Below are 121896 nucleotides of genomic sequence, written 5' to 3'. Positions count from 1 at the left end.
CCCAGTCCCGGCGCCCAGTCCGCAGCGTGAAGGACCCCCCGCGAGAGGTTTGCAGGTCCCTCTGGAACAGAAATCTCCCTCGCTTCAACGCCCCGTGGCCTCTGGGTGCAGAACTCGCCGTGAGTTACTTCCCTGTAGCCGTTCTATGGGTTGTGGGTTCGGAGCTATGTGTATGTGCGTCTTCCTACTCCGCCATCTTGGCTCCGCCCCCGAGAGAATTTCCAAAATTACTTAGTTCAAATTACAAATTCACTTACCCAGACAGTGTTATCAAAAGCAAAACAGGTACCCCTTCAGGAAATTTCATATTAGCATCATATATCATTGCAAAAATGCCCTCAATCAACATAAAAGTCTAGGTAGGATCATTGATTCAAAGCTGGATAACCCTATAGAGTCCATCAAACACCTTCATTTTACCAATGAAGAAATTAAAGTCTAGAAATTGTAAGGACTGAAGAAGGATTTGAATCCAAGATCCTCTATGCTCTCTCTGCTGTGCAATATGAACAGTTTAAAAAAAAATCTGGTACATTATTGCAATAGAATTGTCTAATATCATTAAGAATAAAAAGAATAAAGCATATAAAATGAGCTGGAAAGACCCTTGGGAGATAATGCAAAGTGGAAGAAAAAAAAGCAGAACCAGGAGAATGGCATACAGCTTATACCTAACTATATAAAAGTGAATGAGAGTAAATGGACAAAGAATCCTGAAGGGGAACTAGCAAGAGTGACTGAAAAATGTTAGTATGATGCTCTGTACATTGAAATGAATTTCAATGTCAATAGTCACTCAACAAGTTTAGTAGGTTGTATTGATGTTTTACATTAAGTTTAAAACAAAATGTTTAATTACAAAAAGATAAGAACCACTATATATGGTTTAGTAAATGTGGAAAACTAAAAATCTCATTTTGGAAAAAAAGGGTAGATTTTATTTGGATTTAGGAAGGAGAAAAGGTTACAGAATAGAGATTGAGTTTTCCCTTTGGCTCATTGAATCTCCATGTTCATAAAATAATGAACAGCTTATGTGTTTCTCTGAATATGCACAGTGGAAAGAGCTTTTGTAGTAAATTCTTCATGCATTTATTTATACAGTACTACTTTGACTATCTGTTATGTAATTATCATAAGAACTGAATTATTTACTTGGGGACTTGGGAATTTGATATATTGAAATTAAGTTGAGTAAATGTGTCAGAACAAAATTGGATGGGAACCATCCCTGAAATCATGCTTAATTAGTATACCTGGCTTACATAATGTCTTTTTAAAAAATAGATATTCCTTTTACATGCTCATCCAACAAAATATCAGATTTCATTTGGGGGGGACCTTTTGAAGCCTGTCAACAATTGTTCTGCAATTTATAGTTTTAGAGAGTTCCTGGGGTGACTGAGATCGTAAGTGACTTTCCTTAAATCACGGCTCATGTGCTAATGAGGTTTTTAAGTTCACACCGACTTGAGGGACTTTCAAGTGCTTCATTTTCTTTTTTCACTTGAAGTAACTTAGAGATTATCCATTTTAAAGTTTAATTCCAAAATCTTAAAATGAAGAGTCACTGAAGGTGGGGGACTGTGGGTGTGGAATACTTTATATGTCACATTTTTTTCAGTGTGTTGGCTAATTTTGCTCAACTTTTTAAAGTCTTTATTCTTTCGTTAAAGAGATCACTCTCTAGGAGGGGAATAGGGGTATGTTGGAATATGTAAGTGATGTAAAAACAAAATATATTAATAAAAAATTTAATTAAGAGGCAAGCATGAAAAAGTCAAAAACTAGGGTAAACTGAATAAATAGAATTTAAGGACTGGGAGCTTTACTGCATCTTCATCATTCTAATTTCACAAGATCTCTTTTATACTTTCTAAAAATGCTTTTTAAAAAAATCTTTGTGATTTAGAATAGCTACAGTCATGAGATTTTCATTCAGTATTTTTAGATAATAGAATCTGGAACTAGGCCTAAATTTGACTTTATTCAGGAAAGAAAATATTTTATGTGTCTCTGCTGAAATTTTAAAAAGAAATACCCACTCACATTTAGTTCATGTGGTCACACTCTGTTGCTTAGATTTGAGGTATCCAATATGACCATAATATTTCAGCTTTTTTTCCAGTCATTTTAAATTTTTTATTCTGAAATTAATGAATAACAAATAAAATGTGATCCCCTATACATCAGTAGAAGGGGAAGAGATTGTAAAAGAAATTATGTACTTCTAGGTAGAGTTTGCTTTTCCTTTAAGTATATAATCAGTTCCATAGGTAACTTTCAAAACTGCCCTGCTTGTCACTGATTTCCCATGAGTCCCCTTCACCTTCCCTCCTTTCCTACTCCTCGAATTGAAAAGAACAGAAGGGAAAAATAAAACCCCTTGTAATAAATATGCATAGGCAAGCAAAATAAATTTCCACGTTGGTCATGTTCAAAAATACATTTCTCATTCTGCACCTTGCATCCTTTACTTCTCTGTCACGAGGTTGGTGGCATACTTTATCATTGGTTTTCTGGAATCATGGACAGTCATTTCCATTGATTAGAGGTCTTAAGTTTTTCAAAGGTGTTTTTCTTTCCATTGTTGTTATCGTATAAATTGTTTTCTTTCTATTCACTTCACTCAATCACTTCACATACATCTTCCAGACTTCTCCGAAACCACTCCTTTCATTATGTCTTATGGCTTAATGTAATTTCATTACATTAATGTACTGCAATCTGTTCAGCCATTCATTTGATGGGCCTCCCTTTTGTTTCTTGTTCTTTGCCACTGCAAAAAGATTTTCTAGAAATATTTTTTGTGCACATGCGTCCTTTTCCTCTTTCTTTGATTTCTTTTGGTGGATAGGCCTTGTATTGTCAAAAGGTATACACAGTTTTGTATTATTGAAGAACATAATTTCAAATTGTATTCCAGAATGGCTAGACCAATACACTGACAGTGTATCTCTCTGCCTATTTTCCCTTAACCCCTCCAACATTTGTTATTTTCTTTTTATGTTATCGTTGTCAAATTGATGGGTATAAGAAGGAAACTGATTTGCTTTAATTTATATTTCTCTATTTGCTGATATTTTAGATTTCTTCCTTAGGAAACTTCCTGATAAAGGAAACTATCCTTTATCAAAGGATAAAAGGTCATATCCTTTGACCATTTATTCATTGGGAAATCAACTTCTTAAGAAAACAAAAAATGTTTACCATCCTTAGTATCTGACCAGAACATCCCAATGAAATATCACAATTTGCTGTGGGTGTGAAAAGAAGAGAAGTTCCTTTCTGTTGTATTTTGAAAGCTGTTACCCAATTGAGGTTATTTTATATTCTGTTTGTGTCATCCTGCTTTGATACATAGTAATTAGTCTGGTTATGAAATTGCTTTGCATTGAACAGAACCTGCAAAGAAAAATTAGCTAGAGAATCAAAGGGTAATTTACATAAAAATAACCAAAAAAAAAGGTTAGGCATGCCTAATGTGGAAATATGTCTCCATGACTGCACATGTATAAACCTGTATCAGATTGCTTGCCATCTTGGGGAAGGGAGAAGGATGGGAAGGAGGGAGAAAAATTTGGAACTTAAAATTTTACAAAAATGAATGTTGAAAACTATAAAAAAATAAAATAAAATGAGAAGTTAAAAAAAAGGTTAGGTAAGGTAAAATTATATAGGGGAAGTCAGCCTAGAAGATATGGGAAGTTCTCTAAAATAAAACCAAGAAAAAGAAACAATTCTGAAAATGCAGAAAAGAAAAAATTCTAATGGGGAAGACGGAGAATCCCTCTAAAAAGACTAATTTGGATGCTTGTGGGACTCATCAACCAACTTGGATTTTTAAAAAAATTTACACATGAAACTAGAAGTCAGTGAACTTTGATTTGAGCCAAATTCTAGGATGTTTTAATGAAGAAGCAACGAGCAAACATCTAGAAAAGAGGAAGCATGATATCGTGAAAAAAGTACAATGGGTTTGGAATCAGAGGTCCTAAATTCTAACCCCTCTTCTGACAGACACACTGGCTTTGTGAGTTAGAGTATCCTGTCCTCTTAACCTCCCTCTGGCTCCCTTTCCTCATTGGTAAAAATGAGGGGATTAGATTAATTGTCCTCTCTAAGTTCTCTTTAAGTGCAAAAGACATGATCCTATGAGAAAGAACAGGTCATGGCAAACTATCCTTACTTCTTTTCTTGAGAAGGTTACTAAACTGGCAGACCAAGCTAGATTCTGTAGCTGTGGCTTACCTACATTTTAGCAAGTCGGTTAACAAAGTCTCTCGAGATATTCTGTTGAGAAAGATGGGTAGATGTGGGCCAGATTCTTATACGATTAGGTGGATTTGGAGCTAGTTGAATATCCAGAGCCTTAAAAGCAGTGGTCCTATCAGATTTTAAGTTTCAAAAAACTGACACTGAGCCTTGACTCTGGTCACACCAGTTAGCCAAAAGGTGGATGGGTTCCAGAAATGAAGTCTCCTGACTCGGTCCAACTTATCTTTCCATGTATCACCCTGCAGCAGTAAGTCAATCAATTCAGTAAATCAACAAGAATTTATTAAGCACTTACTATGTTGGCAGGCATCGTGTTAAACACTGTGGAGATGAAGGCAACCCTCCACTCCCCCCCAAAAACCCAAACAAAAAACCAGTTCCAACAAAAACTCCCAATCTGTTCCTCAATGAGTTTAGATTTTAACGGGGTTATGTACCTACAAAATACATGCAGCGTACATTTGAGGGAAGGCGTGAGCCTGAAAAGGTTGGGAGTGAGAAGAGAGATGGCAAGAAAGGCCTTCTGCAGCCTCTAAATTGCCTCCCGGTTGGCAAATTAAAAAAAAAATAGCTGGCATTCTCCACGTCTCCGTTTTCCTTTTTCTCTAACTCCCTCTGTCTAGGTCCTTGCTGTTACTACTGCCTCTGCCTTTCTGCACCAGACTTGACTTTGCAGTCAAACCGTTCAGAGAGCCCCCTGAGCAGGCACCCCCAAACGAGCCCAGGGCAGAGGCTTTTCCAGGTTTACTCTGATTTCCCTCGCGCGCCTTGCGCAGCACCCCCTTGGGCTCTAGGAGCATCCCGGGCCTTAGCCCAGGTGGGTGGGTGGGTACCTGCGAAGCGTGTGCAGAAGTGGTAAAGGGGGCTCATGAATGGAAACGGTGCGCCCAGCTCCTCGGGGGTTTCCGCCCCTTCCCCCCTCCACCTCTTCCCCAGATCTGCCTTTAGTCTCGGGAGAGGAAGGGTTACCATTTCCGAAAGTGGCAACCGCCCCGATTCTCAGGGTTTCCTGGTTCCCAGCAGTTCCTGCCTCTCCCGCCAATGACGCGAGCCGGCGATGACCAAATATGTCCATTTCCCTTCCTCCCGCAGCTACCTCCGCAGGCGTGCGGCTCCCGCACTGGCCCCCGCACTGGCCCTGGAGTCCGAGCTCGGCTCCCGGACACCGAGGCTCCCGGACGCGCACAAGCATTCCTCTCAGCACTGCGGGCGCCTTCGTCAGCCCTGGGAAGCCTGGGCCGTTTCTGCATCCTCCCGGGACTTAGCGCCCTCCCTCCGGCGAGATGCCCTTCAGCAAAGGTAGGCAGAGCGTCTCTTTCCAACTTGTTGCGGGCCTTGGTTTGCTTCTCGGCTCACAACATCCCTAGGCAATGGGGAGAAGGCGGGACTAGCTCGGGGGTGGAGTTAGGCAGACCCGGCGATTCTCCCCCACCTCCCCTCCCCACCTCTAGGTTGGTGAGGAAGGAAGCCACCATGCTGCAGTGGCTTTGCATGGTCTGCCCAGGCGGCTGCCTGCCTCATTCCCTTCAGCCTGAAGTTCGGAGGCTAAGATCAGACTTGGACCTGCAGCTCAGTCCCATTCTAGGGCTTTCACCTGCTCTTTCTGGCTCCCTCTTTGCCTGGTTTGTCCGCCTCCTTACCTATTCCAGTTTCTGGGGGAGGAAAATGCTTCCGGGGGTCCAGATTCTGCCTGGCCACTGCCCAGCCCTGCCTCCACAACCAGGAACAATTGATGTCCTTTCAGCTGTCTTGGGCATCTGAGCTCCGAGTGTAGGGACCTTCAGAGATGCAGATAAAAGAGGAGATAATGGAATCTTTCAGGGCATTTTTCACTGAGCTGGACTTTTCGAAGTAACCTTGTAGAGTGGGATGGTATTGGGAACTTTGCATTGACTGAGATTTAAGTGCTTCGTTTAAGGTGCGCTTCCTCAGAAAGAGCTGTGCATAGAGCGGATCACGGGTCTAACCAGGTCTGGATGACCCTGGTAGCAAGCCCTGTTCTCAGCCTGAGCCGGCTCTCTGCAGTAAGAGACCTTTCTGACCCAATTTCGTCCAGTCCCCTTTTTCCTTCCCTATGTTGTGCCCTCGAGGGTCTCCTCCCCCCACTGCCATCCCTACTTCCCTAGGATGAAGGTAGGCCACTTCCACGTGGGGCCCCATTTTGCACGCGGGGAAGGCAAGAAGCCAGCCTAGCAGGGGAAGAGACTGAACAAAATCATTAACAGAAACAGAACTGGGACTGGCACACATAAAGGCTCTCTGCCTCAGCCAGGCTGCTTAGCATGGACCTGAAATGCAGGCTGCTGCAGAAACTGGCCGTCAACAAACCCCACCAGCTGTGGGAGAGACCTGCTTTGGTTTTGGTTTGGGGAGAGTTTGTTTGCACCTGAAATAGGAAGCTTGTGCTCCCCCTATCCAGTTCTTCTTGTGGTTGGGAATCACTTGGGCTCTTGTGAATGATGATTACTCAGGAATTAATCTCGCTTCTCTGGCTAATATTCTTCCATGCAATATAAACACTGTGTATGTCCTGGCTCTTTGTGTCCTAATTCTTTAATTGCTGAGCATCAGTCATGAAATTAGAAGGAATGAACAGGCTCACAGTCTAAACCTATCTGTATTCCATGGATCATGTTCTCTCTCTCAATTCACGGTCATTGCCAAGCCTTCCAAGTTGCATTGTAGAGTCTGTTGGCTCTTACCCATTATATTTATTTCCACGGGGCCTTTATGAGCTCAACAACCAGTCAGACGACAATGGTTTCTCCTGCTTTTCTCTGAAATCAAGCCACTTCTGGAAAAGGATGAGAGTTATTTACCGCTTTGTGTTTCAGAGCAGAAGGAAAAATGAGAGTGTTTGTTGGTGAATAGGAGTGGGAACCAAAAGGCAGGGACAGAGTTTTGTCCTACCTTCTGGGTCCAGGTCATCTATCATTGCCCTTTGGGGTACCTGACTTATCCCACATGTAACACTGATGACAAGCTGGGATCAGTTATCCCTTCTAGCAGTCATTCATTGATTGTCTCATTTGGAGTTGCTTTGCGTGTCTGAATGGATGAAGGCTTTTGACATTGACAGGATTCATCATTGCTGTCTGCCTCAAGTTGTAGACTCCAAAAGGACAATGAGCCATCTCTGTTCAGCTTTCTTTGTGACAGTTTTCACCTTACTAAAACATCCAGGGAAATACCTATTATCATTTGAATTCCTTTGGTCATAGTGTGGTCCTTTATCATCATCACTAATAATAGTAATTATTTTTGTTATTATTTTGGAAAGTACCATGCAGAATTGAAACATATTACCAACAAAGAATCACCAGAAAGAGAAGTTTCGTGAAGGAAATCAGGGATATAATATTTTTGGACTGGAAAAAGAGCTAGGCCATCATGTTGTATGAAAGAAGCTTACCAGGTCATCCATTGGCGACCATGCAATGTCAAGGTCTAGAGCAGAGTTTCTATCTAAACCTTTTTGTTTGGTTTGTTTCATGGACCCCTTTGGAAGTCCAATGAAGCCTATAGACTCTTTCTTGAGAAATATTTTTAAATGCATAAAATAAAAGGTGTGGTATTACAAAGGAGATTGATTTTATTGAACTACAGTTATTAAAGAACAGCTAGGTGACGCAATGGATAGAGCACAGGGCCGTAGTCAGGAAGGGATGAATTCAAATGTGGCCTCAGACACTAACTGCATGACCCTGGGCAAGTCACTTAACTCTGTTTGCCTCAGTTTCCTCATCTGTAAAATGAGCTGGAGAAGGAAACAGCAAACCACTCCAGTATCTTTGCCAAGAAAACCCCAAATGAGGTCACATAGAGTCAGTCACAAATCAACAACAACAGTTATTGAAATATTAAGAAAAATTAGTATGAATTCAAAGTTAATAACCCTCTGGCAAAGCAAATCTCCCAGCATATTGGGTAGACACTCCCTGTGGAGGACATATGGGAGGACATCAATTAATGAACAATGAATAATTAATTGGCCAATGAATCGATGAAATAAAGACCTACTGTGTGTTGGGTAGTGGGCTAAGGGCTGGGAATACAAAAGACAACAAAGTCCTTGACTTCAAGACACATGAGCAAGAGATGCTCAGGATGAGGAGTCATGAATTTTACTCTGAATCTCTACAGAGAGTACTCACCTTGGTGTGATCGCCAGTACTCCAAAGTATTCCTTGATATGTCAAAGTAATGATAAATTAATATTATTTGTAAGCCATGTAAATATATTTATATACATATATTCAGTAATTCAGGATCACTTGCATGCTACTGTGATGACGAGATGCATGCCTCTCTGGTCCTGAAGATCAGCTGAGCCGTGTTCAGAGAGGTTCATCAACAGATTGGCCTCTTGGGGCAGCAACTCCTTCTCCAGCAGTGATTACTGTCTTCTGTCTCCTAAAGTGTCATGGGGGTTGTCTTCTGTTTTACAAGAACTGATAAAACCACAGATCCTTTCAGTAATGAAGTATAGTTATTGTTCATCCTTCATTTTTTTCAAAGATGACCAGTGACATCATGGGGTGATGACTCAAAAGTGAATTGGATTGAAGTGAGGTAGAGTTGCACAAAGTCATCAGTCTTACTCTCTCTTCCAGAGTCATTGAAGTCCAGTGGCAGGACAAAAGTCAAATGGACAGTCAATGGCTCGGGAGGCAAGTATTTAAGTATAATTTATAACCAATGCCCAATTTTTAAAGAGCTTTATAGTTTATATAGTGTTTCTGTATAACCTGATTTCATTGGAGCCTTACAACTCCCCTGTGAAGTAGGTACAGTAGGTATTATTTATCCCCATTGGGAAAGTCATGCATCTAAAAAATTATGAATCTGGGACTGAAATGCAGGTCTTCTGATTTCAAGTCCGATATTCAACGCTCTTTCCACCACCCCATGCTACTGACAACAGGGACCCTTTTTTGCCCCTTTTTGCCCATTCTTAGCACACCACTTGGCACTTAGGAGGCAATTAATAAATATTTTTTGACTGACTCCTGTTTCTGATCACAGCCTCTTTGTGAATACCAGAAAAGCAGGATACACAGAAAGTTTTTTGAACTGGAAACTGACTATCAACATAGCAGGACTATTGATTTGGAGCAGCCTCTCTGAGAGCACTGTGATAGGATATGGAGGGCATAGGAGTGAGGCCTATGTTCTTATCATTGCTGCTTCAAAACTCAGGACAAGTGATTTTTGCCTCCACTGTTGTCAGCCTTCATATATAGAACAGAGGTCATCTCTGCCATAATGCCAAGCACCAGTATCTTTTGGCACATATAACCTAGTACCTTTGTACTGATACCTGACTCAGAGAAATGTGTGTTATAGATTTAATGTTTGATTCTTGTGTGCCAACCAAAGGTGGTTGTTATTGTTGTTGAGTTGTTTCAGTCATATATTCAACTCTTTGTGACCCCATTTGAGGTTTTCTTGGCAGAGATACTAGAATGGTTTGCAGTTTTCTTCTTCACTTCATTTTGTAGATGAGGAAACTGAGGCAAAGAGATTAAGTGACTTGGCCAGGGTCACACAACTAGGAAGGGTTTGAGGTCTGGCTTGAATTCATGAACATGAGTCTTCTGATTCCAGGTCTGGCACTATTCACTATGCCACCTAACTGCTTCCAGTCAAAGGTACTTATGTTTTATTTTTCAGATACCTCCAAGCCTATGATGAAGTACTGATTTCTTTCAATGTTTTATTTTACTTTATGTAATCTAAAATTTTAACATTCAATTTAATTTTATTTTTAGTTCTAAATATCTTCCCCTCCTCCTCTGTCCACTAAGAAGGCAAGAAAAACAAAGCCCCTTACAAATATGCATAATTAAGCAAAACAGATTTCTACAGTAGCTGAATGTAAGGAAGACTGTGCTCCCAGATGCAGGTGGTGTGGCACAGTGAATGAAGCACCTAGCTTGCAGTCTAGAGGACCCAAGTTGGAATCTAGCCTCAGATGCTTATTAGCTGTGTGACCTTGGGCAAGTATGTCACTTAACCCTGTTTACCTCAGCTTCCTCATCTGCTAAATGAGCTGGAGAAGGAAATGGCAAAGCACTCTAGTATCTTTGCCAAGAAAACCCCAAATGGGATCACAGGAGAGTTGGACCTGACTGAAATGACTAAACAGCAGTCTTAAAAGATGATGAACTAGGGAATTAGATAAACAAAGGATACTGTAGAACTTCCATTGTATACAAAATTGTAGAACTTTTTTTTCCTTAGATAGCTTTGCAAATAGGATCGATAACACTTCTTGAGGTTCCCTCCTAGGTTTAAGATTCTGTAAAGACTAATTCAGCCCACTCTGTCACCCATGGTTCTTCCATGTATTTAAGTGCAGCCACAGGATTTTGGGATTCTTTGGCTGTGCCCTTTCACTTTTGTAGTGCAGTGTCCATTATGAGCAGGTGTGATGTAGGACATTCAGTCATTTTTCAGTATCTTTGTAAGAGTTGCATTAAAAACTAGAAGAGAAGAGAATACTTCTATGATATGTGTATGACATGTCTGTGACATGGAGGGGTACGTCTATGCCGTAGTCAACAGTATGATTTCTGAGGATGAGAATTCGATTCTTTGATTAGCACTCTACCTGTCCACCAAGGCTGAATTTGCATAATAGAGGTTTTAGATTAAGAACAGCATGGGACTTTGGTCTCATCCCTTTTCTTTATAGAGCTAACAGATTCAACTTTCTATAAAACGTCATTTCACCCAGCTGTTCTCCTTGGCACCAACTTTTCCCTCCCCCCAGTGACTTGCCAGTTGCATTAACCATAGTTTCCCTCATGCAAAGGAGACAGGATTTGAACTGAGGTCCTCCTGACTCTAAGGGTACCAGGTTAGGCGCTGCACCACCAAGCTGCCCGCGAATGGTACCATGTTCAAACACTCTTCTTGGAAGTCTTCTCCCATATTGGTAATGACCTTTCCCCACTCAGACCTCACATAAGACTTGGCTTGCACCTTCTTGTGCCATCTACTATTTTGCATCATAGTTATTCCTCTCTATATCCTATCCCTCAGTAGACTGTAAGCTCCTTCAGGGCAGGGAACTTGACTTAGCTAAACTTTGTATTTTCCAGACTACCAGCCACAGTCTTCTGCACACAGTGACTGCTCCACAGACATCTGTTGATTTGAAACCAGTCCTGAATTCTCATCCTGGCTTTCAGGGTCCTCTCTAGTCAGGTTCCACTTTAGGTAATACTTTGTTACTGTTCCCCAAGGGGAAGCTTTTGCTGTAGTCAGGCCAGTATCCTCATAGCCAGCTACAAATACAATGCGAATTCCTTTCCCTGTTTTTCTTTACTCATCATGCTGTTTCCCCACAAGGGAAGCCCTCTTTTCCCCTATATTCAATACCTTCTTTCCTTCTATGAAAAATGCCCTCATTTCCCCCCTCTGTTTATTCTTTGCATTCTTTAAAGCTCAACTCAAGTCTTAACTTCCTCACAAAATTTACTTGTTACTCCAGCCCACACGAAGTCCCCGTTCTCAGAACAGTGGCATCTATCCTGACCCAATTTACAAGCTTGGATCTCAAGAAAGGACTGTCATTTTATGCTCTGCTTATATTCCCTATAGTGCCTTACGGAAAGATAGCAAGGGGTTCAACAAATATTTGTCAGTTGATGGATCTGTGGAAAAAAATCACATTCCTGAAAAACAATTAAGTGGTCTCTTTCAATCCAGATTATTTTTTTTTAAATTTTTTTATTTTTTTAATGTTTAACAATCACTGCCATACAATTGCGATTTTATCCCTCCCCACCCACCCCCCACTACCTCCCTCCCTCCCCACGACTGCATACAATTCTGTATAGATTCTACATATACTTTCCTATTGAGTATATTTTCACTGTAGTCATGCTATGTAGTCAGACTAAGATAAATGAAAGAATCCGTATAACAAATCAGAACATGATACACAAACAGATACACATACACAAACATGATCTGCTACATTATGTGAGTGACTTCCATATTTCTCTCTCTGAGTGTGGAAGGCATTTTGCCTTGAGGTCCACCATTGGGATTTTTTTTTTTTCAGAAGTTCTTGTGTTATTACAAAAATCTAAGTCTACCAGAAAAAACTCTCACACACTGTGGTTGTTGCTCAATCCAGATTATTAAGCATTTGTTAGATGCTTATTTTATTTTATTTTGTCCCACTTAATAATAGTTTATTTTTTCCAATTACATGTAAAGATAGTTTTCGACATTCACTTTTATAAGATTTTGAGTTCCATATTTTTTTTCCTTCCCTCTCTTCCTTCTCCCCTCCCCAAGATAGCAAGCAATCTGATATAGGTTATACAGGTACAGTCATGTTAAACATTAAATGCTTATTTTAAATGAAAAGGTGATTGAATAGCTAATGGTGATATGAATGAACAGAGGAACCCTGGAAGGAGGAGAGGTTTCAGAGTTTGTCTGGCATTCCAAGACAAAAAAAAAAAGCATTCTCCCTACTCCCAAAGAGTTGGCAGTTTAATGAATGGATTGTATATGTAGAGAAATAAGTATGATTCAAGGCAGAACATGATGAGGCAGAGGAGAAATCCAGTCAAAGTTCATCAAGTTACTGTCTATTCTGTGACTCGCTGCCCTTGACAGATCTTTTAGCCCTTGAACTCTTGGCCAAGTTTTAGCTGCAGGTGGCAAAAAGAATTCTCAACACATCTAACCTTTGCTCCTTAAAGACTTTGTCCCTGTATAAAATTTGCCAGGATCACTAAGGGATTCAAGCTCTCCAAGGAAGTAGGTATGCAAAGTGTAGTTTCTCAAAGGGTTTCCCCATACAATTCCTCTTTTCTCTAAAACTCTACCAAAAAATGAATTCTAAATCAAAAGAAAATTATCACATACATAGGTTTTCTATATAGGCTTTTAACCCCACCTTATAGATTTCTGTATATGTCATTTGTAAAGAAGTCAGAACTGGGTACTTTCCCACCCTTATGAACTTCTAGGGACAGGAATTAATTCTAGGGGTTGATTAATCCATTAGTAACTGTTTGGTTACTAATGAATTTACATTGATCACAATGTCCAATATAAATACATTTAGTAATCTTTTCTTTATGATAACTTAATGAAGTAGTTTGCTTAGGCACTTATGAAGAAACTAGTTGCAATCATTGGCTTTATATTAATAAATTTATTTCTAAATTATTTTAATTAAAAATATGTATTTTTGTTTCTAAATAGAAATAATGTTTAATCTAGTTAATATATTTATTATATACTGTAATGTATTTTATTAAAGTTATTAATTTAACAACACATTTAATTAATAAATAATAATTAATTTAATTAAAAATCCTTGGCTTTTTTTTTTAAGAGGGCATCATGCCTTGCTAGATAGAATTAGATTCAGCATTTGAAGGACTTGCTTGCAAGTCCTGCTTTTGACACATACTACTTAAGAGACTCCATGTAAATCACTTAATCTCTTAGTGCTCTAGGCCTGGGCTTCTTAAACTTTTTCCACTAGGGACCCCTTTTTGGTGTCTGCAGCATTCACTGGTGTTGCATGGCTGGAGGGCATTCTGCAATGAAGCTGCAAGATGTAGCACAGGCAAGTGCTGCCAGAAGCGCCTCTAATTCATTATGGTTTGATTTTGATTTAATTTTTGGTTGTTGCATGTTCAGAAACCTTTTACTGTTGCCATATTTTTCCTGACTCATGTGGCTGTGACCCATAGTTTAAGAAGCACTGCCTAGGTGAGTCTCTAAAATTGAATTGGAGAGTAACCTACATTGGTTCAGAGTTTCCTCACAATAATTTCCTTACACCCTTGAAATCACAGATTCAGTACAAGTTAATAGTCTTATTTTGTGTTAGGATTGCATCTGGAATATTATGTCAAGTTCCGTTGGAGGATGACAAGTATGGTAAGGGGGACTCAAGATGAATAAATTGGTATTGTCTTCAAATAATTGAATGCTGTTACATTACAGAAGAATTATAGTGAAGAAGACATGTCCAAATTGGACATGACACTTAACTTCCCCTTGCCTTAGTTTCCTCATCTATAAAATTAAGGCATATACTCAGTGGCCTCCAAGGCCGCTTCCAGTTCTAAATCTATAATTCTGTGGTTCTTCTTGGCCCCAAAGGGCAGAACTAAGACCAAAAGGTGAAAATTGCATGGAGGCAAATTTTGGTTCAACACAGGGAAGACTTTCTTTATAATCAGTTGACTCAAAGTGGAATGATTGCTTTGAAAAGTAGTGAATTTCTCCATCCCTGGTGATTTTCAGACAGAGGTTGAATGATCCCTTATCAGGAATGCTGGCAAGAAAATTCATGCTTCAAGAATCCAGCAGTTGGATGAGATGACTTCTAAGCGTCTTGTTTACCTCTGAAAATCTGTAGTTACTGGTAATCTGATCTGAAAAACTTAACAGGGTCAGGGAGTAGCTGTTCATTAGAAGAAAGACCTTTGAAGAAAAAAAACACAACAGATGATGACTAGGATTTGGCCAGAGGCATATACAACATGACCCAGGAAGCAGCAGGTCTGTATAACAGGACTGAAACAATTGCTGTTGCTGAAGTTGGTTTAATTGGATCACTGATGACTGAATTAAGGAGTGACTGAGTAGGAAGAAGGGCTTCAGAAAACCAGGCACTGTATCACATTGCTGGTGAAGCTATGAATTGGTCTGACTGTTCTTGAAGATAACATAGTATATATGAAAAGTCAGGAAACTGTTCATACCCTTTTAGCCCAGTAACCCCACTCTCAAGCATGCACCCCAAGGAGGGCACAGACAGACAAAGGATTCCATATCTAACCAGATATTTACAGCAGCACTTTTTGTGTTACCAAAAAACCTGGCAAGCTGATGTTTACAGATTGGGGAATGACTGAACAAATTATAATCTGTAAGTGTAATTGAATATTATTGCACTGTAAGAAATAATGAATTTTAGGAATTCAGAGAAACATGGGAAGACTTCTTTGAACTGATACACAGTAAAGAATGCAGAATCACCATGACCATATATAAAGTCACTCTGGCAGCTAAGTGGTTCAGTAGATAGAGCACTGGGCATAGCATCAGGAAGATGAGTTCAAATCCAGCTTCAGACATTTTTTTGTTGTGTGATCTTGGGCAAGTCACCAGATCTATGTTTGTCTTAGTTTTCTCAACTGTAAAATAGGGTTAATAATAGCACCTCCCTCCTAGTGTTGAGAGGATCAAATGAGATAGTAATTGGAAAGTACTTAGCACAGTAAGTACTGGCACATAGTAGGCACTGTAGAAAGGCTTATTTCCTTCCCCTTCCCTATATATGTTGTTGTTGAGTCATTTTTCAGTCATTTCTGACTCTGTGAACCCATTTGGGAATTTCTTGGCAAAGATACTGAAGTGGTTTGCTGTTTCGTTCTTCAACTGATTTTACAGATGAGGAAATTGAGGCCAACAAGGTTAAGTGATGTGCCCAGGTTTACATAGCTAGTAAGTGACCAAGGCCAGAGTTGAACTCAGGAAGATGACTCTAGGTCTGGAAACTATCCACTCTACCCACAGTGCCAACCCAGTTAATCTTGTTTTTCTATCCTGGTCTCACAGCCATTCACATGAGACCTATAGATCAGCCTCCAGGCCACATATGACCTTCTAGGTCCTTGAGTATAGCCTTTTGACTGAGTCCAAGTTTTACAAGATCCTTTTATTAAGGAGATTTGTTCTATGAAGTTTGGATTTAGTCAGAGTGCTATACTTGAGGACCTAGAGGCCACATGCAGCCTTGAGGCCATTGGTTCCCCACCCCAAAGCCTAGCTCAGATTAAATGCTGTGAATACTGTTGATTCCAGAGGACGTCCTGGGAGGGTGGAAGGATCCATGGAGGCTTAATGTTGTACATGTTGTCACCTAGTTTTGCTTGAATTTTTTTTTTTAATTCTTGTAAGGGGGATAAATTGGGTCTTTGGCATAAAAAACCCAACACCGAGGTACCAGAATTTTTCTTAAAGAATGAAAGGGTGTTTGAACAGTAATTGTATCATTTACAATTTAGTTCAACATAAAAAACCCAACACCGAGGTACCAGAATTTTTCTTAAAGAATGAAAGGGTGTTTGAACAGTAATTGTATCATTTACAATTTAGTTCAACATTTGTTCCTTAAGTGCCTACTGCTCTTAGATCTCTTCCTCTCTTACTTTTTCCATCTTCTTGTGCTTACAGAAACTTGACTCTTTCCAGAGCACAATCCATCCTCTGGGCATACTTCCTTTTCTTGTGCCCACAATACCCTGGGCCAAGAAGAGGGATCTGTCTCCTCCTTGCTTTTTTTTTTTTTTTTTACCATTTCTAGATATTCTTGATTGCCCTCATTATGAAATCTCTCATCCTCTGAAGTTCGCTCTATCCATATATACCTCCTTAAGCTTTTTGTCACTATAATACTGTATTATTAATACTATAATAGCAATATAAATTTTTCTTGTTGCTGACCTCTTTTCTATCCTTACCCTTGTACTCATGTTGCAGTCTAGGGCTCCTGGGAACCCCAGAATGCAAAGGTACAGGGCAGGAGTCTGCTTAGAATGTTCTCCCTCTTTTCCTCTACCTTAAGGTTTCATATCTCACTTTCTGTAGGACATCTTTTTAGGTCCTTCCCCTTCTACTCTTCCCTATTCACTCTGAGATAAGTTTCTATCAACCCTTTGATATTTTCTATCCACACAGTTGGTTGTGTGTTCTTTCCATTAGCATGTGAGCTCCTTGAGGGCAGGGACCATATTTTTGCCTTTCTTTGTACTCCAGCTTTTGGCACAGTACCTGGCACATCATGAGGGTTCTTAACTGGGGAATCTATTAACTTGTGTTTAAAAAACAACTTTGACAGTGACATTTCAATATGATTGATCTCCTTTGTAATCCTGTGTATTTTAAACATTTAAAAACATTATTCAAAAAAGGGGTTCATGAGTCTCAACAGACTGCCAAAAGTGCTTATTGAATGCTTATTGACTAAGTTTATATCCATGAATAATTAGGTCCCACAGGACACAACTTATCTAACTAAAAAAGGCTGATGGATGGCATACTCAGTAGTCAAGCAGGAAGCATCACAGGCTTCTCCTCACGACATTATGAGAAAGGCAGCTAGGTCTCACAGTGGGTAGAACAACAGCCCTGAAATCAGGAGGGTCTGACTTCAAATCTGGCTTCTGACATTATCTGTGTGACCCTTGGTAAACCACTTCATCCCAGCTGCCTCAAAAAAAAAAAAAAGACTAATTGTAAGGCATTTTTCTGGCTCATTATCACATTTTAAACTCTCCTTAGGGAGACAGCGAAGGTGAATTAGCATCATGATGTTTGGTGTCCTGGCCCAACACTATCTTTTGTGTTGTTACCCCTCAGGTTCCAGAGTGCATTTAGACCTCACAAGTTTGGGGGAAATGACCAGCCTCTCAGCTTGTAAGCAGAAAAATCAACCAAACATCCTTCTTCCAGGGCCTATGAATATCAGAAAGAACCACTTGTTCTTGGTTCACTTCAGAATGAATATTTCCTGGTGACAATGAATCATAAATTGCTAGAGCTAGAAACAGAGACCTAGAGGCTCTTCCCAGGTCGTGTAGACTGTACCTTTGCTTCCCCTTCCATTTGGCGCCTCTCTTCATCAAGCTTGGTTATATTTATATTGAGGACTCCTTAACCCTTAGGGGAAATGATGCCTCTTATTGTTATCCTATAATTAAGGCATTTTGTTATTGTAAAGGTAGGATTCTGCTTGGGTGGAGCCCTAGGGCTCCTGAGTACTGAGTCATTAAAAGGAATTTGGGTAATCTGAAGAGGGAATCCCAGAGGTGTGGATTACTTGTTGGGGCCATTGTTTATTGGTCTTCCTCTGCTCTTGAAAGTGAGCTGAGAAAAGGGATCCATCTCTTAAGCAGGAAGCAGACAGTAAAGGGAAGGAGGTGACAGGATATCTATTTTTGGCCTTTGGAAAAAGATGGTGGGATGCCCGCAGGTTCCAGGGAAAAAAAAATGACTATTATATAGTTGCTAATAGGAATAGGCCCAGATGCTAGGGTTCATTTGACCATACCAAATAATAAAATCAGTCTTAACCCACTACTGACTATGTATGTGTCAGCCAATTATGATATAGGAGACAGATCCCAGGATTTTGAATGTATGTGAATATGAGTAAATCAGCTACCTTCTCTAAGGGACACCCTGTATCTGAGCCTCAGTTTTCTTATCTTTAAAATGGGGATAATCATATTCTTATTACATACCTAACAGGAAGTTGTCAGGAATTAAGTAAGCTTCAAAGTTCTTTATAAATGTGAACTGTTGTAAGTAGGTCAAAGGGATGTGGATCAGGGGTCAGGGTGGAACTTCTTTGAAAGATTTCCAGTAGAGGATTGAAGATATCACAAGATCTACTGGGAATAATCTGAAGCTCAGGAGAAATCTTGGAGGGATTAGATAGGGAATGTTTTTCCTGTTTAGAGGGTAGTGGAAATGCAAACTAGTGCATCACAGGATTAGAAAGTGAATGCTTTTTTCAGCTTCCTCCTTCCTCTTCCCTCCTATACATGAACTGACACAGAGATAAGTCTGGGAAGTAGCTTCTAAGAGAGAAGTTCTTAACTTTTATGTGTATCATGAACGCCCTTGATAAACACATGAAAGTCCATTAAGGGAGTCATATGAATAAGACTGGAAGGTTGATAGGTGCCATTAAAGAGAGGGTTTTAACCCCAGGCTGAAGGCAACTGATTTTTGATATAGGATGTGGAGTGGTTGGATAAGCTGTTTTTGTGACATTCTTTTGGCAACCATTGGAAGGATGAGTTGTGAATTTAGCCTTAGAGGGCAAAACTAAAAGTACTCTGTGGAAGTTGCCAAAGTCAAATTTAGGCTTAATGTAAAGCAGAGCTAACTAGCAGTTGGTGTGATCTGAAAGCGGAAAGGGTCTAAATGACCACTTGCCATGTTGGGGAGGGCATCTTTTTTTTTTCCAGCCATTGTTTAATATAGATGAACCTTGAAGTCCTATCTCTGAAATTATATAAATTATATAATTCTATAATGGACTCATCAGTCATTCAAGCTGTTTATGTTTACATCTCCTCCCAACATTCCCTCTTCCCCACCTCTATTCCCAGGGACCCAGTAGATAGAGCACTGGGCTTGGAAATGTTATTTTGAAAAAGAGTCTCTAGGTTTCACTGGAATGTCTAGGTAGTGTTGTGGAGAGTGCACAGAGTGCCAGGAAGACTCATCTCAATCTGACTCTCAGATGCTTACTAACTGTGTGACTCTGGGCAAGTCACTTAACCCTGTTTTACCTTAGTTTCTTCATCTGTCAAATGAGCTGGAGAGGGAAATGGTAGACCATTTCAGTATGTTTGCCAAGAAAACCCCAAATGGGATTAGAAAGATTTGGGTGTGACTGAAAATGACAAGCTGACTGTATTGTCTTAAGGCACTAAATGATCATCTATCATAGAGAATTTTTTAAAATTGGTGGTTAAATGATATGACATGTAAAGAGCTTTGCAAGCCTTGAAATGTTACGTAAATTAAGTTATTATTGCTATTTAAAGAATTATTGACCTCCCACTCTTGTGAAACCTAAATTGCATTAAGTATAAGATAGGCCAAAGGTAATCCTTTGGGAAAAATAATTCACAGAAATGGAAGAGAGAGTGAAATCCTTATCAGTAAAACTACCTTTGCCCTAGAACAATTTGATATAGTTAAAATTTATATAACAGTTTCTAGGGACAAAGGATGAAGCTGTTCTCATAGGTCAGTGTTGGAATTCTTTTCCATTTAAAGGTCACAGGACCAGAAGGGGAAACATTGTTAAGAGCTATGTGAAAGGGGGGAGCAGCTAGGTAGCACACTAGCCTGGAGTCAGGAAGACCAGAGTTCAAATCCAGACTAGACACTTACTAGCTGTGTGACCCTGGACAAGTCACTTAATCCTGTTTGCCTCAATTTCCTCATCTGTCAAATGAGCTGAAGAAGGAAATGGCAAATCACTACAGTACCTTTGCCAAGAAAGCCCCAACTGGAGTCACAAAGAGTCAGACACAATTGAAACAACTGAATAACAAAAACAAACATCAAAGGAATAGTTTCTTGGGCAAAGAGGGCTTCTTATAGAGGGAATTGGAAAATATTGAGCACACCCGCTTTTAAAATTAAGAACTTCAGTGTAGCAATGGCTCTAATGAAGTCACTGATAGAGGAACTTCTTCCTGTACTACAAATTGCAATCTTTCCATGATTTCTCATCCCATTCAAGTCTTAGCCCTGTCCTCCAATGCTTGCTCCTATTATAAGTATACCTGATACTAGAAAGCTTCCTTTAAATATTCTGTGGACCCTAGGGCAGCATTAATAGTTAAGTATGGAACAAACTTTTAGGTACTGCATATGTTATAAAGGACACTCAGATTCCATATTGTATACTGCTGAGGTTTGTGAAGAGAGGGGGAGTCAGAGAAAGACCAAGCATGAAGGAGAGAGAGAGAAGGAGAGAGGGAGAGACACACACACACACACACACACACACACACACACACACACACACAGATACACACACAGAGACAGAGAGAGAGACAGAGACAGAGACAGAGGCAGAGACAGAGGCAGAAAGAGACAGAGACAGAGAGAGAGACACATACACACACACACAGACACACACAGAGACAGAGACAGAGAGACAGAAAGAGACAGAGACAGACACACACAGAGACAGAGATAGAGAGAGAGAGACACAGACAGAGAGACAGAGAAAGACAGAGAGAGAGACATAGAGAGAGACATACACACAGAGACAGAGAGAGAGACAGAAAGAGACAGAGAGACACAGAGAGAGACACACACACACACACACAGAGACAGAGAGACACAGAGACAGAGAGAGAGAAGAGAGAGAGAAATAAAGGTAATAGGTCATTGTAAATCTGAAGTCACACCCAGCAATTCACTGGGGCCTTCGTTCATTATCTAAGATAACTTTATGTTTTGATGCATTAGACTGCTCAGTGGAAGATACAGCCAGCCCTGGACTCAGTCAGGCAGACTAGAGTTCAGATGTGGCCACAGATAGTACTAGATATATGACCCTTGACAAGTCACTTGACCTCTGCCTCAGTTTCCTCATCTCTCAAAGGGGGATAATAATAGCACCTGCTCTCCAGCGTTGTTGTGAGAATAAAATAATATTTGTAAAGTGTTTTGCAAATCTTAAATAGCTATATGAATGCTCATTATTATTGGTAGTAATTTCATTTATGTATACTCTCTGCCAGTGGAGATCACAAACCATCTACATCTTCTTGTCTTGGTTTTTTTTTTTGTCCATATCTTCCCATAGATCATGCATGGAAGGTCTATTCAGTGTACCAAGGCCTTCATCTAAGTCTTTTAACGTTTCTGATGTAGTGGTGCTAAGTTAACAATCACTTTTGAGGATGTGACTGGCCCACTTTCTCTTCTGTTTATATGATGTCTTGATTATATTTTTTATTCTACTTATGTCTTTTACTTCCACACAAGTCACATTAGTAATAGAGGGTGTTTTAAGGTCCTTATAATGACAGGAAGACTTCTGGGACACCCTGTATATTGTTATCTGTTTATGTCCAACCCCTCTGTTACCCCTTGGGCTGCCTATAATTCTGATTCTTTATAGATCATGGTATTTTATGATTCTTAGTCCTGTAGCAATACCAAGAGAATATTGGTATTAAGAAAATAAGTTTTTATGTCACGGAGCATTTTGGGATTTTTTGGAAGCTCTGCACAATTTCACAAATACAATCTACTCTACTTTTCTCCTTTAATTAATCAACAACGTCTGCCCATGATGATAGCCATGGCCATCCAACTGAATTGACACCACTTGGGCAATATGTCTTCATCCATTTCGTAGAAACTTAGAATTTTAGAATTATAAGGGATCTCAATGATTGTCTGTTCTGACTTAGAAATAATTCCCACTATAATATACCCAACTAATGGTAAATCTAGCCTTTGAGTGAAAAAATGTCCTGAGGCTACCCATTATCCTATCAGGACAGCTCTAATTCTTAGATTAGATCTAATAGATCAAGCTTAAACTGGTTTCTTTGCAATTTATACATGTTATTCCTGGTGTTGCTTCCTGGGGTCAAAAGGAACAAATTTAATTTCTCTGTAGAAAGATTTTACATATACATACATATTTGTGTCTAATGGTAGCCAGGAGATTGGGGCAAGGGGGGAGGAGAAAAAGGGGAAGAAAAAAATTTACTTGATAAATTTATTATATATTGAAAAGGAATAGCAAATTATACATAATAGAGTTGCCGTGTCATGTGCATCATCTTTTTTTATTCTGTTATGTTATAAAAATGTTTATTTTATTTCATAAGTTAAAAATGAAAATTATTTTTTAAAAACAATGAGATGACATTGAAAAAAAAAAGCTTTTCAAATACTTGAAAATAGCCTTTGTGAAGACTCACCTTAGTCTTCTCTAAGCTAAACATTCCCAGGACCTTCAATGGAGCCTTGTAAGAAGTGATCCTAAGCCTTTGACTATTCTGGTTGCCTGTCTTCCAGATGCTTTCCAGCTTAACAAGGTCTTTCCTAGGCTGTGTTGCCCTGAACTGAACCTAATACTCCTGATGTGACCTGACCAGGACAGAGTACACATAGGGCTTACCACCTCCTTATTTCTGGATACTGTGCCCCCTCATAAAGACCTAAGATCTAATTCATTTTTCTGGCAGTCACATCATATGACTTACTCCTCCTGAGCTTGTGGTCTGTTGATTTGAACAGACTCTTGTCTAAACATTTCTCTCCATCTTATACTTGTAAACTTGATTTTTTTTTCAAATCAATAACCATTTATTAAATACTTCCTATTTGCCAGGCACTGTGCTAATAAAAATAAATTACTTAAAACTTCCTTCTACCTTCCTTTTGAAAACTTCTGAGGAATATTCTCCCTATTATTCAGATCCAGAAGTTTTCTAAGAGAAGTTAATTGACACAGCTAAAGTTTGAATTTGATTTTTTGAACCCCAAAATAGATAGAATGGACTTCCCTCAAAGGTGTAGTGGGTCCTTCCCACAGTAGAGGTTTTCAATCAAAGATCACATGACAGAGACCACAATGTAGTGGGGGATTCTCATTTAGGTCTAGGTAGAACAAAATGACCTATTAGGCACATTCCAAATCTCAGATTCTTTGATTCTCTGGCCACTGTCTTTGCAAGGCATCTTTTACACATAGAGCTTAGTACCTTTTAGATCTGTTTGGAGTCATGAGGGAGTAGTATGGCTGAGATTTTTAAATAATATGGCAGTTCCAGGCAAGGCAATAATCACTGAGTTGGCCTCAGTGCCTGCTACATATAATGTTTGTAAAGTGCTTTGCAAATCTTAAATAGCTGTATAAACTCTAACTGTTATTACTAAGAATTTCGTCAGTGGATTCTCTCTGTCCACAACTTCTTGTCCAGTGTTTTTCTTGTCTATATCTTCCCTTAAGTCATCCATGGAGGGTCTACTCAGTGTACCAAAGGCCTTCCTCTAGATCTTTTAACATTTATGAGTACACCCATACTCAAGGAAAGGAGGGAGCTAGTGGTATAAGCTGAGCCTCAAGTCACTGGCAGCTGGGTGGCACGGTGGATAGAACCCTGGGCTTGGAGTTAGAAGACATGAATGATTTGAACTATCCTTTGACACTCACTAGCTTTGAGACTTTGGGCAAATCACTTAACCTCCAACTGCCTCAGTTTCCTCAACTGTAAAATGGGCATCATCATAACACCTACTTCTCAGAATTGTTGTCAGGATCAAATAAGAAAATATTTGTAAGATGCCTGGCACGTTGTAGGCACTATGTCCAGTCGTGTCCAGCTCTTCACGATTCCATTTGAGGTTTTCTTGGCAAAGATACTGGAATGGTTTGCTCTTTTCCTTCTTCTACTCATTTTTCAGATGAGGAATCTGAGGAAAATAGAGTTAAATGACTTGGGATCACCTAGAGGAGGCTGGATTTGAACTCAGGAAGATGAGTCTTTGTGATTCCAAGTGCAGTGCTTTACCATAGTGCTACTTAGCTCCCCTATTACATATGTGCTAATTATTAATATTATTAATAAATTCTTCATCTTTACAATAAAGGATTTGTATGAGATTAATTAGAAGTTCCCTTCCAAACCTAAATATGTGAACCAGTGGTTTAGTAAAGGTCATGGATAGCTACACCATTCTAGGCTAGAACTGTTGTCTGCTCCCTTTCTCCAGACATCTGCCTGAGTAAGTATATTCTTTTACCTCTTCCATGCCTGTCTGCTTTTTAATTCAGGGTATTCCAAAAGTCTTAGTGTTGTTTTAGAGTATTAAATAAGCTATTAAACTTTAGTGTTGTTGTTAAACCAGAGGATTAGTACTATAAGTAGGTCATAATGCTGGGGCCCTTTTACTCCTCTCTTTTATTCCCTACCCAGTTACGGTCAGTCATCAAGCCTTGATGGTTCTTCTATTATTTCTCAAACCCCTCCCCTCCCTTCCCCATCCCACTACTCTAATTTGTTCCATCATTTTCTCCTATTCCCTAAATGGCCTCCTTCTTTCCAACATCTCCCCCTTGCCAATCCATCTACCTGCCGTTGCCATGGAGAACAGTGAGGTCTTTGGGGTTGTGAGCTCCCCAGCTGAACAGACATCATGGAAAGTTAGAGCGTAGGGCCAGCTGGCTGGGCAGACGAGCACAGAGATGCCCACGGGCACAATGAGTGTGCCAAGGTGACTTTTCATCTAGCTCAGTCACCTGAACACACGAAGTGAATGTGGTCCCTAAGAGGTTGGGTGCTTTATTCATGAACAAACCTTTACAGCCTAAATCCCTAAACCTTGCCTGTCATTAACTCCTCTCTCTACTTTTGTGATTACTAGTACATATTACAGAATCTAAGAAAAATAGAATTTGTGAGTTGGCTGCCAGATGGTCCAGCCGATTTTATTGTAGTTGTTCAGTTGTTTCAGTTGTACCTGAATCTTCATGACCCCATTTGGGGTTTTCTTGGCAAAGATACTAGAGTGGTTTGCCATTTCCTCTTCCAATTCATTTTACAGATGAGGAAACTGAGGCAAGCAGGGTTAAGTGACTTGCTTAGGACCCCACTGCTAGTAAGTATCTCAGGCCAGATTTGAACTGAAGAAGAATCTTACTGATTCTAGGCCTTGCCCCCTATCCACTGCCCCACCTAGATGAAATCTATTTTGTAGCAACAAGTGAATGTACATCCTCTGCTTGAAGAGCTCTCACCTCTGGAGGCCTGTTATTCCACTCTTGGACACCTGTCATTCCCCTCTTGGACAGCTTTAATTCTTAGGAATTTTTTTACTGACATCAAGTCTAAATTGGCCTATTTGCAACTTCTACGTTTTGCTTCATGTTTACAGAACAAGGAATTCCTCCTTCACAAGAGAAGCCTTTAGGGGCAGGTAGGTGGTGAAGTGGAGGGAGCACTGGCCCTAGAGCCAGGAAGACCAGAATTCAAGTCTGACCTTACTAACTTTGTGACCTTAGGCAAGTCACTTAACCTCGATTGTCTCAAAAAAACAAAAACACAAAAAAACCAATCTTCTTGAAACAGAAAAACAAGACAAGCCTTCACATTCTTAAAAATAGCTGGAATGTCCCATCTGCTTTAGATGCCACCTCCTATCTCTGACCCTTTTGATTTCACAAATATTTTGAGAAGTGTACATTTGCAGGTATTATCCCCATCTTGCAGAAAAGGCAACTGAGGCTTAGATGAATTAAGAGACTTGATTATCAGACTAGTAGTAATTGTTGGCAGAAAGATTCAAGTGCCTAAAGGGGCCAAGGTCTCCCAGTGCATCCTGGCTCATCTCCAGTCATCCTGCAGAATATCAGGTCACTGGATTCAGTTGACTCTGGAGGAGAAGTGAGGTTGATCTTGCACAGTCCTCTCTCACTCAAAACAAAGTCAAGTGCAAGTCATGTCATCATTTCTCTGATGGCATGGTTTTTTTCGGCAATGAAGGACAAACAAACAGAGGAGGGCTTAATTACTATCAAGAATCCCATTCTATCATAACCTTTGATGGACTCTGCTTTGCCTTGGTCAAGCTGAAGGATGGTAACAGTAAACCATTCTGCATCTGGTCCTAAAACAAATCTTCTGAAAGTATTACATATGGGACTTAATTGCTAGTTCAGCTAGATTAACGGTTCTTAACCTGGGATCCGTGAACTTATTGTTAAAAAATATTTTGATAATTGTATTTCAAAATAATTTATTTCTTTTACAATCTTATATATTCTATTTTATTTTATGTACTTCAGTACATTATTTTGAGGAGTCTGTAGATTTTATCAGACTGCCAAAGGGGTCTATGACCCCTCCTCAAGATTAAGAACCCCTAGACTAGATTATATTTAAATTCTATTCTAGCTCTAAATCCTATGATTCTATGATGTTTGAGTGGTTTTCATAGCCTTTGAAGTCCAAACTTGACCTGACATTCAAGCCCTTAGAAATATGACTTCAGTCTACCCTTCCAGCCTTATCTCATACAGTCTCTTATGTATACACTTCATTGGAATCAAATCAGTCTACCCATTGCCCCTTTCACACCTTCCCGTCATTTGCACTGATTTTACCTAATATTAGTTATCCTAGTTTAATAGGCCTTGGTTCCATCTCAGTCCAGTTTGATTTGGGGAAAGAGTTAGGCACTGCCTTTCTCCACATAATATTACTTTCTTAAACAATAAAATGAAAGATATAAGTGATTCAGAAGGGTACAGTGAATGAGGAAGATCAATTATTTTTCATTAGGAATTCATACTTATAAATTTATTCTGAAGATACCCAGATTCATTAATTTGCCCATCAAAGGCATCCATAATGAAGGTATAAGAAGTGAACAGGAAATCTTGTATAAACAATATTCTACAGCAGAGCATGTTTTAATAGTAAGATTTAGTTATAGAACACCCTGGTTGTGTGTTCTAGGATCATAGATTAGATTTAGAGCTCTGAGGATGCTTAGAAGCCAGCATGTCTAATTCCCTCATTTTATAGATGAGGAAAAGACCAGAAAGGTTAAGTGATTTTCCCCAGTCACATAGCTGTGGAATTTTTGTGGGATTTGAATTCAGGTCTCCACCACACCTTTCTGTTTCTACTAGGTATACCACACTAGTTGTAAACCAGACCAAAACCTTCACCCTTCAGCTGGCTACTTCATTCATTACCTTATTAATTCTCATCCTGGATTCTATGGCAATCAAGAGATATGTTCTGATATTTCTTCACATATTAATAGAAATGCATAATTTCTCTTATGAATTAGCAGTTAGTCCATTAGATCTGGGGTTTGACTCTAGTTCACAAAACAAACTGGAGAAATCTTTTTTTTCTCTTAAATTTTTTTCACCTCTTTCAGTCGTTATCAGCCCCTCTATAGTCTTATGCTAAAATAAGTATTACTGACTATATAGTTTATAACCAATTTAACAAACAATACCATGGTACTTGTCAAAGCTAGAATCACATCTAATCATCAAATGCAACTGCTGGTTTCTCCTCAGTCCTGAAAATTCAGTTCTGCTGTTCAGATCTCTCAGGGTAGCAAAGCCTCTCAGGAATTCTCTTTATAATAATAATAATGATATATATATATATGTATATATATATATATATACATATATATATATATACATTTTGCAAAGTAAGAGTTAAACTCAGTTCTATCATTAAATCTTTCTTTCACATATTGTTGTTGCACAGTTGTTTCAGTCAGGTCTGACTCTGTGGCCCCATTTGGTGTTATCTTGGCAAAGGTACTGTAGTGATTTGCCATTTCCTTCTCCAGCTCATTTTACAAATGAGGAAACTGAAGCAAACAGGATTAAGTGACTTGCCCAGGGTCACACAGCTAGTAAGTGTCTGATACTACATTTGAACTCAGGAGTGGTCCTATGCCAGTATCTCCCATGTCACACAATCAGTTCCAAAGTTCTTTTTTTTTTTTAATTTAACTTTTAACATTTATTTTCACATAATTTTGGGTTACAAATTTTCTCCCCTTTTTTCCCCTCCCCCCCCCAGACCCAAGCTTTCTAATTGCCCCTGTGACCTATCTGCTCTCTCCTCTATCCTCCCTCCCTGCCCTTGTCTCCGTCTTCTCTTTTGTCCTGTAGGGCCAGATAGCTTTCTTGACCCCTTAACCTGTATTTCTTGTTACCCAGTGGTAAGAACATTACATTTGGTCCTAACACTTTGGGTTCCAACTTCTTTAGCTCCCTCCCTCTCCACCCCTTCCCCTTGGAAGACAGGCAGTTCAATATAGGCCATATCTGTTTAGTTTTGCAAATGTTTTCCATACTAGTTGTGTTGTATAGGACTAACTATATTTCCCTCCATCCTGTCCTGTCCCCCATTACTTCTATTTTCTTATGGTCCTTTCCCTCCCCATGAGTGTCGACCTCGTGTTGCATTCTCCTCCCCATGCCCTCCCCTCTATCCTCCACCCCACCCTGCTTGTGCCCCTGTCCCCCACTCTCCTGTATTATGAGATAGGTTTTCCTATCAAAATGAGTGTGCATTATATTCTTTCCTTTAGTGGAATGTGATGAGAGTAGACCTCATGTTTTTCTCTTGCCTCCCCTCTTTATCCCACCCCTAATAAGTCTTTTGCTTGCCTCTTTTATGAGAGATAATTTGCCCCATATAACTTCTCCCTTTCTCCTCCCAATATTTCTCTCTCACTGCTTGATTTCATTTTTTTTTTAAGATATGATCCCATCCTCTTCAATTCACTCTGTGCACTCTGTCTCTATGTATGTGTGCGTGTGTGCATGTGTGTGTGTGTGTACTCCCACCCAGTGCCCAGATACTGAAATGTTTCAAGAGTTATAAATATTGTCTTTCCATGTAGGAATGTAAACAGTTCAACTTTAGTAAGTCCCTTATGATTTCTCTTTGCTGTTCGCCTTTTCATGGTTCTCTTCATTCTCGTGTTAGAAAGTCAAATTTTCTTTCCAGCTCTGGTCTTTTCATCAGGAAAATTTGAAAGTCTTCTATTTCATTGAAAGACCATTTTTTTTCTCCTGAAGTATTATACTCAGTTTTGCTGGGTAGGCGATTCTTGGCTTCAGTCCTAGTTCCTTTGGCTTCTGGAATATCCTATTCCATTCCCTTCTATCCCTCAATGTAGAGGGTGCCAGATCTTGTGCTATCCTGATTGTATTTCCACAATACTTGAATTGTTTCTTTCTAGCTGCTTGCAATATTTTCTCTTTCACCTGGGCATTCTGGAATTTGGCCACAATGCTCCTAGGAGTTTCTCTTTTTGGATCTCTTTCATGCAGTGTTCTGTGGATTCCTTGAATATTTATTTTGCCCTCTGGTTCTAGAATCTCAGGGCAGTTTTCCTTGATAATTTCATGCAAGATGATGTCTAGGCTCTTCTTTTGATCATGGTTTTCAGGTAGTCCCAGAATTTTTACATTGTCTCTCCTGATTCTATTTTCCAGGTCAGTTGTTTTTCCAATAAGATATTTCACATTATCTTCCATTTTTCGAATCTGCGCGGTATGTTCTGTGATATCTGTCTTTCTCGAAAAGTCCTTAGCGTCCATCCGTATCATTCCAGTTTTGAAAGATCTATTTTCTTCAGTGAGCTTTTGAATCTCCTTTTCCATTTGGTTAATTCTGCTTTTGAAAGCATTCTTCTCCTCATTGGCCCCTTGCACCTCCCTTGCCAGTTGAGTTAGGCTAGTTCTCAAGGTGCCAATTTCTTCAAGATTTTTTTGGTTTTCCTTTAGCAGGGAGCTGATCTGCTTTTCATGCTTCTCCCTCATCCCTCTCATTTCCCTTCCCAGTCTTTCCTCCACCTCTCTAACTTGATTTTCAAAATTCCTCTTGAGCTCTTCCATGGCCCGAGCCCATTGGGTGGGCTGGGACACAGAAGCCTTGATTTCTGTGTCTTTGCCTGATGGCAAGCATTGTTCCTCCCCATCAGAAAGGAAGGGAGGAGGTGTCTTTTCTCCGATAAAGTACCTTTCAATAGTTTTATTTCTTTTCCCTTTTCTTGGCATTTTCTCCAACCAGTGGCCTGACCTCTGAATGTTCTCCTCACACCCACCTCGCCTCCTGGTCCTCCCAGCCAGCGTTTGGGGACTGAGATTTAAATGCTGCTTCCCGCCTTAGGATTTTTGGCGGGGGCAGGGCTGCTATTCAGTGTGAGAATTAAGTTTAGGTGGTCAGGGGGAAGGCTGCCTCTCTGGCTCAATTCCCTCAGGGGGTTTATGCACAGACCTTCCACAATGGATCCAGGCTCCCGCCCTCTTGGGGAGCCCCGTCCGCAGCCGCCTCTCAGCCCCCACCTCCCGGGGGGGCCTGAGCCATGGGGGCACCCCACTCCCTCTCAACCCGCCAAAGAGACTCTCTCACCCACCCCTGTCAGTCACCTGTTGGTGGGGGGGCCCGTGCTGCCGCTGAAGCTCCCGCCTCTGGAGCCCTCTCAGATCTGTGCCTCTCGGGGCCGCGACCACCGCCGCCGCCACAGCAGGTCCGGGCTGGGCGCCACGTCTGCAGCGCGATGGGCCTTTTGCGAGAGGTTTGCAGGTCCCTCTGTGGGTGGGGGGACCCGCGTGGCCGCTGGAGATCCCGTCCCCGTAGCCCTCTCGGATCTTTTTCTCACGGTGTCGCTGCCGCGGTAGGGCTGCTCTCTGCTTCCCGCCCTGGCGTCCAGTCCACGGCGCGGAAGGACCCCCCACGAGAGGTTTGCAGGTCTCTCTGGAACAGAAATCTCCCTCGCTCCAATATTCCGTGGTCTCTGGGTGCAGAATTCGCCCTGGGTTAGTCCCCTCTGCCATTCTGTGGTTTGTGGGTTCGGAGCTATGTGTATGTGTGTCTTTCTACTTCGCCATCTTGGCTCCGCCTCCCAAAGTTCTTGAGAGAGACCTTGAAAGTGTCCTTGTATCACTTCTTCTGACCACCATGTGAGCATTTGCCCTGTGTGAATTCTCCATAAAACAGTCTTTTTGGCAAGTGTATGTTTTACATTTGAACAGTATGGCCAGCTCATAGGGGTTGCGCTCTCTGGAGCAGAGTTTGAATGCTTGGCAGTTTAGTTCAAGAACTGATTGTGTGATGTGGGAGACTCTGGCACAAGATTACAACCACCCTAGCATACAAGGTGGGCTGCTGGCATAAGTTCTTTGATCTGTTTTTCTAAAGGAAAGACAGCAATCTTACTTTAATCAAATAATGCAGACAGATAAGTAGAAAGAAGTGAGTATCCAAGAAAGAATTCAGCAGACAGGGCTACAACTGTCCAAACAGAGTAATAATACATAATTGCCAGATTAGGGAGCACCAACATCTGGATTCACAAAGCAGGGGTGCTCCTTAACAAGGCTACACAGAGTCTCATCTGGCCAAATCACAAAGAAATATTCTTCCCAGGAATGAGCCCCAAAGTAAAATACCAACCTCCCAGTATGTATAGTTTTCAACTAATAGGCTTAGAGCCAGAAGGCATCACAATCCATGTGACTCGGTGCCTAATTGGCTCAGTGCCAAAAGGTATGAAAACCTTCCCTCAAGCAAGCCTTCCTGGAAGCAAGCTTCCTCCTAACCTGGCTTCCCTTTAGGCAAGTTTCTCCCTCAAGGCAATATCAATTACCTGTTGGGCTCTCTGTGACTCAGGATGTGTCATGGCTGAGAACTGGGCCAGAGTTCAAAGCATCAAGGCATCTGTGATTGAAATTTCTGTGTACCTTTGGACCTGGGAACATGGCCCATGTTCCAAGGGAAAAAGGAACACATGTAGTCACATAGGCCTATTAATGGACAAGGAAGATTTTATATTCCATTAACCCTACAACCGCCCAGCATGGTGTGCCCACATGAGAGAAGGTGCTGTCCTCTATGAGCAAAGCAGAATTGCGATAGCTTCACATGGACTATTTGTGCCTGACCTGTGGTAGGACATTCTGAAGTCATGTTGGTCTGATCATCCACAATCGGACACACAGAAACGTGATTCTAGTATAGTGATGTCATTTTGATCCTCTGAGAACAAGAGACGACAACCAGAAACAAAACCTGAACTCAGGAAGATGAGTCTGCCAAACTTTAGTCAGCATACTCTATCCACTGCACTACCTACCTGCCCAAGGAGGGACAAGAGCCTCCACCCCACAGAGGCTTCCAACCTCACATTCTAGTGCCTGTCACTGCCTCCCTCTCTTGCTCTCTCTCCTAAGCAGGGACCCCTATGCTGAGGGGGCATCAAGGCCATGCACCTACTTGCTGCCAGGGTTCAAGGACCAGTGTCCTGAGCCTCAAAGGGTGTCTGGCCCCAGGCTCCTGGTGTCTGGCCTCCCCAAACTGTTTTCCTCCTTTCCATTCTTGGAAAGCACAAAGTGGTCTCGGGAGTTTCTGCCTCTGGGTGATTTGGAACACATACAAAAATAACAGAGACTGGGAGTGTCCCTGTGTCCTGGGCAGCAGGATGGGTGGCCAGTAAGTCGGGGGCCGCTTGGGCTGTGCCAGGGACCTTCAGCAGCACCTCCCCAGTAGTTGGGGTAAATCCCTTTGTGCCAGATTTCCAAGAAAACACAAATAGGAATTTCAAATGATAGACCAGCATGTTTGGATCACAATTTGCATCATTGAAGGGAACACTCACGTCTATGAGAATATAGATACATTATAGTATCGGAGTAACTTGAAGATATTTGATTCTTGATCATCCTTTGACTTTTATACAAAGTCCTGGTGCAGTTTTCAGATCAAAACTGCACAAAGACTTTTGGGACAACCTGGATGGGCTTTATGAAAAAATAATTCTTGTGCTAATTCTTCACAACAGACCTTTCCCTCCACATTCCTTGTCCTTACCATGTTTGTTTTCAAATTATGGTTATTTGTGTAGGTATCGTTCCCCCTCCTATGAAATGGTAAGCTTCACAAAGACAGGCACTAAGTTTTTGTAGAGCCATTAAATTTTGTTCAGCTAAATGAATTAGTTCATTTTGGTGACCCCCTAGGTTTCTGAGGAGAAATAGTAATACCGAGAAGGTAAAGGACTCCTCCAAGGTCACACGGACAACTTGCAGCTGAGTGATTGGCTGTTAGGATTCCTTATCTCTGAGTTTCTGATCTTTTTCTGAATCTCTAAAATCTGTTATTTTCCTCCCTCTGTCCCTCACTTTTCTCAAAGACTTTCCCTTCTATTTTACAGACTACTTTATATCCTTCTTCCTCTTATAATTGCATAATTTGTCCTTCCCATTCTTGATTGCAAATGTCAGTACTCACCCCTTGTAGCTATTCTTTTTTAAAAATTACTTTTTAATGAACAAAAATTTATTTTCTTTTCCATTTTCCTCCCCCCATTTAAAAAGAAAAAGGAAAAAAAACCTCTGTAATATTAATGCATAGGAAAGCAAAACAAATTCTTGAATTGGCCATTTTGAAAAAAATGCCTCATTCTGCACCCACAGTCCCTAACCTTTCTGTCAAGGGGTAGATAGCACCCTTTAACCTCAGTCCTTTGGACTAGCTGGTTAGTCTTGCAGCTCTTTGCATCTATACATTTTTCTTTCTCTTTTATCTTCCTCTCTCTGTTTTTTTCCTTTTTTTCTCCTTCTTTTCTTCCTTTCTTTTTTTTTAAACTTTTCTTGCCCCCTCCTCCTCATCCACTTTTGTGGTTGATCCCAGTTAAGACACAGAAAAATAAAAGAATAAAAATAAAAATAAAAGAATTTTTTTCCCCAGTAACAAGTGTGACCAGATATGGCATTCTTTGGTTCCTCCTACTGTTACTGAAAACTCCGGAGACTTATGTTGCTTTCAAAGACTGGTGAAGCTCTGAAAGGGATTCATTACTATGACTCTCTTTGACAGCTCCTGTAGGGTTGTTATAGATCCTGAAGGGAAGATTAAAGGCTCAGACACAGTAAGAATGGCCTAGGAGGTCACCTAGTCCTCCCATCTCCCTCTTGTGAGTTGGTCAGGACACAATTGGACCTCTTTCATTCCTTATGAACAAGTTGGGCTTGGGTCAAGGAAAAAAAAAAACCTGTTTCTCAACCACAGAGCAGACAGAAATAATAGCCAGCCCTCTCACAAATGCCAGCCGTTGGTCAACCCGGGAAATAATGTAGAGACTCTGGGCAAAACTAGTGTCCTGAATGGCAAAGACCACTTCTAAACACATACTTTCTGATAGATATGTCAGTAAGCATCGTCAGACTCTACAGTACAGCTGAGTACATGCTTATTTTAAAAATATTTTAGTCTTTACATATAATTGAAAAAAAATAAAATACTATTTAAAAATAAAAAAAAATAAAAACCACACTCAAACATTTTAAAAAAAATTTGAATATAACCATCAACAGACTTGAACATTTTACTATTCAGGGAAGAACAAAAAGGAAGCCACATACGAAAACATTAATTTCTTTTTCATATGGTATTTTAAAAAGTGTATATTGAATTTATTATAATAGGAAAAAGTTGCCCTGTTTGCTTATACTTAAATTCTCCTGGGCACAGAAAAGTATTCCTTTCTGATTTTGTTTTTGTTTTAACCTTAGGGATGGCCTTGAGGCCCCTTCTTAGAAAATGACCCTTAATAAGATTGCCCAAGGCTAGTTATCTCTTTAGCCTTGCTCTATCTGATTAAATGTTCTCTATCAACGTCTTCAAGGTCCCTTGAGGGGACAACACAAAGGGACTGTTTCCTATGCCCATTAGGATGATTGTTAAGAAGTTACTTCTGGTATGTGAGAATAAGTTTTTGATGTCATTCAGAGCCATATCTAATGGTTATTTCATTTACTGTCGAGACTCCTTATCTAGCAAGGGGATATAAAACGTTGGTCCCAATTAGGGGAATCACAAAACACAAGAGGTAGAAGGAACCTCAGAGGTCTTCTACCCCTTCCACATTACCTCTTCAATAGTAACCAAGAGGTGGTCCTCCTACCTTAGCTTAAGGCTCTCTAGAGAAGGAGAATCCATTTGATTTCCCTTTGGGAGAGCTCTAATTGTGAAAAAAAAAGACATTTTTGGGTGATTACTGATAGTTTGACTCATACTGATATTGTAGACCATTAAGAATGTTCCTCACCAAAAAATGTAGTCTTACTGGTCCTTCTGTATGTTGTACTTGTGAAGCTGATTTTTTGAACCCAAGTATAGGATTTTATATTTACCCTTATTATATTTCTTTTTATTAAATTTGGCCCATTGTCATAGCTATCAAAATATTTTAGAATCCTATTATTCAGTTTGTTAACTATCTCTAACTCCTCCCCCCATCAACTTTATGCCATTTGCTAATTTAATAAGCATTCTCCAGCTGTCATCATGTTCCCAGATGACAAAAAAAGAGCTGAAAACAATAATAAAAAGAAGTTATCCATTCCTAGCTCCCATGGCAAATATGACCAAAAGTCAGATACCAATATATACCAAAGGTATATAGAATTCACAGGAGTCAGCTTCTTAGTTTGCTACTCTGTCTAGCTCCTTGCACAGTGCCTAGAAAACAGTAGGTGCTTAATAAATGTTGGTTGATTGACTCTTCTTTCTATCAAAATCATATTCAGATTGCAGCCCATAACTGATGTGATTTCCCAATGGATCTTGAAAAGCCAAGAACCGTTGGCTTTCTTTTTGGGACCAATCACTTTGGCAAAAGCAGAACAATACCACTTAATCCAGTAGCCAGAATCCCTCACCCTGCCTGAATATACCAAGGTAGCCAGAAGACACTGCTAACCATTCCGGGTGAGAGGGCATTTAAGAAGTTAGTACATAATTCTGTGTGTAATGGAAAGAGTGTTTGACTGGCTTGTCTAAGGATTTGTATTCAAGTCAGGGCTTCTACTTGTGCTTCACAGTGTGACCTTAGCTAAGTCACTTAAACCTCTGGGCCTCAGTTTCTTCAGGAAGATGATAGGATTATAGCTGTGGAGATATAAGGGACTTAAAGGTTATTGAGTCCAACCTCCCTTCAGGAGACTGACGCTTGGAACAGTCAAGTGATGTGTTTATAAAGTCATACAGGTGTTAAGGGAGGATGGGCTATATTAATTAATTATTAATTTATTTATTAACTATTAAGGGCAACTTACTGTGTGCCAGGAACTATGCTAAGTGTTTTAGAAAGATGATCTCATTTGATAGGTGGCAGAGGTAGGTATTAGAACCCAGCACCTAGGACTTCAAGTCTAGTGCTCTTTCCACTCTACTATTCAAGAGTCAAGGACTAGATGACTTTTAATATTCCTTGAAGCTGTAAATCTATTATCTTATGATCTCAAATACTCTATTTCCTCTCCTCTGCCAACCGACCTCCCTGGCTTCCTTTGTATCTCAACTAAAATCCCACCTGCTGTTCGAAACCTTTCCCTAACTTCTCTTAATTTTAGTGCCTTCCCTCTGTACATTATTTCCAATTTATCCTGCATTTACCTTGCTTTGTATATATTGATTTGGATGTTATCTCCCCCATTAGATTGAGCTCTGTCTTCCTCCTTCCCTCTCCACTTGGGGCACTATATCCTTACATATGGGGGCTCTGTCCATAGGAATATGATTCTTGCTTAGTTATATTTTGTGAGATAGTTTAGGGATTGGGGGCTAGATTTTTAATTTTCATCTATTTTGTTTACTTATTTTTATTTTTCAAAAAGCTGGGACAATTTACTTTTTGTCCTGTACAGTTTCATTTATGATTTCTTGAAATATAACTCTGAAGAAACAAATTTTTAAAAAGCCTATTGTTTATCAAATGGAGCTACTTGACTGTACCTTTAAACCCAGATCACTCTGGCTCTCAGTGGAATGTCCTAGCCCAAGCCTCTGGCTCTTTGTTTGATGGTTTGTTGCTGTTGTGTTTGTCTTTCATTCTCGAAGAGGACACAACATCAGGGAATGATGACATGGCTTATAGTTGATTTGAGTGAGGGAAGGCTGTGCAAGGTCACCAGCCTCACTTTCTCCTCCAGAGCTATATGGATCCAGTGGCCTGATATTCATCAGGGCAACTGGAGATGGCCCAGGATGCAGTGGGAGACCTTGGCCCTTTTAGGCTTTTAGGTTAGTGAGGGAACACCCATTCGCTCTCTTTAAGAGGCCTCTCCCTCTCCATTTGATGTCTTAGAATGAGTGTAAATAGCAATTGTGTTCAGTTCTGGCCAAAAACTCTGAGCTTCCTTTCCCAGATTGATATTATTGTGATGGTAAATTCGGCTATCTTTTATCTCAATTCTTACCGAACTCTTAGTCATTGAATAGGTGTGGCCTCAGACAAATTGAGAACTGGGAAAGACCTTAATTTAGAAAGGCCAAGGTCACCCATTGCTTCCTGGGCCATGGCCAGTCATCCAGACTTTTGTCTTGCCTCTGGACTTGGCAGCTCTGCCTCATTTCAATCCAATTCACATACAAGTCAAGACATTATCACCTTCATCACTGGTCTTCTTGGGGAATGAAGGGTGAACAACGAACTCCTTGAGAGCAGGGACTGCCTTTGCCTTTCTTTGTATCCCCAGTACAAACTTAGCACAATGACTGGCACGTAGTAGGCACTTAATTAATATTTATTAATAGTGGTTTTTGATGACTGACTTCATGTCTTTATTTCTCCAAAGGGAGGTTAAAGCCTCTTTTCAAAGGAACCTGTGTTCTCCCAGACTCCAGAAGTTGGGAAAGGAAACCTGTTGCCTTTTCCTTTCCCCTGCTCCAGTATCACAGTCACAGAAAGGGGAAACATGGTCACTCCAGGGCTTGACCAGCAACACAGCACCTCTTGGTGGATGTAGCTACAGATCTAGAGTCAAATATGGAGTTCTGTGCGTGTGGGTCTAATTTAGCAAATTCCTGCTGCAGACACATTTCTCCGGGTTTGGCATGATTCAACTGTTGCAATTTGGGGTGCTTGGGACCCCAAAATACCAACACCCTGGGTTCTGCCTGAATGAATTCAACCCAAGCCTTCTTTTGGCCAAAGAAAAACAAAGTTTATTAAAGATTCGCCATATTGGGTTGATTCTTGAGAAACCTAACCATTTGTGACACTTGTATTGACAAAAGGGCCAGATTGAATCTCAGCTGGAGCATCTTCAAGGAGACAAGAAGGATGTTATATACGGAAAGATTGTGGGAGGTATCTAGGGATGGTCTAGTAGTCTGGGAGGAGGGGTTTGAAGAGGAGTCTAAGGAGGACGAGGGTGACTAGAGGTCAGAACCAGAGAGTGGGATTTTGATATGATCAAGGGTGGGAAACAGTGAGAGGTAATGGAAGGTAACAGAAGATGGAGGGCTAGGCTAGGTTAAGGGTATTTTGATAGAATCAAGGATGGGAAGCAAGCAGAGGCAATTGGACAAAGCTATGATGAAAGGCTTATGACCTCAGGAGAATGCCAGATCCAGTGGGAAGATTTCATGGAGAGTTCAAGGGGGTTTCCAGAACCAATACCCCATCACAACCATTTTCCCAGAATTCTAGGACCCATTCTCTTGCATACTCAAAAGTTTGATATGGTGTCAGATCCTATTCAAGGTGAGCCCTTCCCCCTTCCATAATGTACCAGTGGGCTTGGCTGTCTCATGATGGCTCTCTCCATGCCTGTGTCTCTTTCAGTGAGAGCCACCTGTAGCCACATGGTCCAGTCTTTTCTTTTTTTTAATGCTTTCTGCTAGAACATAACATTTTATGATACTCTTTTAGCTCTAGGTGAGTTTCTCTTATCTTTTTTTTGCCCTGGGTGAGATGCCTGGATCCTGGAAAGAAATGTAAAGGGCTATTCTGCTCTCATAGCTATGACAGAAAGAAAAAAAATTTTGATCTAAGCCCCATTCATGCCTTGGATGCAGCTGATTGCCTATTTTAAATCATGAATTCACTTAAAAAACGTTAGAAACCAAAAAGTAGGTTTGGAGAAGGAAGGCCTAAATTCATGACCCAAATTTGTTGGGTAGAATCACATCCACATGCTTTTAGTTTTTCCTTAGGAAAGTGCTTATCTCTTACATCAATCTTTGATCCTTAAAGATTATCTGAGGTGAGGAGGAACAGTAGCATCTTTAATGTTTCTGGAAATTGCTTTGTCCCTGACCTCAATCTGTTGAAATCCTCTTGCCTTTTTGCAAGGCACTATTAATAGCATTACAGTCAGGCAAGGAGGAACTTGAATAACAAAAGTCAGTATGGTATAGTGCATAGAGTGATGAATGTGGAGTCCAGAAGACCTGAATTCAAATCTTACCTCAGACACTTTTTAACCAGTGTCACTTTGAGCTGATTGGCCTCAGCTCTTAACCTGTAAAATGAGGAGGGTTGGATTAGGTTTTCACCACTAAATCTTTGCTTTAGATCCTTGAAGTCAGGTTCAAATCCTGCCTTTTCCAATTAGTAGCTATATGTTCATACTCATCACAATTTCTCTGGGCCTCTGTTTCCTCATTTATAATACAAGAACCATAATAATAACTGTAGTCCCTCACAGGGTTATTGTAAGGTGGGAGTCAGATATGTGTAAAAGGATTTGCATACTTTCTAAGTCCTATATTCCTATATAGCCTATATCAGATTGTATGGAGTGTGGGGGAGGAGGGAGAAAAAAATTGGGGATTCAGAATCTTATAAAAGTGAATGTTGAAAGCTATTGTTACATGTAATTGAAAAAATAAAATACTATTAAGTGGGTGTGGGTATGGGTGGAAGTCCTATATGAACGACTCTGCAGATAGAATTTATAATCCAAGGATGCCCCAACTTGACTATTGTGAATTATAGTAACAGGAATGATCATGTTCCCAAGATTATGTATTATCAGTTAAACTTAGATGTAGATTACAGAATCAGGGAACCCCAGCACATTAAGAGCTAGAACAGATCTTTACACATTAGCCAATCCAACTTCCTCATTTTGTAGACAAAGAAAGTCTTTGGTTAGGCTTCTGTTTCTCAAATCCTCTGCAGATTCCTTCCCGTGCACGGAAGCACGTTACCTGTTCAGAATCAGCAGCCACAGCAATTACTGGGTAGCTGTAATTCATAAAGATACCTGTAATTCATCCTATATCCAGGCCACTGATTAGCACCTAAAACAACGAGTAATCTCAGACACCAGGATATGCAAGGTCTCCTAGAAAGGAAGAGGTGGCCAGGCCGCTCAGCTGAGAAATTTAAAAAAAAAAAAAAAAGGGCCGAGGGCAACTGGTGAGTAGGAAATTGGTTGCCCTTTGGGGAAAGGAAAATTTGGAAATGTTGACTTAGCACAGGAGAAACCAAGTAGTTGCTATTTAAGGACTCACTTGATAAAGCAAAAAGTGAATGTCTGCTTAGGCAAAAAGTGGAAATAGTCTCATTTTTGCTATTCTAATATTCTCAGGAGACAGGGTTATTTCCCCATGCTACCAGCGTCCACCATACTCTCAAATATGTGCTTCATGGAGACCTTCAGAAGCTTTCACAGTCTGATGAGTTAAAGGTTATTTACATATAATATACATCTGCATATATGTGGAGTTATAAGAATTTTCTGTTTGGTTGTGTCTGACTCTTTGTGACACACATTTGGGGTTTTCTTGGCAGAGATACTGGAGTGTTTTGCCCTTTCCTTCTCTAACTCATTTAACAGATGAGGAAACTGAGGCAAATGGGGTTAAGTGACTTGTTCAGGACCATTAAGTGAGATCAGATGTGAACTGAGGTCTTCCTGACTCTAGGCACTCTATCCACTGTGCCACCTAGCTGTCTGTCATATGATAATATTAAGCCCATGAGAGCTGTTGAGCCACCAAATGAGAAAGGAGACAAGAGAGTCCAGGACAGGGCTTTGGGGAAGACCCATAATTACTAGGCATTATATGGATGATGAATCAGCAAAGGAGACTGAAATAGATAAGAGGCAAACCTTGAAAGATGAATGTCTTAAAAACCCATAGAGGAGACTAGTGATTCAAAATTGGACAAAACTAACATTGCATTGGAAATGACCAATTTGTTTGGCTTCAGAAATTGCACAAAAATCATAGAAAAAAATAAAACAGCGATTTAGCTCTGATAGGAAAACATACAAACAGGGAGAGGTAAATCAAACCTCGAGCTAGGTGGTACCATGGATAGAACCTTTGATAGGAGTCAGGAAGACCTGAGTTCAAATATGGCCTTAGATACTTACTAGCTGTGTGACTCTGGGTATGTAACTTAACCTCTGTCTGCCTTAACTTCCTCAAATGTAAAATGGGCATGATTGTAATAGCATCTATTTCACAAGATTGTTGTGAGGAACAAATGAGAAAGTATTTGTAAAGTACTTAGCACATAGGAGAACTTAAGTGTTTTTTTTTCCTAGTGAGATCTCCAACCCAATTGAGGATCTCTCATAACTGGGCAACAGTACAGAAGGCATTAGCTGCTGACAGTCATTCTGTCAGCAGATTTTTATTGTGAGGAATTTGGGTAGGGTAAGGGCACAGAGTTTGAATGCAAAGAGGAGGGCGAGCTTCAAAACTCCAAGGTTTAAAGAAGATGGACAGTAAATCAGTGAACTTGGGAATAATTCAAATAACTGCCTCCTTTCCCTTGACACAACTCAAATACTGGTTAATAAGGGTGTCCTGGGAGGGAGACTAACTGCTTGAGATTATTGCATTGCCCCTGGCAGATTGGGGCCATAGCCCTCCCCACAAAACAGTCAACTCCATCTGCACCCTCTCATGGGGGCTAAGAGCAGGAGATAGGGGAGGTTGGCTGTCTCTGGTTTGTTGTTGTTCAGTCGTTTCAGTCATGTCTGTTTGGGGTTTTCTTGGCAAAGATACTGGAGTTGTTCACCATTTCTTTCTCCAGCTCATTTTACAGATGAGGAAACTGAGGCAAGCAGGGTTAAGTGACTTGCCCAGGGTCACACAGCTAATATGTGTCAGAGGGCAGATTGGAACTCACTAAGATGAGTCTTTCTGTGTCCCTAAATATTGTTAACAAGGTCCTCTTGGTCAAATGATATTCAGTGTGTGATAAGATTATTGTCTTTTTATTTACTCACCGCAGAAAACACATATGATACAAAGGACCCAAAAACAGGCATGAACAAATCCAGGAAACAAAACACTCAGCCTTATATTCTGAGAAGGAAAACGCATTATAATAAATAAATGTTTCCAACTCATCTGAGACCAGCATATAGGCACAGGCCAATGTAAAGAATGTGTTCCCCTGGATACAGCAGGTGCGGCAGTCAGATCTGCTCTCCCGTGGTTACTAGCTGGGTGATCCTCGTTCTTTGTTAAGGCCACGAACTTTTCTCAACCTCAGCTTCCTTGTCTGTGAAATGGAAATAATATCTATTACGTAGAGTTGAGGTCTTCTATTAAGTGCCTACTGTGTGCAAGAACACTTCTCATCGAACAGAAGGGCAGGATTGTCTGCCCCCAAGAAGCTGGCCCTCCAACGCAGACCCCAAGGCACTCTCTTGATGCTAGCCGCGGTGATGTTTGGGGGCTGGGCTAGATGAAGACGAGTTGTTTTCTCAAAGCTCTATTTAGCCGAGGAGGGGGGTCCGTTCTCGTGACCGTGTTTATCTCGAAGGAAGGACCACAGAGTGTTTTCTGGAGGGGATCACGGAGAGGAAAGGGAGGAGGCGAGAGGGACGCGGGGACGGGAAGCCGGGCTCCCTGCTTTGGGATTGGCCTCCGGGAGCGCAGCACGAGCTAGCTGCAGCCACGCTCGGCCGCTGCCCACAGCCTGGCCACGCTCCGCTCACATGCGGCCGCTGGGCCGGCAGCCGCTGCCGCCAGACTTCCCCTCCCGCCGTGGCCCAGGACGATCCGTCTCCTTCCTGGTGCACGTGAAAGGGCCGTGGGTTGGCCCCGAGACGCCTGCTCGGCTTACCGAAAGGAGTGGGGGTGAGGAGAGGGAGCGGGGTGTTCTTGTTTGTCTCCAAATTCTTTTCTAGAAGCCCTAGGAGGGGCCGACCTTCTAAACAGCTGGGAAAACAGTGGAGACAGGTTGTTGGGTGGAGATGTTTAGGTATGTGGTGTAGGGTGAAGGGAGGGGAGGCACCGGGAGAAAAGTCAGAAAATCGGCCCCAAGAGGGTCATGTAGAAGTTTGGGGTTCGGAGGAGTCCAGCGGCAGCGTTGTATCTGAGGAAGGTCTGGTATCTCAAATGGGCATTGCAGCTAAGAAAGAAAGTCATTCCCAATAGTTAAGGGATCCGAAGGAACCGCAGCTTTTCCAAAGAAGACTCCAATTCTTAACCACTGTGTGAAAGAATGCACAAAATGACTAAGAGAAATGCACATTGAAACCATCTCACATTCAGATCGGCGAAGATAAGAAAGGCTGAGGTAGGGAGGGCCGTAGGCAGATAGGCTAATAATATTCTGTTGAGGAACCGAGTGAATCGGTTACATCATACAAGAAACAATGTGGCATTATCCGACGTTTCTGTAGTTGTCTCCATATGTTGCCTCCCTGGAGCCTCCCAACAGCCCCGTGAGGGAGGTGCTGTTAATATTATCCATATTTCACAGGTGAGATGGAGACAGACTTTAAAGCCACTAGCCCAAGCCACATCTCAACTCCAAGTCCACTGTAGGTACCGTCTAGCTGACTGTAGTTATACTAAGAGTCATTGAAGTATATATGCCCTTACCTCAAGGAGATCAAAGACAGGAGGGAAAACCTCATATGTTACAAAGAACTGCAAGAAAAATGGGTGCCCATCCAGTGGGCTGAACACATTGTGGCAAATGAATGTAATGGAATATTTTTGTCCTATAAGAATGGCTACAAATTATTTAGAGAACTTTGAGAAGACTTGTTTGAACTGATACAGCCTGAAGTAAGCAGAACCAGGAAAGTAATTAACTTGATGAACACAGTAATTCACAAGAAAACAACAGTGAAAGATTTCAGAAAGTTGATTGAAGTGATGGAAGTGAGTCTCAGTGACTTCACCTGACTGATGCTGAACTTCCCATATAGATTCAAAATGAGAGAACTTTCTGAAATGTGGCCTGTACTCATTTTTCACAAGGTTTTTCAAAATGAGAGATATATTGAGGGAAGTGATTGATGATAGTTCTTTAAGTCATCAATAAAACATTTTAAAACAAAAAAAAATGCAGTAATAATATAATTATATAATATGATAATATATAATATTATATAATAATATAGTAGAATTTAGAGTTTGCAAAGCACTTTAAAAATATCTCATTTTATCTTCACAACAGTGCCTTCATTCTACAGATGTAGAAACTGAGACCAATGATAGATAACCCAGATCTTTAAATATCTAAGGCTTGGTTTGATCTCCAGCACTCTGTATCCACCAGACACCTTTACTTGAAGGCAGCCTCTGGCTACTTTTGCTGCAAGAGAATATCATATCTATTAGAAAGTAAATAGCATGACTGATTTCTTCAGCTTCTCCTGTCCCTCCCCTCCACCCTTTACCCTTTTCATTCATGGAACTTGATGGCAAGCCATTATGTATTTATTGCAGACATAATGTACCATACATGATGGGTATATATGTATGTGTAAACACTCTTAAAAATAACCTAATGAGGGGCCCTTAAAGCTGACAGCACTTGAGGCTATTGTGGGACAGTAGAAAGAATGCTGAATTTGAAATCCAAAGACTCTAGTTTGAATTCCAACTCTATATGAATTGTGTGACCTTGGGCAAAACATGTAACTTCTCTGGGTTTGAGTTTCCTTATCTGGGAAAACCAGGTAGACTAGAAGATCTCTAAAGTTCTTTCTGTCACTAAGTCTATGGTGCTATGGTTCTGTGATTCCCCCCCAAAACTTCAGCCCAAGCAGTAAGTGAATTGGTAAGGTTTGCCATGGCCTGAATCCAGTCTCTTGCAGCCCTTGTTTGGATGTACACAACAAACTAGAGTCCAGAAGATGGTGACAAAGACCATGACTTTATAAACCATATCATTTGAGGAACTGTGTGTTTGTGTGGGGTGTTACCCTGGAAAATTTAGGGGAGACATACAGCCCTGTCAATATCTAAAGGTCTGTATTTATGTACAGTTAAACACATATGCTTATGTTCTCTCACCTAGGCAGCTGGGTAGCACAATGGATAGAGTGGTGGGTCTAGAGTCAGGAAGACCTCAGATATTTACTAGCTGTGTGATGGACAAATCACTTAGCCTTTATCAGCTTCAGTTTTCTTCATAGTAAAATGGGGATAATGATAGAATCTACTTGTCAAGGTTGTTGTGATTATTAAATGAGGCAATAATTGTAAAGCACTTATCACAGTGCTTGGTACTTAGTAAATGCTTTTCTCCCCCAAAAAACTTAGCATAGGTTATAAGAGCTAGGAAGGACTATCAAAATATCTAGTCCACTTGCCCCTTCACTTGTAACAGAGACAATTTTTCACTACATTGGAGGAAACTTTGAAATGAGTAATCTCAAACATCCCTTTCATTTCCAAGATTCTGTAGCCTCGGAAATACCCTAATTTCAGGATAATAGAAGTGCTACGCTTGGCCCATCCAGGCTTGACCAGTTATGGCTTCTTGAAGACATCACTAATCTACCTACTTAACCCGTTAGTGCCAACTTGAGTTTCCAGAGCAATGGGGTTGCAGAGAAGGACTCTGACTTGCATTTGTAGAAAGAGTTTCCTCATAAAGACTTCGCTATATCAATTAAATCATAACCCGAATCCCTAGCCTTACTCTAAGAGCCTTTGGTACCTTAAGCTTTGTGACCTTGGCCAAGGTAGCAAAGCAACAAGAATTTATTAAGTGCTTACTGTATGTCACAGACCATGCCAAGTGCTGGGAGGACAAATGGAAGCCCCTCCAAAATACAGTTCCTGTCTTCAAGGAACCTATGATGGGAAAAGGGAGTTAAAAAGGAGTTGGGAGAGACAGAATTTAAGACTTGTTGTGTTTGTCCTTCATTGCCAAGGAAGACCATGCCATCAGAGAAATGATGACATGACTTGCACTTGAATTTGTTTTGAGTAAGAGAGGGGTATGCAGGTCACCAGCCTCACTTCTTGTCCAGAGCCGTCTGAATCCAGTGACCAGATATTCATCAGGATGACTGGAGATGACCCAGGATCACTGGGAGACAGACCTTGGGCCCTTTAGGCCACAATCTTTGCAGGTACTCACTTAGGGTGAGGCAATGCCCATTCATTGAATAGGCCTCTTTTAAGAAGTAGTCAGGGCATTCACCCTTTAGGTGAATGAAGAAGGTTGATTGGCCTGGACCCTTCCCCAGAATGGAGGCACCAGCAGGGAACTCACCTAGGGGAGAAGGGACTGGCACAGGAGAGGAATGTTCTAAGGTAAGGAGAACTAAGGCACTGAAGGAAGTTCCAAGGTGAAACTGCAGCTGTGACCTCCTCCTAGTTTTAAAATTCTCAATCAGAGCAAGGAGGCAACGGAAGGGCCTGGGCCCTTCACCCAATTGATGTTACATAACCTATAAACCGGTGATAAATTTCTTTCAAACAATGCCAACCACCCTGGAGGCCCCATACCTACTTATAAATAATTTCATTTACAGTGGGGAATAAATAACTGATAAGAGATAAGATGCCCAGGGACATTTTACTTTTACCTAGGACTAAAGCCTTAGGTGAAAGAGATGAAATTCTGTTGTTAGAATTTATCACAGAACCAATCTGTCTCCTGTATTATCTCACGTACTCAGTATTATTGTAGGCCCTGTATCCAATTTTACTATGTCTGTCTGTCTATCATCTGTGTGAGTATATCAGTGTAAAAATTTATATTATGCATATGTAAGATGTATATATGCATATGATTATGCTTGTATATAGTTTTATACACACACACACACACAAACACACAGACATCTTCTGTCCTCAAAATTTTTACACTGATAATATTAAATTAAAAGACTATTAAGTAGTACCATATTGTCAAAGTCAAGGGAGATATTCCTTTTCAAGCAGTAATCAATTAATAAACATTTATTAAACACCTACTATGTGTCAAGCACTGTGCTAAGGATTAGAAATAAAAAAAAGAGGTAAAAGACTTCTTGCCCTCAAGAATCATACAGTCTTAAAGGGGAAATAGCATGCAAACAAATATATACAAGTAATCTATCTGTCTACCTGTTTGTCTATCTGTCTGTCTATCTATCTATCTATCTATCTATCTATCTATCTATCTATCTATCTATCTATCTACTCATCTGTCTATCTGTCTGTCTGTCTATCTATCTATCTATCTATCTATCTACTCATCTGTCTATCTGTCTGTCTGTCTATCTATCTATCTATCTATCTATCTATCTATCTATCTACTCATCTGTCTATCTGTCTGTCTGTCTATCTATCTATCTATCTACTCATCTGTCTATCTGTCTGTCTGTCTGTCTATCTATACGAAAGGAATTAACTGATGAAAGGCACTAGAATTAAGGGGGAATGGGGAAGGCTCCCAGTAAAAGATGGGGTTTTGATTGGTGTTTAAAGGAATCCAGGGAGGTCAGTAACCAGAGTAGAGGAAGGAAAGTGTTCTAGACATTGGGGACACCTAGAAAAAATGTCCAGAGTCAAGAGATGAAGTGTCTGGTTTGTGGTTTTGTACCTTTTTCACTAAGCTGTTAATCCTCTTTTCATAGTTTTCTTGCAAAACTCTCATTTCTTTTACCATGTTTTTCCTTTACCACTCTTACTTGAGGAGAAGGTGCACTGAACACTGGGAATCTTTGTGTGAAGACTAGATGAACACTTTTTAGGGATGGCAGTATTCAGTAGGGGGAAGCTAGATGGCTCAGCGGATAGAACACTGGGCCTGTAATCAGGAAGACCTGAGTTGAAATCCAGCCTCAGAAATTTACTACCTATATGACCCTGGGCAAGTTACTAAACCTTCATTTGCCTTATTCACTGGAGAAGAAAATGGCAAACCACTACAGTATCTTTGCCAAGAAAACCCCAATGGACAGCATGGTCCGCTGGCTCAGAAAGAGTCAGACACAACTGAACAACAAGTATTCAGCAGTGAAAGAGGACTGGCTCTGGAGTTCTTGTCAAATTCTGGGTCTGCCTTTGTGCCTTACCATCTTTGTGACCTTGGGTAAGTCTCTAAATCTCCTTGGGCCTCAGTTTCTTCACCTGTAAAATGAGTGGGTTGGACTATATGGCCTTTAGGGTCCCTTCCAACTCAAAATCTATGATACTGTGATGTTGTATACAATATTCACAATAGAAAAGGCCCTGGATTTAGAGCGATAGGACCTGAGGTAAAATTATAACAGTGTCACCTGTGTGGCCTTGGGCAAGTTGCTTAACCTGTCTAGATGGAAAGTTTTCTCTTTTGGGCTATCTCTGTTATAACACATGACTTCCTAGGTCCCTTTCAGCTTCACATCTTATAATTATATGATCTGAGTTGGGTTTGGACTAGAGGTCCCTTTCTGCATGGAGATTCTCTAATTTTTTCCCAGGCTTTCAACAGGTAACTACTGAGTGATGTCATTCTGCTTCAGCCAGAAAAGTTAGGGATATGGAGAAGACTGGCAGTGGATAGAAGGAGGAAATCCTTTAAAAAAAAAAGCCTATTTGGGCTTCTCATGGAATTCTGCAAGTAATCTATTACAGTAGACTAATGAAAAACATTAGGTGTCTAAATCCTCCCTATTAGGAAGATGATAGCTATCATCCTGTCTACAGCTACAGGATAATAAGTGCACACAATTATCAGTACTGAAAAAAGTATCTAATAGATATCCATGAGAGTTTCTTGTCTTTTTCTTTTCATTTTAACAGTACTTTTAAAAAATAATCTAAAAGGTTTAGGTCAATTAGAAAATCTTAAGCAACATTTTGCAATTAATATTGCAGATGGAGAAATGGAGACAGAGCATGAATGGTTTGGTGGGAGGTGACCAATAAGATAGTAATAGAACCTAGAACAAGGGCTGGGCACCAGGGTCTCCAGAATAATGGAATCTCTATTTTAGGGAAAGAAGTAGGTAGCTGTAATTGACCTAAGAGTCAACAGAGTGTGCAAATGTGAGGGAGCCCAGAAAAACTGAATAGTATATCCTTCCACAAATTGCTCTCTGGTACAAGTCTTCGTGTTAGGAATATAGGAAGTCCTTTATGTAGGAAATGAGAGCAGTGTTGGGGGAATGTGACCTTACTCATACAATGTGTCTCTCTGTTCTTAGGACTGCTTAGCAAAAAAGTAGACTGATCTTGGCTAAAGTTTGGTATGTAATATGCAAGAATGACTTCAATGCTGTCTGAGCTCATTGAAAAATGTTTCCCCATTTTCTATACGGAAAAAGTGAAGCCAGCAGAGAAATTCAGGGACATGCAGCAGCAACTGTTCAGCCTACATTCATCCAAACTAGATCAAATTATAAATATATAATTGATTGATCTTGATTAAACATTTCCCCCAAAAAATATTTACTAGAAAATATACTTCTTTAAACTAGCAAAACTAAATTCTTATAATTTAAATTTTTCTTTGAATGCCTAACCTTTCTTCATTGTTCTGAATTAATGAAGCATCTTATTATACTGATAATTAATTGGCAGAATTCATTACCTATTATCAAAATTTTGAGGGATGTTAGGCTTTTTCATTTTTGAGAGTTCTCAAGTAGCAAATTAGAAAGGAAATTTTCTTTGTGATAAGACTCTTGATTTCCACAGAAGTGTTAACTATGTTATTAGGTCCGCAGCAGCCTATAGAAAGAGCACAAGATTTAAAGAATCAGTACTTGGGTTTTGAATTCTGGTTCTGTTACTTACCAGCAGTGTGATTAAACCCTTTGAAATATTGATAATAACAACAATATTTATGTAGCACTTACTAGGTTCCAGGTAATGTGCTAAGTGCTTTACAAATATTATCTCATTTGATCCTAACACCAATCCTGGGAGGTAGGCGCTATTTTTATAGTTAAGGAAACTGAGGCAAACAGAGGTTAAATGACTTGCCTGGAGCCAGAGAACTGGCAAGTATCTGAGGTAGGATTTGAATTTGCAACTTCCAGACTCCAGATCCAGCACTCAGTCTACCAGCCTCCTGAATGGGATTCATGCTTTGGGTAGTAGTCGAATTTAATAACTTCTTTTTACATTAATTTTTTTATTCCAAGCTTTTGTTATCATATCACTTTCATTTCTGAATATATTCCCTATATGACCCCAGTGAATCATTCCTTATAACAAAAAAAATTTTTTAAGGAGAAGAAAAAGTTTTAGCACAACCAACTAATGCATAAATTAAGTCTGAGAATATGTGCAGGATTCTGTTACCCTTGACTGGATGGCTTCTAAGATCCCTTTCAATTCTTAATTCTACTATTCTAAGACTTTTTCCTCTGAATTTTCTGATCTGCTTGGGAAATATAACAACAGGCTCTGACCCATTCTAAGTTTTCAGAGAGGCCAAGGCCCTAGCCTCAGCCGGAGAAGATACCTTTTATTAAAAATCATCTTAAAGATCATCTAATGCTCATTTTACAGATGAGGTCACATATAGTAAATAGCAGACATAGGATACTTAAAATTCAGTCACTAGAAGTGGGTGCCCATGAATTAGGTAATGGTAGCTGGGTGGTTCGGTGGATAGAATGTTGGGCTTAGAATCAGGAAATCTCATCTCCCTAAGTTTAAATCAGGCCTCGGGCACTTACTAGCTGTGTGACCCTGGGCAAATAACTTAACCTGTTTGCCTCAGTTTCCTCATGTGTAAAATGAGCTGGAGAAGGAAATAACAAACCACTCTACTGTCTTTGCCAAGAAAACCCCAAATGGGGTCACAAAGAGTTGTACATGACTGAAAAACAACAAACAAGTTGTGGTACATGAATATAATGAAATATTATTTTGCATTGTAAGAAATCCTGAATAAGAGAAGAATGGAAAGACTTATATGAACTGATACAAAGTAAAGTAAACAGAACTGGGTTAACAATATACAAAATGACTACAAAAACTCAAATGGATGTAACAACAGGAAAGCAATAAAAATTTAATGTTCTAAAATTATAATGACCATGCCTAGCCTGAAAGAAGAGATATGAGAAGACATCTCCCTTACATCTTTGTAGAGGCAGAGGACTGTGGGTGAGGACACTACACATAATACTAAGTTTTTAAAAAATATATATTTAAAACTTTGCTAGCCTTTTCCCCCTCTCTTTAATTTTTTTGTTTTTTTGGTTTATAGGAATGGGAAGAGTGAGGGAATAACATTGGGAAACAGATGATATAAAAATAAAACAGACCTCTAAAATGTAAGGATAATGGACAGATATAGTTAGGAATTCCCTACCTCCAGATTAGTCATTCTTTCCTTCTGCACAATGACTGATCATAAGATAAAGCAAGTCATACAATTTTCCTCCCTTTTTTGTCTCTGGATTCCATTCAGAGTCTTAGTCATAAAAGAAAAAAATAGAATGCCAAGAGGGTGATAAGAAAAGATATGGGATTTTCCCTGGGAATACCCTAGCATTACCCTGGATAGAAGTTCTGGATATCAGCTCATCAGAGAATGATGCCAAAGTTTCTTCCTACTCAGTAATGTTATGTGATTCTTACACATTCTTCTTGGTCTACATGGCTCTGAGGTCTCTAAGGTTGTACATTATAGACAAGTTGCCAACTGTGATCTGTAATCTGCAGTAGAGGAATTAGGAATTCTCACAAGGATGAAAACATAATTTCTTTTCATATTTACATGTTGCATTAAGTCCTTGCATTATTCTTAACTTGGGGTCCATGAAATTTAAAAAAGATATATTTTAATAGCTGTTTTAATATAATTGGTTTCCTTTGTAGTTCTATATATTTTATTGTATGCATTATTCTAAGAAGGGTTTCATTGGCTTCACCAGATTGCCAAAGGAGCTATGACAAAAAAGGCCAAGAACACCTATGAATTATTATTACCTACCTTCCTGTGTTTTGAAGAAAATAGTTTGTAAAGTGCTATAAAAATATATATTCTTTAAAAAATTATTTTAAATGACAGTTTCTTGTGGGCTGTTTGATTGTTAATAATCCTCAGAAACACAAGGATCTTTCACCTCAGGTTCACTACCTTCTTCACTGAAAAAAAAAAAGGTTATACTTCCAGACTGCTCCATGTAGGTGGATGGGATAGTGCAGAGTGACCATACAGGGTTGAACTTCACCCAGTAGACCATGGAAACTCCTATGACAGAAAGAACTTCGTGGCATTGATGTTTTCAGGGCTTGTGAGTTACTTAGCCCATCTGTTGGACACAGAACATATATAGCACCTGGGAGCACCATCCTCCCAGAGCAACCTCACCAAGGTTCAAGGTACTCTCTGGAATGGCATGGAAGCCAATTGTTCTGTTTACTAAATTTATGGTGTGCTATGCTAGAGGAGAGAGGGGTGTGAATAAGTGTGAGGAAAGACTAGCGCTATGCTCTTGGTTCCCACTCACATTCCAGATAGAGAAGGCTTCTCTATAGGTTGCTGGATATGTTTTGAGGATTGGTCCCAATAAATAGTTGGCAGATCTTTAGTTTCATCAAGTAGACTACTGGAACTTTAATGACAATCAAGTGAGTCGTTGTAACAGTAAGCACCCTGACATATGGGGGGGGGGAGTGTCTGTTCTCATATCTGCATTTATAAAAGGAAAGGCAACTTTTGAGGAGTCAGCAATCACTTTAATCAAGTATATTATCATTCACTTAGTTCAGGGGAAAAAGTCAGCACTCTGAACTTCAGAGAAAATACAGAAAAATCTAAATCAACAGCGCTTCCCAGCTGTCTGACAGTAAGCAATGCATACATCACAGATCAATACACAGATGCAACTGCCTGACCATATATACATAATTACCAGAGAGGAAAACACCAACATCCGGGTTTTCAAAGCTGGGGGAGGGGGAGACCTGCCTCCTTAGCCTGGCCAAACAAACACTTCCGGTCAGTAAACCCCAAAGTAAAACCTCACCCTCAGAGTATTTATACATTTTTTAGAGTCAGAAGGTATCCTACAGGGCAAGTACTACTCTATATTTTTCTTTGTATCCCCATTGCCTTGAGAACCAGTGCCTCATTAACAAAAGGTGTGGGCCTTCCTACAAATCTTCCCATGCCCATTAATAGGTGGGGAAGATCTTTAATCACATTAAAATAATTAACAATACAGGTACATATACTGTTTCTAGTTAAAGAAACTCTTGTTTCTATACTTTACTCCTAGTTAAGACTCTTGGTTGATAAAGGCAAGATTCAATCAGAGAAATCTAGATTTCTTGTGCTTAATTATACTAAAACAGAAACAGCAAAAGATCCTACTTTGCTTGCCATTATAGTCATACAGAAGAAAACTTAGCCCTTACAGAAAGGGTAGCAAAAAGATACCATTTGTAACCTATCTAAATAGAGATTTGCCCCCAAAGTGAAGATTCCCTGGAGTCTGTGTCATAATGATATCCTTTTGTAGTGCTGGCAACACTTGGGTTTATAGACAGCAGAGAATGTAGATAACATTAAAGCACTTTTAAAGCTAAAGCTTTTTGAAAAGCTAGGTGAGTGCAGGACCTGGAGTCAGGAAGAACAGACACTTACTAGTTGTGTGACCCTGAGCAAGTCGTTAACCTCTGTTTGCTTCTGTTTCCTCAACTCTAAGATGGGGCTAATCATAGCACCTACCTTGCAGGGTTGTTGTGAGGATTAAGTGAGATAATTGTAAAGCATTTAGCACAGTGCCTGGTATGTGGTAAGTGCTGTATGAATACTTTTTTTCTCTTCCTTTCCCTTCCCCCTGATGACCCAGACATGTTTACTAGAAAAGCTTGAATCAATTCCCCGTCTCTTCCCAAAATAGCCAAACAAGCCAGCTGGCTTTCTTACGTTGTTCATTGGTTCTTAAAAAAAGTTATCAATAATAAACCCTATTTTAGACGCTATGGTCTATGACATTCCCCACAACAGATCATAAAAGCAGAGAACATTCAGCCCTAGATCAACTTATTGGGGTTAGGATTACCATTCCTGAGTGATTTACTGGGAGCTACTGGCTTAGGGCCACTTAAAGTCACTTAGCCAAGAAAACATGAGTGTTTGGAAATAGGAAACTGTGTCCTGGATGTCCCTCTTAGTTTGTTTTCTGTTGGACAAGTGCCTAGCGATACGGGACCATGGATCTGATATTATTGCAGGAAACTGGTTGTTTACTATAGGTAACATGGGGCTGAGAAGAACCTCAAATTAAGGGGATTTTTTATTTTTTACTCATTTTACTGCTTTCTCTGAAATCTGCACTTTAACTTGGTGGAAAGAAAAGGAATTCTGGACACTGGACTTTATGTTTATATTCTGGAATCCTTCAAAACAGAATTTTAGAAAGAGGCCTTATCTTTTGATATTTATCAAATAATTTATAATAAATCATATATAATTGACATGATGTGATACATATAATAATCTATAAAACTGATGGGAAAGAGACCTCTTTCATCGAAAAGCAAGGATTACTTTGGTGGTATTTATATCTATCTGTAATTGGACATCATCAGTAGGTATTTTTGGTTGTTGTTGTTTTGGCTTGTTTGTTTTTAACTGGGTTAGACTGAAGGGGTTAGAAGGGTTTTTACTAGTCCTTCCCAAATGTACTAGTATTATGACATCTTCACCATTTTCTGCAGCCTAAATTCCAGGAGGTAGAGTGGATGATCACTTACTCCCCAGTACCTTCTCTATCTCCATATCTCTCCCAAGGAAAATATTTCACTGCATTATATGGCATCAGAAATTAACCTGCAGCTGTTTTCCATGGACAAGTCACTGCCTACTCTGAGCCTCAAGCTTCTCCATCTATTAAATTACTTAGCCCACAGGCTTGTTGTGAAGCTCCAATGACACAATTTATTTTAAAAAAATTTTTAAGAAGTCCTTGAAGTATCAGTTATTATGACTTTATTTCAGTAGAATATAGCTGTAGGAAGGTGGGAACTGTTTTCTATTTTGTCTGTCTCCAGTGCCTAACTCAGTACTTTGTATCTAGCAGACCTTTAATAAAATGCTTCTTGAATTGAACTTGGTTCACAAATAATAAACACCTAGACCATTGTGTTTGCTTCTGAGTATAACACTTTAAAAGGGCATTGACAAACATCTCTATGTGGAGGAAAACCAGTATAATGAAGGCACCAAAAACCATGCTCTTCGAAGATCAGCTGAGGAAACTGAGAATGTTCAGACTTGGTAGCTATGGGAGGTGACATGATTACATTCAGTTCAACAAGAATTTTACTAAAGCCTATGTATTTGGCCCTGTGCTAGGCAATGGGAATACAAAGAAAAATATAGAGTAGTACTTGCCCTATAGGAGCTTATATTCTATTGGGGGAGGGAATATATTCATAAAAAATTGGTGTTTATTAAGCACCTACTAAATACCAGGTACTTCTGAGGATACAAAAAGAGGCAAAAGACAGTCCCTGCCCTGAAGGAGCAATACCAAGCAAATAAATATGCCCAAGCAAGGATGATACAGGAAATAATACAGGGTAATTAGGAAATAATTAAAAGAGGAAAGGTGCTAGGATGAAGTTATTATTATTCCTGACTCCTATCCCAGTTTTGAAGCTGTCTTGGGAAGTGATTTACTGACATCCTAGATTCCTCCTGCTCCACACTGAATAATTTCTTATCACTTTAACTCAGGAGATTTTGGGGAAGAACAGCTGATGAGTCTAAAGTAAATGGAAGCTTTGGCAAAGATCTGAGGAAGTGTAGAGAATTTTGACTAGTAAAGAGCAATGTGTGTGCTGCATTTCTTAAGCTGTTTACAAAAGGCCAGGCTTGTTCTTTGCTCAGTGTCTCCTGGGTCATTTTTTTATTTAGCAGTTCCCTCTGCTTTGTGCCATATCTAATTAAAGGATTAAAGAAATATATCACTCGGAGCAGATCTCCAGCACTAGCAAGCCTTTGGATATGTTTTCCTCCTCTTTTCTTCATGCTGTGATGTTGCCATCAATTCTGTTATGTGGGGGATTTTGAGGGGACATTTGGAGGAAGAAAGTCAGAAAGTTTCCAAAAATAGGATGAGTGAAGAGACAGCAGATAGGGAAGGGGGAAAAACCATTCCTACTTTTGTCTGTAAAGGATTAGATTCCTAATGGTAGAACTAACTAAAGTCATAGTAGTGAAAGATAAAAGTAGGGAAATTACCAGCCGGAAGGTAGGATCTAATCAGCCCCTTTCTGATGTTATGGACAATATAGCAATGAATTCTTTGGAAATCCACGGATACTAGAGAACCAAGTTGAAAGCAATAAAATGATACGTAAGTGGATTCTGTTTTTCAAAGCTATGGACCAAGGACTGTTATTCCTGATCAACAAAACACCCACTCCGAACAGAGGTGAAGAGTAATCAGAAAAAACTTACAGCAACAATAGCTAACATTTCTGTAGCACTTACTAAGTGCCTGCAATTGTTATCTCATTTGATCCTCACAACAACCCTGAATAAACTAAAGCAAGCAAAGGTTAAGTGAATTGCCCAGAATCACACAGCTAGCTAGTAAGTGTCTGAGACCAAATTTGAGCTTAGACTTTCTTGACTCTAGATCCAAAACTCTATCCACTGTGCCACTAGCTGTCTTATTTACACCTACCTGGCAAAGAGTTCATGGTTTGATTGATATTTCCCAGAAGGGGTTAGGACTGCTTAGTTTGCTGGTAACTCATGTTACAGTTAGTCTCTGCTTTACTTCCTGTCTTCTGACACTGAGATTCAGTGAAATTATTACCTGTCAAGGTCACATGGGTAGTTAGCATTAAAGGTGGGATTTTTTTGACTCCAAAGTCAATGCTCTTTCCATGGTATTAGTTCCTAGCTCCTTCAAGAGATCTTTGCATAGCTTGATCTCATGGACTAATCCCCTTGGTTGCGTTCCTCTGGCCATCCTCCAGCTTATCACTGTTCTTCATAAAATATGGTACCCAGAACTGAAGATAATACTTCATATGACATCTGACCAGGGAAAAGACTATACCTCTATAGTCTTGGCACTCAAACTACCCTTTGATACCCTCCCTCTCTTTATGTCTTATCTACCCTTTGTATCCCCAGAGCTTAGCATAATGTCTGGCACATAGCATACTAATAATAATATTAATAATACTTCAAAACTTTGATCAATGCAGTGACCAGTTATGAATTCAATCAATAGCATTTGCTGTATGAATGCTAGTGTAATATTATATAATTAATTTTAGAAGCATTATAATTATGTAATTAATAACACATATAATATTATTAAAATATTATTACTAGCATTTATATAGTAGATGCTTGTTGATTGAATTAATAATTAGTCTCTGCATTGATCAGAGTTCTGAAATCTTTCAGTTATTTATTCCTTTATCATATTATGATCATTCTGTAAATTGTTCTTATGAGTTCTGTCCAGTCTTCCCATACTTCTCGGAATTCTTTGTAATTTCTCACAGTGCAGTAATGGCTCAGTACATTTATGTCCTACAGTTTATTTAACTATTCCCCAATCAATAGTCATTTATTTCATTTCCAATTCTTTGCAACCACAAAAAGTATTGCTAGGAATATTTTGGGGGTATAATCGGACCTTTCTGTCTTTGATCTTTGACAGAGTAGACATCTAGTAGCAGGATATTTGGTTAAAGTGTATGAGCATTTTAGTTACTTTTAAAGGAAAATTACAAATCATTTTCTTGAGTGGTTGGATGAATTCACAGCTCTATTAATAATACATTAGCGTACCTTCCTTCTTATGGGCTCTCCACATTTACCATTTTTGTCTTTGTCATCTTTACTGGTTGTATGAGGTAAAATTGTTTAAATTTTAATTTCTCTTTTTATTTGTGATTTGGATTTATTTATATTGTGATCTTTTGGTTGCTAAAAGTTTGCATTTCTTCTTTTGAAAATTGCGTCATATCCTTTAACCACTTGTGTACTAGGGAGTGTGTAGAGTGGCTCTTGTTTTTATATTTGTACCAGTTCCCTATATATCTAGGCTAGTGAACATTTGTCAGAGATGGTTGCTGCAAAGGTTTTCCCCAATTAACTATTTCTCTTCATAGTCAAGCTGCATTGATTTGTTGGTGCATAAGCTTTTCAATTTTGTATAATTAAATTTGTCTATTTTATCTTCTGTGATTACCTCTATATGTTGCTTAGCTAAGAACACCCTCCCTCCCTACAGTTGTTAAAGGTATTTCCTTTATTCTCTAATTTTTTTTTTTTTAGGATGTGACCTTTTATATTTAGATCACGTATTCATTTGCAGGTTATTGTTGTATACGTTATAAAGTGATGATCTAAACCTAATTTCTGCCATACGCTGTTCCCATTTTTTTCTAGCATTTTTCATTAATAGACAGTCCTTACCTCAGTAATTGTTGTCCTTGGGTTTATCTAATACTAGGCCTCCATGTTCGTTTGCTTCTGAGTCTTGGTTACCTACTTGAGGCCATTTATGAACTTTTCTACTTTTGCACTGGTGCCAAATGACTTTGATGATCACTGCCTTGTAGTTTGAAGTCTTGTAATGCTAAACCCTTTTGTTAAATAGGAAGAGTTTCTGATTTGGTTTATTAACAGATCATTCTTTGGGGTAGGGAAGTGTCGTTAGGACCTGTGATTTCATCCATATAGGAAACACTTGCAATGGAAACCACTTCTACCAATGCAGATTGGAAACTCATTTGTCTCTGCCTCGGGTACTGAGAAGTTAAATGACTTGCCTCATATCCCACACCCTTGCACATCTGAGGAAGAACTTGATCCTTGCTCTCATTTTGAAAGCAACTCTTTATCCAGGACACCACACTGTTCCGTAATATCCTTGGCTGAAATGCCATATGCATCCTTTCATAGTTTGGGAACTAAAATAAATCCTCCCCGAAGAAGACTTTATAGGGTTACAAACTCAAACGGGCTCACCAGTCATCTAATCCAACTCTTTTTCTTTTACAAATGAGAAAAACTAAAACTCACAGGGAAGTGAGTTACACAAAATCCACACAAAAGTCAGTGGCCAGCTGGGGTGTTATCCCAAATCTCCTTATCCCAATAAGAACTGACATTTAATTCACTTACATTTTATACCACTTTATATACATGATCTCTCTTGATTCTCATGACAAATCATAGGAATCGTTATCCCTAAATAATGTGAGTACATTGAGGTTTCAGATAGGTTAGAAATTGTTCATGTTTTTACAGGTCATATCAAAAGTGGAATTCAAAACCACATCTCTCCTGTCCAGTACGCTTTTAACTGGAATTCAAAACCACATCTCTCCTGTCCAGTACGCTTTTAACTGGACCACATGGCCCATCAAATGAGATAGTATTTGTAAAGCACTTAGCGCAATGCCTGGTATATAGTCAACATTTAATAAATATTTATTTCTTCCTTCCATCACTTTGATACTTATATTGGAGAGTTTATTCCTTCTTTTCCTCTTGGGTAATTCCTGTTTATCTTTCTGGAAGTCCTCCACAAAGGATCCACTAGTGTGAACTGTTTTGATGATGATGATGTAAAATTTTGCAGATTATAATATTTTGTATGTTCTGTTGTCCTTATAATATTTAGCATTTATATAGCAGTTTAAGGTTTACCTTACAGATATTATCTAGTTGTGATCCTCACAACAGCGGGGTGGGGAGGAGAAGGTGCTAGTATGATTCTATTTTACAGAAGAAGAAACTGAGGCAGATGATGATTAAGTGACTTGCCCAAGGTCACCCAGCTAATATCTGAGACTGGATTTTAACAGAGGTCTTCCTGACTTATGTTACTATTATTATTTTTAATGTTTTGTAGCTATAGAGACATCATGGCTACCCTTACTAACTGTTTGACCTTGGGTAAATTACTTGACTTTATTGGAGGTATACTTCCTGATGGGGTGCTTGGGTACATGTGCTTGGACCCCAATTCTAAAATCACATTTTTTTAGCCCCAAAATACTATCCCAGGAAGTTTCTTCCCAGCCCAAGGACACAGCCTGCCCCAGCAACAACTGTTATCTCCTTTCCTGATAAAGCATCCAACTGTACCTATAGAACTTATTAGTCTGAACCAATTATGTACTGACTGAACTGGCTGTGCACTGGGTCTTAACGACATTTACTCTCACTGACCCATCATACGTACCCTAAACTTAGACATATGTATATTCCCTTACTTTTATCTTGTCGAACAAGACATTGAGGAGAGCAACCTGGTATTTCTGAGCCAGCTCTGACCACTGGTTGACTTAATGACATTTCAGGCCTAAAACCACCCCTGCAGGTAGCCCCTCCTTGGGCTATTTCCCAATGAATTTTGAGTAAAATACCTGCGCAGTAGATACCAAAAGTGCATGTTCCTTTAAGAACTAACTACTCCTTAACCACTAACACCTAGTTAACATATTTGGCACATGTTTCCTATATAATATCCTATATAAACTTTCCCTGTATCCCTTTAAGGTTGCAGGTTCCTTAAGAACTCTTGCCAGCTGAAAAGCGTTAAATCTTTACCTTGACTTCTACAATGCTTGAGTCTGTGAATTCTTCTCCAGGTGACCTGCCCTGGTACCCCGGTCTTTGTGGGGGTCTCACCACCCCCTTCTAGCCCTCATCACTTCCCATATCTAGGATTTCCTATGATGGCAAAATCATAGATTCTGTAGTGAATATTTTGTGGATATCCATTCAAGAGCACAAAGAATGTCAGCCATCTATCACAAGCTTTACTATGACAATGAGCTTAAAATTTCCAAACTCTTTCTTCTCTTTCTGCATGTTTTCCTTAGGGTCAACTCCTCCTCCTCCTCCCACCCTCCCTTTTCAGGTGCCGTCAATCCCTTGCTCTTCTTATACCTTCCTTTCCCATCAGCCTCCTCCCTTCCCTCTCCCCCCCCCCCCCCATCAAAAACAGAAAAGGGAACAATGCCTATCTTTTCATTTGTTGACTGAGTGATTATATTTTAGTGCAGATTACTTGGAGATTATTTCCTTTTTCTAGCTTTTGTTTTCTAAGCTTTTTGTTTCTAATTGTGGAATGAAAGGTTTTATTTTTTTGTTTAAGGAATTTCAGGGTTCAGCAGGCAGGTGACAGGAGCTGAAATCTCTGTTGACCCTGAGGGTAAATCTGATTAACTTCTTGTAAGGGTCTGTGTGCCATCAGGGGGCAGGCAGGGGGACTTCTGAAAATCTCTTCCATTTTGTTGTTGGGGCTCAGTCATTTCATGTCTGACTCTTCATGACCCCATTTGGGTTGGTTTTTTTTTTTAATTGGCAAAAATACTGGAGTGATTTGCCATTTCCTTCTCCAGCTCACATTCTTATAGAATATAATTAGGTTCATACAAGTTATGTAAGGAGTAAATAGAAGATTTTAAGAGTAGAAGGCATTAGCAACTGAGGGGACAGAGAGGTTTTTTTGCAAAAAGTATGGTTTTAGCTGAGTTTTGAAGAAAGCCAAAGAAATTGAGACAAGGGTCAAGAAAGCACAATATTTCAGGCATGGAAACATTCTGCCAGTAAAAAAAACAGGGAATCTGGGTGACTGGAAGGTGGTGATACCTCTACAGTACTAAGGAAGATTAGAAGAAAGGAAGATTTTGGGGAAAAGAAAATGAGTTCTGTTTTGAATATATTGAACTATGGGACATCCAGTTTGAGATGTCTAAAAGGTAGTTGGTGATATGAGATTGTAGCTCAGAAAGCTAATGCTGGAGACATGGGCTTGGGAATAATCGCCAGGGAGATGATAATTGAACCCAAGGACCTGATGAGATCATAAAATGAGGTAATGTGGAATGAAAAGAGGAGGAGTCATAACAAACTCTTTGGGTACACCTATCCATGGTGGGTATGATGCAGATGATAAACTCTCAAGGGAGGTTGAGAGGGAATGATGGGACAAGTAGAAAGACCATCAGAAAGAAATGCTATGAAAACCTAGAGAGGACAGGGTATCCAGGAGGAGAAGGGGATCAGCAGTATACAGTGCTTCAGAAAGGTCAAGAAGGATGGGGATTGAGAAAAAGCCATTCGATTTGGTAACTAGGAGATTATTGCTAACTTTGAGAGATCAGTTTCTGTTGAATGGTGAGGTTGGAAACCAGACTTAAAAGGATTTACAAAGGAGGAAGAGAGAAAATAGATTCATAGATTATAGATGGCTTTATCAAGAAGTGGAGGAGAGACAGAGGATAATAGTAGGATTGATAGTTTTTTTTAAGTATGGAGAGACTTGAACATTTTGGAGGAAGTAGGAAAGAGGCCAGCAGACCTCTGATGACCTTTTCAGTTCTGGGATTAGGTAATTCTGTAAAATGAAGCTCAGAGAAGTTACATGATTTGCTCAAGGTCACCCAATATTCTATAATAGAATCATAGAATAGTGGCAGATCTAAGATTCTAATTCAGGTTTCCATAGAGTCTTAGTTTGTAGAAACTCTTCTTTACCAGCTATCTAATCTGAAGTAACAGTTGCCTCTGCAGTATAACCACCAGGTAGACTTTCAACTTCTGCCTGAATAATTCAGTGATGTAGCTTACTACTACTGTAATGGATAGGGCCTTGGACTAGGACAGGGGTTTTTATTCTTGCACTCACCTTAATTAGCTTGTTGACCATTGATAGATATCATCATAGGATTTTAGGGTTGAAAAGGACCTTAAAAAATCATGTATTCCAATCCCCTTGTTTTGTAGATGAGAAAACTGGTGACATAAAAATTGTGCAAGGATTTGTGGATAGGTACTTATAAAGCCCATAATATATCCCATCCTGTTGCCATTTTGTAAAACCAATCACTGCAGCACACTTGAGTGTGAGTGATTTCAAGGGTCTGATCATAATGTATAATGAACTCTGTTTATTCAGCAATAAACTAAACATGGTTCAATAAAGTAAGCATAACATTCATCCAACATCCTTAAGCAAAACGTATCCTCTAACACATATCTCATAACAGTAGCAACATCCTTAATCAATACCAAGTATCCAAGTAAAATCCTTTTTCAAAATACCACACTATCCACCCCTAGATGATAGTAAGAACAATCTTTTTAATCAATGTCAAGTGTCCAAGTAAAGCCCTCTTTTATCTTGACCCAAGGCTGACTTCCAAACCCCACAGCTTCTCCTCTCTGGGCTCCTTCTCTGTGGACTGACCACTCCTAGCTCTTGCCTGGGTTCACACACAGGCAGCTCTCTGCTCCTGCTCCTTGTCTCAGTTCATAGGGACTGTTCCACTCCAAACTCTTTCTTGTTTCTAGGAAAACAAGCTTAATAAAGCTTAACAGGGCTATAACAATATTTATACACATTACCAGTGCCATTATCTCAATCCACTCATAAAGACCAACAGACAGGACTTCTGTCTGAGAAATCAACACAGACCAACAGACAGGGCTTTGACATCATGTTCTTTCTGTTAGACCTCACAAACAAGTTCCCCTAGCCTACTCCTGGTTGCCTTTCTCTCTTGATTGATTCAAAGACAGGACTCAGTTAAAGGCACTTGATTGGCTAAAACTCAAACAGCAAAAGATCCTACTGTTTGCTGTTACAGTACTGCTGCCAATCATACTTATTAATATTTAATAACTGGTTTATTATGTGCTTAAAGCATAAACCCATTATATTAAAAAAAAAAAACCCAGTCGACTCAGAACATCAGTTTCCAGAAATCTTATGTATGTCTTAGTTACACAGGCAGGATGGGAACAATGAAATTTGACAGTGTGGAAGGAGAAGGTAAAGATTTACACATCGGAGAATAGATAGAGCAAGGGGAAGATCTTTATTAGGTAAAATGATAAACTGGCTAGTAAATGCTAGGGATATAGCTGGAATTTACAGACTAACCATTAATACTGGAGTTGTACCTAGTTACTTGACATGGCTCATTTTATGTAACTAGAAATAATAAAGATGAGCCAGAAATTCTTTTATCACTAACCAGTTAATCACTGGTGCTCAAGTTTGATGGCTAGCTACATTCTGCCATGTCCTAGGTAGTGATATGATGCTGCCTCAAACAAATGGCGGTAATAGACCCAAACTAGCAAAATTATTTTATGATACTGAACCTTAAGAGATAAAATGACTTACCCCAAAGCTGAGATTTAAACCCAGATGTTTTGATTCTCATTTTAATGCTCTTTCCCACTACCCCACTTTGCCTCTCTGGTTTTCAATGTCCTCATCTGTAAAATGGGGAGGTTGACCTGATCTGTAAGGTCTCTTCAGTACTCACCTGAATGACTTTCCTCTCTGTTGTTGGACAGCACCAATGATCACAGCCTCATTTGTTGCCATGTGTCTTCCATCCCCTTGTCCCATCTCTGTCCTCTGGAGTAATTCAATTCAACAAATATGTATTGGGTTCCTGCCTAGGCCTTTCAAGGGACCCAAAGATGAATAGACATAGCCTCTGTCCTCAGAGTTACAACATTCTAGTAGGAGAAATAAGACAAGTGCACAAATATTTATAATATATTTGTTATGTTATGTCGTGTGTTAATGCTATAACAGAGACTGGTGCAGTGCTAAGGGAGTTCAGAGGGGATCTCATCTGCTTGGAGGGATCAACAAAGGCTTCAGTGAGGATGTGGCAGTTGAGGTGAGTTTTGAAGTGGGACAGGAGGTTCTGAGGAATGCTGCTGGGAGGAAAGCCAGGCAAGGCAGTGTAGGTAGAGGGAACAGCATGAAGGATGGCATAGAGTGAATGTGTATTTTCAGAAAACAGAAAACTTCTGCTCTCTTTTCCACTCAGCATCCCCAACTTCCTAAAGTTCCTCTTATGATATATTTTTATACTACTCACCATCCTGGTTGTCCCTTCTCCTAGAACAACTCTAATTGGTCAGAATTCATCTTAAAATTGTGTTCCAGATAGTCTCTGACCAGCATAGAGAATGGGAGATCTTTCATTTCCCATCATTTGGACACTAATACTTCATTTAATTAAGAGCCTGAGACTGCATCAGCTTTTTTTTTTTAAAAGCAATCACATTACAACATTCAAAGGTTTTATTAGTTTTTTTTTTTTTAATAAGGATCATACTATTATCTGTTGGAGCTTTCCTTAAAAAGAATCCTCTGCCTTCTTTTAAGCAATACAGGTAAATGTTCCAGATTTGATTTTTTGTTGTTATTGCCACAGTTTTTACACACACACACACACACACACACACACACACACACACACACACACACACGTGGGCACATAGTAGTGGTAGGGAAGGAGTAAAAGAAGAAATAGATATGTGCCAATTCTTAGTGGAAGAGTTACACCACTGCCTATTGGTCACATTCTATCTCATAATCAAGGCTTGCGACATAGGTGGGGCCTGTTCCCCACTTTCTCAATAGAGAGGCCATTTTTTATATTTAGTAGGAGGTATCATTTTAAATGAACTCAAAAAACCCAGATCTAGTTAGCACTTCCCTGATGTCACCATAACCTTGACTCAAAAATTTCCCAACACCTCCTAGGTCTTATTTGTTCCTGCATATTATGGTCTTCTTGAGTAAGAAAACTACGATCCACAGTGGCCTGGGTTATAGGAAATCAACAAAGATAAGTGTTTCTCAACTGGAACTTTCTGTCCCAGACCTTTCTGTCACTGGTTCATTTACTACCTTTAAGAAACTAGTTCAATACTGATAAACTCTGAGTAGAGATTGAAGCCCACTTTTTTTACTTTCTTTATTTTTCTTGGAGTGTGTGTGTGTGTATGTGTGTTTTCTTTTGCAGCGTGATTAATGTGAAAGCATGTTTTGCATGACTTCGCAGAGTCAATATATTCCTTTACCTTCTCAAGGGGTGGAGGAAGGGTAGGAGATTGGGAGAGAATTTGAAACTCAAAATTTTAAAAAATAAATGTTAAAATTTTTATTCATGTAATTTATAAAATTAATAAAATATTAATATAATAAATATTAATAAAATGAATAAAAATATATTAAAAAATAAAGAAGCTAGTCTAGTACTTTTGACAACCATGGTTTAGGGGTTGAATTCTTAACCAAAGTTTTTAAGAGCTTTAATGATCCATTGATCAATCAACAAGCCTTTATTAAACCATTACTAAGTGAAAGGCCTTGTATGTGTCCCTAGAGATACAAAAGAGGAAAGTGAAATTGTCCCTGCCTTCAAGAAACTTAGATCCTAATGAGGGACACCCATCCTAATGACACACACCCATTTGAGTCTATATACAATGAAATGAATACCTCACAACAACTCTGTGAAGTCAGTGGTAGAGGTCTTATTAACCCTATTTCACACATGAGGAACTGTAGCTCAGGGAGCTTAAGTAATTAGTTCATGGTCACTCATCTAATGTCAGAGGCAGTATTTGAACCTGACTAAATCCAGTGGCTGTCCAGTATACCCTATCGCTTCACAGATCATCCATCCTCTTGTTTTATAGATAAAATAGTTTAGTTCAGAGAAGTGATTCATCTAGGGTCACAATTAGGTGCCGGGGCTGAGATTACAACATACTTTCTCCCCTGTACTACTGCTCTCTTCCTTTTAAATTCCACTGTTTTTCCCTTTTGAACTGCATGAAATCAGGCAGATTTAGATATAGTTAATCTATAAAGCTTCATAATCTATATCTTAGATTATAAAATGGAATATCCATATCCTTCCTGTAACTGGTTTCCCTTTAAATAGTATGTCACCTATTTCTTTGGAGAGATGACACAGGTCCATCTGGACTATTGTCCTCCTTCTGCCCTTCCAGCCCTTTGCTCATGATGACTCTTGTCCTAGCGGTAATATTATCTCTATTTCACTGGTGATCAAATAGCCTGAGCTGTCCAAGGGATTCTAGCCAGCAAATGCCTATCTTTTCAGTATTACTTGGGCTATTGTCAAACTTAGCTACTCTTTGACACAGTGCTGATGTCTCTAGAGTAGATGCCATGGTAAGGGTAGCACTGGGTCTTTGCTTCACTTAGTATATTAATATGTCTTTGCATTTTCCACATTAGCCATTTTTTTTCCTTACACAATAATATTCCATTATATTGAGACACCATTGCATATCCAGCCACTCCTTGATCTTTACTGATAGGAAGTTGTTTGCTATTACAAATAAAGCAGCTATGAATATTTTAGTACATGTTGATCAATGGAATATTGATGAGTCAGCCTTTTTAAATATTTTCTCATCAAGGGTGTGGACATGTGCCTTGGCACCTCAGAAGACTGATTTCATCTCCTTAAGTCTCTTCTACTTGAGGACCAACCAATACCTAAGTCTTCTCAACTAGGTGTCAGTGGGCATATCCATTTGCTCCAGAGGAACATGCAATTAAAATTCCAAACATAGTTCCATTCTCCCTGTATGGTCAGCAAGTAAATTAGATTCCTTTATCCTCAGGTGTTTTTTTCTCTCTTTAAATATCATCCTTTAGGACTGAGGTTCCTAATATAAGATCCATGAATTAGTTTTTTAAAAAATATATTTAAAATTAAATTTTAAAAGATTTAAAATGTTTTATTATTTATTTCAATAAAGTTGGGTTCTTTTGTTAGCCTCTGTATTCTGTTTTATTTCATACATTTAAAACCTTTCTTCTGAGTGAGAATGGGTCCATTGGTTTTACCAGACTGCCAAACGGTGGTGCATTATACAAAAAGTTAATTCCAAATTTAGGTCATATATAGTCTTCACAATATTGCTTAGTCAAAGAGTGGGATGTGTTTTTAACTCTTATTGTGTATTGCCATATTGCTCACCCAGTAACATATACTAATTTAAAGTCCTACCAACAATATAATAGAGTATTCTTAACCCTGAAATCTTAGTTGAATTTTATTTCTTTTAACCATTAAATTTGTTATAATTTGCCTATTTTCCCTGATGATTAGCATTCAAACCCTTTTCCTCCCCTGTCCTTCCCCCCCTCCCCCATTGTTATTAACAGTTTGTGTTTCTTCTTTAGGAAGTTGCTTGCTGCTCTGCTTGAACCATTTTTCCAATGGGAAATAGATATATTATACAAGTTCCCAAGTAGTATCTTACACAAGTACCCAAGAAACAGTTGACTAGAGAAGTGAAATAACCCATCTAAGGTCACATAGTTAGCTAGTGACAGAACTAGGAGTCAGTCCTTGACCTTATGTCACACCATGTTTATTGATTGTTGATTGGGCCTTTACCTCCAGGTTACGTGAACAGAATGAAAATCCAAGGCCCATTAGCTTCTCAGGGTGTGCTCTGGAGCCTGTGGTTCTTCTCAGAAGAGCATTTGTGGTCCTGCTCGTGCCCATCGCAGAGCAACCGAAGGGGATGAGAGAATTGACAGAGAACTGAGAAGAAGGTCCTTCCCTGCCTTCTCCTTCCCTTTTCAGTGAGGTGGAGAAAGACAGTAACAAAAGCTTACAGTAGCAGGCTAAGACAGCCCTGAGACTGGAGCCCAGAGGGTTTTTCTTTCAGTTTGTCCTGAAAATATTGGTGTTCTGTAGTCATCTTCCAATAAAGAAACAATGTGAGCCCTGTTATTCTGTGTCTCCTAGGTTCATATCTTATGCAGAGTTTGGTTCTATGAGTTTTAGGTAGCAAAGGTGTCGGGAACATAGGAAAATTTTCCCTTAGTTGTAAGGCAGACTCCTTTCAATGTTCCCCATTCTTCTCCCTTTGGTCTGGAATTTACCTATTAATGAGTTTGGGAAAGCAAAATCCTAACTACTTCATCAGAAAAACAGACAAAAATGTGCCACAGAAATAAAGAAGTACTATTTCTGGCAGCTAATAGGTAGGGAGCAGGGTATAGAGATGGTAACAATGAATGCATGTGATCAGCCTGTTGTGAGACTAGATCAGGAATGTGAAACTGACAAGTTTATGAATTCTGGTTCAAGCTTAAGGATATCTTTTCGAAAGCAAGAAGCTCAACAGGATAGCTGCTGACTCAGATAAAAAAATGACTCATGAATTGGGGCATAGGGAATCAGGCTTGGCTGAGAGGCTTCGATAGGCCTTGGGTCACTTTTTTGGGTCACTATATACATGGCTAGTCTGTAACAGTGACTTCCCAAACAACTGGACGTTTCTGTTTTTGTCTTCAAAAGAAATGACCTGGCATTTGCAGAAGAACAATTCAACTAACTTTTCATTTTTTTTGCAAACAGTGGGGCCCAATACAAGCAGTAGTTAGCCTCTGCTGAGATCATTATTTCTTTAAATATTTTTTTTTTTTACAAAAGCATTGCCTTTTTATTTGGAGAGCTAGTAGAGAAGTAGAGGGGCTAGTTTCTGTCTGGAGGAGGGGCTAAATCACTTTACCCTGTAACATTGGTAGAGCAAATAATGATAGTTTGGATCTAGGGGCAACTTGGTGGTTCAGTGGATAGAGCACCAGTGCAGGAGTCAGGAGGACCTGAGTTCCAATCTCACCTCAGACACTTGATACTCACTAGCTGTGTGACCTTGGGCAAGTCACTTAATCCCAATTGCCTCATCCTGGGTCATCTCTAGTCATCCTAATGAATATCTGATCGCTGGATTCAGATGGCTCTGGAGGAGAAGTGAGGCTGGTGACCTGCACAGCCCTCTCTCACTCAAAACAATGTCAAGTGCAAATCATGTCATAATTTCTCTGATGGCATGGTCTTCTTCAGCCATGAAGAACTAACACACACAATTTGGATCTAACAAGTGCATATCTCTTGATTGTTCTCTAATCCACTGATAGAAAGTTGTGTTCACATCCTGGTGAAGAGGTATTATGAGGGCTTATAGGTCAGCTATCATAGGGCTAACCTGGGGTTGTGTGGGGAATGGTGGCACCTGATTTAGATGGAGGTAGAAAAAAAAAATTAAGGTCTCTTCATTCTATCCTTCCAGTTTATTTGCCCTGATGTTGGACCTACACGCTATTAGGTAGTTAAGGAGCTATATACTACTTGTCTGTCCTCAATGCAGCTTTGGACTCCACTCCTGGGTCCCCCAGCTCTAATAGGGAGCTTTTACCTTACTTTGCCCAAAACCATCCTTCCAACATACTTTCTAGCATACCTTGCCAATGTATTCCCCCTCACTTTCCAGAATGCTTTTTTGTATGGATTGCCTTAAAAAAAAATAGAATATAAACTCCTTGAGAGCAGACACTCCTTGCATTTGTATATTTGTACTGTGTTTATATTTGCATCCCTAATACCATTTAGTAAGCACATAATATATTCTCTCTGCCTTTTCCTCTTCTTTCTCTTCTCTCCTCTCCCTCTAACTCTTTCTGTATCTCCTTTCCCCTCCTCCCCCCCTTTTCCCTGTGGGACCTAATAGAGTCCTCACTGGAAATGCCTAAATCATAACTGAGTCATCTGAAAATCACATCCCCTCAGAGTGACTAGAATGGAGAATCTCTACCACCAAGTGACTTTCTTGAAAAGAAGATGCTGACTGTACCTGAGGATGTGTATAATCTCTGAAAAAACTCAAGAGAAAATTTTGGCTCGAATTGTAAAGATTTTCTTTGATTTCTTCACGCAAGAATCATGCTGTATTTATTTGATTTGGTTTGAGGGTATGATGGGTTCAGGAGGAGTGAAATGGAAGTAAGGGTGTGGGTTGAGATTGAATTCAGAATGAAGAAAAATTGCAGAGACATAACAGCATTAAAAATTTCTTTAAATTTTCCTGTTTTGGGTTGTGAACTTGAGAGGCAGAGTTGTATGGTGCTTAAGAAGACTTCAGTTTAAGTTTTTTTTTTTTTGGACATATACCAGCTATGTGATCTTGGGCAGGTCATTTAAATTCTTAATGCTCTGGGGTCAAGCTTACAGCCCAGGGGATGAATTACAAGGGTCCCACAAAACTCTTGAGTATACACACACAACCAAATTAAAATGTAGTTGAAGATTGTTTATTGAAATAAGTAGAGATACAACGCAGTAAAATAATGTTGATTTGTGGTTTTCTAAGTCAATTATGTACTAGGGATCCATTTCTATTTAAATTTGACACCATTTCGCTAGGTGCCTAGAAGGTGCCAGTGAGAACTCTTCAAGATGGGATTCCCTATGGCATTAGTGTTGCTTATTGACTTTTAAAACCACATATTAACATTATTTATGTTCTGTATCACAATCATCGTGTTATGTTGATAACATAGTTGAAGGATAAACCCTGAGTGTTTGAATTAAAACACGGGGAGAAAGAAACAACAGGTTACTAAGCCCCCTCAGAGATATCTCTTCTGCTGAAGCACATGTTTTTCCTCACTTTTCTCAAGGAAAGTGATGCGATTTAGGAACAGTAAGGTGGGATTCTGGTGAGTGCCTGAAAGTGTCCAAAAAATTCCTACGTGACATCTATCTGTTTACCATCAGCCCTAAGTGTCTTCAGAGTAACTGCTGTATTGGCCGGGAATTATAGAGACAAACATCCCAGAAGCTACTTTGTATATGAGGATGGTTTGATACAGTAATTGAAAGCTGTAATGTATCCAACCTCCCAAGTAGTAAAAGAATGCATTGAGCTTCCCATTAATTTCCATGACATTGCCAAATACTCCATACATAATCATCTTAAAAGTGTGGATGATGCCTTTGGCAAAGTGTTTCTTTGCCCTTGGGTTCCCTGTTTTAATAAGCACATAATGATCAACACATTTCTGGTCTGGAGACAAATCAAAGACAGAAATAGTGTGTCCTTGGTATCACAATTCCTTGTCCACCAGGAACACAAGATCCTTCTTTATATGCTCCGTTGAAGCCTACACCAGGTTCACCTATTCTTTAATACAATTTTTGGCTTTGTATCAGGTTGAAGGGGCTTAGTGAAAGGGATTGTGTTCACCAGCCACATACAGAGCCATAAACTGAAATAAAGTAATGTTGATTTATGGTTTTCTAAGTCAATTATGTGTACTACAGGGATCCATTTCTATTTGAATTTGACACCATTTCTCTGGTGACTGACTACCAAGTTTGAAATTGAAGCATAATTCCTACCAAAGGCAGCTGCTTCAGGAGAAGGTTCTTCTGGTACATCATTCTCTTGAGGTACTGAACACATGCAGACCCTGGACACATGGCCTTGCAGATAAACAGGGCCTTGATGTGATACACACTTCGTGCTACCAGACCTTCTTGAAAGGAGAGGTGATGGAAAGATGAAAACATAGACTGTTGGGTTCATTCTGTGACCCTCAGACAGAAGTCATATCTGGATCCTCCTTAGCTTGATTTTTATAGTCACAACATTTACTAGTAGCTTTCAAACAACAACAACAACAAAACAAAAAGAAACAAAACTCAGGTCACTGTGCAGATTTGCCCAGAAGCTCTAATTTTCTGTCACCAGCAGTCAGCTGTTCCCAGTTCAGAAAACCCTCATTACTTCTCTGTAGGGGCTGCGAACTTGGATGGGAAAATAACTGTGTTTTTATTATTAACCTTTAACTAAAAATTTAGGATTTCCTTTAGTTATTCTAAAACATTATTCTGAGAAGGCCTCCAGCCTGCCCGATGGATCTATGACAGAAAAGGGTTAAGAACAGTGCTCTGAGTCTGTTTCTTCAGGGATATCCTTGTAAAATCCCTCTTCCAGAAACTGTGTTGCCCAGATGCCTTTGCTGTATTTGCAGAGTTTTCAGTGAAAGCCCAGTAAGGCTTGTTGCTGTGATAGGATAAGGCAGTCACACAGGATCACATCCAATTATGTGAAAATAGAGGCAACTGAGCAATTCCATATCTGTCCCCTATTCAAGTCCATGCCATCTTCCTTCTTGCTTTTGGAACTGATGGAGAGCAAGGTGCTTTTCAGATCTAAATATTGTTATTCTCAGTATTCCCACTTTTGTATATTCTAGGGGGAAGATTTGAATATAGCATAGAAATATTTTTATTTTATAGCCAGCATATAACTTGATGCAAGTTTGTGTAGGTAATGGCCGAAATAGGTCCAACTCAGGCCTGGCACCTTCTTGGGATCTCTAGAACCCTTGTGGAAAGAGAGACTGTCTTTCAAAAGACTCCAGAATATCCCACCAAGCCTGCTACATTACCACCAAGGCAACTTGGAAATCTTTTCATCTATTCCTTATCTGTACCTTGTAGAAATAATAGTATATGTGGATTTCCATCATGTTTCAGGAATACTGTTTTCCCTCTAAAAATGTACTGTCTATTCCAGCCAGGCATTGGTAGACCTAGACACTTGATCTCCCCACTCCCCCACTAGTGAAATGGAAAGGGTATGTTTTGGTCTGTCTTTTTTTCAGTGGTGCTGGTGCTGAGGTGATGCTTACACAGGAACACATGGCAAGGGTTTGTCTGAAGTGAGATTCAGCAGTCAGTGGTTCCTTTCAAGGTAGAAACACTCCATAAAGGAATCCAGGAATCCTCAGAGAGCTGATGTCACATCATGTACATGTATACATGTCCAGAGAATTAAAAGCAGCTATGATGTTGGCAGGGTGTGAAGCCCTGGTGATTGGCATATGCATGGGCGCTTAAAGTGTCCATTCTTTGCCCTCTAATAATGCCCCTTCTAATGAAGCAGAAGGGCCGCTTCCCACCAAGAAGTTTGCTATAACCTGTTACAACACAAATGCATATACAAGCTTTACCTCAATATTTTTTTTTTGCCCAAACTAATGTAGATATTTAACTTCAGAGAGATTTTGGTATTTACTCTTCTCAAGAGTGTATTATATAGATCTGTAGAGGCAGCTAGGTGGTGCAGTAGATAGACACCAGTGCAGAAGTCAGGAGGATCTGAGTTCAAATCTCACCTCAGATGCTTGACACTCAGTAGCTGTGTGACCTTGGGCAAGTCACTTAACCCCAATGGCCTCATCCTGGGTCATCTCCAGTCATCCTGATAAATATCTGGTCATTGGATTCAGATGGCTGAAGTGAGGCTGGTGACCTGCACAGCCCTCCCTCACTCAAAACCAAGTCAAGTGCAAGTCATGTCATCATTTCTCTGATGGCATGGTCTTCTTTGGCAGGAAAGGATGAACACACACACTTATAGATCTATTATTACTGTCTGTTCAAAAATGGCACCTTCAGTTTGGGGTACCATTTATTTGGGGTAATATATCTCTCTAAGGCTTACCTCCTATTAATGCTCTAGGGAATATGACAATGGTACAATGAAACTGGATATGGTCTTGTGAAGGAAGGGACTGCTAGGGAGTATTAAGTAAACATTTTCATCTGTCTCTAAATAGAGTGACACCAACCCTAGAGGTCAGTACTGGAGGTCATATGTTTAATCCAACTGTTAACATTTTCAGGCTATCCCCACTTTTTGGCTAGAAAGAATACTCTTGTTGCACCCACAGCTGCTGGTCTAGATGATTGTTTTCCTACTTTGTTAATAGGATTCTAATTTCTTCTAAAATTCTCCCATGTAAAAAGTACCTATAGTTTTTTCCCAATACAGGCTTTCAATTTATGAACAGGCTGTTTGCTGTTGCCCCTATCATCATTTCTGTCTCCATAAACATCTCACCCGTGAAATCTACTGACTCCCCTTTCCATATTTCGTTTTGATCTTCAACACCTTCCTATGGTCCCTTTTTACATACTTTGTGAAGGTTGTTGATTTTTCTTTTGGGACTTGCTGTTGACTGTTTCCCAGACCTTTAAGAATTTGCAGGAATGACATTTTTAGGTTGCTTATGCTGTGTCTGTGCTAAGAATGGTTGTAAAAATACCTGACTAGTCTTTAAGTACATATATTGAATATATGTTGTGAGCTATAAATAACCTGCATGGGTTAAATATTGACTTACAAGCACAGGATATCTGACCTAATTTGTCTTTCAAACTCTCTGCCTAGGTATACTTTGAAATCACATCAACTGCTAGTATGACCATAATAGGTCATAGATGGAATTGAAAGGAATTTTAAAGGCCATTTAGTATAACCCTCTAATTTTACAGATGAAGAAACTGAGAAGTGAAGAGATTTGCTCAGGCTCATACATATAGCAAACATCAGAGGTGGGCTTTGTACCCAGGTCTTCCTGATTCCAAGTCTAGGACTTATGTCATACTGCCTAAAAAAAATTACAGCTGTCTAATCCAACTGCTTATTTTACAGATGGGCAACTGGGAAATTAAGTTAACTGGTCAAAGTCACATAGTAAATAACAGAACGAAGATTTCAGACCCTGTTGGATTCCAAATCCAATATTTCTTTCACTGTTTCATTTTGTTTGCATTCTAATTGGAAAGCTGACCCATCAGGTCTACCTACCAAGGAATATTCATATCTTAAACTATCATTTTGTTTTCTGTAATTGTGGTCTCCAAAGTGTGTGTTTGGAGAGGGGGAAGAGAAGTGAGGAGAGTACCACAAAATGATTCATTAGACTGAAAGAAGAAAACAGTAGAATTTCTACATGTATCTATTTTTTATCTAAAACATAAGAAAGAAATTAAACTTTACTAATATTTACCATATAGATCAAACAGGTACATTGTGCGGTCTGTGTGTCAGATGATTGGTCACTGTCACATATGATACACAAGGAATCCTGAGATAAAAAATGCGGAAGGGTTGATGATGTCCCTGCCATTCATTATTTACTTTCCATGTGTTTGGCTAAGTAGGGATTATATTACCTAGTTTTAACTAAACTAATCCTCATAAAATGAACTGTGTCTTAAACATGCCCTGCAGATCAACCAAGGATTGAAGGATTATGACATGAGTATAAATCAAGAAGAAAATGTCAGTTAGCACTTCTGGTATGAGCTCTTTGTTATCTCTTTTAGGAGATAAAAAGTCATGATGATCTAATTAGATCTGTGAAACTATTAAGATTACTTGAAATGTGAGAGTTTGTTTTTTTAGTCATGTTTCACTCTCTGTGACCCCATTTGAGGTTTTCTTGGCAAAGATTTTGGAGTAGTTTGCCATTTCCTTCTCCAGCTTATTTGACAGATGAGGAAGCTGAGGTAAACAGGGTTAAGTGACTTGCCCAAGGTCACATAACTAGTAAGTGTCTTAGGCCAGGTTTGAACTCAGAGAGATAAGCCTTCCTAATTCCAAGCCCAGTGCTCTATCTACTTTACCACCTAGCTGCCATCGCTAACAAGAAGCTTCACCCTAAGTGTATAATTACACTAAATGTGACAGACTATTAGCTAATGATAGTGTAAAGATATCAGGAGTCACATGATATTTAAAAACTAACATTCAGCTATTTTTTGTCAATTTCTTTATACATGCAAGGGACTGTGCAGGATGCTGAGAGGACTATAGATATGAATAAGAATAATAATATCTAGGATTTAAATAGCACTTTAAGGTTTACAGGGTGCTTTGTACATGCTATACCCTTTGTTCCTCATAACAACTCTGTACCGTTATTATTCTTAATCCCATTTTTTTTTGAAGGGGGGAGGCACGGCATTCAGGATTATACATGGTCCAAGGTCACATAGCTAGTGAGTATCAAGTGTCTGAGGTTGGATTTGAACTCAGGTCCTCCTGACTCTAAGGCTGGTGCTCTATTCACTGTACCACCTAGGTGCCCCTTAACCCCATTTTTCAGAAGAGATTGAGGAAGAGAAAGGTTGATTAACCCACCATCACAGAACAATGCTATAGGACCATATACAGCATCTGATGTAAGATTTGAACTTGTCTGTCTGGGTCCTGGTAAGTTCTAACTTCTGGGCCACGTAGCTGATTGCTGTTCAAAAGCCCACAACCTCATAAGGTGTATAAGACCCACCAATAATTGTCATCTGACTTAGAACATGATAAAAACCATAAGACAGACACAAAGATACTGAGTGTTGTTAGTTGGCTGCAGAAGGCTTCCCAGAGGAATTGAAAATTGAGCTGGACTTTGAAAAATAGACAGAATTTCAACAGGGAGAGATAGATGAGGAAGAATCAGGAATACAGACACTGTAGGCAAATTCACTGAGACAGAAAAAGTCATTTAGAAAATCCATCTCCATGAAATAACTATAGACCTTATGAAAGTGAGTAGTGTGAAATAAGGCTGGTTGAAAAGGGAGGTTGGAGCTATACTGCTGAATGATGTATCTGTGTGCCCAACTCAGTATAGGCTTTATGGTAATTAGAGCTGTAAGGGACCTTAGAGATTGTCTAGGTCAGTGACTCTCAAATTTTTGGTCTCAGGACTCCTTTATAATCTTAAATATTATAGAGGACCCCAAAGAGTTTTTATTTTTGGGAGTTATATCTATTAACATAGATGATAGTATTGGAAATTAAACCTGATAAAATTTCAAACATTATTTAAATAATAATAAGCTCATAACATGTTAATAATATAAATATTTTATGAAAAAATAACTGTTTTCCAAAATAAAACAAAATTAGTGAGGAGGGACATTGTTTTGTACATTTTTGCAAATCCTTTTATTGTCTGACAGTAGAAGACAGTTGGCTTTTCATATCTGCTTCTATATTCAATCTGTTTCAGTATGGTGTTTTGGTTGAAATTTATGGAGAACTTTTAGTTTCACATAGATATGTTGTTGGAATAAAAGAGTAGTATTTTAATAAGCAAATAGTGTCTTAATATTATTATGAAAATAGTTTTGTTGTCTTAGTGTTATTATGAATTTTTTTTTTTTTACTGAAAGACCTACAAAGGTCTTCAGGACTCCCAGGGGTCTTCAGATCATACTTTGAGAACCAATGATTTGCCTAGATGAACAATACTTTTATTTTATAGATGAGAAAACTGAGGCCCAGAGAGATAAATGACTTGCCCAAGACAACCTAATTGCACATAGTAGAGCCATATTCAAACGCAGGTACTCTGACTGCAATTCAGTAATCTTTCCACCAGGCTACATGGTATCATTGGGTTCTGAATAATGGTGCAATATGATTTCACCTGTGCATAAGGAAAATTAGCCCAGTGCTTTTGTGAAGAGTGGATCTGAGGTGAGAGAATCTTCTCTTAGTAAGATGATGTTACAGTAACCCACTGGAGTCAGAGGACCTCAGTTTACATCCCAGTTCTGCAACTTAATACCTGTGAAACCTGTAAAATAAAGAAGTTGAATCAGATGACTTCTAAGAATCCCTCAGTTGTAAACCCTGTGGTCCTATAGTTTCTGCTGATGGGGACCCTTGATTTGCTACTTCCCATCTGTATGTCCCTGGGCATTTAGCTTCTGTATCTGTAATTCTATGATTATATGACATATTTGAAGATAGGGATTGTGTCTTTCTTTCCCTATTTCCATCCAAATCTCCTTATCTTTAGGTTATACATCCTCAGCTTTTTTTCCAGCCATCCATATATGTCATAGTTTAAGTTCTACCATTTTTCTTTTATTAGTGAGTATGGGGAGGGGCGAGGGAGAAATCACTTAGATATTAAAAATGGGAAAGTTTTTATTAGGGATAGAGTAGGAGTTGAATTCACTCCCAAGTTCCTAGATATGCCCAGGCAGAGTGTTGTGAAAAGAGAATTAGGCTGGGAGTTAGGAGACCATAACTTTTACTAATTTACTGTGTGATCTTGGACAAATCAAAGGGAAGCAGTGTGGTGTGGTAGAAATCAGGGAATCTGGGTTCAGATCCTTCCTTTTATCCTTACCACTTCTGTAACCTTGACCTATAAGGCATTTAGTCAATCTGGGCCTCAGTTTTCTCATCTACAAAATAAGGAAATTCCTTCAAGATTGTTTCCAGTTCTACAAATATGGCCCTCCTTCCCTTTGTGAATCTGTTTCTTCATTGTAAAATGAGAGATGAGCTAGATGATCTCAGATATTCTTTCAAGTTCTAAAAATAATATTATTAGAATGCTGTCTTTGCTAATGGAGGTAATGAGAAGAAAAGCATTGACCTTTTATTTTCATTGAAGAAACCATAGAGAATTATTTTACACATAGGGAGTGGACTGGTGAATCTAGGTGAATTGTCTTTCAGCCCAGTACCATTGCTACACCCCCTTCTTCCATTCTTTTCCAATTGCCAGCCGTCTAGTTAAGGCCTTCATCACCATCTTCCTGGACTATTGCAAAAAGTCTCCTTATAGGTTTTTCTAATTGTTTCCTCACCCTTCTCTATTTCCATGTTTCAGGCTATGGTCAAAATACTTCTTATGCATAGACTTTATCATATTGCTCAATAATTCCTAGCAATTGCCGTTTCCTATTCCCACCCACCTTCCATATCACCTCCTAAGTAAAATTCACTTTCCTTTAACTCATATCACATTTCCTCTGTATCTGTCTTCAGGCTGGACATAGGATAATGGATTAAGAGCTGGAAGGGACCTTGATTCTCCCTTATCCCCTCTGTACTTCCTTCAAGGAGCCTTACTGACTTTCTTCTTTTCTTTCTTCCTTTCTGACATAAGGATGCCTCCCCAGTACACATACATACATGTGCATTTTATTTTGCCAGTTTCTAATGGAGTTACCATATGATATTTAATATTATAACTAGTTGTTTTGGTGTACCTCTCTGCTAGAAAACTGGCCAGTCTCCTTAGACAGGAACTGGCAGTGCCCCCTCTGCCTTCACCTCCCCCCATCCTCAGCACCCAACACAACGATGTGTCCTTGGCACCTGTTCTCATATCTGTAGCAGTGCTGCTAAATAATTGTTTTAAAGATTAAAAGAACAATAGTCCTGTTCAGGTTTGCAGGGTAGAAATGCATAAATACTTTTATTTTATCTTTCACTTTCATGTTTAAGAAATTCATATGAAAAAGGAATAACACTGGTTACTTTTCCATGAGACACTAGTAAATTACTTAAAGTAAAAGCAGTTTCAGTATGGCTAGATTTCACACAGAATGAATTTTTAACACAATAGCAACAGCAGGAGCCAGATCACATAGTGGAAATAGCACTGTTTTCTGAGCCCTGAGTTCAGATTCTACCTCTGATAATTAACCCTACTTGACCTAGGAAGGAAGGAAATATGCATTTATTCATTGCCTATTATGTATCAGTAGATTTACAAATATTATCTCACTTGATACAACAACCCTAATAGCTCCTATTATTATCTTCATTTTACAATTGAGGAAAGTGAGGTAGACAGGTGAAGTAACTTGCTTGGTCACATAGCTAGTAGTTTTGCATTTAAATTCTCCTGACTTCAGGCCTTCCAACCACCGCACCACCTGGCGGCCTCTTTGGGCAAATCACTTAACCACCCTCAGGTTTCATATATGAAAAATGAGGACATTGGACTTAGATGACCTTGGCCATCCCTTCCAACTTTCGTGCTAGGAGCCTATGAACTTGGTTTGAGCCTGGTTCTGCCATGAAACTAGTGAGATGATGCTGGGAAAGTCTGTTCCCTGTTAGTAAAATGGGGGCATCATAGCCTAATCGAGCGAACCTCATTTTGCATATGAGAAAAGTGAAGCAGAGAGGTTGGGTGACTTACCTCGGGACCCTAAATGCAATTTGGATCCAGGTCTTACTTACCCCAAGGCATCTAGTTTTAGAAGAGAATGTGTAATTGGACTTGGAGCAGCTGATGGAGTCGAATCCCGAAACATCTGAATGCCTCACCCTCCCAATCAACAATCCTCTGGCCCCCACTGACGGATTATCTAATGGACAAATATAAAAGCTTGCCTTTGTTTTACTCTCCGCCTTTTTACACTCAATGGGACTTTCCTCTAGGGTCCTGGGCTATGTTCAGCAGGATTTGTTTGAAATGCATTAAAAACCCAGTGTTGGATTCAGGTTTCTGAACAGAGGCTCCTACACAAGCAGCTAGTCTGCCGCGGTCAGCAAAGCTCATAGAGGGGCGTCAGGTATAGCGAATGGTAAAGAGGCTCGGTGGCTAGCCAGCCAGGTGGCTCTTGCTTTCCGAGATGAAGGTGGGAGCCCGGGGAGAAGAGGATTTAAGGAAGTAAAGCGGGGCGGAGCAGAAGCCAGGGAGATATCTGGACCAACCGATGCCTCCAGTGGCGGATGGGGCGCTCGAGAGAAACTGGCAAATCCAGGGAGGGAGAGTGACTTCCCAGTGGAGTCATGCGGGACGTGTCAGACGTGTGGAAGCAGCACAGCATACTTTTTCTGTCTGCAATTCCAGTTTTGTAAAGCAGTTTCTGTGATTTTTACCCTCCATGTTTGATTGATGCAAATTTCTATTTTATATCAGGTTGTTTCACTTGTCAACGTCGATACATTTTGAGATGCATCCAGTTTTATGAAAATTTTATACAATTATGAAAATTATTGATAACCGATATAGTTCTCATATCGATAGATTTATTAACAATACTGCTTTGCATTGTGTAGCAAGGGAATTTACATATATGATACGCTTTTAATAAAGCCAGTCATTTGAAAATTAAATTTATTAAGCATTAACTAAGCGCTAACTGCAAGACAATGTACTAGGTCTTCAGAATGCAGAGACCATTACGTACCCTGCCCTTAAGATATTTATCTTTTACCGAAAATCTAATTGGAACGTTTCTGAAAGGTATATAATTATAACCTATGAAGAATTAATTCCACATGAGATGAAATGCTAAAGCTGTGTTCCTAATTCTCGTTTCATTAATCAGTTCCTTCGAGGGGGCTTGTCACTTTTCCTTTCTGCTCAGTACTTATCCCACTACCCACTCTGTGAGTTCTTCGCCAAGGTTCCAGTGTCATTGTGACCTGAAGGGCTGGGAAGGGATACTTTCAAAGCAGTTAGAATCTCCAGGAAGCCACTGGGGAAAAGGATTAGGATTGGGTATCATGGTGATTGCTTCAGTTTGGTACTGTCACTAACAAGACTAAAGTTTGGGGCATAGGTAAATGGTTTCTTGGGGGATGGGGCGTGTGGGGCTCTTCGTGTTCCCCTTAAATTTTGGCAAACCATTTAGCATAATATAGAAAGCCTCCATTCCTCCACAACGAAACGTGATCTCTGTCATTCTACATTCTCCCATCCATGACTCACCTTGCAGAGATCAGTCTATTTAAAATTGCTAAAGCCTCTCCCCACTTAGTAACTTTGATTACTAGGAAGCCGTATTCATTTATACGAGGGCTAGGATGTCAGTTGCCATTTGGGGGAGGGAGGAGAAGGGAGTTTACAAAAAAGAGGTGGCTAGATTGTGTACTTTTCTGATAGGAAGAGGGGGAGCGGTGATCCTATGGGGCACCTTATTTTATTTTCCATTTAATAAAGCAGGGGGCGTAGGAGTGAAACAGGCCGGGAGAGTAACCCGATAGCCGGGAGGGGGCAGCAGCCGAACGCTCTCCTCGGTCCTTCTTTGCTTGTCCTTCCTAACCAGGACAGAAAGAATGTTCTCCCCGCCCAGGGGCGGTCGGTGGGCGTGGATGCCGGCCGGCGTCGTCAAGTCTTAGAAATAGCCTCAGTCTGCGAGGCTTCGGTGCAGTATCTGAGAGAGAAACGAAAAGGAGAGACCCGGAAAGCCGACAGTCTGTGGCCCTGAAAGCTCGCTTGCAGGCGTGCGTCTTCAGGCAGAGAAAGTCGGGTGGGGACGGCTGGTTTGCTCGCAGTCATTGCGGAGCCTCGCCGAAGCCTTTGTAGCATCCGTCCCCGGAGCCACGGGGCAGCCCCCTAACTCAGCGTTGCTCGTGCAGCCGCTCTGAGGGTGGGGACGATTGAAGCTGAGATCTGGGAAGAAAGCTCAGGTTTAGAATCTTTGCCTACGCGTAGCAAGACTCGTGTTTTGCAAGACTTTTTTAGGGTTGTTTTTAAAAGATCGTACTGTGTGGTTGTATCTACCGTACGCATCTTCCACCCCCTCTTCCCGCTTTGTCTTCTGAGGTCTTTTGATTCCAAATCTGATCTACAAATTTAGTGAGTTTGGGCAGGGGAAGGGTGGTGCCACACCGAAACCTCTCAGTGAAGATGCCCATGGAGCTGACTCAGAGTCGGATGCAAAAGATATGGATTCCTATCGATCACCGGCCTTCGCTGCCAAGACGTAGGTACCGAGGTGCGGGAATTGTAGCCCCTAGGGGGATGGGAGGGACCTACGGCGTGGATGTACGCCTCTCCAGCCTTTGTGTCTTGGTTTGTTTAAACGTGAACCCTTTGGGAAGAGCCATTGTGTGTCTGCGATTTGAGAAGCACGCTTTTGTGTTCCAGGCGGGCTGCGGCTCGGGTGGTCCCGGGATCTGTCGCCGGTAGGGAGTTGGAGCGTGGAAAGAGGAGCCCACTGGAGGAGGGCTTGGGGGGAGGGGTTCCCTTAGTTCCAGAGCGGCAGGTGGTCACGCTCCTTTCCGACTCCGGAGCCAGGGGTAGCTTTGGTCCTAGGTGCTCCGGGAGGCTGGAGGAGGCACGCCGAGGAAACTAGGGGGCCTCTCCTGCGGCGAGGTGGCCGGGGCTTGTTTCATTGCAGACAGGCAGCGCTCAGACTGCTGTGGGTGCTCCTCCCCTCTCCGTGGGGGGCGACGGAGGGGGCGGACAGGGTTGGCGCAACCTGACACCATTCAGGCTCGCGTTCCTAGGCTGGAGCCCTGCGACTGCGCTGCGCCTGGGTGTGTGTCAGTGGAGAGAGGGATGGAGGAGGGAAATTCCTGGGGGAGGAGGGAGATAGCCGGGAGTGGGTGGGGGGGGCGTCGGGGGTGGGGGTTAGAGCTAGTTTCCCTCCACGTGCGCCTCCGGGGCGGGAAAGGGGCCGTCGCGGGCGTGCCCAGCCCTGCGACTCAGGAAAGCCAGGACGAGACGAAAACCCGGAGAGCAGGCTCTGTCTATAGAGGCCGATGCCGGCATTCCGTCTGCCCGGGGCTGGAGGTCGGCTTCGGGGATGCCGGAGCGCACGAGCGCGTTCATGCTCCTCCGGTGCCGCCGCCTCCTCGCAGTCTTCCCCACCTCCAGGTCTGACTCAGACTGGCCCGGCTTTGAACTTGATTGTTCAGCTGGGGCCCGAGGAAAGGTCTCGTGACTCGCAGATCTCCGGCTCTGGTCCGCCCGCCCCCGCCCGCCCCCGGCCTCGGCTCTGCGGGTAGCTGATGCAAGGAGCATCACGCGAGCGCTCCGGGCCACTGGAGGAACGGAGCAGCCGAGCTGCCTGCGGGGGGCGGGCTTGCGGGAACTGGGAGAGCTAGGAAAAGCCGAAATCCTGAACCGAGGGGTTGGGGAGCTTGGCAGCTGCCTGGGGACCGGCTAGCCTCGGAGAGGGCTCTCGTCTCGTTTGTGACCCTTATTCCAAAGTGTCCTTGCGATACCTCCTCCGCTCCCCTTTCCCACATTAGTTTGAAGAGATCCATCTCTTAGAATAAATGCAGAATGGTTGAACTCAACCACGACATACTCTCTCATTAGTTAGTCAGGACCTGTTCCTGAATTCTAAAGAGATTGACTAGAATCCGCCAGACCAATAAAGTTGATTTTTTTCCATTAAAGCAAATACTCGGACACCCTCCTCAGCCGCGCTGTATTTGTAAATGCTTTACAGTGGCTCGTTTTTTAATGGGGTCCAAAGCATTTCTGAGTTTGAGAAATTGATTCCGGGATTTCTTGGACTATCTCCTCCCGAGATAATCTCCTCTTGTGAGATGTCGGGGCATATCTTCTGCTTGGTCAGCTCCTAAAGGAAAGACAGCACCTGGCAGTGGTAGATGGTACCCGATGCGTCTGGTGCTGCCTTCTTATTTCATGCCTCCCACCTCCCAGGAACTGAGGCGTTTTTCTTTTAAGTGGGATCTAGGAATTATGAGTTCGGTCCAGTTCTTTACTTAGTATACAGTACCTCGCACTTAATAATTGACAGTCCCGGATGGAGACTTGGCCTCGCCTTTATTCTCACCCTAAGGGATCTGATCCCTTGATAATCCATTCTCGTGTGGGTGGGGTGGGGGGAAGGTGCTTTGAGAATGCTAAAATACAGTTCCTGGCATCTAATCTTACCTTCCCTTTCCAGCTTTCCGATATTTTGGTGGAGGCAAACCTTCGATTGCAGAAGCAGGTGATGAGTCCTTTTGTTACCTGCGAGTCTCTAGAGAACTAGGTTCCTGCCTGGGAGTGGCATTTATATTCTGTAGTCTGATAGAGGACAGGGTTTGGATCATAAATTTTGCCTCTGCTCTTTTGCCTAGGCTCAGGAGAACGTTGGTCTTAGACTTTAAGTGTCTGGTGTAATTGAGCGTCTGTGGAAACTTTTCTGTGCAATTTGGAATGCATTTTCTCCATTTCGAATAAAGCCAAATTCTAAAGCTCTGAGTTGGGAAAGGCCAATTTCGGCAATAAAATATTGTTAAAAATGTTTGTTTTCATTGATTCTGTGGGGTATTTGAATAACGCCTTCTCCAGAGAGGTGGATATGTGTTCGTGGGGTTCACGGCAGAATTCTAAGGGTCTTTCAGTATTAACAGAATAACTCCTTGAATTGCTTGACTTTTGGAGAGGGCGAGTCATTTTTTTTTTTAAATTATTTGGGTCACCATTACACTTCCACGGTCCTGCACGTCTCACACGAAGAGAAAAATATCTCTTAAAGCTCAATTGCATTCTTAGGCATTCAAAGCACCGGGGAAGCGAGCGTGCAGAGCTGCTGAGGAGGGGCATTCTGGAAAGCAGATGGAGTGTTTCTCTTTTCCTTTGAAATCGCTGTACAGGTTCATGAATTTGGATCTCAAATGATCTCTCGGAGCCCTTTAATTTACGCCTGTCACCTAGCTTAATTTCTGTTCACAGACAAAATATCAAAAAAGCCTCCTTTTGTTTGACACAGAAAAGGAGAATTTACTGTCTTTGCAAATCGTCCTTTTTTCCCATTTGGCTTTTAAGATGTTTTAGAACTTGGCATTCACCTATTTTTATAGTTCAGCCAACCTGTTCTTTTTCTTACAGGTATCACTCCTACCTGTCTTGCCTGGAACTCTACCCCGCCTCTAGACTGGCCTCCTTGGCCCCAACTAAAATCTCACCTAAAGGAAGCCTTCCCCAGTCCTTCTTTATTTCCAGTGCCTTCCTTCTGTTAATTGTCTCCTAATTATCGCATTTACATCTTGCTTTGTATATATGTTTGTTTGCATGTTGTCCCCGGGTTTAGACTGTAAGCTCCTTGAGAGACGGGACTATATCTTTTGCCCTTTTTGTATACTCAGCACTTAGCACAGTCCCTGGCACCTAAGAGGTACTTCATAAAATGTTGATTAATTTTTGTCCCTTCTCTCTAAATATTTGTTGAATGTCTGCAGGACCAGGCATTATTGCCAGGTTCTGAGTTTAGAGGGATGGCATAATAAAAGACTGACCTCAGAGTTTAACATAATTGGGAAGAAGGTTTGGAATGTCAGGGATATACATGAACACGCAGAAATGTATGGGGAAAAGAGAAACAAAAATAATATCTCACAATTACAGAGAAACATAGATTCTCAAGATTGGCCAGGAGCCAGTGCTCCCAGAAACAGATTAAAGTTTAATTGGGAAATGTCTGGGGCAGCTTTTTGTCGAAGTAGATGAGAGAGCCAAGCCTGGAGTCAGGAAGACTCATCATCAGGAGTTCAAGTCTGGGCTCAAGATACTAGTTGTGTGACCCTGGACAAGTCACTTAGCCCTGTTTGCCTCAGTTTCCTCATCTGCCAAATGAGCTGGAGAAGGAAATGTCAAACCACTCCAGTATCTGCCAAGAAAACCCCAAATGGGGTCACAAAAAATCGAACATGACTGAACTGAAAAGGGGAGAAATGTTTAACAAAATAAACACGATGTAGATTTGTTAATTTTTGATTTTCTAAATCATTATGCTTCCTGAATTTGAGTTTGACTCCACTGATCCGGGATATTCCAGCCATACCTGAGCCAAGAATCCCCACTACAGCATTCCCCACAATTATTTCCTACAGAACCAGAAATGGAATGGGTTTTTAGAAACTAGCATCTTATCCCCAAACTGTAACCTGAATAGGAATTCACTGTCCATAGTCTATTAGGAGGTTAACCCACCCTTTGATTGAAGACCTTAAGTCATAGTGGGAATCCACTGGCTTCTTGTGTAGCTCTAATTGTTTTTTATTTTAACAAAGAAAAAGCCCCCTGCCTTGCTGACCCTGCAAGTATAGGGGCTGCTCATAGGCCAATCTCATTCTGCTCTGTTTGCCACCTGCTCAAGCTTAGCCATTCGCTTGCTCACCATATTAATGTCACTCTTAGTGCTGAGCTTAGCACAGGGCCTCAAACATAGTAGGTGCTTAGTAAGTGTTAATGATTGATTGAACCATTTGTGACTACTGGCCTGACTGCTTTGGGGGTTAGCCAGTCATCAAAGAAAAGGATCTCCTTTCTGTTAGGCTTGATTTCTCAATGCTGCTTTATCTAGATGCTTACCCAGCATATGCGTATTAGGTATTTTAGAATTTGGCCAGAAAGTGAAATCAACTTCACTGATCTATGGTTTGTAGGATACACGCCTAAAATTTATTAATTTTTTGGTGGGAGAAATTTGGACATCTTTCTCTGGTAGCTCTTCCATTTAGTGTCTTTCAGAGATCTCTGACTGTAGGTCAACAATCACATCCACTAATTCTTTCAGGACTTAAAATGTTTCATTTATAATGGGTGACTAGAACTGGAATGGCAAATATCTTGTTGGGTATCAACTGTCTGTTTGCTATTTTTGTTATGCTTTATACAGTCCAAAGATCAGTTTCCTTGGTAGAAAAAAAACAAGGAAAATAAAGGTTGAATGGTTCTACCTTTTCTCCTTTATCAGGGATCATCTCATCTACTCCAAGCATCAATATTCTCCCTTTTTTTTCTCCATAGGATAGGGATTGGGCCCTTATTTAATAACATTGGTTTGAGAAGTCTTCTATCTATGGAAGTTGACAAATCAACTTCTTTGCTTAACTTGAGAATCTTAGGGAATTGTTTGGGGCCATGAGAGATAAGTAACTTGCCTAGGAATTTACAAGGCAGCTAGGTGGCAAGGTAGAGCACTGGGCCTGGAATCAAGAAGACTCATCTTCCTGAGTTCAAATCTGGCCTCAGACACTTTCTAGCAATGTCACCCTGGGCAAATCACTCTGCCTCACTTTCCTCATCTGTAAAAAAGAACTGGAGAAGAAAATAGCAAACTGCTGTAATATCTTTGCCAAGAAAACCCCAAAGGGATCAAGAAAAGTCAGACATGACTGAAATCAGCAGTTAGGAATTTACAGCCAATATGTATCAGGAATTGAACCTGGGTCTTCTTGGCTCCAAGCCCAGCTCAGTATCTATACATGCTGCCTCTTTTTTCTAGTATAATTTTTTAACATACTACCCACCCACCATTTAAAAAAATTATCCTTAGCTGTCCTCACCAGTCTTATCTTCTGAATATTTAACTTGTATTACCTTCCCTTGTTTCCCACATTAAAAAAAAAATCTCCATTGGTTAGTGATTCCACGTTGGTTAGTGATATGTGTACAAATCAATCTCTTTGGAGAACTCCTTTTTCTTCCTCTTTTCCTCCTTTTCCTCCCCTCTTTTGTGTCTTTAGAATGTCATTGTTGACAACTTCCTTATCCCTCTTGGGACAACATCATCTTTGGAATGTGATCCTATGTAACCTTTCTCTGAACCTTTTGAAGTCTCTGCCCAAATCTAGGGTGCATGTTAGGCTATTCTCAGCTTTTCTCTCCTTCATCACAAATTCCATGGTGGGGAGGGGTCACTAGCTTCCAAAGTTCCTGATATTTCAACTCAACAAACACAGTTTCTCCTCAATGGTGTCAGTGAATAAATATTCACTTTATTGCATGGTATACCTTTTTTTTTTTTTTAAGGATGAAGTTATCATGAAAGTAAATCAAGAGATTATTAAATTAAGAGAGATTTCTGTTTTGGGAAAAAGAGAGCTCAGCAGATAGTTAGGTGACTGAAGTCACTTGCTACCAATACATGATCTCTCTGTGCCAGGCTTGTGGTCTGTTTCCTGAACACATCTATTTCTCCTTTTTGAGGATCTGTAGTAGTCACTGACGGATGACAATAGTCATCTCTTTTTTGCCCCCTTCCCAACTTGATTTTCACCTATATCCCCTTTTGATTGTAGATTTCTTTGCATACATATGTCTTTATAATAAACAGTATTAATGTATTCCTATCTCCTCATGGCTTTACTTTGCTTATTTCTTTTGGATAAGGGGCTGTGGTCTAATCATGGGTCCCCCTCCGTCTGTCTCAGAGACACCTATAATTTTGAGTGGAATGTGTAGTACACCGGGTGGTGTTCAAGCCTTTAATTTTTTTTTTTTAGAGAAACAAATATCTAGGCACAAGGGTTTAGAGGTGATACAATAGGTAATTGAGTGAGCTATATTTGGTGACTGCTATCTTTTACCCATTCTAGCTCCAGCAATGTTCTTTATAGGCTGTTCATAGGATCACAGGACATAGTGATGAATAACAGTGTTGGTCCTGGAATCAGGAAGACTTAGATTCAAATGCTCCCTTCATAGTTGTATGATCATAAGTAAGCCACTTAACTTCCGAGCCCATGTTTCTTCTTTGCATAATAGGCATAACTAATACTGATAATAGCATCCAGTAGGGGAAAAATGAGACTGGGTCTTTTGAGATTTGGTGTTCCCTTATTATATAGAAGGGGTAGCTAGGTGGTGGTGCAATGGATAGAGTACCAGGCCTAGAGTCAGGAAGACTCATCTTCCTGAGTTCGGATCTGACCTTATAACTAGCTATGTGACCTTGGGCAGTCACTGAACCCTCTTTGCCTCAGTTTCCTCATTTGTAAAATGAGCCAGAGAAGGAAATGAGAAACCACTCCAGTACCTATGCCACAGAAACCCCAAATGGGATCACAGAGAGTGGGACACAACTGAAAGCAGCTGAACAGCAACAGATATTGTAAAGAAAAGGACTGTTGAAGTCATGTTAGCATAGAGTTCAAGGGGTATTTGGAGGGTGGTGTGATGTTCTAAAGGACAGCTACCATAATAATGACATCACTCTATTTTAAAAAATGCTTTTTAGGGTTTTGAGAATGCTTTATATGCCATAGATGATCATATCAGTCCTCTCAGGCAAGCAGAGCATATATTTTCCCCTATTTTACAGATGAGAAAATTGAGGAAAAATGAACTCTTGGTCCAAGGTTGCCTGACAGGTTTCAGTTTCCTTGACTGTAAACATCAACAGGTTGGACTGGATGATCCCTGAGGTTCTCTCTAAGGTTAGATTTGTGATCCTGTGAATAGCTTATGAAGAATAGAGCTGGGGCTAAAACGGAAAATCAAGCCTTCTGACTCTACTACACCATAATTTGTTTCTTTACTAAACGACCCCGACTGCTACTGCCAGAGACCGATCTCTGGGGTTGGATGGACCATTCACTGGTCTGATCCTGGGTCTTTTTATGCTTAGGAATTTGATACAATGAAATCTGGATGCCCAGCAATAACCTTTTCTTCCATCACCTGCATTATTCCTCCTTGGTTGTTCTTACCTGGTGTTTCCTGCATTCCATTCTGATGAGGGTCTAGGCAGGACTTATCTGTTTTCCTTAGACTGCTGAGGGGGTGATTACATACCAACAAAGTTAAGGCAGGTAGGTTTTTCACTTTAGCTTTCATTTTTGCCACTCCCTAGCTTTGAACTGTTTCTCTTGGTTACTGTGATCTTGGTAGGATTAAGTAATAGAAAAGAGGGTAATTTTAAATTCCATTAAACAACCACTGAGTGATCCACTGCCTTTCCTGCTTGCTCTGGTTTGGGGACCGTCATGTGAACCCTGGTTTTTTTGAGGTTAGTGTCTCATAGAGCCATTTACCTGGAAGGAAAGGTGTTTAGTCTATTAGACTGTGGTCACCAGGCCACAGTTTTCTGTGGGAGAAGGAAGAGGAGTTGGGCCGGGGTGGGGGGGGTGGGGGGAGAGGAAGCAGATAATAACACAGAGGAGGGATGATTACATTGTTGTTTGTCACAGCCTGTCATCAGTTCTGAGGTCACAGGAAATTGAGGGTTCCCTTAAGAGGGAAAGGAGAGGGGGGATGGCCAAGAGAGATGCCTCAGCTGTCTGTTGTTAAAGAATGATGAAAGAAGGGAAATTGGGGCAAGGGGGAGTTTGTGAGTTTGTGAGATCCCAGTTTAAATGTGCAGTGGGAAAATGGTTTTAGTGATGTTAGGACTGGGAAGATGTGTGGAAGATCAGGAAATAGGAAAAGGGAGGACAAGACAGATACATCCCAGTTTCCCCTGTAGTCAGACCAGGGCGGGGGTTCCTAAACTTTTTTTGTGTCATCAATGCCTTTTCTACTGGATGTAATGTCCAAACATTAAATGCATAAATGTATTCTCAGAATACAACATTATGCTATATGTGTATCCATACACATGTTCTATATAGTTTCCTTTTTAGCCTACACATTTTATGCATTTATATATGTGTGTGTGTGTATGTACATATATACACATGTGTATGTGTGGTTTCATTTGTACTCTTGTGCATTTTATGCATTTAAATGTTTTTGGACATGTTTTATACATTTAATATTTTATGCGTTTACTGTTCGAACATTTAAGTGTTTTTTTAAAAACACTTTAAAATAAAATAAATAATAAAATAAAACTACATAAGATAAAGTGCAGAGGATTACAAAGGAAACCAATTATATATGTGTTTAATTATCAGACTATTTTTAAAAGTTCATAAACCCCAGGTTAAGAATTCCCCTGGTCTAGGGAATGAAGTGGGGGAAGTAGTGACAGGTACTGCTGTCTTAAATTTTGGCAAACTGAACTGTTCCCATAAAGAAAGAAACAAATTTACAACATCATACATAGGGTCATAGATTCAGAGATGGACAGCTCCTCAGAGAGATCATTTGGTGACTAGATTTTAGTCTAACCCTCAGTTTTATAAGACAAGGAAGCCAAAAACTCAGGGCCTTGTTTAAAGTCACACAGGAAGGATGTGTGTGATGCTCCAATTGGTGCCTTGACCCCACCAAATGCAGAACTCTATATAGAACCTTGGGACTGTAGTAATTTTTTGTCTCTTTTTCAAATGGGGTAACTGAGAATGAGGGTTGAGTGCCTTGATCACAGTCATACCACTAGTAAATGACAGAAGGGGGACCCAAACCCAGTGCCAAGTCTACTATACCATCTTTTAGCTCTAAATCGAAGGTCCTGTGTTAAGAGATCTGGGCTGTGTAATTTTAACAGATAACTTACTAATCAGCTCTTACTTTCTCCAATGACCTGGTTCCTATGCCAGCCTACTTGGTTAGCCTTTTGACCTCTTACAGAACTAGGAAGCAAATCTGAGAATAGCTAAGTGGGTGTTTGAAACACTTGATCTCAGCCTATTAAAACAAGCACTGCCATGTTTGGATGGAGTTGGGATGCCCAGCTTAAATGAAAGGTTGCTCCTTTCCTTGGCCTGGAAGCAAGGTGCTTGCTAAGCTGTTTGTATGTCTATTCTGACACTTGGACACCTTAAAATAGCATATTAAAGTCCCTATCTAAATATGTGTCCATTTGGATGGAGTAGTAATGTGTAATAGTAAAGATCTCGGTGGAGGGGTGGGGGGAGGCTAAGTAGACTTTATACAACCTGTGCATCTTGGCACTTGCCCTTTTAATGTAAGTAGATTTTCTGTAGTTGCTAAGGAATAACTGAGAAGGTGAGACTTTCGCTGGTCTGTCAGCTCATTTGAGGACCAGGCTTTAGTTTGGAATCTTTCTGGCTGCTTGCCTCTGCTTCCATTGAGAACTCGCTCATGAATATAAGGGACATGTTGCAGAATCAGCCAGATGACAGAATAAAGAAATCTGATGCCATAGATTTGTAGATCAGTCCCTTGTGTGCATCTTTCTAAATGATAACAGCTGTCACTTACATAATACTCTTGTACTCTTCCATAAACCATCTCATTTGGTAGACTTATGAAGGTCTTGGAAGATACTTCCTGCTTTGGATTGTTGGGATTCAGTTACCTGAGTTGAAGCCAAGGGCAAATGGTAGTGCAGTCCAGGTTTCCCTGGGATCAGTGACTCCGGCTGGGACTTGGCTTGTGGTTTAGTGGATTTAGATGGTATATCTGCCATCCCTTGACTTGTCATTCAAGTGGAAAAGTAGTAGGGGAGGGTCTGAGAGTAACGGAGATGGAAAAATTAGGTGTTTACCTGTCTCCTGACCAAAGGATGGGATTAACATTATCTGGGTTCTAATCTTGCTTGGAATTTTATTTTATAAACTTTCACCCATGTGGTGAGAAGGAGGTTGTAAAAAGGTAACAGAAGCTATGTAATTGGATTGTGAGAGTTGAATTTATTACTGGTCTCTGTAATTTGGCTGAATGTGGGACCCTGCCTTTCACACATTGCCATGTATACTCTCCCTCAGTTTCTGCTTTCATTAGATTGTTACTGATTGGCCAACTATAGGTCCTAGGCTAAGCCCGGATTAGTCATTGTATGGGCCCTGATTGGTTCCGAGTGAAAGTAAATCGCAGTCTTTTCTGTTTTGGCCAGAAACCCTGGGGGTATTTCCAGATTGATTTTTTTTTTTTAAACTAGGTAAGAGGCCATTCTCTGCCTCAATTCTTATCTAGACTTAATCATTGAATGGATTTTGACTCAGTCAAACCATGACCTGGGAAAGACTTTAGCTTAAAAAGGCCAGGATCTCCCACTACACCTGGGTCTTCTCCACTCATCTTGATCTATATTTAATCACTGGGCCCAGATGGCTCTGGAGGAGAAAGTGAGGCTGGTGACTTTGCACAGCTCTGCCTCACTTCAATCCAATTCACTTGTATGTCATGGCATCACCTCCCTCATGTCATGGTTCTCCTTGAGAAGGAAGGACAGACAAGAACCACATTCATTACTTTGGGCCCTCATTGAGGGCAGGACTGCCTCTTGCCTTTTTTTTTTTTTTTTGTATCCCCATTGCTTAGAACAGTGTCTGGCACCAAAATGTTTTTTTATTGATTGTAAAATTGGCGGGGAAAAAAAATTTCTTTTTTTGTTTACTTAACCTTCCTCTTCAGTGTCAGGGAATACTTGTCCTATACCTCCTTGAGGCCCTGTCCTTCAATTATCACCAATCAACAAGCATTAATTAAGCCCCTATTATTTGCCTGGCACTGTTATGAGGATACAAAGAAAGTGAAGCAAAGCCATGGGAGGAGGCTTATCCCAGTGACCAGGGCTACTTGGCTTGGTGTACTGAATATGAGGGAGTTGTGATAGTAGTAAGATTTCCTGCCCTTTTCACCTCTTCATGTAATTCCATTAGATTATAAACTCCTTAGGGTGCAACTAGGTCAAAATGGAATCAGCAGGACCCGAGTTAAAATGTGGCCTCAGACTCTTACTACTGTAATACCCTGGGCAAGTCCCTTAACCCCTATTAGCTCCAGGGGAAAAGATTATAAACTCCTTGAGGGCAAGGAATATCTTTTTTTACCTCTTTGTATCCCCCTGAGGGCTGCCTGGGTTGTAGAGAATGAATGTTTATCTTCTGAAGCTGAGATTAGGCTGGGAAGGTCTCTTAGGCTGCTAGTTATATGTATTCCATTATAAGAAACTTCAGGTGGTATATTATTGTTACAGACCTCATCAGTTGGTCAGTAAACGTTTATTAAATGCCTCTTTTATGCCAGGTACTGTGCAAAACTCAGGAGATAAAAAGAAAAGTAAAAGAGTACCCTTTTTCAAGGAGTTCACAGTCTAATGGGGAAGACAACATATGAACAACTATGTACAGATATGCTATATACAGGTTTAAATTTGAAATGATCAAGGAGGAAGAAACCAGGGTTAATAAATAAGTTAAGGCTAGATAAATTTCAGCAACTTTCCAAACTTGAAGCTTTCCCATTTTCTGGGTGTTCTTTTCTCTTGGAGAGACAACAGGGGGCATAGTTGTGCCATTTAGGTATGATAGGGTAAATAAAAGTTACATCTGGAAGGGTCTTTGAGCTAAGCTGTGCAGATCTGTAGATCTGCAACTGTACTGATTTGATTATAAGATGCAGGTGTAGATTTATGGTTGTCTTTTCTATTCCAGCCTGTGGACCTCAGCTTACGAATTCCCCTACAGTGATTGTCATGGTTGGACTGCCAGCTAGGGGAAAGACTTACATGTCCAAGAAGTTGACACGCTACCTCAACTGGATTGGTGTCCCCACAAAGGGTAAGGCTGGGTTCTTATGCCAGTATGGTTTAACTTAGTGGGGAGGGTCTAACTGTTTCTGAGTAGAGGCAATTGTGGGGGAGTTGGTAGAGTTTAGAAAGACCTGGGTCCTCCTTATCTCACTTCTGATATTTACAAGTTATGTGACCATGGGCAAATCGCTTAACATTTCTGAAGTTTTCCTCTTCTCTATAAAATGGGCATCATGATGCCTGTATTACTTATCTCCCAGGCATAAATGAGAATATCTATAAAATGTTTTGAAAATAAAGCTCAGTGGAAATGTAATTTCTGCAAACATTTATTACTTACTTTGTGCAAGGTGCTAGGGGGACCCTGCTCTCAAAGATCCCCCATTCTTCTTTGGGATCCAACCTTTACCAAGATAAATAAGTGCATAGTATAGCCAAAGTAATTTAAAGTAGGAGAGTATGCTCATAGCTAGGAATGAGGAATGGGAAGTATCAGGTTGATGTAGTAGGGAGGGCCTAGGTGTGTTTATCTTAGAGATAACTGTTCTGCAACATAAAATTTTAGAATTCCTTGGACTGTTAAGAGATTCAGTGAATTTCCCAGGGTCACACAGCCTTTTATATGTCAGAGATGGAACTTGAACCTACATCTCCTGTTTCTCAGGCTGCTCTGTGTCCATTATTTCCATATTTTCCCTGGAGGTTTTTTACTTCTCTGGGACTCTACCTCTATATGGAATCATATGTGACCACACTTTTGTCAGTTTCACATCCTTGACTGTGGGAGGTCCCGCTGGTGATGGTACTGGGTGATCCATCAATAAATATTCTCTATTAGGCTCTGTGGTAGGAACTGAAGTATTTATAGAGAGAAATGAAACAGACCCTTCCCTCAAAGTGCTTATGTCCTGTTAGGAGAGACAATATGTGCACATATAGGAAGGTACAAAATAAATTATAAGCTAGTTGGGAGAGAATAAGGTACTAGTGGCTGGGAGATCAAGAAAAGTTTCATGTGACCCTTATGTTGCATTTTGACAGAAAATGGAGATTGTAAAAGATAAGAAATTCTAAGGTAAGGAAAATACATTCTAGGCATGGACATGGAGGGTAGCCATTGTGAAGGCATGTCTACCAAGCCTTATCCCTCTTAGGTACAGTCAGGACTGACTAGATAAAATGGTTGAAGGAATCTGATTGGAGTCAATCCTTTCACAGGAATGGATGGAGATTGGGGAGGGGGGTGCAGAAACCTGTATGTTTCAATTTAGTGTCTTCACAAATTATCTAAGTGAGAGCTTTTGGTAGAAGTGGTACTTTGTCTCCTCTATGGGTTGGAGTCTCTCTGCTTTCTCTGACAGTCTTGTTACTTTTCCTTCTTTTGTAGTTTTCAACGTTGGGGAGTACCGCCGGGAAGTTGTGAAGGAGTTCAGTTCTTATAGTTTCTTTCATCCTGACAATGAAGAGGCCATGAAAGTTCGGAAGTAAGTTGGGAAGTAAATGTATTTTTTTTTTCCCCTCCTCCACTTGAACCATGTTGTTCGTCTGGGTTTCTTCTCCTTTAGGGCGTCTCCTTCAACCATCCTCCTGGGTCTTATTTTTATCACACTGTTTGTTTAAGGGGATGGAGAGAATGTGGAATGTGGTGGCTCTTTTGACCTGAAGTCTAAAGGGGAGGAGCAGGGACCGTGAAACCAAGATACTCCCTTTGTATGTGACATGTGGTAATGATGTTCCTCAAATCATGCAGCCTGTCTGGGTCACAACTTCTAGTACCTGTCATCCAGATTTTCTTCTGTTAATGCATTTTAGATAACTGATTGGTAGAAATTCATAACTTATATTCCATTCATTTTTATATTTGGAAAAATGTATGTATTTTCATTTGCAGGGGATTAAAAAACCCCACAAAGAGGTGATTCTTGAAAGCTGGGTTGGGATTTGTAACAGAATAGGTTTACTTGGGGTCTTCTTTGTCTTGTTTAGGGAAAGGTCAAGAATGACTCTTCTGGTTCATGACATTCACTAATAACATAGTGACCAGAAGGAAGACATATTAGCTAGGCTCTTTCGATTGATTTAGATTCTTAGAGCTACTTCCTCAAATTAGTTTGTTCTCTCTTTTTGTCAGGGTAGACAGTCCTAGAATAAGTGCTATTAAATGAAGCATTTTGGTCTTGGGGACTTTAAAAATATGCTTATGAATTTATTCTGAGCCAGTCCTGTTTCTGCTTATATCACTTTGCATCACAGTCATCTACTTCCTATGCATGACCTTCTTCTGATGTGTGTCTTCTGTGTTGTTGTGTATTGCAGACAATGTGCATTAGCTGCCTTGAGAGATGTCCAGTTGTATCTGAAAGAAGAGGGTGGTCAGATTGCAGTAAGTAAAGATAGTGGTTGTCCTCCTATCTCGATCCCACGCTTGACTGGTATTCCTCACAGTCTTGAGTCCCAGACAGGTGTTTTTGTTTTTTCATTGCCAGAGATTTCCCTAAGGCTAAAGCAGTTTGCTTCTTCTTTACCCTTTGGAGGACTGGATGGAAAGAACTGTGCAGTATCTCAGGAAGAGTCAGCAGGTCAGGTCAGGGTAGCAGGGAAGTGGTAGTATACTGCTTGTTGATGGTCCACAAGACCATAGGTATTCATATACAGAGAATGACAACCGGCTGCAGTCAGGAAAACTGGAGTTCAAATCTGGCCTTAGACACTAGCTGTGTGACCTTCAGCAAGTCACTGAATTTCTGTTCTCCTCAGTTTACTTAGCTGTAAAAGGGGGGTAATAATAGCACCTACTTCCAGAGTGATTGTAAAGCTCAAATGAGATAATATTTGTAAAGTGTTTAGCACAGTGCTCGACACATAGTAGGTGTTCAATAAATGCTTATTCCCTTCCCCTCTCCCTCTCTTGATGTTGGCATTTGTACTTGACATTTAAGGAATATTTTGAAAGAACACCAAATGAAGCTAATTAATTGCTTTACCTGCTTCCGATATTTGAAACCTCAAGAATAAGGTTGGACCTCTCAGCTTAGTGTTCCATGGGTGAGGAACCTGTGGCTTTGAGGTCACATGTGGCCCTCTAGGTCCTCAAATTTGACCTTTTGAGTGAATGTAAGCTTCACAAGACAAATACTTTTATTAAGACCTCAAGGCTACATTCTTCATGCCTGGTTTGGCCTTTGTTCCCCAAGTATATCTGCTTTCAGAACTGTCTTTGTGCAGAAAAAATAAAAATTGCATTTCAAAGATTGAGCATAGAGAACCAACTTGGATTCTTTCTTAATTCAGATTCAGGTTGTCTTTTGAGTAAAAATATCTGAGTGATGAGTAAAACCCAAAGAAGAGGGCTGTCTTGGGACATGAAGCTTCCTGCTGGGAGTTGTTATTAGCTTATAATTTTGTTTAGAAAAGTTAGTCAGGAGTAGATTTAGTGAAATAATGAAAAACTCAAAATTTAAAAAAATAATGAAAAAAATGTGTTCTTCTTTTCTCTCCTTCAAATGTACACACAGGTTTTTGATGCTACCAATACCACAAAAGAGAGAAGAGACACGATCCTTGATTTTGCAAAAGAAAATGACTTTAAGGTGAGCCCAAAATTCACCATATGACCTAGAAGGGGATTTTTGGTCCAGAGCATGGGGGTAGTAATAAGCCCTGAGGTTCAGCTGATTGTCAGGTCTAAATGCAGCTTAACTTAATCTACCCATATCTCAGTTTCTCCGTGGGACTCTTTATCAGAATGCTGTACTGAAAGAACATTTCTAAGGAAATGCTTATCCTCTGAGTGAGTTGGGGGTGCAGGGATAGGGGAGGAGAGGATGAGCCTTTTAGAATCTGTAACTTCTTCCAAGCCTAGTCAAGTACTACCTTCGACATGAGACCTTTCCTGATTCCTTCCCCCCTTGCTTGTACCTCCCCTCCACTAAAATTACCTTATATGTATTCATGTACTTTTCTGTGTACACGTTGTTTCCTTAAAATACTCCATGAAGGCAAGGATGGTTTTGTTTCTGTTTCGTATCCCTGTCGCCCAACACATGGGACATAGTAGGTGCCTAATAGATATTTGTTGATCACTTGATAGCATCCCTGATTGTTTAAATTCAGGTTTTTCCCCCCTCTTTCCCCAGGTGTTTTTCATCGAGTCTGTGTGTGATGACCCTTCTGTAGTCGCCTCCAACATCATGGTAAGAGGAGAAAGTCTGCCCCAGTGCAGAGGCAATTTCTTTGACTTTCAGAGCAGGGCATGTGTGGTAGGCCTGTTTCAGAGCAGAGTACTTTTCTCTAAGAGAAACTTTGAGAGCAGAGTGTCTTAAAGGAGGCAGATTGAGCTATGGGGAGAGGAGTGGTTCAAATTAGCAAGTCTCCTGAGGGTTGTAGGTAGGATTCATGCATCAATTAAGCAATCTATAAGCTAGGTGGTAAAGTAGATCGAGCACTGGGCCTGGAGTCAGAAGACCTGAGTTCAGATCTGGCCTTGGGCAGTTCCTAGTTATGTGACCCTGGACAAATCACTTAACCCTGTTTATCTCAGTTTCCATCTGTAAGAGGAGCTGGATAGAAGGAAATGGCAAACCACTCCAGTATCTTTGCCAAGAAAACCCCAAATGGGCCATAGAGTTCCCTACTGAAGGGCATGATTGAAACAACTGAACAACAACAAGTTAACAGAATTGCCCCAAGAGAGAATGAGAATGAGCTAAGGTATTTATTTACAGTTAAAATCGCAGGTAACAGAAACATACTCACATGTATATCCGTACCATGTTTGGTAGGACTCAGAAAAATCAAAGTCGGGTTCACATGAGATGGTGAGATCCAGTTAAAACTCTCTCCCCTCAAGTAGATCACGTGTGGTAAAACTCTTCTTCCATACTTTTCTACTTGGGGAAGAATACTGTAGTAGACAAGTGGAAATGAAATGAGTAATCCACCAGATTGTATTTCAATTTTGATGTGATAATATTTGACACACTGACAGCACTAAATAAAGGAGTCACAATAGACCCTTCATCCCAGATGAAGGAGCTTATTTTTGCCTCCTCCTTTTCTTAGACACTAGACCTGGAGGTATCCCTAGAAGTGAGGGCATTTACTTATAGTTCACTATCTTGTAGGACAGGGGTTCTTAACCTGGGATCTGTGAACTTAGGTTTTTTTTTTTAAAAATTATTTTCATACCTGATATTTCTATACAATTGGTTTCTTTTTTAGTCATATTAAAAAAAAACATTTTGTGAACATGAAGACATTATTCTGAGAAAAAGAGTCCATTCCTAAGCTATTTATAGACTGCCATGACACAAAAAAGATTGGGAACTTCTATTGGTGGATTATTAAAAAAAGGAAAGAGTGGAAACCATAGAAAAATAGTTTATGGTATAGTAAATTAAATCAAGACTTTCACTGAATTTCTTTGTTCTTATCCTCTGAAGTTCCACCTGGGAATAGAGCAAGTTTCAGTAGCTTTTAAGTAATGAGTCATCTTTTCTGTAATTATCTGTAAACTCAGGATTTATTTCTCAGTTCATTAAATCATTCAGTCAGCTATCAGCATATGTTTGGGTGTAATAACAAGGTGGCATTCATACCACTCTCTTTCTCTGCCTTTACAAAAGACATTGATATAATGAGCTTTTCAGGCCAGACCCCATTTTCTGCAACTTATTGTCTTAAAGAGTTTCCTGGAGAACACTGAGAGTGACTTGCCCAGGGTCACGTAGCCAGAATGTATCAGAAGCAAGTCTTGAACCCATGTACTTTTTAATTGACTTCCTGGCTCCAAGACTTTCTTATCTACTATAACAGGCTGCTAAATTTAGAACTGAAACAATCATATAAATTAGAGATATCCATAGTACTCTTGGGTCTCTGGGTGGTACAGTGGATAGAGTGCTAAGCCTGGAAATCAGTAAGATTCATCTCCCTAAGTTCAAATCTGGCCTCAGACACATATTAGCTGTTTGACCTTGGACAAGTCAGTTAATTATTTTGCCTCAATTTCTTCATCTGCAAAATGAGCTGGAGAAGGAAATGGCAAACCACTCTAGTATCTTTGCCAAGAAGACTGCCAAAAAAGGGTCACAATAAATCAGACATGGCTGAAAAACATCAGCAACAAATGGTGCTCTTAATAAAGGTATCACATAGCCAAGGTGAAAGATACTTGGAAAATGGAAATAGGTGGGAAAACTAGACCCAATTTTCACGAACACTTTTTACTTTCCTTTGCATCCTCTGAAATTGATGAAGAAGGAAGGATTTAAATAAACCTTTTGGTTATCCTAGTGTTTTAGCCATTTATTTAAATGTTTCCACTTAGCAAATTTTCATCAGTACTATAGATAAGAGATGGCGTTACTGGTTGAGATTCTCACTTTTCTCCTTTATCTTGACTCAGTGAAAAACAAATAGAAGGGAGTAGGCAGATGAGCATGGGGGCTCCATGACCCACAAGAGTGGGTATTCACTGTCAGAATCATTGAGATGAACATTCGGCTTTGTTCTGGGATGGCAGAAGGAAATGGGACTCAAAGGCGGGGGTGCCTTCTGAATTACCCCCTGCTTGTTACTGCTGGGCACATAGTAGGCACTCAGTACATACTTATTATGATAACTGGAGGGTCAGACTGTCTGGTGACTTAGCATTGAGTTCATACTGAAACATTAAGTCATCAGGGACATCCGTACATGGTCATTACTGAATCTCTCTGGATGCCTTTTCCTGTCTTCAGTAAGGGCTGTGTGGAAGATGTGCCCTCTAGCCATCTGTCCTTCATGCTACCCTTGGTGCCCTCACCCTCTTTACATTCAGTTTCTGACTCTACCCAAATTTTTTTCTACTCTGGGTATTAGGATAATCTTTTTTATCCTGAGGCCTTCTGCGCTTTCCCCTATTGAGAGCCCCAAATCCTGATTAATCTGAAACGAAAGCCTTTCTGTGTGACTCATCAGCTGCTTTTTTGTGTTGTTGCAGGAAGTTAAACTCTCTAGCCCCGATTACAGAGATTGCAGTTCAGCAGAAGCCATGGAGGACTTCATGAAGAGAATTGATTGCTATCAAGTCAACTACCAGCCTCTTGACCCAGATAATGATGATAGGTAACTCAGGAAGTTCTCATTGTCCCTTAAATGGCCCCGTTTTGATATTGACTTCTGTGTTTCAAGGAAAGACATTCTTAAAACGATTATCAAGACATGTTATTGTTAGTATAATTATTGTTAATTCTAAAACTTTAGGGTATATCTTCGAGTTCCCTTGAAAGGTTTGTTAAATTTAAACTTACCCCCTTTATCCTCACTGTATTCTTACTAGGCAGATATAGGAAAATGAGCTTCCCAAGTTAAGGCAGGAACATCAAAAGTTCCAAGTGATAAAGCCAAGGATGCTATTTCCCAGTCCCTTGTTCTGGACATAAGATTTAATTTCACTTTCCCAAAAATTGATTTGGGATTCTTGTAATTGACTTTTGTGAGTCATTTGGCTTACTGGACTTGTGAGTGGTGACTCGCTGTGACTTGTAGCATCAAATTCAGTCTCTTCTATTTGGTATTTAAAGTCCTTCACAATCTGGCTCTGCTCTGTTTTTCCAGGCTTAGTAGACATTGGTCTGTTTTTGTATCCAAAGCACTTAAACACAGTGCTTGGCCTATTTTTGTTGTTCAGTAGTGTCTGACTCTTTGTGACCTCATTTAGGTGTCACTAGAGTGGTTTGCCATTTCCTTCTCCAGCTCATTTGACAGATGAGGAAACTGAGGCAAACAGGGTTAAGTGACTTGCCCAGAGCCACACAGCTAAGAAGTATCTGAGGTCAAATTTGAGCTCCGGTCTTCCTGACTCCAGGGTTGGTTCTTTATCCACTGTGCCACCTAGCTGCCTCATAGATACTTGACCTGTAGTAAGCATTTAATGCTTATTGATTGATCCTTGCACAGACGCATTGGTTTTATGTCACACATACAGGACATTGTCTCCTGCCTTTATCCATTTTCCTTGGCAGTTCCCTATGCTTGGATGGCACTCCTTTACATCTGCCTCTTAGAATCCAGTTTCCCCAAAGCTCAGCTTAGGAGCCACCTTCTATATGAGACCTCTGTTGATTTCTTCATAACTGTTGGCATTCTCTTACTCCTTCCCTGATTACTTTGATAGGTTTGCTGATTGTTTGATTTACTCTTTGAAGTGAGAGGGAATAGATATATTGGGGATGGACTTCAAGACTGCCTTAATTCATCTTGTCATTCCTTGGCACATTGATTTCATCTTTCCCATTCCCTCTCTCTGCTTTTCTTTTCCCAAGTCCTATAACCCCAGGATCTAGGGGGAGAAGCCAGTCTGTATTCTGCCTGTATTAAGTGGTTTCTTTGTTTGCACTTGGGGACTCTGGGATTGATGCCTCCAATATCCCAGGCTCAAACCTCTTGGGCTTTTGGGATTATGCCAATGACTATTTTAGCTAAATGAGGGTGTTGAGAGAGAAATAACCATTATGTGGCGCATTTGGGATCTCCAGAAAGGGAGAGTGAGACTTTCTTATATGAGCAAGGATATAGGATGGATTTGTATTCATATTTTCATCAATGCATAATAAAACCTCTCCATGCCTTTTTATCCTGTGTGATTCTTGCCTGTACATTTCCATAAATGCCCCATAGAAGATTTACCCCCAGTGTATGGGAAGACTTCCTCTAATGTTTCATGGGTAAAATACTTGAGCTGTCCATTAATTTATATCTTTTCCTTACATTCCCTTCATCGTTGTCTTACCTCAACTTTTTAGTCATGTCATTTTACTCCTCTGAAGAAACAGGGTACATAACACATACTAATGCTAACATTAAAAAAATAGAATACAAGAATTCCTTTTCACTCAAGGAATTTGTAGTCTAATTCTTGAATTTCCTCAAGAAATAATTCTTGTGAAAATGTTAAGTGACTTTAAATGGACTTATTTATAGAATTTCCCTTTTTTGTCATGAATTTGACAAACACCAACATATATGAATATTTCCCTGTACAAAGAGGAACAGAAAGCTTGAATATGGCACCGTTTAATCTCTACCAACTGCCATATTCAATTTTTAACTTATATTGAGTATGATGGAATTTAAATTCAATATTATAATTCTAACACTACATATTTATGTTTTCCCCTTCTGAATCTCCCATCCCCTTAAAAATGATTTTTCTTCAACTTTTAAAATAATCACTATCATTAGCTCCCAACTCTTGCCCTGCCATGGAGTAAAAAACCCTACCTCATAACAAATAAGTGTAGTCTCACCAGACAAATTTACATATGGAAAGGACTTTTTACAGGAGACTGATACGTTGATGCACAATCTTGCTTTGGTTCATTCTCCCTATGGTTTGGGTTTCTGTACAGGGATCTGTCACTGATCAAGGTGCTTGATGTTGGCCGACGATTCCTGGTAAACCGAGTCCAAGATTACATCCAGAGCAGGATAGTCTATTACCTGATGAACATCCATGTCCAGCCACGGACCATCTACTTATGTCGCCATGGGGAGAGCGAGTACAATATCCTAGGGAGGATTGGCGGAGACTCCGGTTTGTCCATGCGGGGGAAAAAGGTAGGAGTCAAGAACAGAGTTGAGTGTGCTTCCTCTTCAGTTAAGGGAGCTAATCACAGAACCTGATAGGTGTAGGTGGGATGGTGAATTTTCTTATGTTGTGTATGAGAGACAAGGAAGCAGTGAATTTCTGGGGCTAAGGGGCATAAGGTGTATGTGCTGGGGATGCCCTGACTCTGGGGCTCGGGTTCTTTGGTTAGCCCTAATGATGGGAGGCAGCGCTAGATAGCAGACTACAAAAGGTGAATTTTCTGCTTCTCAGAAGGTTAAAAAGTAGTGCCATGATCCAGCGTCCACATTCTCTCCATGTTTCTCCTTGACCCATTTCAGTTCTCCGTGGCCCTGTGCAAGTTCCTTGAGGAGCAGAATTTGAAGGACCTTAAGGTATGGACCAGTCAGCTTAAAAGGACCATCCAGACAGCAGAGGCCCTCAAGCTGCCTTATGAACAGTGGAAGGCCCTCAACGAAATTGATGCTGTAAGTGTATCTATTTGGCCTTTGCTGGAGATCTGGGGCTGAGGGGTAGAGATGGGTGGGTTTTTTCCCCATTATATTTGAATTTATTTTAAACTTAAATAAAAAATGAGAAAAGGGGAAAAAAAACCACTGCCATGTACACAATGGAACATAAGAGAGAATTCAATATAAAGCAATAAATTTCCATGTCTAGAAGATCTATGTAATAAATATTATACATTATTTTCAAAGACATCCCTCTTTTCTTTGCTTCCTTTTCTTTTGTCCTCTGCAGTGCACTTTTTAACTTTGTTTTTCCCCTCTCCCAAAAAAGGCTACAAATTAACTGCAGATATATATGTGTGTAGCTATACTTATACATATATACACATACATATACTTAGATATCTATGTATGTATATACTCAAAGGCATATATGTAAGACCACATTATGCTTATTTCCACTTGTTTCTCTGTAGGTGGATAATATCTTCCTTTATATGTCCGAGTCTTTCCACATTTTTCTAAATCTATCAACTCATCATTTCCTATATTACAACAATATTCTGACCCACATTCTATCTGGGCGATTGTGAGAATCTTTCCCATGATTTTTCTGCATTCAAAGGGTGTTTTCTTAATTTAGCTAGGTTAGAAAGAGGGCAAGCAAGGAGGGCGTGTGTCCACACAAGTAATCTTGAAGTGTTCTAACAGGTCTTCTCAGCTGTGGCCTGCAACCTTGCCCCTGATAGTTTAATGATGGCACCTTTTTGTGTCTGTGTATGTGACATCTGATCGTTTCTCTCCAGGGAGTCTGTGAAGAGATGACCTATGAGGAGGTCAAGGAGACTTATCCTGAGGAATATGCCCTTCGTGATCAGGACAAATACTATTACCGCTACCCTACTGGAGAGGTATATTTGTTGGGGTGTGGCTTTCTCCTTGAGAATAGCTGGGTCACCTTTTTTGGCAAACCTGTCTTTATCTGTATTCATTCCCTCATTCACCAGATATTTAGTGAGTGCTATGACTTGCAATGGCACTGTGTAGCTGGAGGTATTCACTGGGCTTTGGATCAGGCTCTGAGCAAAGTCTGTTTTGGGTATTCAGTCTGTGCTTTGCATAGTTAGATAGGCTTATAAGAGCTTAAAACAAAGGCAGGGTGTGGAGCTTAAAGGGGAGAGAGAGGTTTGTTCTTAAATCTTGCGTCCTCTGAGTGAGCTGAAGGAATGCTTCAGTGGATGGTGATTCTCCCATTTTGAGCAAAATTTATATACAAAAATCTGGCTGATAGAAAATGATCAGGTGCAATTAATCATATAAAACATAACTTTCACAATTTGCCTCAAGATTTTGATTTTTTTAAAATCTTTTCCACTTAGATATTATTTTTACATTGTCTTCATTTCCAAACCTGTTCTCCAAGCAACTCTTTAGAACAACACATTACAGATCTGCATCTGGGAAGGGAGGTTCCACATGAGGTGCCCCTTCACTAAAGAAACTACAAGTCCCATCCCCTTTCCTCCTCCACAAGTGGGGAGGAGGAGTGGGTGTGGGTTCCTTGGAGGCAGGTTATATCTCAGATGATCACTCTACCTTGGGGGGAGTCTGTGAACCTTTCCCCTTTAACCGTGGAGCCAGACAGGTAGCAGTATCTGGGAGGAAATGACCTACCTAGTATATGAACCCTTCCCAGAAAGCCAGAATCCAGCCTAAGGCCATGTTGCTGGTAAATTTCACCTACATGCTCCATGGAGAGAACTTCTAATTCCCTTTTAAAATTTTCCTTCTTTGTTGACCAAAAATGAGATCTTTGTCCTAACTGATCCATTTCGTGTGGATATCCTATTTTAACATACATAAGAACAGAGACTATTCCCACCTGCCTCATTTGATGCTACAGATGCTAGATTGGACAGCAACCTGGTGTGTCTTTTTTTTCTCCTGGAAATGAAAGGTGGGATCTTTCAATACAGAGCAAAGAGGCTAAACAGAAATGAACTAGTTATACTCCTTCTCCTGTAGAAAATAGCTGCACCAAACCTTTAATGATTCCCAAGCAACTTGCCTTTTCTAGAAAGCCATTTTTACTTTAATCTGGAAAGGGATTAGCTTCTCTCCCCTTTCCCCCTCACCCCTTTGTGAGAGGCCCAAGGACTTAACCTGGACTAGATCATGAAGACTTGGAACCTCAAGAGATCCTTCCTGAATAAGAATCCCTTCTGCATCATCCTATCAAGCATCCATTCATTCATGCTTTCTCTTCATAGTGCATGGTTTTAGTCCCCCAACATTTATAGATGCGATTGTCTTGATGTCTTTGCCTTGGATGAAGCTTCCGTAAATATATATTCCTTTTGTCTTGCAGTCTTATCAAGACCTAGTTCAGCGCTTGGAGCCAGTGATCATGGAATTGGAGAGACAGGAGAATGTATTGGTGATTTGCCACCAAGCTGTCATGCGTTGCCTTTTGGCCTATTTTCTAGATAAGAGTGCAGGTATTTCCTATTTTTTTTTACTTTTATGTGGAAATGAGAGGTATTGTTTTTTGATGTTGGCACTCAGCAGCTTCAAGACAGTGGTGTTTATATTTTGTAATTCAGAATCCCAACTCCTAGCCTTGTGACTCTGATGTTCCCACATGATGACTGTCTCCCCTTAGTTTCTCTCTCGGAGGAAGCTCTATGTTGTTTATAGACCTTTTGTGTAGTACATATTTTTCCCATACCTTTCAGTTTAGCAAAGTTGCTTTCTGTGAAAATCCCTTGACCTTAATCAAACTGACTTTAGGGAGTCTAGGAAACAAATAGTCCCCGATACTTAAGCAATGTTATTAAGCCACCAGAAGAAGTGTTATTGAAACTTTGGCTGAATCTTCAACATACTCCCTTCATTGAGAGAGTGTTCTGTGACTTTTAGACCCTTCTCTGTTCTAGTGAGATTATGCCTTTGAGATGTTTTGTTTTAAGGCCCACTGTGTATGGCGCCATGATGGGGATCATACCTATTTCCCTTTCCTTTCCTTAGATGAAATGCCATATTTGAAATGTCCCCTCCACACAGTGCTGAAATTGACACCTGTAGCATACGGTAAGTAACTTCCCAGTGGTCAAAAGACCTCGTCCCCTACATTTTGGACTCCTGGTGGGGCAGGGAGAATTCCTAATTACCTGGATCTGTATTCTTTTAAACATTTGATTTCCCTATCCCCTAGGTTGCCGTGTGGAATCTATTTATTTGAATGTGGAAGCAGTAAACACACATCGGGAAAGGTCAGAGGTGAGTACCCACCCTGATGCCTCTGGCTTCAGCCTCAGAGAGTCTGTTTAGGAAGCAAAGGATTTTTCTAGGGGCAGCTGTGGTGGATTTCTATGGAGTGGGAAGGGACTAGTCAGTATTGAATATCTCCAAATAAAGTCCTCATTGATTTGTGTATCCAGCACTAATGTGTACTTGAGTTGGCACTTGTGGTCACTTTTGGTTTGAAATAGTCTCAGATGACTTTTTGCCCTCTCCTTTTTCTTTTTGTGTATATTAGACCTATCATCTTTTCTTCCCTCCTGTGTCATGATCTTGTAATCTTTTCACATTTTCTTTTCACCTCCCTGTTGATACCACCTGACCTGAGAATTCAGTGGAAGGTGAAGATAGATGTTCTTTTTTTAAAATAACTTCCCTTTATCTTTTCTCTTTTCTTCCTTCAGATAGATCTAGAATTGCAGTACTAGGTTTTAGAATTCATTGGTTTGATCAACATTGGTAATTACAATTTGGACTTAGGTGTAGAATGACCAGGAATAGAGAAAAAGGGGAGGTTAGCGAGAAATGGAAAGAATGGAGAGAAGCTTTTCCAAAATCATTAGTCCCCAAGTCTGTGTTCTCTGGTTCTGGCTGATTTCTCCTTCACTGAGATTTGCAACCAATTAGGTTGGATCTCTGACAGGAGAAATCCGATTGGGACTGACGTGAAAGTAAGTTTGAACCCACTTTTACGTAAGTTTATCTGTCTAGAAGCAATGTGGTATGGAGGATAAGAGACCTGTTCTCTGCACTAAGAAGACCCGGGTTTACTTACGTCTCTTGATAAATACTGGCTGAAGGATCTGAGGCAGATCATTTCACTAACCTCTTAAACTTCTAAAGCAACTCTCTAAATTTAGTAAGTTGCAAAGATGGCTATACTCTGCAGGATATAATATCCTTTTGTCAGGGATGCGACTCAGATTCCCCTTTCCCATCAGGACATGGTATCATTCCTCATAACACAGCTGTTCTAAGGAGTCTGGTCTTAGGACTTTACCTTGAGATGTTTGCTCAAAATGCTTCCTGGTCTACAGTGGGGAGTTTAAGCCAGCTGGGTCTAAATCAAATGAAATAGATGCTTTGAAAGCTGGAAAAGCCATCCTACCACATTCTTAAATGAAGAACTTGGTCTGATTGAGCAGAAAGAAAATCGGCATTAGTAGGGCCTCAAGAGCCACATATTCACCAAGTATTTTACCAGTCCCTGTGGTGGTTTTTTTCTAGGTCTAGTTAGGTTGAAGGACAAGTTCCTGATTTTGGGCTAATGACTCAGGCCTGAAACCGACCCCTCACCCCCATCCAGAACCTTAACCATCCCAAATAGTAGAGTTGGGTCTCACTCTCTTTTTTAAAAATAGGTCTTATGGATGGAATCCTTTCTCTCAGGAGCTTATTCAGCCAGTTCTAAGGTTAACATGTAACTTGCACTGTTGGTCCTGGCTGACTGACTTCTGCCTTCACTGACGATGATCAGTACCACAGTCAACCCTCTCATGGACCTGTTTACTTCCTGGCCTAAGCTTGCAGAAGTTGAAAGATAGATATGTTCTGGTGAGAAAGGTTTCTTGGTGCTGGATTACCAGTGTCCTTAGTTGGTTGCTGAGAAGCTAAAGAAAACATTTTTTTCCCTTTGCTACTACATTTCTCTGATTTTTACCTGGGATAACTAGCCTCTTTCTTATCCAATATGTACCTGGCTTTCTTTTCCCACTTCTATCTCCTTCCCTCAGTTTCTGGGGGCCAGAGCAGGAAGGAGGAGGGTGGGTGGATTTGGAATAACTTGCTTCTGTTCTGAAGCAAAAGGGATAATTGTTATTGATGTTCCCTCTGATGTCCCCCTCCCTACTTTTCTGCAAAAAGTCGTGTTTGTCTGTGTGCCTCTTTGGGGATCATCTGGGGAGAATGCATGGGAAGGTAGGGGAGAAGCCCACTTTGTTCTTTTTACTTGGGAGTTGTTTGCCGAAAAGATGTTTTCTTCACCTGAGGTCATTTTCTCTTGGTGACCTGCTGTGTAATCAGCAGCTCGGTGGTGCAGTGGATAGAATACAGGGCCTGCAATCAGGAAGACCTGAATTCAAAGTCAGCTTCAGAGACTTACTAGCAGTGTGACCCTGGGCAAGTCACTTAACCTTTGTTTGCCTCTACTGTAACATGAGAATAATACCAGCACTTACCTCCCAAGTTGTTGTGAGGATCAAATGAGATAATAAATTGTAAAGCACTTAGCATAGTGCCTGCAGTACTATATAAATTAATGTGAGATATCACCATCTTCATTAATACTATTGTGACTGATCAAAGTCTAGAAACAGAACAAACCTTTTTTTGCTCTTGTCTCCTTCCCCACCCTGCCCCTTTCTCCCTTCCATTTCCCCCATAACTGTCACTTTATCTCTTTTGTCTTTGTCTTGATTAGGAAGCAAAGAAGGGACCTAACCCGCTCATGAGGCGCAATAGTGTTACCCCACTAGCCAGCCCTGAGCCCACCAAAAAGCCTCGCATCAACAGCTTTGAGGAGCACGTGGCTTCCACTTCTACTTCCCTGCCCAGCTGCCTGCCCCGGGAGGTGCCCACGCAAGTTAGTTGACTCCTTTCTCCTTCTGTCACTTCTAAGCCTATTACATAGAGAAGATAATAACCCTATTATGGCTCAGTTGTTATCTTTTTACATGCCTTTCTGTATCCTCTTTTTAACGGGCAAACGCAGAAGTCCTTTGTTCGTGATCTCTGGAGTAGGTAAATAGCACGGTGGCATCTTCTCACTTGGTACCTGGTAGAAATCCATAGATACCTGCTTTCTGAACAGGTTCCTTTACTTGGCAGAATCAGCAGAGCAGGAAAAAAAATAAGGAATTAGTGCATTTTCTACTCTTCACTCGTGGAGAGGTTAGGGTTACGTGGTGGCCAATTCTATAATGGACCCATGGCTAAAATATGGAACATCTCCCAGTAGAGCCTCATTTGACCAGATGTCTTTAGCCAAAAAGGTTATCTTGTGTTCTGCTGACTGGCCAAATTCTGTTTAGTAGTGTTCTTTCATTCTCTGTCCTGGGTGTGTCCAAATTGGAGGAAAGCATTTGGAATCACTGACCAAGACCACCTTTGTAGGACACTAGTGAGTGGTAGACAGTATTGTGGTAGCAGAAACCACTATTGCTAGTGAATCAGTCATGACTGGCTCACAAAACTAACCCTGAAAACTGTCACTGGCCTCTGATGGTTGTCTCTAGGGGGTGGAGGGTAATGGGGGTGAGGGTGATGCGTTTCATGCAGGGGACTGAAAAGTTTTATTTTCCTTCCCTAAAGGACAGCTTCTTAAAGGCATTTAAAAACCTGTTGTAAATCCCTCCCCATAAATGTAGGTAGCACCAGTCTTACCAACTAGTACCACCATCCCCTTCCTTCTGAGCTCAGCCCTTTCCTTTTATCCTTCTAAGCTTTTCCCTGACCCTTTGACCCCCCCATTAAAAATAAATCAGTCTTCAAAAGATTTAGTGCTAAAAATTTTCTCAATCTGTCATTAACAAGGTTTATATTTGAATGGTTAGCATTTTGAATTGAATTTTCTGCTTTGTTAGCTATAGATTATCACTCCCAGCATTAGACCTCACCAAACTCCCTGATTCTGCCCCATTACAATGTCTTTTTTACAGAACTTTTTTTAAAATAAAGCCTGAAATATCAGATATTTGTCATTCTTGTGATATTGGTAGAGGATTTATAGGCCTTGAGAGGGAACAAGAGTGGTGTCTGGTGACTCTTCCACCCATGGTGTCATGCTTGCCAGGTGACCTTTGATCCCTATTGTACGTGGCAGTGTCAGATGCTTGTTTTAAAGCACAGATGATGCAACTTTCCCTCCAAATTTAGATTTGGTACTATAACTTTTTTGGGGGTGAGGAGAGACTGAGTTTCTTGCCCCATTCTAGTACCAGTCAGCACAGAGAAACTTTAATTTGCCCCATTGACCTGGGCTGCTGGTTCTTCCCTTCTTGGGTAACCTGGTGGCCATCTACTCACAGTGGTTCACCATGCCCATGCCCGTCTCAGATTTAGTGCAGACACTTGACTGATCAGCTTTCTTTCTCCCTTGTACAACTCAGAAATCCCAACTCAGGAGGTCTACCCAGAGCCCCCCACTATGGTTTTTTTTTAGAAGACATTGTCTAGTTGCGTAGGCATTTGGAATTGCTAGCAATCAGCAGGGTCACCTTGAAGTCATAAGCTATCCTGGTAGCAATAAAGTTTGCCACGATAACACTAATTCCTGATTTCAAATGCTATTTTTATGTCTTTTCCTTTCTTTTCCTACTGACCTTTCTCTCCACTTTTCTTCTCTCTGCAGCCTTTACTAGGGAAAGCCTGTTTGTAAGTATTTTTCTCTGAGCTATTTATAACTCCTTCCTCTCTTCTCGCATTCCCCCTGTTCTCCCTTTTCTTTGGGTAGTCTGGGTTATGAGGCCTGTAGGCCTGTGGGTCTGGGGATTTGGGGAGAGAAGAAAAGAAGGGCTTTTGAAAAAGTTGGAGCATCTTATGATTGAAGTTACTGTTTACCAATTTATGATTTTCTTTATCATAAAGCTGCCTCTGTTACCTCCATTGCTTTCCTATTGGCTGTTCCTGATCTTCCCTTTCCTACTTGGTGTCTTGGGTTTCTGTTTGCTATTGGTGATAATATTGAACACCATCTGGGTCTCAGGTGTTGGGAAACAATTCCCAACCTAGGAATCTTTCTCCCTGTTAGGCCACATGGCCTCCTCACAGAACCTGGTGAGCCATAAGAGTTAAGAAATCCACTTTAGGTTTCACCTTGGTGCTGTTTCATCAAGCATATTGTGTGATTCCTTTAAAAAGCCTACTTCTGTGTGAAAATAGGGAATCAACCGCTTCCATGGGCATTTAACGTTTTGTGTTAACCTTCCCTTTCTTGGCTATCTGTCTGGGAGATTCTAGTAGCTGGTCCTGGGAAGTTCAGCATTTCAGTAACAACCTATTGGCATCCTGACTCTTCCCTATTTCCTTATTTAGTGAGTTAGATCACTTTGTTCAGTTTGCAAAATTAGAAAGAAATTAAGATTTCTGCCTGATAAACTTTCTTTAAAAAAAAATTGAAAATGTTCAGCCCTTTTTAAAAGGAGGAGGGTCACTAAATGTTTTATGTGATAGAGGCTCAGTTTATTTGTGCTTTGGCCACAATATTTCCATTTTAGACTACTTTAAATAATAATGACCATAGTGGTAGGAACTATTTTAGTTAAGCTTTGTGTTTGAGCCTAGTTAGAAATAGGACTTCTACACTGTATACCTTTTTTTTGCAAAGCATACAAAAGTAGCGTGTCTCACCCTCTAACACTTGCTTATAATCTCTGCTGGTACTATTTTAAGATGTCAAATATGCATTCAAAAAGGAAATAGACTAAAAAATCATTTTCTTCCCATTCAGTTTTTCCTTCTCATGGCCCTACTTTATGTTTAAAAGACAGATTGTCTGTCATATGTTCTTTTAAGTTTTCTCCTTGCTAACATTTGAATAGAGAAACATGGCTCAGTGCACCCCCCTTCTTTCTTTCCCTGGCATCCTTGAATGGCAGCATCTTGGCTTGTGTTAGGACTAGCTGTTCCAAGGGAATGTAGTGCAGCTGTTTGGGGCAGTATTGTATACAGGGCTTCTCCGCCTTTTCCCTCCTGGCCTTCTGTCCCTTCCTCCTTCTCTCTGTGTGTTCTGGGGAAGTAAATTGTGAGTGGTGTCTCTGTGTGTGTATGTGTGTCCCCTATGCTTGGTGGCTCCCTGGAGGGTCATTGTATGTGTAATGCTTGCCACAAGCCCTGGTGTGTTGTTTTAGAGACCTGGTTTGTGAGAGGACTGCAATAGCTTTGCATCTTAAGATACAAGAGGCATCTGGACCGTTCCCCTTTCTCCCCAAAGTGATGCTTCGGTAGTAGTCAAATCTACATGACCTTGGGAAAATCACTTTCATCTTTCTGGGCCTTAATTTCCTCATTTCCCATGACTTTTCAGCTCTAAATGTTGTGGTCCTATTTTGGTACAGATTTATAAAATAAGCTTTGTCTACCCAAGGGCCAAATCCCAAAACAGGTAACACCTCATCCCCAGCTCCAGAAGACAGATGCTAAGGTTCTTGGCAGACTTAGGTTATAGAGTGGACTTGGGAGTTTCCTCCAAATCCTAATCTCTGGAAACGCTGTTTGTTTCCTTGGATTGAGATTCTTAGGCCTCAAATTCTTTAACTTGTCCCCCTAACTGACCCTGCCTTCTTCCAGGGATTCCCTAGGTCACCTGAGGCTTGCCAAGATGAGCTCTCAGGCCTGCTACTGGGTCCAGGCTTGTGTCTTAGGCTTGAGGACAGAATCAGTTAAATCTCAGCACAATAGAGTACAAAGTCACTTTGCTTCTATGGAAGACTGCTAAGATTAGAAGGTGAGCCATATATGAAACGTAGACAAATTCCTTGATCTTAGGGTTCTGTTGGTCTGTTTGTTTTTGACCCTAAGGTAGGCTTAAAGTCAGCACTGTCATATAAATATGTAGTTTCCTTATCAACTTCTTCCCCTGCTGCCCCTTTCCCCCGTTTCACCTTAAAAAAAAAATCCCAAAGCAGCCTTAGTGGGAGGAGACCAAGCATTTTAGGGAGTAGCCTTGTGGCTTGTTTCTTTGCATTGTTTTTGAGACCCTTTGATGGGAAGGAATTACCTTGACTAGATTGAAGTGACTCATGCTAATCAGTGGGAAAGAATCTATAGTAAGCATCTAATTTAGGAGTTCTTGACCTGAAGGCTGTGAACTTATTTCTAAAAAAAAACAATTTGATAATATTTGAGTGTAGTTGATTTCCTTTGTAAATCCAATATGTTTTATATATTTAAAAATATTCTGAGAAAGGATCCATAGGTTTCAGCAGTCTATTGGAAAGGGTCCATGATATACAAAAGGTTAAGGACCCCTCACCTAAAGTCTGTGGCTGGTGTATTTTGTTTTTGTTTTCAAGGTTTGTGTGCAGCAATGGTGCTTCTTGTCAAGACCACCCTAGTCAAAATTACTTTGTGAGTCCTAGTGATTGGGTCCCTATCTGAAATGCCTCTGGCCAAGTCTGTCTGTATCTATCTCCCTGGCATCTCCCCCCACCCAGGACATATAGCCTTCTATTCTGGGCATTTACCCCCAAATTTATAGAATTTTGCCATGTATTCTAAGCTTGTTACAAATTTGTATAGCTATTTTAACATTCTAGTGCTCCTCCCAGCCAAATTATCAGCATAGCTTTGGGAAGGGGAAGCTTAACCATGTGCAAAGTACCCACTGAACCACTAAATGACACAAAGGGAGAAATTTTCCTTTGGAGCAACTAGTCTGTGGACAGGCACACTCCCTCCAGAGAATCTTTTCTAATGTATTTTTAACTCTTTGGTTTTACCCCTTAAGCTTCATAATTTTTCCTACCTTCTTTTCCTTTCTTTATGGCCAGAAGAAAGATCTTGCGTGTGTTTCTTTTCTTTTCTTTTTTTTTTTAAGCATATGTACCCATAAGTAGTAACTCTGCTACTTTTGACTTTGTGGCTTTGATATGTTGGTTCCCTGGGATGCCCTGGCCTCTTTTGGCCCATTGATGTTCTACAAGGCTTTTTTTTCCTGTGTGTATATGGGAGGGGTCTCACCTGCATGATAATGAGTCTTTTGTTTTATAGGGGCTTGAATGGAAATAAACTAATTCTTTCTTTTCTTTTCCCCTTCAAAACAGAACCTGAATAACTCACAGAACCAATTTTGACTCTTCCTGGAAATCTGAAACAAATGAAACCAGTTGCATTCCATTGCCATTTCTGAAGCTTGGCTTGTGCTCCTTCATTTAATCTGAGGCCCAGATAATCCCAGCTGCTTTTTTCATAAACTGACCAAACTCTTGGGGTGAGGGAGGATCTTATCAAGTGAAAATTCAGTACTCTCAGTACTCTTGACTCTGATCATCCAGTTGTATTATGGTGACTTAAAGGCAGTGTATAGCCCTCCTAGTGTAAAGAATCCATTGTTTTCCATTATATTTCTTCCTTATTTTTCTCATCAGACCATTCTTCATTTTCAGTGGATGTCTATTTGAGGCAACCTCTCTGGAAAGGCTTTGAAAGTGTGGGAAGGGAAAAATTAGCCAAGAAGGGAATGTCTCTGCTTCTTTTCCTTCCTTTCTACCTTACCGGGAGATGTTTCAGATTGACAGATTGGAATTTCTTAAGATTACAGGAAAATTCAAGATGGCTGGTCTACTAAAGAAACCATCCACTTTTTTTGCCTTTACCTCTGAAGACAGTACTTCATTAGGAGTGGAACCAACAAGTGTTGGCTTGGACGTGGCATACCCAGGCAAAATTTGAATTTGGAGAAGTAGACTTCTTCCTCTTCAGGAATTCCTGAGTCAGAAGATAACATTGTCTTTGAACTGCTTATATTTGCACCTTTTGTGAAAGAAGTAGGATGAGAAATCTGTACCTTTGTTCCATGGAACTTGGATGTTGGGTCACTGTGCATCATAGGAGCTATGTCAGATTGTGAAGGAAGCATGATGAACTGGGAATCCCGACAGGATTAGGAAACACATGCAGGGCAAGGATTGTTTCCTAGAGTTGTGTAGCACTGCTTTGAACCAGCTGGCTGTTGTCTTCTTGTTCTAAAGTAGACCAAGCAGCATAGTTAGACTGACCCTGGAAGGGTGGGGGAGGAAGAGATCCTCTTTCTAGGATTCTCTTCTCATCATCCTGTTTCAGGCTGGACAGATAATAGCCAGTATGAGGAAGAAGACCGCCTGGTATCAGTTCAGTATTTGTCTCCAGCATTGGGCCAGGTGCTCAGGACAGAGGAGATGGGGATGACTGTAGAAGTTTGACATCATCCCTATCATGATAGAGCTATTTGGAGGGCAGGGGGTGGTGGGAAAACTTCTGTAACACACAAACACCCTTCAAATGGCTTTTCCTCTTTGCCCAGTGTTCCACAAGTGGGAACAGAGAGGGAGGAGCCTGTATGGAGAATGCATTTATTTTGCTTCAGAGAGAAGGTAAAAATGGGTGGGCTGAAGAAGAGATAGACCACAGTGCCTCATACTTCAATCAGTAAATGTTTCTTAAGCGCCTACTCTGTGCCATGCACTGTGCTAAGCGCTGGGAATATAGAAAGAGGTAAAAGCTAATCACTGCTCTCCAGAAAGTTAAAACTATCAGTGGGTCCCATTATAGAGCTCATATCTGACTCTTCAAAGACATTTATTGGCAACCCATTGACAAGCAGACCTACACATAGATTGTCATAAGCCTAAGATCTCCCTAACCTCCCCCCTTTGTTTTAACCACCTTAAGTCGTATCAGCCACCCACTTCTTGTGGATGTGCAAGCAGGCACACGAGCATGTTTTTATGGGAACCATATAGTTTTGGATTCACTTTGTTTTTTATTATAGGTTTGCTGGTAATCTGTTTCCTTGGACTCATTTCTGTTTTTAATGAACAGAAAGGGACCAAGAATAGAAGTTTGTTTATTTCATTGTAAGGATCTCTATCTGTAGTGTATTTTTTCTCTTTTTAAAATTTAAAACAACAATCTAGTTTTACTTAACAAGAAGATTTTAATTTGGGAAGAGTGAGGAGAATTGAATATATCCAGAGGTCCTGGAGATGATGCTACTTACCTTAGAAGCTAGTAGTAATAGTAGTAGTAGTAGAAGTAGTAATAGTAGCAGCCTGAACTACACTGAAGCATTTCATTAAGGGTTGTGCTTAACGCACAGTGGGGGCGGTCTTATTGGGACTACTGACTTTTATTTTTACCATGTTCCACTGGAACCAGTTTTTCTGAACTTTATATATTGTTTGGGGGACACAGCTGTTTTTCCCTCCCTATGCTATCTTGAGAGTACCAGAACTCTTTTTAACAGTTAAAAAGAGGGAGAAACTGATTGAACCACATCCATGATACTGTTTTTATTTGTAATACTTGAAATTTATTTTTTTAATATTATTTTGATAGCAAAAATGCTATTTATTTATTTAACGTGTATGATGCTGCCAGGTGAGAGAGAGAGATGTTTGGGGGGATGGGGGAGGGTTTTTTTTTTCCTAAACTTGTGACTTATTAGGTGTGCTTTAAATGTTTGTCTTAAATAATCACCTGGGATAAAAACTCTGCTAGCTTGTAAACAGGGTATGCCTTTCAGAAATTTGTATATTTTGCAGTTGCTAGATAAATAAAATATCTTGTTAAAGTAACTGGAATATGTCTTGATTTTCATTTGAAAAAACTTTTCATTATTATTACTATTGTGATAATTATTTTAAGTCACACTGATTTTCTCACATTGAATACCAGATGCGAGAGTTCTCTTGGAGCTAAAACCCCTCTGGGCTTTACAGAAACACATTATTAGTTACATTTGTCACTAATTAGAAACATCATTAATGTTAACAGAAACATTAGTTAAGTACCTGAATTTGAGGAATAATACGACATTTAATTCAAGTATTAAGGGCCTCCTAGATGCAAGGTAGACTGTTCATAGACTCATTTTTTATATTGTTGAAATTTAAAAGTGAATTTCATACCGATATTTAGGGTTCTAAATGTAAAGAACCTGAATTGCAAAGTAGGTGAAGTTCAATTTTAAGACATGGGTGGGGAGTAGAATGGGGAAATTCTACTGTAGAAATACAGAAATAAAAGTGAGATGATTCCAAACTGCCCTACAGTTAAACTCCTCTCCTACCATCTTCCAAAATTTTCCCACAATCCAAAATTATTTCATTCTCCCTTCTCTTTGCCTCCCTCACTCTCCATCCTTAAACTTGCCCAAATGTGAGGGACTAGAAATTTGGAAATCCGTTTGTTCAGTCCTAAGCTGGAAGATGGTGGTAATGAAATACCAAGTTAAGATATGGCAGAACCTCTGATCCTAAGAAACAAGGTTGAGGTGTGGACTAGGTGTAGGAGTTGATCCCTAGGCTAGTTTTATGATTCTGAACAATCCGGTCTTATCTGCATGCTAACTCTTGAAGGAAGAGCTGACCTATGTACATGAATTAAGGAGAAAGGAAATTCTGAAGCTTGTCACAGTGCTTGATAAGGAAGACTCTTCAGGACTGTAGCAGGGGAAGGATGCCCAAATCTGCTCAGGTCTCTTAGGTAATAGATTCCCTTAACCAAGACACCCCCCCCCCCCCCCCCAACCTTCACCTGGAATGACAGTACCTGTTTGTGAGTCATCATGACAGATGTATTTTCCAGTTGCTCAGTTGGAGAGAGAGATGGAGAACATTAGTTTATCTCCCATTCTAGAATGGAAAATATCAACAAGGCCATAGAAGCCACAATAAAGAAATGTCAGATCTCATTGTGTAGAATTTCCTTGACTGTCTAACAGGTGAAGTGGGATCAAGTGTGTAGAATATAGTCTAAATATAGTGACTAGTGAGGAAACACTTCACCAACTTTTATTTTTTTAATGACTCTCCTTGATTTTCTACACTAGTCATTTCCCAGTATACCAGTTCCTCATTCACCTAGTGACAAAAACAATTGGCAAAACCTAGGGATATAGAAAACACATAACTGGTTGTTGTGCTTCCTCTTTGAAGAGGACAAAAATGACATCACCATGATAAAGTGAAATTTCATTGTGTCCGACTGGCTGATCACACCAATTCGAGCTCGTTATGCTCTGCCACAGGTTGGACACGGATAGTCCGTGTGAATCTTTGGGGTGGATATCCCAAATTTGCACATCCTGCGTTTACTTTGTGCTATCTCAATTCTACTTTGCTTAAAGAGCACAGCACCCTTTCTGATGTGGGCATGCCATGCTGAGTGGTCCTGTGCCAGTGTCTCCCATGATGCAAAGTCAAATCCAAAGTTCTTGAGAGAGACCTTGAGAGTGTCCTTGTATCGTTTCTTCTGGACACCATGTGATCGCCTGCCCCATACCAGTTCTCCATAAAATAGTCTTTTTGGCAAGCATACATGTATAACAATGAGGTCAGCACAACAACTCTGTAGACCTTCAGTTTGGTAGTCAGTCTAATACCTCTTCTTTTCCCAAACTTTTTTGTTTCGCCTACTGAAACAGTTTACTGTGGTGTGGCCGCTGCGCATGCTGCAGCTTCTTGGAGCCACAGGTGAGAGTTAGGTGGAACAGGTGAACACCAAAGGTGGAAAGAGCCCCAAAAAGGGCTCGGCAGCCATCACGCCAAAGTTCTGGTCCTCCCTGAATACACCCTACATCCCAAAACATAACTCCGACTTTCTGCCCCATCTCTTGACCAAAAGGAAGAAAATGTGCTCCTTTGTCTGTTCTTTTGAACTGGGATTAGTCATTTTCCTTATTCTTAGCTGAGATGCTTTTTTAAAAAAGTTCTCTTTTTGGTTATAGTTTAGTAGTTGGCATAATTGATAGAACATCTCAGAACTTGACCCAGAGTCAGGAAGACCTGAGTTTAAATTTGGGCAAGTCACTCAACCTGTTTGCCTCAGTTTCCTCATCTGTAAAATAGGGATAACAACAACACCTACCTTTCAGAGTTGTGAGGATCAAATAAGATAATTGTAACGCCCATGTAGTAAGCACCATATAAGTGTTAGCTATTATCCTTATTGTGCATATAGCAGTTGTCTTCTTTTTATGTGTGCATTTTTCTCCTGATTCTTCCTAATTCAAATGCCCTCATGTTTCTCTGAATTCCTCATTTATGATTTCTCTTGATGGAATATTCTGTTCATATGCTGCATGAATAACAATTAAGGGGTTAACCATTTTACATTCAGACCATCACTTCACAGTTTTTGTTACCATTAAAAAAAGTCAGCATAGTATTTTCATGTTTCCCTAGATTATATTATAATCAACCTTTAAGCACGGAGGTGATGTGGAATAGTGGATATGAGGTCAGTCAAAAAACACTGACCAAACTTCTTATGTGCCAGGCACTCTGCTAAGCATACAGGGACAAGCCCAAGACAGAGCCTGCTCTCAAGGAGCTCATGGTCTAATTAAAGCCAAGTTCAAATGCCACTTCTGACA

At 40.3% G+C, this 121896-nt stretch overlaps 1 protein-coding gene and 1 long non-coding RNA gene across 9 annotated transcripts; one reads left to right on the top strand and one right to left on the bottom strand.

Annotated features, from left to right (window-relative positions):
• Positions 1 to 5175: 5175 nt before the first annotated feature.
• Positions 5176 to 119095, top strand: PFKFB3 (6-phosphofructo-2-kinase/fructose-2,6-biphosphatase 3). 8 transcript variants are annotated; one of them, XM_072653430.1, is made up of 16 exons: positions 5176 to 5577; positions 95368 to 95493; positions 96853 to 96949; positions 97782 to 97848; positions 98981 to 99055; positions 99602 to 99658; positions 102448 to 102572; positions 104858 to 105065; positions 105396 to 105542; positions 106331 to 106435; positions 107893 to 108022; positions 108552 to 108614; positions 108739 to 108803; positions 111244 to 111405; positions 113173 to 113195; positions 116585 to 116719. In XM_072653430.1, the coding sequence occupies exons 1-16, from the start codon at positions 5562 to 5564 to the stop codon at positions 116589 to 116591; spliced, it is 1473 nt and encodes a 490-aa protein (XP_072509531.1). In that variant the 5' UTR covers positions 5176 to 5561; the 3' UTR covers positions 116592 to 116719. The 8 variants fall into 8 exon arrangements, with proteins under 8 accessions (XP_072509531.1, XP_072509530.1, XP_072509525.1 ...); XM_072653424.1 differs by lacking the exon at positions 5176 to 5577 and adding an exon at positions 48165 to 48474 and having other exon boundaries at positions 116585 to 116718; XM_072653427.1 differs by lacking the exon at positions 5176 to 5577 and adding an exon at positions 82760 to 83318.
• Positions 77779 to 81238, bottom strand: LOC140533555 (uncharacterized). Its single transcript, XR_011976979.1, has 2 exons — positions 80842 to 81238; positions 77779 to 78427 (listed from the first exon to the last, which is right to left on the bottom strand). It is a non-coding gene; the product is annotated as an uncharacterized lncRNA (long non-coding RNA).
• Positions 119096 to 121896: the final 2801 nt, after the last annotated feature.

This window comes from Notamacropus eugenii, chromosome 3 (genome assembly GCF_028372415.1).
Source record: "Notamacropus eugenii isolate mMacEug1 chromosome 3, mMacEug1.pri_v2, whole genome shotgun sequence".
Lineage (NCBI taxonomy): Eukaryota > Metazoa > Chordata > Mammalia > Diprotodontia > Macropodidae > Notamacropus > Notamacropus eugenii.
This window is presented reverse-complemented; position numbering and strand designations above follow the sequence as displayed.

Bases quoted from the DNA above. Each gene is read 5' to 3' on its own strand.
- PFKFB3 (XM_072653423.1), top strand. From the start codon at position 48,243: ATGACCCTGGGCAAGTTACTAAACCTTCATTTGCCTTATTCACTGGAG. The intron at 108,023-108,551 runs GTATTTCCTATT...TCCTTTCCTTAG, and splicing joins TTTTCTAGATAAGAGTGCAG to ATGAAATGCCATATTTGAAA. The intron at 108,615-108,738 runs GTAAGTAACTTC...CCTATCCCCTAG, and splicing joins ATTGACACCTGTAGCATACG to GTTGCCGTGTGGAATCTATT.